Source organism: Lineus longissimus, chromosome 3 (genome assembly GCF_910592395.1).
Source record: "Lineus longissimus chromosome 3, tnLinLong1.2, whole genome shotgun sequence".
Lineage (NCBI taxonomy): Eukaryota > Metazoa > Nemertea > Pilidiophora > Heteronemertea > Lineidae > Lineus > Lineus longissimus.
The window spans coordinates 23,223,969-23,368,147 of NC_088310.1; the positions used below are offsets into that span (position 1 = coordinate 23,223,969).

A 144,179-nucleotide genomic window follows, 5' to 3' on the forward strand; every position below is an offset into this window, starting at 1 on the left:
CGTCTACTTAATTCAATGCAACTTTACAGTGATCGACTTCTTATCTGCAATAGAAAACAAATGGTATCTCAGATACTATCTTACCCTCAACCAACAATTTAATGATATTTCATTCATATGACAAGGATATCTAATGAAATTATTAGCACCGTGTGTGTCGATGGGACACAGCTGCTTCATATCAGACATATTCTAATACCACTGTATCAACATTGATAGAGCAGTGAATCCGCGTATCGAACAAGCCAGATTGGAGAGAATAAACAGCTGAGTGATTGCACGACAAAGTGGTTTAAATACGAATTTAGTATTTTACATTGGTATTCATCTATTTTGGATCAATCTGTTCAATTCATTTTTCATTGGCCGTACTACAGTTAGATTTATCAACCCCGTCGATTCACAGGATGCCAGTAAAAATGCCGAAATACTTGTTACCTCTGTTACAGTGATAACCCGCGGTGAAAGAAATTGTAGCCCCGGGAATTGATTTCCCAGATGAAAAGCTCCTTTAGTATGTGTTATGGTCTGAGTTAACAGTGTCAGCCGTACCAAAAACATATTGCGGGGACTCGCATTCCGGGGTCTTGAATATCTTCAACACCGGATCTTTCAACTCACGTAGTCCATTTTCACTAACCAAGTCACCACAAAATGTGCATTTTCGAAAGAACGCCTAGAAATGTAATAAAGGCATTGGAAATCCCAATGATCTATCTTTTCAAATCATATCAAGCCTTATCACTAAATTTGAGTGTAATTACTCTCATTTTCATTGGATTTGTTTAAATTTCAAGACAACTCCCAAATTCTAATACCTTTCGCCTGGACAGACCTGTTGAGTGTTTTTCTAGAAAGATTCGAAGTGGGAAGTCTTCCGTGTAGTTGGGTTTCAAGCCAGATACAAAACCTAATGTCTCTTCTACTTGAAATGTCATGAAATTTCTTCAATATCTCTGTTATGCTGAGTAATCTTGAAAAAAATATTCAACAGGTCTCCCATTCATTTACAATTGGATGCCATATCATATGAAGTCCAACATGTTACATTATCAAAGCAATGGGATTAATACACAGTCGAGTATGTACTAACGCGAAAAATATCATGCTACAGTTGGCATGCCCAGCGCCCCCCCCCCCCCCCCCCCCCCCACCCCTGGTTCATTATCCCGCTACGATTATCTCTCCGACTCGCTAGAGGAGCTTCCACACTGTACTGCCTATATTTCCTACTCTAATAAATAATTCATCCAAACCGCGGTATTGGCTCGTTCGAATAATGTTAATTTCAACTAATATCATTCAGATTTTTTTTTCTCCGTCGCACTATACTGAATCCAATGGTGATAATGTATCTTGTTACCAAGTGAAAGCTAAAGGTTCAAACAGAAAGCAAGGCGGCATCTATCTACACCTCACAGCAAGCTAAAGCGTTACAACTAGCGCGCATAGCTAATGAAGGAGCGACGTCATAGCTGTGACTTCATCGGGGACAATCATGGCACCATGATTCCCAACAAGCTGTAGCAAGAGATTCGCACGCTCTTATGAAAATTACAAGCGTATGTTGTTCGAGGTATGACTTAATATAATGGACCGAAATTAAGGTTTCTTACTATTGGATCTGGTATCACTCGAAATCAGGGTCGCGTGAAGGGCGGGACTGGGAGGAATAGCTAATGACACAACCGTCCGCTGTAGCAAACATTACATCGAGCCAAAGCAACGTGATCCAACATATGCTGATTTGGTGTTTATTCTGGTGCATTTTTAGTAGAAAATATCCAAACACCCGACTATATCAAACGATTTTGTAGATGGCTAAGCAAATTATGTCAAAATATACAATCGATCGCCTTCACGAAGTGAGAGGACTCGGTAGCCACCATGATCTCTGACGAATGCTAACCGGTTTCAAAAATCAGCTGTTCGAATGTTGAACATGGGTGAAGTGGAGAAAGAAAGACCAAAAATAGCCAATTCCTGATTTCTATTACAACTATCATTAATATTTGTTCACCAGGATGTGCTAGTTGATCTGTAATGTCGTGAGGACTGAAAATCATGAATAAACAGAGAATCATAATGGCTGAGGAGAAGACGATTAGTATCTATCATGGCTGATGTGAGAAATCGAGGAGAGAGTTCTAGAAAGGAAGCCCAGATTGTACTCACCCGACTTATATTCCCAACTGTTTCCGTGCTGATTAATTGTGATGCCCGTAGTAGCATCCCGTAGCCCTCCGAGCCGTCATGAAGTAAGCCTACACTCGCCCGCCATGTTGAGTCGACTTGTAAATACGCCGCCCTATTAATGCGTGAATTCCATGACGCTTGTTAGCATAAAAGCGATCCTTATAGCCCGTCGTTTACAATCGTTAGAAATAAAGGATATCTAGAGAATGATCATAGTCTAAACTGGATACTGTGGTGGACACACGCCCAGGAATGGGATGCCATGCTGTATTGCTGGCACGGTGATATCTAGTAGAAAGCGCTGAAGCCTCAATCGCTGGTTGTCTCGAATATGAAATGAGCGCAATATTGATTTTTGGAGAGCCTAATTTATGGAAACTGCATGCATGCTACAGCTATGCTCGAATATATAAATAGATACGAGCATTATACAACCGCTACTGGAAAGTTCTCTGGCAGCCAGTGGTAACTTGGCCAAGGACCCACAAATATTCAAATCTAGATAATGTCTAAAGGTTGTGCAGGAATTAGCTGCTTAGTCATAGGCGTAAGAAGGATAATCGGAATATATGTGGGACATCAGAGATTAAACTGTTGCTTTCATCACTATAGGGCCTAAGGAATTAACTGCTTCCTTTGTACCGGGATGCTGATGATTCCAAAAAAATGGGTTCGCCTGCGCTAAAACTGAACATCACGTCTCTTTTAGAACCGAAGCTCTGGGCTAAATGACAGCATGGAACGCCAATCTATCAGTTGCTATCATTTGACAAATCATTCTGCGCTCTGCTACTTCCTGATACTGTACACAATTTATGAAGTCGGTAATGATAGTATCATAATGTCAATTCGCCTATAACCTCGGCCATTACAATATCTACTGCATATGGTCGCCACTATGGCCGCATGGCGGCTGGACAGAGAGGTCGACTGCCTTGCACCGCGGCAAGAAGCATATCCTCACCAATACACTTATCTGCCTAAATGCGGGCATGGAGGCAGTCCTTCATTATCAACACCCCTATCTCCATCATTCGAAACAAGAAACAACAATCCCTTTCCAGTCTCCTCACATTACGCTTAGAAAATCAAAACTTTACATGACTTGAAATAACTATGGTATTCGATTACCGTAAAGCTGCTTTCCAGAGAGTAGAGGACCTCCTTAATAGAGAAAAATACATTAAGTAGTTTCTATGAATTAAAATGATGATACCGATAGTTTAATTTTTTTTTAACTGAGCGTTAATTTGTTTTCAATATTCCTGTTCGAGTCCTACCTGGTTGGTAATCTTGTTGCAGAACGTCTGTACTTAGAATGCACTGCATATTTTGTAACAATACTCACTCTTTATCAGTGTTTGCTCTGGTATGTCAGCATTCTTCTATAGCCTTTGTCTTTGCAATGTCGAATCGTCAGCCAGTTCTTATTAGATTATCACCTTGCCCCTAACAGCCACTCTGAAGCTATGCCACTTAGCGCCTACAGTCGAGATAGGCTTCATCTGCCTCAGCACAGGTGAAGGGTAGATCTACCCCAGGGCAATGGCTTGTTATCAGAGATAGAAACCATAGACCTAGAATGTCATTCTTTTTTTAATCGATGCATGAAAAACACACAATGTTGCAACCACAGCCACGAACAATGATATAATACTTATCATTAACTTAAAGATACAATGTACGCAATGCTACTGTTATTATTCAGACTTTTGGTAGAAGCGACTATTTTGTAAATTGCCCAGAATTTGTTGTCTCCTATTGTGCTCTACATACGTAGCCGATCCCAACTCAAGGCCACGTTTCGGTAAGTGCCTTCAATGCAACATCTGTGTTAGCGCCCCTCTAATTTTATTAACTGGAGAATTGCCTCGCTTAAATTGTGTTGGGAAATCAACACTCAATGGCAGATACTGACCTCTGGTGATCGATGACTTTCGCTGCATACATCAGTTGTCAGCCGAGCTATGTTTAAGGTCTCAGACTCGGAACGCGAACATCGTGACTCCGATACCCATGCCCAGTCATCTCCTGTTATCTTGGGCAGATCACTTCTCTCAGAAACCATTCCTTGGGTCCTTGATAAGATCGAACCACATCCAACGGAGAAAAATGAGGAGCTTGTGACAGACTGAAACTTCGAGATTTCACTAAACTGCAATCGGCTTTGAAATAATGTAGTGAGGTAAAGTCTCAAATATAATTTGCAACATGTTCAACATTTGTACATGTAGTTGCATGCACACATTCGCCTATAGTGTTCCTTCCATTATCCACATATTCAATTTAAAAACTACAGAAGTTTAAGTACTTTCGAGATACATTTAATATCTTAGCATCATGCTGTAGCCTTTTTGTAAAATATTATTTTCTTGATAGGCTGATTGTAAACAGCCGAACTCAATGCCTAAGGGATGCCTTTGGTTAGTTTCAGCAAAACTGGCAAATCCCACTGCACAAACAGTGAGGAAATTAAACGAAAACAAGATTTGTTGTGTTTTAATCATTTCACTCCTTAAAATGTCATTTCGCAATGATGAAACATCAGACAGAGGGACGCTTTATTTCTAAAAAGTGACTTTTTATTTGGTTTGATGCATTATTATAGAGCTTTGAAGAAATGAGGGAAGATTTTTTCAGTGATGTACATACGATGTACAGATGTATGTTTAAAATCAACACCAAATCGATGCTTTAGTGACAATCTACACCTGTCGCGCATGCAACTTTGATTATTTCAATCAATACAAGACTTAGTAATACACTTTGCAGGCTGTTTAAACCCAGGTTTCATTGTGCACAAACGCTTTAAAACTGTGATCCTGACCTCCAATACGGAACAAGTGGTCAAATATTTTCGGATTCTCCAAGCTTTTAATTATTGGGTTCGAGGCCTACTTCTCACGATTTCCGAGTATGAGAAGGCTTCTGGACTGCAACACCGGTTCTGAAGGTAACGCCTTTCCGTTCCCGGAAAAAGTGAGCTGCAAGGATAACTTGATAAAAAATGTCCCCTTGTATTTGCCTATGCTGCCGGCGCCCCCTCCCGTATCTGGGGTACCACACATTTACTTTACCGAATGGACTGCGCTACTGAAGATGAAGACACGACTGAAAATAATGGGTCAAATATTTAGGTGATAAGTGAGTCTCATTGCCCTGAAGCACAAAGTTATGACAAGGTTGAAATCATTTGCAATGAAATAATCGATTTTTCACTTCAACATGGATTCTCATTGTATACATGGCCTAAGAACAGGCCACTGTGGCCTGCGTGGGCATCTTAAACGTATAGGAGTAAGAGACACAGCAGAATGCCAATGCCAGACAGCAGTGCAAACACCAACGCACATCCTACAGGACTGTCCCCTGTACCAGGATTTACGAAATAGATTCTGGCCTAAGGACACGAAGGTCGAAGAAAAGCTGTGGGGAACACGGCCGGACCTTCGGGCGACAAACCGCTTCATCTCCGCCACAGGACTGAGGTTATAGTACTTAGGCAGGTTGAACGCTGAAAAAAAGGAGAAGAATTGTATACATGGCGAGTGTCATCCAAAACAACACACATGACTTTTAGATACAACGTTGCCAGAATCGGAGTTATCATTTAGCGTTATCCTCGTGAAAAGGCCCATCGCGTTCCGATCTGGTGCGACTTGAAGCAGAGGCCAATGATCAAGTTCCGATCAACAGCAGACGCCACCAGTGTTTAACACCTGATTGACTGACAAGACGCCAGCCTTCAATAGTGACAAGATAATCACAGCAGATGTCGCAAGCAATGTCATGAAATGTTGTGAAGCTGTCATAGGGCGGTAACAGGTGCACAGCCGATGCTCCGCTTATTGATATCGATCGATAGAGTCTGCGGCGAAGAGGAAGTGGCTGTTGCTGATGCTGGGAGACACCGAGCGCGAGTGTGATGGCCTCAGCGGAAGCGGCTGTAAAAGGCCAGGCAGAGGGCTCAGGGGTGATGTTGGTAGGTTCCTAGCTGCTTCTGTCAGTGGTGCCGTTCACCCAGCTCAGTTGGAGGTAGATGGCTGGGTATTGATGATGGTTAGGTTCGGTTGACGCCGAGAAAAGGTAAGTGCGGTGCAATCAGAGCTTTATTCGCCGAGTTTGCATGTGATTCCCCCAAGAAGATCGCTCGTTAAAAAACGAGGAACGCGGTTGTTGCTAGTTGACAAAGAGAATCCTCCAAGGGAAGCGACAGTTGAACAAGTGCAGCTACAGGGCAGACACCGAATCCATTGTTGGCTGTGGGGATGATGCAGTTATGCTGCTGGTTCCATTGCCAAATGCTTTAAAGCAAAAGGCTTCGGGCTGTTGCTGCCAATGCTGTCCCCGGCTGGTATGTTAAGCTGTTTTGAGAAACAAGGGAGTAGTTGCCAGCGCAGCATTCAAAGCACGAGAGACTGACAATAGCCGTAGGTTATTTTTGCAGCCATGCCTACTAGCAATCATGGTTAACTCTATCTATAAATCTAGCGAGGGAGTGATAAAAAGAAACAGCCTTCGAAGCCGACCAAGAACATTATAAAGTACACCAGTCAGTGAATTATATAATCGTCTCCTTGCCAAACGAAGGCTTCCTCTGAAGGCTACTTTCACAAAAAAAGCATGAACTACTTCGAATGATTTTTAAGTATCGTACGTCTTACATCTACACTGACTATATAGTGCATTATTAAAGCGATTCTACAGAGCATGCAAAGGTCAGTAATTTAAAAATGAATACTGTGGAACGTCATGTGCATATCATTTCGCATACACTGCTACACGTTCAGAATACACATTGTTCCTAATGTGATGTCCAGCAAGGGAACGGATCAGGAAGAGCATAATCTATGTGCAGGTCGTGATGATTAAACTCAACTATAGAAGTTGGGAATAGATTAATTATTAAACTTATTTTTCATATCGGTGAGCAGCATAACTGCAAAATTGAAAATTCCTACTCTTAGAACGTATTAGAACTAGTGTGTGTCAGAAAGGTGTGCAACCTCTCTATTGTTCATTTGGTACATCTAGTGTAGTCTAGCTCGCAGAATGATACTTGGCTATACCCGTAGTGCCATCTACATTGTACAGTGACTTTGTCTGGCTTAATAATGAGAGCCCTCGCTTCTTGCTTTGTCTAATTCCGAGAAACCATCGACTCTCAGCCGTCAGTAGCGGTAGATCCAGCTTAAAGTTTGACTGCCCTCTGTCGGTACTTGTTTTTATCGGAACGACTTCACCAATGACATCACCAGTAACCCTCTATAAGGTAATGATTAATGAATTTCTGCTTTCAGACTGAGCTGAGCATCAACTAGGATATTTTTAGCTCTAGTAACGATATTGGGAGATCTGTAATGCCGCGAATGGGAGTTGAACCAATGACTACAGAGGTGACGTGTCTAACCACAGCGCCACTCGGCAGCTCCAATGACATCTTGATCATGCAATAGGATGTGGGATGCATTAGAACAAGCATTACCGGGCAAAATATATTTATTTGGAAATCTCACCAGCAGTTAGCAACTCTTAGTCCTTTTTGGTAAGGAAGAGGCATTGTAGTTCGTCTCCAAAACCAATTAGACTTCGCACGATATGTTGTTAGAAGCACGAACCAGTTGTGCAGATTGTGTCCCTAGATTTTGATATACATGTATCATTACATGTATTTCCTAAGGAAACGTGTCTTTCTTTATAAGAGAGACTTGCATCTGCATCTTCTAAAGCCAGTGTGACTTTCTATGTGGATAAAAGAAGAGTCAGCCACATTTATGCAGAACGTGTCCCTAGTACTGGAAGAGTAATCAATGATGGTTGGCGTTAGCCGTATACTAACGGCATCTCATGGGAGTTAATCGCGTTGTTTGCATGCGACTCCGACACATATCTGAGATGAAAGGCCCGACAGCCACCAGAAATGAACGTGGGCAAGCTTTTTACCGCTTGAATCATGTAGTTGCAGCTCTATCTTCGTGTGGGGTGTAGGATTGATTGTCCTTTCTATGTGTAAAATCATCCGTAATGGTCGAGAAGACGGTCTCAGTAGTCGGACCGTGAGTATGGTAGAGTTAATGAAGACATAATGAGTCAGCAAGCTATTCGTCTTTCTCTAAGGAGGGTTAGCATACAGCCAAACACTGGTCAATACTTCACTATCATCTTAACTAACTTAGTACACAGCTGGAGAATCGATTGCGGGTAAGCTGCCTGACCAACTGTATGTTTCGTTATGGAGTACCCATGCTGGTTTGATTCGTTACATAATGGGTATTTCGCCACCAGTAACAATTCAGTTTCAGCAAATTTGCCCGCAAAATTGAACAGAAATTGTGAAAAACAGATTTTTCGGGTGATCTTTCTCTTTCATGCATATCATGTTGCATAGTTCGCCATTTTTGGGTACTATGTTTGGCTCTGAATTCGTAAAATTACACTCATCATACATCGATCTTTTCCTTCTCTGCTGATTAGACTGAAACCTTAAACTGTTCATGATGCTAATATCACGGTTATAACAGAATTATAAATTTAGAGCGTCTCCGACAAATCGTTCCTGGATACTTTGTAGTCAGTTTTCTGCGGCCAAGTCGCGGGCATCAGACAGGAGAACTATCGAGCCGCTGGTAGCACGTGAACACAGGATTTAGGTTACATATACGAGTAGCGCCTTAAGACAAGAAGCTTGTGGTCCTGAAGGAAATCTAGAAACGGTCAACAAACATCGTAAAATCGAGGCGTGACTAAGGGCATGCAATTAGATTGGCAGTGAGGTAGTTTTACAAACCGCGGCTGCAAACCCTGAGGGCCTGAAGAGGATCCGTGAAGAACTCAGTTGTATAAGTGTCATGATATTCTATCGTCAGTGGTTATATCAACCAGATCTTTGTCTGACGTGTATTTATCTTAATACTTAGATCAGAATGATCTGTCACTAGTTCTAGAAGTAAGCCATGAACAGCTATTGAGTGTATCACCTGCTCGCCTAGCTTCAGTTTCGCAACCATAGTCCTGTTTACTAACTTCCTGTGAACGAACGGAACTCTACCTTTTAGTGAACGGCAGTTGACCTTCACCGGTTTCTGAACATGTTCTCTTTTGTGATTATACCTCCAAGATGTAAAACACGAATTTAACGTTGCACCGTAGTTGATTTTGAACATCGCTACGGCATCGTGTGGAGCTGGGAACCAGTATCCCATAAAAGGACGCTTGTGGAGGGGGAAATATCAGTTTGTTTGTACTTTAAATGAGACGATGTGCTTGCCGTGTCCCAAATATGCGTCGAATTCCCAGTGTAGAATTGTATATCCAAAAATGGCCATTTCCAACGAAACCTATTAGTCTTCTTCTTCTTCTGCGTTCAGATTTTCATAACCATTATAACCTCAAGTCGTGCGCCGCGACAAAATCGGCTGTTTGTTGCAGGTCTTCGGCTGTTCCCCATAGCTTATGCCCGCCATACACGATCCCATTTTATAGTATAGCAAATGCTATACCATTTTTCGTCCAATTTAATTGGATGCAAATATTTGCTACCCCGCCGTACACCATCCTAATTATTTCATAGCAAATATTACCTAACATCAAAAATGGGATCGTGTATGGCGGGGTTATAATTTAATGTAGGATTGACCTTTTATTGGCTAGTAACATCAAATGATTTTAATGTCAAGTGTCATGTCTTGTTCAGTGTATTGTTCTTATGGCCTATATAGGCCCTCGCACTTCTAGCTTTGCCATTCGTGACAACAGAATGCCACCAGTACTATCAAAACTGGCTTCGGCGGCTTCTGCAGCCGTTGTACTGTTGGCCGTGGGAGTTTCTTGACGCAAGAAGAAACGGACGACGAGGAGGAGGCGAAGATAATGAACGCATCCAGATATAAAGGGTTTCGTTACATCAGGGAGGTATTATTAATAATACCTCCATGGTTAATAAGGCTGGTTTATACTTCATAGCGATGCGTCGCACGGTCGCACGGGTCGCATTGATCGTTTGCCTGGTCGCCCTGATCGCTGTGAAATCGGACATGAGTAGATGACATCATCCGCAACGCACGTAGTACAATTGCGTGCACATCGCGCTATCTAACCTTGATTTATTTCGAGCAATGAACCACGCGGACAGCCCGGCGCAGGCCAAACCCACAAATTCACGTATGAAGTAGACCCGATAGACACGCGATGCTCGTCGCGCCAAAAGCATGCAGGGTTAATTGTACAATAATAATGCTATCCCGACATACACCGTATGATTTTATTGTATAGCATTTAATTGTACAAGAAAAATAGGACAGAACCTATTCGTGTATTTCTTGCTATACTAAAAAAATTCGACAAAGTTTCCCGACATACACGGTCCAATAAAATGGTATAGCATTTGCTATACTATAAAATGGGATAGTGTATGGCGGGCATTAGTCTTCAGTGACAATGGCTCCGGCCAAAATTTCTGTCTTCTTTTCATCAAGGGACAGTCCTGCAGAATGTGCCTTGGCGTTTGGTCGCCGAGTCCACATTCGCAGGAAGCAGTTGGATGGAGCCCAAGTCTCTTCAGGTGCCGGTGGAGTTTGCAGTGCCCTGTACGGAGTCGATAGATGGAGTCTTGGCCATTACTGTCAAGTTGGTGGATGCTGTCTTTCCATGGCTGGTACCCATCAGTGTCGTCTCTCCATTGGTTTTTCAGCTTCGTCTTGAGTAATGTTTTTGATTCCCGGTAGGTCATTCTGGTTTCTGTTTGGTGCTGCTTGCTACCTTCCTTCGCCAATTGATCTTCCCGTTCATTTCCTGGTACTCCTACGTGAGCTGCTATCCATTGGAGGACTACTCTTCTGTCTTGAAGAAGACTACTTAGGTTCTTCAGTAGATTCTCCGTCAGTTGGTCTGATGTTGCAGCCATAAGGGCCTGTAATGCGGACAGAGAGTCGGTCAGCAAGACGAGATTGTCTCCTACATCTTCTTGGGTGGTGATCAGATAGTCAGTGGCTGAGGTTAGGGCTTGCATCTCAGCTCTGTAGTTTGAGCAGAGAATGCCGGATGGTACGGATATGGAGTGGGAGCTTCTATCTTGAAGTTTGATAAAAACACCACTTCCTCCATTGCTAACTGCATTCTGAGATGAGCCATCTGTATAGACATGTGTCCAGGTACTATGGGGATACTTTCTGTCTATCATCTCGAGGGTGAGTGCCTTCTGGACTTCTGGTGTCTGGGATCCTTTTTGCTCGAGGCTTGGAACATGGAGCTCTATCTCTGGACGATTACGTTCCCTTGACCAGTTGGAGATTGTGAGGTCTTTGCATAGATCAGGTTCGCTTTCCAGTATGTCCTGGTGTTCCTTTTGCAGGGCCTTCGTGATGGTGTTGATGCTCTTGCGTTTCAGCCTCGTCATCGGTTCTTTTCGGAGCACGTGGTGTAGACGATGGGTCTTCAACCGATTACTTTTTTCTCCCTGTGTCAGAGTCTTGTATTCTCTTCTTAACTCTAGGGGTTGAATGGCAGCTGTTTTCTCCATGTCCCTAATTGGTGTGCTTCGCATTCCTCCAAGGATGATTCTAAGGCCCATATTTTGCACTTTGTCCAGCTTTGCTTTGGTTGTGTCAGATGCAGTTACCCATGTGGCAGAGGCGTACTCCATGATTGGTCTTACTGCCCCTATATATACTTGTCTGAGGATTTTGGTCGTGGCTCCCCAAGTCGTTCCTGCCAGCTTTTTCATCAGTGATAATTTCTTGATAGCCTTTTCCTGGATTGCTTGGATGTGTGGGTTCCATGTTAGGCGCTTGTCTATGGTTCCTCCTAGGAAGACAGTTGATTCCACTTGGGGTATTGGTTGTGTTCCCATGTGAAGGTTGATTTCTTCCTTCTTCGTTGATAATGAGAAAAGGATGCTGGCCATCATAGCAATGTTGACATCAACGAACCACTTTTTTCGCCCAGAGTTCCACTTGGTTTACCATGGTCTGAGATCTCTTGATGGCTGTTGATACATATCGGCAGGCAGTCCAAGCTGCAAGGTCGTCTGCATGGAGTGTGTTGCCAATGTGTTCTTCAAAGGGTGCTGTGATGGTATCGATGTACACCAAAAAGAGGGTGGGTGAGATACCTCCTCCTTGTGGAACGCCAACTCTCAAATTCACGAGGTTGCTGGTGGTACCATCAATTTTCACTCTTGCGCTGCGGTTGTGAAGGAAGTTTCGTAGCCAGTTGTGCATTTTCCCTTTGATTCCTATCTCGAGTAACTTCAGGAGAAGCCCTTCTTTCCAGACCTTGTCAAAAGCCTTCGAAAGATCGAAGAAGACAGCAATGACGTGTTTCTTCTCCTGGAAGGCATTTTCGATGTCTTGTGCTAGGTAGGCGAGCTGGTCTTCAGTGCTTCTGTGTTGCCTGTATCCAGACTGGGTGTGGTTAAAGGAGTGATTTGCTCTCTAGATACCAAATAAGTCTTTTGTTGACGATTCGCTCCATCAGCTTGCCGACACAACTAAGTAGGCTTATAGGTCTGTAGCTCTTCGGGCTTTTCTTGTCTTTGCCTTTCTTGTGTATAGGAGTGAAGTTGGCCTCTTTCCACTTGGTTGGTACTCGACCAGTCTTCCAGCTGTGATTGAATATCTGGAGGAGTACGTTCTTGGCTCCGGATCCGAGGTTTTTTAGCATATCATTGGTAATCTCATCAGGGCCTCGGGCTTTCTTCATCTTTAGTTTTCCTAGGGCTGATTCCAGTTCTTGGAGGGAAATGGATTCAGTCATGCATGCGTCTGGCTTAGATGTTGTTTTCCCTTTGATTTCTTCCATTTTCTCTCACACCTCTTTTGTGCTCTCCCTGGTGACTTTGGTTTCACCCTCCTGTTGATAGCTGTGAGCGAGGGCGTTTGCAGCTGCTTTACCAGTCACTAGGCCTCGCTCAGTTTGTAGAGTGATTTTGGCTCTTTTCCAGTTGTCATCATTCAGAGTTTTGGTTAGTTGCCAAAGTTTTTGTGAGTCTTTCTCCATGTTTAGGGAAGCAGTTTTCTCACTCCAGCTAGTGCGCATTTGCTGCAACTTTTCCCGGTTGAAAAGTGCTTTAGCTTGGTTATGTTTGGCGACATTTTGGTCTGATGGGTGATTCTCCATTATCTCTCTTGCTTCACACAGTTGCTTGTCTAGGTTGTCCAGAGCAGTACTCCAATACGGCTTGTGGTCCTTACGTCTCCCTCGTGGTATTGAAAGCTTTGCTGCTTCAAGTACGGCGGAGTTAAAGACAGCTGCATTTCTGTCAACGTTTCGCTTTGAGAGTATGAGAGACTGTGTTGTCCTGTTGGTCAGTGTTTTGAAGAGAGGCCAGTTGGCCTTCTTGTAGTTCCAGCTTGGGGGCAGATACTGGTCTTCCTGCTTTGCTTGTTTGCCTATGGTTTGCCTATGATCACCCTTTGGGTGATTTTCTGTATATTGTCTGTCGCTATGGCTAGGTCAGGGCTGCTAGTCGATCTCCAGGCTTTTGAGTAGAAGGTCGGTTCATCGTCTGGCTGGTTTATGAGGACCAACTGGTTGTCTGTTATCCACTGTTCTACCTCCTCACCCTTTGATTCTAGGTCCTGGTATCCCCAACTTGGTGAGTGGTTGTTGGAGTCTCCGACAGTGATCCAGTCCTCTGAGTCTGGTGATATGTCGTTCAGCATTGCTTTGTCAGTTGGTGAGTAAAGATTACATACTGTAAAGTTATCCTTTGGTAGGATTAGACTTACAGTCAGCGAATCGGTTTCTGCTGTTCCTGATCTTCTGGTTTCTGCTGACGCGATGTTGTTTCTCACAAGTGTAAGCACCCCTCCCTTTGGGCGATTTTCTCTGTCATGTCTGTAGGATTCATATCCTCTGATAGAGAACCGGTGCGCACTGTTGAGATGCATTTCTTGGATGCAGCATACATCGACTTCGTGGGCCTTGAGGAAGTGTTGGAGTTCGGTTTTCTTACGTCCTACTCCTTCTGCATTCCATTGCATAATTTTCATCTTGTGACTAGTAGCTTTACTCCGCCCTCCCCCAGTCACATTGATAGGTACAGAGGTGCCAGTAGCTCGTGGTGGGCCCCCTCGAGGCTGGAGGCCCGGCATCGTCGTTACCTGGCGTTTACCCATAATGACGACACCACATCGATCTAAGGTTTGTAGCATGGTTATCATCTGCTACGCGTGGACACCCGATTTCTCCCACGCCGTGTCGGCTGGTGTTCTCCGTCTTCGGTGGTTAGGCTTTGTATGGGGTTCCTCTACCCTTAGGTGGACTGCCTGTCAGGGCACTCGGGCTCCACCTGTCCGCTTAGATTCTTGCCTGCCAAGGCTAACGAGTGACATCTCCCCGGGTTGGTTTTTTGGAGTGTTCCTTCTCATAGATGCCTTACCGGCCAAGGCTGATCGAGCGGCATCTGCCCGGGTTTTATATCAGAGTTTTCCATCTCCTAGACTAGTTGCCGGCCAAGGCTAAGGAGGCCAGTCTCCCCCGGAGAACTTTCTCCACTGCCCAAGGTGACTAGTCACTTGTGTGTCTAGTCGCTTGGGTGTCTAGTTTCCACTAGGCTATGCTGGTGGAGAACTAGATGGCCGTTGGCTCTAGATGAGCACATCCGCCCTGGGTGACTAGTCACCCACCTGAGACAGGTGGCACTGGCTTACATGTTACCAGTGGCAGGTAGCTAACCTGACCTGATCCTAGTCTTTTTTGAATACTTTGAGAAGAGTTTAACTCGACTAGCATACTCGACTGTAATGAAATAAGGAGCTAATTAATTGTTCAATGTCTTGCTCAGCTTCTCCATATGTGATTGGTTGACAAAAACGTCTACGTCATCATCCCATGGTATGATACCATGGTGACGCCAGCTGCCGAGCAATGTACCGCTGTAGAGGAACCAGGAGATATTCTGAACGGCCATTTCGCTATCAAAAAGGGTGAGAATGTGAAGGGCAAGCTCCTGCTCGCAGGGTGTCATTCCGCCAGGAAACTCCGCACGGTCGTCTTTGCGCCCACCGGGTCGGTATGCTGTCGACATTGGCACTGCCCTTTTGGACGAAAAATACAATACATGTCGTAACTGTTCTGCCTCGGCTCTCCTATATACTGCTTCTGAAATAAACAAACTACGTGACATTATGAAAAAGAATGCCACGGCCAGTAACAATAAGAATCCAAACAGTGTTTGGGATGCATTGGAGAGCATGCTTATCACTTTTACTCAGTCTCCGGATGCACAACGAATCCACAGGTCCACAGTGGTACCGACACTTGAAATGCTATTCCACTCCATGCAACACGGTCTTTATAAGATGTAGCTCCATATTCTCGATGATCAACATTTATGACTAAAATGACCATGGTTTTGACTAAGCTCTCCGAGATATTGATGAAGTATTTAAAGCAATTTTACCAGCGTAAGCGCAAACGATTCCACAAAAAGGGAGCATGCAAAGACGTGAGGACAGTTCCGTCACTGGAAAATATTCTGAACAGAACATGAATTGAAAGCCGTCAAAAATCTATATTTGTTTGCAAATAATTTGAAGAATGAGAATCATATAACTCACTGGACTGGACTGGACTAATTGAAGATTTCAGACACACACAATAATTGATGTTTTGGCCAATTTAAGTAAGAATTCCTAACGGCGTCAGAATATCAAAATTGTTGTGTGGCATCTGTCTTTAAATTTTAGAGATCGATAATATAAATGGCCTGGTAACCTGTAGACAAACAGCACCCAGCTTCTTTTTGCCTGGCTTACGGATCTGAGGGACGAGGACGTTTCTTGCAATCTCGTTTTATCTCGCGCCGTGGTAGCATACCGACGCAGCCATATCGACTGATTGTCAAGAAAAATAAGCAGCAAATCCATTCATTTTGTCATCACACAATTTTTCATTCTCTGAATATATCCCTCCTACATATCTTTTCTGAATTAATCATCCGAAATGTGCTTTCAAAGACCTATAGGCCTAAACGCGTTTTTTTCTGTTTATCTGTTCTTTTTTATTTCTCGCACTGCTAATGCCACAAGTACCACGGCGCGATAACACGAGATTGCAAGAAACGTCCTCGTCCCTATGATCCGTAAGCCAGGCAAAAAGAAGCTGGGTGCTGTTTGTCTAGTGTAATGGCACCCAGGGTGCTTATTGTCCAGTCGATCTCGAACCTGGGTACCATTTGTCGGCACCCAGGACGACATCCACCCTTTCAGCTCGAATATCTTTGATAGAAAGTTGCTTTTTGAAAAAGTTAAAGAAAGTGTGGTAAATCCCTGGCGACTTAATTTCAGGTCCTTGGTGAATAACTGTCGAATCCATTCATATCCGGCAGAAGAGCCTGACAGGAGGGTACACTCTTTGTAATGACAGCTGCATTAGCTTGTAGTTATTTAGATACGACTGTTGAAATTTAGACCATGGGAGATAGTTACACAAAATTGTTATTTTCAGGTTATGAGGTTTCAAGGTTATTTTTGCCTGGCGAAATTCTAAGAGTTCAGATGAAATATCGCATGTCTGCTGCGACAAGCTACATCTTACTCGAATACTAACTGAATCCCGAGGTCAAGATCGATTTTACCTCACCACGGTCTCCTGCACTCCAATCAATAGTCAACCGATCACAGATCAATCTCAAAATAGCCACCAACGTGCAATAAATAGATGACGTACGGTTAATCACGGTTGATTTTGACAGTACCTGGTCGGTGCTGATGGTCAATACATTGTCATCACCAGGTGTGGATCAGCGTATTACATGATATTGGCAGGGATACACTTCGTAGATTGTATAGATCGCTTTTGCCATGCGATTGACAGAAGTAGAATTGCCATGCTACGCTAGTCCAGACGATCAATAGGTTTGCTGATGGATGTACATACATGTATCACAAATCTTATCAAGAGAAGAAACTATTACTTCGCTATGTCGAATTCTATGACTTAGGTGCAAACATCCTCAATATCAGTGTGCTTGCTATAAGCACTATCACACTCGAATACTGTCTGATTAGAATCATTCAAGAGGCAAAGATCGTTATCCTCCACTATACGGTCGTCGTTTGCAATGCAATCTTGAATCGGTAGGCAAGCGATCAAGATTCATCTCCAAATAACAACCAACGTGCAACAAATAGAGATGATAATGACGAATTTCGGATGCTTTTGACAGTATTTGTAACTGGTGGCGAATGGTTAATTTATTGTCATGATTAGGTGTTGATCAGAGTATTTCGTTTTGATCATTTCTGCCGACGACCTGATATTGGCAGGGCTGGGATAGCTTTGTAGACTGTACAATTCAGTGTACCAGTACAATATTCGTGTTCCTGACTGGTATATCGTGGGGCTGATTGCGATTGATGACTCCGGACTGAGAGGGGTATTCCTTGCAATGCTACGAAGGTCAAGATGATCAGTTATGCATGGTTTACTTGGTGACGGATGCACATATCACAAATCTTCCGCTGCAAAACCCCTGCATTCGTGCCTGAGTAGAAAAGGTTGCCGTTGTTTGGCGGAATTAAAAGACTTTAAATGGACAACATCTGATATCAGTGTGCTTGCGATAAGGTATATTAGGTATATACCCGACTGCTGTTTGGATTTTTAGGCCAAAGATCGATTATCTGCCACTACGGTCTCTTGCGCATTGCACTACCATCTCGCAATCAAAAGTCAAGCGATTACAGAACAATCTCGAAATAGCCAAATGGCGTATGACGGACACTTGTAATTGGTCGGTGCTGATGGTCAATACATTGTCATCATCTTGTGTAGAGCAGAATATACCGTGTTGACCCACTGTTACTGATGACCTTGGTTTAACAGGGATATACTTCGTAGATCGTGCAGATCTGTGTTTATCGTGTTCTCGGAATCTTGATGTCCATCTTTATTGGTGTCCTGAGATTGTCGGGGGTAGTTTTGCGAAGCTATAATCTGATCCATACGATCAACTGTACGAGGTTTGGTGATGAACGCACATATCGCAATTTTATGATTCGTTGCAAAACTCCCGTATCCTCCTTGCCAGAGAAGGAAATGTTACTTTGGCTTGGCGGAAGGACATTATAATGTCAATGTCATTGTGCCCGCGATGAGCTATATCATTCTGGAATATTGACGCTTTTTTAGGCTAAGGTCGATTTAACCCCCAACAAGGTCTCCTGCACTCCAATATCCAAGTCAAATAGTCAAGCGATCACATATCAATCTCAACTATAAGTGACCTGAGATAAGTAGAATTTGCACTGTTCTGACCTGATGAGATTGACAGGGACGCCGCGTCATGTTACCCAAAACTGGGCATGGCTGCTTATTTTACATGATAACTGGCGTCGACAAACGGCCATCGGATAGACACCCTGTCTATATGAACGAATATATTGATTAACAGTATCAGACAGCAACCGCATTTCATCTCCATGGTTTATAATGGTTGCAAAGGGAAATCTGCCATCAGCGCTCTCTGTGCAAAATGGCTTGAACTGACGGCCTGAAATCGATGAATTCAGGCCGCTTATGCACTGTCCCTGCTCAATTATGTACGGCGTCTGATCAAGAAGTCGACAAATGCCTAGTTGTACATACACATAAGATGTCTGGCAGTTACTAGTGGTACGCCACAATGAGTAGCATATATCCTGCCAAACTGACGTCTACGCCGCTGTCATATTACAGGGACAAGAGTTTTCACAGTGGGTATGGTAACACATTTAAGAGAATGTTTCATCATCTAATTCAGCTTTCAAACTGGAATATAAAGCGGCGAGATCCATAGCCGTTACCACATGGCTTTCGTGACTCGTAGTGTGATGTAGTGTCCAAATTTTTGGTGACATATATATGTTAAGGAATTGAAAACAGATGTTTGCAAAATAACCAATATCATTTTATTTTTTACAAACATGCAACAATGTAACGTGTGGAAATAACATTAACAGTTGATGTTGCGGCTAGCTTCATTGGGAAACTCGTAGAACCGCTTGAAATGTATACGGGAGGAGGAGTACGAAATGTGGACTCAATGTGTTTTAGTTTGAATTTAAAAATGTATGCTTTTGCTATCCTTGATTATTCCCATTGAAATAAATCAATGTTTTTTCTCACAATGTGCGTTTTGTTCAGATACTGGAAAATGAGAATGGACCAAGCCGTAGTGGTTCGTATAAGACACATTTGTCACTTCCTTGCTTTCTACTCCTCCTATCGATATATTTCCCTTGTTTTATTTATATACATTATATACTATGTACAGTCTATTTATTGTTTGCCTCATCAAGGAATATTAACAACGAAATGAGGGAATTATCTACAGGTTGGCCGAGTTCGTAATTTCACAACTTATAAACCCATCAAAATTACAAACATCACAAGCTTGGCCACAATGACTTTTCCTCACTAATTTGCCACAAGTATACTTCAGCCTTATTTGATGAATAACCATCGCGCGAAATTTTGATATTCATCGGATGTAGTTTTATCTTATATTTCCTCGATTTCTACATATCTGTATCATGAGTCAAATATTTCTAACCAAGAGTGAGAAAATCATATCGAATCAAGAACTTAAAAAACGTTCTAGAATCTTGACATTCATTATTTGGGATCACAGTCGTGAAAGGACGACACGGAATAATTGAAGGGTCAAAGTGATTCAGTTGTCCTTAACTTTGCTTATGAAAAATCCGATGATTTACTTCTGATGTTCTACCCAGATCGGCAGATTCTGTCAGCCCACAAATCGTATACAGAAACTAGGCCTACTCAGACAGTGACAACGGCACGCGTACACAAGGGCACAAATTATAACAAATTTTAGAAAACCAACGCAAGACGACGTTTAGTCATATAAGTATACACAGTATAGTTATGGTATAGTTTCCTTAACTTGGTCCCAAATTCACGTGTCTCTGTGTTGTTCCAACAACGGGTCCCATATAACCCTGTCCCACAATATCACCTCGTTAATATTTTGGTATTTGAAATCAGGGCTACTGGCAGGTCTAGATCGAGGCGATTGGCAGAGTGACCTGGGGACCCCCTTTCACTGCAAACCAACAATATTAGCACATATAAACAGACTTTGAAACTTACAAATTTATAAATGCATGGTAAATGAAGATCTCGAACAACTGCAAATGCATCCTCAGACGACTGCGCAGAAAATGACATCGAGATTCAAACTTGAAAAATAATACATTTTTCTGTCGTTGCCCCAAAAACAAATTTTCGTGACATCAAAAGATGGTGGATAATATGAGCAACTGAAATTCTAAAAAGATAACCTCAGCAAAGGGTTGTAAATTTCCATTTTAAAGTAACTTAAAATGAACCAAGACTTTTCAAACATATCATTACACCGTAGTTATTGGAGTTATTTACCATTGAATATGAGCTTCGATGTCTAAGGTCACGTGAATATATTTTAGACACACATATTGATATATTTGATATTTAGGTCTAGAAAAATAATGCATGCCTGACCCAGTACATCCAGCAAGTTCAAAACAGGCTACTATTAGACCAATGATTAGTTATTGCACAAGTTTGGGTAACCGATTAACTGAAAGAAGGACAAGGCAACTCAATATCAAAGGTAATGTTACGATCCCTTCTTTGGCACTTACACGATTTTTCAACTTACTGAAATAACTTCCTCAATTATTATGCTAGCTTCAAATCCCCTTTCGAAATATAACACAATGGTTTAACTCCAGAATATTCTTTAAGATTTTAACATTTAGTATATTGTAACATGGCAGCATCAACATCATGACAAACACCATAAATATAGGCTATAACTCCATAAATGGACGACCGCACATTGCCCTCATATCGTCTACGTCGGGCATCTATAATAGCAGAGCTAGCTGTACATTTATGCGGTAATATCTATTTATCATGATATACTGCAGGTATTTCCTTTTCACAAGATGTTTTCCCGACAGTACAATCCGTTTAATGACGTAGACTGTATAGAAAAGTCTCGGGAAAGGACTCAACCCAGATATGACTCTCCGATGTGCGACTATTTGCATGTAAAAAATAACAAAATTTGTGCGGCAAATAAGATTGCATAATGTACTCGTAATCATCGTGCGATGCTGACATGTACCATAATGACTTTACAGTAACAAAACACCTTATTCATTCTAAAACGTCCCCAAACTATTTTTAAAGAAGTCCGAAATGAGTAGATATAAAGACAGCAAAAATAAAAAGCTTTGCAGTGACTTGAAAAAGGTCGAAAACTTGAAAATCAACAAACTGTATTTGCACATCATATTTCTTCAACAGACTTTAAAATATTGTAAATATGCTTTCAGAAAAAAACCTAGCCGAGTGATACATGTTTTAGGGGTTTAACGCGAAATGTAATTGATGAACACTGGGTCAGATGATGATGACATATTATATAGTACACATCACACAGACACGGTACGGTATAGCAACTCCTAAATTGGTACAAAAAACCGTTCTAATATATTATTGGTAAACATGGCAAATGAAAATGGTGGAACTGTTTCGTGGACACCGCCACCTTTTGCCTTTATATAAACGCATGATAATATTAAAGAAAATGCTGCCGATATTAGCCACAAGCTAAGCTTGTTTACATAGAAATTCAAGGCTTTACTTAATGCTATTTGTTATAGGCAACACTTGGCGGGTTCGACCCAAAACTAACTGACCAGACACGTACAATATTGCCACAAATAAAAATGCAACTACTAAGGCCTAAATTATAAATGTTAACATCTATCGGTAGCTCACCCTTGATATGACATGACCTTTCGCTTTCTACATTTCATGTTTGTCCAATGAGTTCCCCGCTTACTGACGACCAAAGAAAATAGTAAGCAGCTTTCGGAACTGCTAAAGACGACGAAGTACGAACCACGAAGGTCTGTGGCATCATCAAGCCATATACTGGATCATCTACCCACTCGTGAATCAACACCTAATGGTACGAGGAAATCGGGGAGATTTTCAAAATAGGTCGTCAATAAAGTACATTTACATACTCGTAGCTTTTCATAATGGTTGCGCAACCTACCTATTGATTCTTAGCAGGGGACTTATTTTTGCTATGAAAGATGGCAACACTGATCAAATCGCTGGAGTAGCACAATTCCGCATCAAACTATATCAAGCATTGTGCTAACATGCCGAGCAATGTCACATTAGCATCAATGCAATGGCTAAGCATGTATAAGAATATTTAAAACAGAAAATGACTAGAGCGTCTTGTAAAAAGGTGTTGAATCACTGACGCACTGATATACAAGTTCGTTCGCTAATTCTCATTTCGTTAATTTCTCCAAAAAATCCCTCAAATTCACTGATATCTTCACCTTCGAACTGCCAATGTTTGAACACTCCTCCAACATATTGCACACCAAAGTGATTGCAGGATTCGGGTGTACCAAAGTACAATATTCTGATTTTATACACAGGTATGTCTTTTCGAACATATTTTTCCAAACAAAACACCCTGTTTTAAAATGTCCAGAAGCGCTTGTTCGAAAACAATAGCAGAAGGCTGCCTTCTATTGGCACATTTTGAATAATCTAACGTCACGTACTTGGCTCTGGCCAAGTCCACTCTTTGGTCACTCGTCGCAGCTCCCCATTTCGGCCAGAGAGGCACATCCATTTCGATGCGGAAAAAATGGCGTGAACATCGTAGACACCAATTCATCCTGAGCTCCACCTGACCCGGAATCAATGTCATCCACCAACCTGAGGCTCACACTAACTTGAAACATATTGCTCATTTATCGCTAATCTCCATAATTCCTTTCGATACTGGCCACTAAGCCAAAGCCACACGGTAAAAGTAACATATCACAAAAATCTCACTACATGGCTTCACACAGAGTATAATATCCAGAAGTGTAACTTATCCAAGTAACTCACTGTATACGCGGCCTATCCCAGTTTGGACGTTAACTAAGTAGAATCTAGCTATCATCCTCAAGTCAATGGTTTGCAGAAACTGTCCACGATACTTTGATCACACTACATCCGTGAACATACCCTGATTCAAGCCATTCAATCCATTCAAACCAAGACCCGGCTTGGCCTCAAGATAACCCGATGGTTTCGCTTCTAAATATCCCGATGTGTGACTGCTTGACAACTGGTCAACATCACCATTCGGGAGAGTCAAAACCTCTGAGCTACTCGTGAGAGGCACGGTCTCCAATTCCCTGTCTGCAAAGGGTATCATTTCAAGGTCATCCACAGTTAAGCACCCTGGCGGTGTCATACCACTGGAATTCGATGAGGGTTGTATTGGCACGTCGATGTTGTCGAGCTGAAGGTAGTTCAGCTCTCGTCCCAAGAGGAGATCGAGACTTTCCCGCAGGTCCGTAAAGGTTGGCCGGTTGGCCGGGTTTTCTGCCCAACATCGATGCATGATGTCATACCTATAAAGGAAACGAGATATGTTAAAAATTAATGTTTTGGATATTTTAGTCTGATATAAACAACGTAGAGGTTATCATTGATCCAGCTTCGCACTCTACGACAAGTCTATCCTGAAAGCTCTGAAGAAAGCTGCAACTTACAACTACAACCTGAGCATTTCCTGCCAGCACCTATTTATACATTTACCTGCAGTTGGAGAAAGGCACGTAGGACAAATATACCTGTCACGAGTCTCACGCTGACAGTGGGGATCAAACGTGAGACCTCGTGAGTGCTATTATTAGATCCGAGCCACGACACTACCCTGTTTTACATAAAATTGTTCCAATTTACAAACCAGATTGACTTCGTGATTGACATCGGATGGATATGTTTACTTACACTTCAGGAGAGCAGTTGCTTGGACTATCCATCCTGTAGCCATTACACAAAACTACGTAGAGATCGGCCAAGGCAATACTTGGGTACGGTGAACCACCTGAAAGCGGAAAAAAATTGTTCAGTCTGAAGACTGAAGTTTGGCAGCATTTTGGGCATTAAAGAAATAAAGGAATCATTCCCCAATAAATGTTTTCCTCGCCTGTTTAATTAGTAACCTATTTTTCTGAAAGTCGTCGACGTTTTTGATTCCCAATTTCTTTCAACTCTTTGATAAAAGAAAAACTCATCAATCGCTGTTTTTAGAAGGCACACGGAAACGTCTTCCCGTAGAGTGCACCCGAAGTCGAACTTTACACCCCACCATCACGACGCAACGACATTTTCGTTGTCGTCGTAGAAGCAAGGTACTTTCGGTTATTTCAACTAATAAAAAGAACCAATAAATCAAAATCCTTACCCATCGTCACGATTTCCCAAAGTAAAATACCAAAGCTCCACACGTCTGACTGTATGGTGAATATTCTGTCCCGGAGAGACTCTAGAGCCATCCACTTCAGGGGCAGCTTGCCGCTCGTGATCTTATGATACTCGCACGTTCCGTAGACATCTCGTGATAAGCCAAAGTCACAGAGTTTGACAAGCTTGTCTGGGCCGACTAAGACGTTTCTCGCTGCCAAATCTCTGTGCACGAATTGCTTGTCGGCGATGTACTCCTATAAAAATGAATACGGTGGTTAACATTTTAAATGATTTGGAAAAATATATGAAATCTAGTGTCATACTCAAGGACTGTTATACTTTCGTCCCGTTCAGTAACAGAAAGGGGGGATGACAATGTATGAATATGAAAGAACAGTAGGAATCGATTTGAAAAGTTTGAATGAAGTGTTAAGCACATTGATATTAAAGGTAAGCCTACGGTAAAATAGGGAAGAAACTGAAGATGTTGAAGCGTCATTTTCCAGGCTCATTGATCGTATCAACGAAGGTTTTCCTCACCATTGCCAATGCCACTTGTCTAGCGAATGACAGCATATCGGAAGGCGTTATGTTCCAAGTGATATCTTCGCCACTTTCCGTCAGCTCTCGATATTGCAGTTCCTGTATCCCTTCAGAGTTCTGGTGGATGTAGCCCTCAAGGCGACATTTCCTGGAAAGGAAAGACATTTCGTCACTTTATAATATATAAGTGTCGTTCTTTCATTGGTCATGAGCAATGCTCAGATGTACTCTGTTCATTTGAACTTGGTACAAACGTACCAGCGAGTACAAGCGCCAAAATAGATTTACATCTACATTCTTAAAGCGTTATTTTTGTTAGTTACTGGATGGTAGTCCCTAATTGGTGAAAGTTGGTGTAAAAGTTCATGCTGTACTATGGCAAAGCATGCTTATGCAAACGGTTAAATGCTCGAACTGTTTTTTTAAACCCGTAGCTGAACCAAGTGCTTTCCCTCAATAACGCCATTTTCTATGGTACTTCTATGTCTTCATCTCTTCCTATTACATATACCTGTGTACAACGTAACATCGACGACCTTGGCATCATGTGTCACATCATCAACATGACGGAAACGTTTACTTACTTTAAGAAGTTCTGGAGGTTTCCATGAGGCATGTACTCCAGCACTAAGGCTAAGGGTTCAGCGATGGTGCAGGCCCCAATGAGGGCAACAATGTGGGGATGAACGCCTAGCTTCTTCATCAGGGTTATCTCCGCTATGAAGTCTTCTCTGTAGGACAACGGGGCATTATCTAAACGAAAAAAACAGCCACAAATCAGAAAATGTTCTGCAATACAACCTCAAAGAGATTCTTGAAGTGAATACGCTGCCACGTTGATAATGTCACAGGTAATCAGAGACTTTCAAATTCGAATTCAGGTGGGTCATTGTGCTAACCATACCTCGGGCAGTACTGGACATGAACACACGGGATGCGTGGGGAATCATGTCCAGTGTGGTTGCCTGAGTCGTTAGTCGGCTTACGTTAAAGAATACCAAGTCCATGACAAATTTCTCTACCAAAATTATAAAATGAAACACCATCACAACTTCTCAACATGGCTCTTCCCCCTGATTCCATATTCTGATGTTACAGGCAAAGCAGGTCGTTGCAGTTGATCTAGTTAGTTGAAGTTAACTTAAAATCCTCGACTGATCTTTGTTGTACTGATGATCAAACAGAAGTTCCTCAACCAGGAATAATATCACAATGTCTTTTATCTTTCACAAAATCTTATTGATAGGAAAACGGATCACCAATGAGAACAATGCAACAACACAAATAACGATATGGTCTCTTGTCACACATTTTTACTATTTTCCTCAACTACCGTATTCCTTTCTCCAGTATTCTACATTGATTCTTAAACCAGATAATGGACCAACCAAATTCCCCAACCATTTTTTTGTAGCGCAGTTGATTTAGCCTTTAATACCACGATCATAGAGCGTAAGGAACCCATATAACACGCGCGGACGTAACATCCTTATCCCTGCTACCCAGCGTTTAGCACTTCTTTCGCTTTTTGTGCATCTGCGCTAGAATCGCGATCGCACGAAAATCCGCTTAAATCCCGCATTATTTGGCTTCTTTTATGTGGTGATAATTGTCAATTATGAAATCAAGGAGATGACACTCATACGATTTCCCCGTGAATACTTTGGATACCGGAGCATGGTTGAGAGGATGCAACGCTGCCGCGTCGCTGATATTCTATGCCATTTTGGCTTGCATTTGTATCACATACCAAGGTTGCTAATTTTTCGGATTTGTCATCACGTATGTTATCATGCGATCAAGCCGAATTTCAATATTATAACTTGATATTTTCGTCACAACCTATGTTGACAACTGACCACACCCGAAACGCGGATAATGGAGATTGTGTTTATTAATAACTGGGATGGTGGTGGGTGATCGCGCTACTTTGTCACACATTTTAGCTGATAATTCGTCTGAAGAGTGCTGCCAGTGAGTTTCTGCATCACTCACGAATTACGATTTACGAAGACGATATTCGAAGTTTTCGTACACATGAATTTTGTCTTTCAATTTCAAAGAATTCGAAATTCGTAATCGTAGTTCGTGAGCGATGCGGAACCTCACTATCAATTGTTAATGGAAACGTCGAGATTCTTACCTTTCAATACCTTGATGGCAACTTTCTGGTCATCACAGACGCCCGTCATAACTTTGCCAAAGGCACCCTGGCCTAACATACTGCCGAACTTGATGTCACAGTGGTCCAGCTCCCATTCATCGCGAACCGTAAGGAGCGGGTCCATCCGTTCTCGGCTCTTGTCTTCTGTAAAAAAAGTGCACATGTGTTTAAAATGGAAAACTTCTATCCTTTGACTAAACGTGTCAAGGGTAATTCATGGTAAAATACTTAGTAAGTGTCTCATTGCAGCTGTATTCAATAATTTTGATCAGACAAAATACGTATCCCCGCATAGGTCTAAAATCTGTAATGTATATTGCTGACGCCGTTTTCTTCAACTCACCTCCAAATGCGGATTTATAACTGTTACTACTGGCCACGACCTTCTTCTCAATAGCTATCTCGGAACGGCATCTTTTCCACAAGATTATTCCGACCACTAACACAAATATTCCTATTGCTGAAACAACCGCAATTGCGATTACGTCCGTTCTCGAATTTTCAACTTTTTCTGAAATAAAAAAGACCACAATGTTTTAGGCCAAAAGAATTTGCAGATACAAAAATACTTTTTCTTGTAACCAATAAAGCTGTTTTACAAAGTAAAGTGCACCGTACAATATTATGAGATCGTTATCTACTACACATAGTACGTAAAAGCAAATATTTGAACCTTAAACGCCCATTCCTATCAAAGCTGCTGCTTTAAATTGAATTCAACGACCATTGACACCATCACTTGAGAGCAATTCTCCGAAATAAGCTTCGTCAGAAGTGGGCACACAATGATTTGTATCCCATTTTATTCAAGGCTTTCTCCCCGTAATCCCAGTGTGGTTACTGTTATTCGACACCTCGTATTTTCTTCAATATCACAAAAGGAGAACTTTAACCGGGTGTCTATAAACCGAAGACCAAAGACCGAAGACCGAAGATCGAAGATGGAAGACCCCCCCAAAACTATAAAACGAAGATCCCCCCAACTATAAAAGGAAGACCCTGATGTCAACTATAAAACGAAGATCCCCCCAACTATAAAAGGAAGACCCTAATGTCAACTATAAAACGAAGATCCCCCCAACTATAAAAGGAAGACCCTGATGTCAACTATAAAACGAAGATCCCCCCAACTATAAAAGGAAGACCCTAATGTCAACTATAAAACGAAGATCCCCAAATCTATAAAAGGAAGACCCTAATGTCAACTATAAAACGAAGATCCCCCCAACTAGAAAAGGAAGACCCTAATGTCAACTATAAAACGAAGATCCCCCAACTATAAAAGGAAGACCCTGATGTCAACTATAAAACGAAGATCCCCCCAACTATAAAAGGAAGACCCTAATGTCAACTATAAAACGAAGATCCCCCCATCTATAAAAGGAAGACCCTGATGGTTTTCATTCTCATGTTCAGTTACTGCACAGTTTGTTTTCATTTTCGGTCCATGCTACATTAATGATTTGAGAAAGTAAGTGTACCGGGTACTACACCAGTCGTGTCTAGCCTTAGCAGCTTAGTGGCACAGTTTACATAAGGCGGGGAGCCCCGTACCTGTTACCATGCAGCCGTGCTCCAATATGACCTAGTTTCTCACTGTACTCATCATAGCCAGCCCTCAGCTTCGTCCAGAAGCTGTTTCTATGTGCATGTGTGTGTATCGTCATAGGCTCCCAGCAGGTTAGTTGATCACACGGCCAATATGGAATTGGTCCTACATACAGAAAAACAATCCAAAAAACAATCCAAAAAACAATCCAAACGTGCACCAGGGTCTTCCTTTTATAGATGGGGGGATCTTCGTTTTATAGTTGACATCAGGGTCTTCCTTTTATAGTTGGGGGGATCTTCGTTTTATAGTTGACATTAGGGTCTTCCTTTTATAGTTGGGGGGATCTTCGTTTTATAGTTGACATCAGGGTCTTCCTTTTATAGTTGGGGGGATCTTCGTTTTATAGTTGACATCAGGGTCTTCCTTTTATAGTTGGGGGGATCTTCGTTTTATAGTTGACATCAGGGTCTTCCTTTTATAGTTGGGGGGATCTTCGTTTTATAGTTGACATTAGGGTCTTCCTTTTATAGATGGGGGGATCTTCGTTTTATAGTTGACATCAGGGTCTTCCTTTTATAGATGGGGGGATCTTCGTTTTATAGTTGACATCAGGGTCTTCCTTTTATAGTTGGGGGGATCTTCGTTTTATAGTTTTGGGGGGTCTTCCATCTTCGATCTTCGGTCTTCGGTCTTTGGTCTTCGGTTTATAGACACCCACTTTAACCTACACTTTCAGTGACAATTTGATATAAAAGTTATGTCGAGAAACATGAGAATTGATGTCGTAATCTTTTAAAGGGTGTGTTTATTTACATGTACTTTTTTCTGAATTTTATTTGCGAAAGTCACAAGGAACGCTTCTTCCCGAAGTTAGCTGTGTCGTAGTGTTCAAGTTCATCGTCAAGAACGCATACTTCATCAACGTAGTGAAAGCCTAAAAACACACACAGTGGCCACACATGGACACGTATAATTTGAAACTATCATTACATTGACAGTTTCAGGAGTTTCAGCTTTTCAGTTCTTCGACAGTTAGCGCTTGATTGACTGATGTCAATAAATGTACCTCTTGTTGAGCCAAGGTTATAAAGGGATTATACAAGACCTGAAACGTACGTTGTTTTACAGGCTGGACTGTACCATGAGAGGGAGCAGCGGCCAGTTTGAGTTGCTCTCCATCGGTAGTATTGATCCTCAACTTTTGACTAAAGAGATATCTTGGCCTGCCATCTCCTATGTCTATTTGCTCCGATGTTTTTGCCTGCAGGGTAAAGAAGGTATTTAAGGTTGACCACGCATTTCCATTTCATGGTCGATTTGTGCAACGTCAACACGCGGCGTGCATGATGGATGCATTCAAATATCACATGGACGCTGCTTGGCAACAAAGGAAGCTGTAGTAATGAAGAAGCTGGGATGCTGCATGGAGCAAGAAACCTTAATCATAATTGGCTTCGTTTAGATCTGTGGTTGCTTTGAGAGTGTGCTAATAGAGAATGTTAACTCATAAAATAAACCATGATATATTTTTAACCTGATATAGTTGCACAATAGCTCAAAGTGTCTTTACTATTATGTCAGTTTCTAACTTGCATCTGACTTTCCCATACGGCTCCTTTCGATATAACCTTTGGTTGATCGTGTATTTTTCGACAGCGGTTCATGACCTGTTCAGTCAAGTGATACCCCGATGTAAAGAAATAATGACTTTGTGCACATGAACTATGAAAAGCGTTAGCAAAAAGGCTTGTTATCGTGGTCAGCAAATTAGCATCATTTCATGCAAAGTAACATGAAAGAAGGTATAATCATGGATAAGATTGAAGTGCATTGTTTTAGTTATGATCATTTGATGTCTTCGGTAATGACATCTGATTGTTGATGACCGAGCAAACGGAAAGAGCTTGCTTCATTTTCTATATTAGCTGATTTGATGGGGACAACCAGGTATGATACCAGGCGAATGCAGTTTTGCAGGGGAGTCGGGATTTGCATTCTTCTATGACCGTCTTAGCTGAGATCGTTGTTCTAGAATCGTTGATGGAAAAAATACTGGTTAATCAAGTGGGTAGTAAAACTGGTAAAACAATGCCGGTATTATAAGTGGATCCCTCTCACTTTTCTCTCACCATCACTTAAAAACAGCTTAGATAACAGTTGGCGTTAGATTGAGAACCTCCCCCATAGGTGATTTTAACATGGTCGACGATTGTATCTCAAAGTTGTGCAGAATGGAAGTTATGAACATGATCACTGATACAGTAGCTAATCGCACAACTGCTTATGGTGCAATAGTTATACATAACTGAAACAAAAACCACCTACCTCGATGATGTAGGCACTGTTTGCTTCCAATTTAATCTCAGCAGTAGAATACTCCGTTTCATCAATATTGGCTGCGAAACCCTCTGCTTCTCCCTTCGTTTCGTTGTCGTCCGAGAACTTCCACTTCTGCCAGAATACCTGGTACTTTCCTGTGTAGTTGAAGGGGTCATCCCAGTTGATGACAGCGACGAACTTATTGGAATATGTATCGTAGTGGAGATTCCCGTGTAGAGGCCAGGTGTAGCTCGGAGCTGAATAGTGAAGTGGGAATAAGGTAACCAAGAGCCTTTTTATGTCGGAGTCATTCCAATGGAGTATAAGATTTACTGCCTCACCTACAATACCACAGACATCATGTTGATCACCGGCTATGATCATCTGATAAGCCCCTATAGCGTCCTGAAATGTACAGCCTAAGTCAAAGGTAATTACTCAAGCACGTTTGCAATAGTTGCATGGTTAATTTCACAAATTGTGACATAATTTATATACCCTGATGCTGGCCTGTGAAATTGATATTTTGTAGCAATGTGACTGAGTTGATCATTGAACGTCAACTGGGACATTTATATTGCGAATGTCCACTGCCACAGAAGCCCAACTCCTCCTTTGTATAAGCAAGCTCATCGACCACGAATCGAACCCTCCACCTCCGCGGTGACAATCTGCCGGTACATTTGTGCAGCCTTAAGCAGTGTCAAGTCGTTTAAGGCCTGTGGTAATGTGACCTCCATAGCGTGCTTCTCCATTCAAACTCTCTTTGATGGATATGGTCAGCGTTTAAGAATCACACTCAGTATCAAAAATTTAAATTATGTCACAGTTTGTATTATAGATCAAAAGTATTGCAAACACAGCTCGGTAGTTTTGTTTTGATAAAGACTGTACATTATTCAAGTTGAGTCAAAAACATTTTCATATCTATCAGTTCGTTTCAATAATTGCTTTTGTTGCTTTTTTGATTCACCGTGATTTGTTTGAGAGATTTATAAGCTATCCTTTAACCAGGCCCAAATTTCTCTCATAATGCATGATTGACAAATCATAAATCTTGAAACGAAAGAAACTGATAGAAATCAATATGTTTAGGCCCACACTGTATTTCCCTGCCATCCTGCGCTTCGTCGTCCTTCACCCTTCCGCCTACCACCCCTGCCTTTGACCTGTTCTACTTTGACCTGTGACCTTTTCAATTCTGACCTTGACCTTTCTACTTAGAACAGTTCATCTTGGTCAACGGAACATATTTCACCAAGCGAAGGAAAATATTTTACCAGCCAAGGCAAACATTTTACCATTCTAGGAAATATGTACCTACCAAGCTTTTTACGCTTACGTTTACGTTTTTTTCGTCTTCGTCTTCGACGCCCTGTTTTTAAGGGGTAAAGGGTCAATATGGGAAAAGAGGAACAGTCCATCAAATGATGAACTGCATATTCCGTATTTTGCAACTTGTGATAACTCTCATTATCACAGCTCGAATGACTGTTCTGAGAATTATCAAAATGTTATGGTTATATACCCATAGCTGAGGGTGTAGCTGAAACAAAGGTCTTAGCGATACACTACATGGATAATGAGGAATATGATATTGTAGCCCAAAGAAATATTAGGTATTCTATTGCTTACGAGAAGTTACACTACATGGAGTCATTCATAACAAAAGCTGATCTGTTTAGATATGAGCTGGTCTGAACGAATCAAAATTTGAGAGTGATAGTCCCATAATTCTTTCCCAAAGACATTTCTATAGCCAACAAGAATGAGTTACGTTATCTTTAGCAATGTTAAATTCATCAATTTAGTTATTAGCATTTCGTATTAATAAGAAAGTTTGAAAAGCTTACCCACGAAACAAAATAACTGCGTATACTCTTAGTGTTAGGTGGGGGTTGACATTGGTTAATAATATTGTTAAGTGTTAGAATGTTAGACTCACTATCAGCGCTATCCTGCAGGGTTAGGCATCTTGTGAATGTGTCATCTAGTACGTGACATACTGGAGTCCAGATGTCCATCCGATCTGCTATTTGGTATCCTGACTTTTCGTCGGGAAGGATGTCTAAGAAGTAATGGGAGTTGAATGTGAGGCCATCCAGAGAAAAGATTATCTGAAATATATACATGTTATACGTTTTACTTTAGGCTGAATTTGAAAATAAAATATGAAAGGCATAGCCTTTCACTTTCCTTCAGCTGGGTTATGGCAGAAAATAAGACTGATGATGTTTGGTTAAATAAGAAATATATCAGTATATTAGAATTTGATTGCACGTGGTATATCCTCGAAAGTCATCATTTGCGCCCTAAATCCATGTTTAAAATGAAGTTACACAGCAAAAACATGAAACTTGATATCTTGAGAAACATACATGAAGGTTAAATCAAACATTACCTGCTGCTGGTTTTTCTCCTTTTTCCAAACGAGTACGCTGTAGAAATCGGGGACCTTGTCGCAATCAGGCAGCTTCATATCCTTGTAGGCTTTGCAAGAGAGCAACCCCCAAGTGACCGTGAACATCTCTGCCACTGCTGGCCAGGTCAGGATCATCCTGATCGTCCCGTTGTCCGTGGTCAAAGTCTGCGTTACGTTTAGTTTTAGTGGCGGGGCCTTGGTCAGCGGAATTATTGAGCCAACTTCTATATTGCTGCTTTCATTTGGTGTGGTGCTCCCATTATCAAGTTTGTAACCAGCTGACAAGGGTAAAGGACATAATACAAATGTAACTTATGTCTGGTGAAGTGCGACCATGTTCAGAAATCAAAGCTACATAAATTGATCTAAACCGGGTATAACGATGAAGGTTTTTTTTATCTCAAGGAAGTGGACAATACAGTCCGTACGAATAAGGTAACATGCTAACAGATTCATGCCAAATCGTATCAATGTTGAAAATTAAAGTAAAAAAAGTAAAAGTTGGTCTTCACAAGGAATGACCGTGATTATCCAGTTAGCTAGCCAGTGTCAAGTTAATCACCAAATCCTGAAGGGGGCAAACACTCCTTTCTTTCGGATGTTTTGGAACAACAAAATATATTTCCCTCAATCACGTCAAGCAGCTTACATGTAGGCTCCACCATGTTCATCGGCGCATCCATCTTTGGTTTGAAGACTATCTCGGCTATTTTTCCTTTTTCGCTGATGGCTATCAGTTTGAATTCTTCAAATTCTTTCCCTCGCTGCCGAAGACTGAATTCTAATTCTGGGGTGATTGTTTGTGCAATTATCTGCAAAAATTAATTTATCCACATTTTGCGTTAGTCTGATATATTTATATTAGAAAATAAGGCATGTACAATGTAACCGATGAGCGGAGACTGAGCCAACGTTCAGAAAAAGAGCAGTCGTCTTTTGTTCGCCCAAACCTCAACGCCACTAATACATAGTAACCACCTTCGCCAGAGCGTTCTTATGATTTTTGATGAGAGCATGTAATCACCTCGAATCACTCTCAGGAGATCTTTACAGAGAATAAATTCCCACTTTAAACGGCGAATAAGATCTTTATCCTCCATTAAGACAACAGTTTCCTTAATTGAGTGAAAAGGTTTTAATTAATCAATGGAATCGTGCGGTAAGATTTTGTACCGTCGCACCTGAATCAGCAATGTTTTAAATCTAAACCTTCTTTCGATGCAAGTCATTAGCATGAAATGTTGAGGACCCCAACCAAGTCAATAGTAGATTTGATTCAGTGATTTTATTAGTCAGCACCGGAAAAATCCCGGCTGCAATTCCTCTTTACTGAAATCATGGTACCACGATATGACTTGATCTTAACTACTCCTGCAAAGCTATAATGGGTCCTTCCAGGAAAGTTTCTCAAAAAAACAAGTATTGTGTACATTGGGTATGGGATGGGTACGATATAATACAATACATTCCTACCTGCCACGGATATTGACCAGTAGTCCGTGCCTTCTTCCAATGCCGTTTGAGTAAAGAGTATATAGTATTATCAGAAGCGCTCCTCCCGTCAGTATATGTTGGTGCCGTCCACTTTATCGAGTATTTCATCTTCTTCCTAAGCTCTGTGGTTATGTTCGGTGGAGAAGTGAATTTTGCATCCATTGGATCTGTGGCCTCCGTAGCCGTCCCGTGGAATTTGCATGCGAAACGACATCCCTTTCCCTAAAATGTAGAGATGAAGAGTCAAATAGTACTAAATAATTATGTATTGGGGGATGGAAGGAATCATTTTTGAGAAATTCGGCTTGTTATAGGTTTAAGGTTTTCAGTATTGCTTCACGTATACGTGTGTTTGATGGCTACTCAAAAATTACAGTATCAATTTCTTTTCCTGTTGTGAGTTGTTCTCCTTTGAACATTCAGTTACGAGGAATCCCATTTTGTCAACACTATTCCTCTGTCGCTAAGTATCCTTCCAAGAAGTCATTAGTCACCGGTTTGCCATTGTTATCAAACATATGACACTGTTTCGGTGCTTATCATACTGTGTTGTGGAGGTGACATATAGTTTGCTTCATTGGTGTCTTCTTAAATAAGCAGTTCAACCAACGGCGTGTGAACATTTCTTAACGTTAGAACCCTTCTTTCACGACAGTGAATTTTCCCTATTCCGTTGAGAACAGCACTATCAATCTCTCGAGCTACGTTTGCAGATAGTATGTACTATAGTATTTACAAGATGTGCATGTACATGTACGTTAATACCAGAACGTGGAACTATCGGAAATAACGTTGTAAAAAAAGCAAATAGACTTTTTAGAAGTAAATAGTGACACCCTTTTCTGTGCAAAAACTACAGAGAGGAGGCTTTCATCTTTTCGGGGCATCCTGTGATCTTAAACTTACGCATAATATGGCTTCGGGACACATCTGTTTCCAAACTTCATTGTCTTTGTAGATGTAGTAACATGTTTTCCAGCACTGAAATGATTTTTTTTAAAGTTGATTAAAGAAAGAGTTTGTCAGCGTACTTGTATGTGTAACTATTTTTGTGACTGGCCACCACCACATTATCATATTAAAACTGTGGTTTGCCTTCATTCCCTTCATCGTATGAACTGACCTCGCGGTCAAGAATTCTCCAGTGCCCATGTTACAATAATCTTAACACAGCGATATAAAGAAGAAGAATCGAAATAATCCACGAATAATCGCTTAATTATTCATCGGTTTGGCACATCTGGGCGGCAAATTAATGCCTCGCGATAAATCACGGAGGAGAAGAGACACAACTGCGCGAAGTCTCTATCTCTCTCGCGTTGCCAATCTTAATATGAAAAGGCCCCGATTGTTCAAGGTAGAGTTGCACAAGATTGCAGGAAAAAAAATCATGTGAAGATCGCAAGAACACGTAGAAAGTGGCCAGTACATTTCTTCGCGGAGTTCTTACTTCATAATGCAAAGTTTCTCAACTGGGACCGGGATTGCATTCCGTGTTTCTTTGCTTTTGATTAATCAAATTATTGGACAACTTCATCGCGTTTATGACGCAATAAGTTTTTTTCGACTGCAGGAAACCAGATGCGAGTCAAACCAAAAACGCCAGCAGGAGTTTGAATGTTGGGGAAAATTCTTCTTTCAAATGGGTTTGAATGCCCTTCGTCAGTGTTACGGTTCGATATGAATATTTCTTCTATCATTTGAAAAACGACATTTGTTCTACCCGTCGATTTCTTAATGTTACTCATGATATTGTAAATCTATATGTATTTTTGAATTTCAAGATTATGTCTAAAATGTTTCAAATTGAGAAAGCAAGTACGTTCATAATGTATATCGTACTAACATGCTTTAGTTTTGGTCTCGGGTCTGCCTCGGCGCTTGGTGCCTCACATACACTAGTACATGTAGTTATATATGGAAAATATGGACGAAGCCACCTTAAGCGAAGGTCTTATTAAGAAGATTTCGACTCTAAAATAGTCGATGCAATTAAAGTACTTTCTTGCTAAATCCTGGACGAAAATGAAATACAATTAAATGCGCTGCAGTTAAGTGTTTAACTCGTTTCATAAATCGCATCACTCGTTGCAGAACTGCTGAAATATTAAATTACATCAAACATGGCTGCTAAGTTGGTACTTCGGGAATAATGCACATTGAGTCGCGCAACGGAGAAAAAACTCGTGACACCGACAGAACGCAGATGGTCCTAACCGCCGTAATGCATTTTTGGTATTATATCATATTCGCCATTTGGATGGTACCCTGATTGATCCAGCCTCTAGACTCTCGTCACGCTTTCAATCAAAGTTGCCTCAACTCCCATCGCGGGATCTGCGAGAGCAAATAATGCCGGGCATCGTTGTCATCGCACGTATGTCATTGCACTGAAATATCTTCAAGGTTTTGTGATCCCGCTCGTGATTTCTCGCGTTATTATGACGTTTTATTTCATTTTCAGGTAAGGATATTTCCAATGTTTGTAAAACAATCCATAAATGTAATGTTCAGAATCAATATCAATAAATCTTTATTTTTTATATCATAATGCCTATGTTGAATGTATAAGCCGGGCTCTTTTTATCCGACCAATTAGACTGGTTATACTATGCCTACAGTAGTAATATGTTAAGATAGTTTATTCTGTTTTGTCCACAATGAAAGAGTAGGTATTGGAAAACACACGAGATGAAATCGAAAGAGTCCTTCGAAGAAGTCATTGTGGGCACTAATAACCCGCCGGCAATGAGATATTGAAGCGATTTATGGTGCTCGAATAAAATGTTATCTCCACTTATGAAATGCGTAGAATATCGAATAACTCATATCTTACGGGATCGTGCAGCTAAATTACCACGTGCAGTAGTAAGCACGGGTCAAATTGCCTTAATGTGGTCAATGATTGTAAAATCGAAGCTGTACAAACAGCCACTAAGATTGGTTTATGAGGAAGTCGGTGCATTGTGTACCATCTCAAACTTTTGCCTTGCCCCCTCAATGCAAGTACTGTGGCTTAAGGTACATGTGTATGTAAGGGGACAAGCTAAAAATGTAGAAACATTAGAACGAACGCTATTGACCTGAATGTACGTGTAGACTAAATCTTGATATGTATATTTTTACGTTACAAAGTGATGTCTATTTGACATCTATTTAACAACATGGCAAATATCAAATTAATTAAGATGTCTGGATGAACATCACCAGATCATGTTTTCCCTGTGTACCGTTTTCCACAAAGTGGATATTTAAGGCAAGCAAGCCACAGTTTCCGAGATGTTTTTTATTACCACGTCTTCACCACAGCAGCTGCCACAGATGTCATATCAGAAATAAATCTCGGCTATCACAAGCTCAACCCCTTTCATTGGCGATTTCCGCGTTACTTTCATGCTTTCTTCTTTCTTCTTCTTTCTTCTTCGTTATCTCATTTATTTGAATTAAAATGGCGGTGATTCTTTCTTCGCACCTTCGATAAGCATTAACATTGGCCATAAATCATGATGGTATCACGCCAGTGCTAACATTACATCCATTGCTCAGGAAAATCCATATTTCAGAGCATTATGAGTGCGATTAATAACACTTTGGCTTGTTACAATCTTTTCATGTTCGATGGGGCAGACGAGAGGTGAAAGGGCACGGATTTTGCTTGTGAGGACAGGCCATTTGATGAGCTGAACCTCTACGAGGTGCATATCTGTATTGGCCCAAAACCCATTATATGTTTTTTAAAAGCTCAAAAGTCCTTTATTTCTATGAGTGTAGAACTCATTGCACTGGACGGACAGTACAAGTCCCAGTGTCACTGACAATTCAGCGACGATATCAAACAAAAATTTAGGACTTAAATACGTTAAAATTATAAAGCAAAGAAGTCATTCTGCTATACCCTCAGAAGGGACGACTTTCTTTTTCCTTTTAACTGGTAAAGTGCATTCTGGCTTAGCTCATATGAACTTATCGCCACTGTCCCCCGGGGACAGGATGCAGGCAATCATATCCTGGTCAATCGTATTTTACAACGATCCACTGAAAAATGTACCACCGAAAAGCAGCAAGAAATAATTAAACATAAGCGACAATTTCCTTGGTTAGGGAGATAAGGGGACCAAGGACGCTGCCCTCATCCTATCTCGCTGCATACCGGTGTTGGTGGCACTTATCGCCGCCAGCGGTAAGCGTTCCCGACACCCCGGAGACCGATCTAAGACGTAACCATCAAGACCGCTGGATCGGAACTGACGTCTTTTTCAATGGAGAGAATCTCTAAAGAATCCTCCCCGCATGCCATCATCATTTTCGCCGCTGTCGGCTCAACGCGGGTCATTTATTTCGCCGCTCATAAGCTGTGGTATTTTCTAATAATTTTACAGCAGGTTATTATGAAATTGTTCTGTTTGACTTGATTGTTGTGATCAGCAAAATATTCTCTGACAAGGTAAATCATTTTATCACAATAATAAACCTAATAAACCATGTAGAGGGAACGGGAAGGCATTTTTAATCGTCTTTTTAAGTAACCACCAACTTGATGATCTAAAGAAAAAAATTCAACAAAACGTTTGAATTGTTGTAGAAATTTACTACATCAACTGCAATACCCATGTTGCTATAAAACATATGTTCAGCCCTGAGTGAACGTTTGAACAATAAGAAAACTGTATCCTTCACGCTTGACCATTATCACGACTAACTACTGAAGATATAACACTGAGATCTGCTGTTCTTTTTCCGTGCGAAGTCAGTAATATTTACTACTGACAATAGCTTAATTCGGTGATGAAACCCTATATGATTCTATGGACGTACTGAGTAATAATCCATCTTTTCTCCCAGCAATAAAGCCCCACAGATCAGATTAGGCTAAGTACCGTATTTGGCATACGTTGGTTTCTTTCTTGCTATACCCACGATCGATGGGTTGAGGGAATGTAACACCCTTTCTGATTTTGTTCTGCGATCGATTCATGAATTCTGTATTGATCCTTTAATAATATTACGCATTTATCCAAAGTATGTTTCAATGCCAGACATGATAGCTGACTAGGAATATCCACATCAAATAAAATCTGCAGCATGCTCAAAAAGCGTTAAATTCAATTAAAAGTATCTATATGCATCAGCGAACCGTGCAGATCGTTTATGGCAACCATGACATTCAGATTAATGTGTTGAATTTAATTAATTTCTTAGAATAAGTGTTTTGGTTGTGAGCAATGCCATAATGGGGCATGCACACATGATATCATGTATTGTACTCGGGTCTGACTGGCTAGTTTAGATGAGTGCAGTTTGTGCATGCTTAGAAAAATTTTCCAACTGTATGCAATACTTCGAACGAAGCTAAGTCTTAAAATTGCAACCCTTCAATTTCATGTCTTTGCCTAAAGTTTGGTTCTTGTACAGTCAAATATTCGCTAACTGCCGAATCAAACACGCAAATTTCTCTCTTATAAGCAGAGTGTGATACAACCTGCGCGGAAAATAATGATTAAAATATTCTCACCAAGGCTATTTTTCTTCATTTCATTTAAGCTAGCTTGGGGTAAGATTTAATCAAATCTACTGGTTACCGCAACACCTATTTTCTAGCTGCGTTAATTGACATGATATTCGCGGTACCGAGCGCAGTTTTTGTGCGCAGAGGTCGATTTTGGACGCTCTAATTGGCTTTCAAGTTATGCACCGATTTCCGGCACGTCGCAATTATCGCTATGTTGGTCTTGTTCTAGCCCAGAGTGCATTGCCTTGAGCAGAGTGTTAACTGTGATGAAATTGTGTTCTTTCTTTTATGCAAACCTAGCCAAGAATGAACATTTCTCAATTTGAAATCTTTGCAAGGTGGATTGTGTGGATTTAAATGATGAAATGTATACTCACCGGTTTGCACTCGCTAAGTTCGCATTTACCATTCGTAGCAGGAGAAAACACATACTGAAAAGAATATAAAGTAAATTGCTCAAAAATAAAATATTAGATGTTTGAATAAGCGCTGTAAAAAGAATTAAATGTTCTTATACGAATTTTTTTAATTCGAAAAAGGTTGACACTGAGTTGCCACGATGACGAAGCATGTCAATTCTGTAAAAGAAAGAGATATTTCTGATTAAGAAAACCAAAGGATATGTCAGGAATCACCAATAGGTATGTCGGACGTATTTTTTCTGCAAGGTCAACAAGAACATATACCGTATTCTATTAAAAGAACGATGTGTACACGTGTCATCCCCAATGACCGAATAACTTCGAAAGTGCTTGGAATGTAAATCAAAAAATATTCGTTATTACCAAATCAAAATTTTTCAAACAAAAACAAATACAGAAACACTGCTAACGCTTCGATTGATAAAAGAGAATGTACAGTATACGTTCTCCAAAATCTCAAACTAAGATGCTTTAAGGCTAAAAGAACAGTATTTTATGCCAACGAAATATTCTCCTGTCGATCAAAACAAATATCAAATTAACCGATCGAAAGAGTTAACAGAGGCGTGTTTACATACTTACTTACATGTACCGGTCAACCACATGAACCCTGGTGGCACATGACATCAAACAAGTAACCTATTTGCTCAGTGTAGCCTTTGTTTACTGTGAAATTAGTAATTTCCTTTCTTGTAACGATCTGTAGTCAATGACAATCCGACGTGGAGGAAGTGAAACATCTAATTGTTCCCTTGGGCGATTATTGAATTTCCTTTTACAGCGAAACATAATGTAGTGGGATTCCACTATGTTATCACGGTCATCTCATCTTCGAAAATACTGCAGTCAAATCACAGTTTTCGGGTTTTTTGCCATAGAAATTTTATGTAAGCTTAATTTTGCTACGTGAAAGTAATTATTTTCAGGTTTTATGTATACAATAACATATTACGATTCGGAAGACACGATCCAGTTGACATCAAAGGACGACAATCTCAAAAATAAAAGTTAGTTTATTTTATTAACTACTTCCTCCGGTAGTTTAGAATCCATTAGAGAAATTGTTTCTGTAATAGTACCCAACTATATGCTTTTTGAATATCAGTGGTCTTGACAAGTATTAAGTATTGCTGAATAGTAGAGTTGGAACATGTTGACAAAGAACGATGTATTCCACTGTGCCCGTTTTCTTTAGTTGTTGTTGTTTTTGTTGTTGAGCAAGAGCAAACTCAGCTTTCTCGTCGACCAGTGACAAAATGTTTTGAATGTCCCGAAATGTACCATCTTTATGAATAGGGGTATTAAGTTCAGGTGAAGCTATATCGCCCTTTTTGGCAGTTTTGATCGAATTGTTCAAAACCGTTTAAGTTAAAGCAGAAGAAGCAGGAGTAGGAGACATGCTCTCTGTAGGCTACAAAAATAAGGATGATAAGAAAACTGCGAAAGAAACGCGGAATGTTCTTTTTGCCTAATCTTGAGTTTTATGGTGATACTTTGCTTGGAACGATGACATTTCCTGCCATAGGAACAAGAACTGATTACCGGGGATGACACCCCATTCTAATCAAATTGCATTCGAATCTCAACATTCGTGTTGCTTGAATAAAGCGATTAAAATGATAAAGTGGACTTAGGCTGAAACATTGCCGTACTGTTTGTGCTTTCCACATGATGAGTTATTCGTCCTGGAGTCGTATTAAGAGGAGTCACGATACTGCCAGTGCATTGATGAGATAGTAACAAAATTAACAATTCAATCGTATCTTTTTGGCGGTATCAGTGGCAGCAAATAGAGTAACTAGTTTTGCAAAGATTACGAGCACACGTTTTTTTCCAAGTGGTTGTGCTATCTTTCATGTGCTCAAGTAATAACATATGCACTGACTGTTTCTGGAGGTAACACTGTTTTTTACGTCCCCGACTTTTTGTTTCTAACTCCTGATTTGTTCGATTAACAAATTTCCAATTGCTGCGTGTCTTTTCTCTGATCGGTTGCTTTTTATTACCACGAGTAGTTTTTGTAGCGTTATTACGAAATAGAAGTTGGACAAAAGCATAGTAGTTCTATGATGTTTCTCCAGCAGAGCGATTGGGCGTTGACAGAACCACTGCGTCGAGATGACAGCCCGTAACAAACGAACAGGGCAACACTGGGCGAAACATCTGGTGATTTCCGCGCGAACAACGATGATGATCGATGCGCAGGCTTATCTCTGTCTCCCATGCAGGGACTGGGTGAGGATACACGCGGGAGATGGGAGCTGACGTCAGTCTCGAGCTCTGATAGGTTCAAAATATCAGGTATCGATGTCCCGCCGTTCCTGACTGACAGTCGACAAATGGATCGTTTAATGTCGGTGTAATTTTGATGGCATGAAGTATTAGAACATGCCTGCGTATATTGTCTTCGTCCATTTAAGTGCCAAAAAGAAAACCGGAGGGTGATCTGTCCAATAACAGTTACTCCCTGCCTTGAGTACATACGACTTGGTGCACAAATATCTGTGATCATGGTATCTTTGTTAGGTCATAAATTTCAGCATGGATCGTTGGTCGATTTATTTCATAATATTACGGGTGACCATATATCAACCATGATAAAATTGCGTGCACATCCTATGATAAGACATGTACAAACTATCAGGTTCGAAACCACCAAACGGCCAAAACATGGCTAGCTGTTCAAAACATGTGGTCCCTGTAACTTGGTGTTACATGTAAATTTTGCATTTTTGTCTCTCTTTGATAAGAGAAAGGATCACGTAGACTACAATGTTTTCACAATATGGTCATTAACAGAGACACAAATTGATTGTTCCGCCGTTGCTTTCGTCTGTCATCTCTTTTATGGTATCTCGCCAGTAGTTTACGATTTTGTAATAGAATCATATTGGGTGGTCTGGTGCGGCCTATCGCGCAATGACGTCAGTCAGTTACTGACTACTGACTATCGTTCATAAACGCCATGTTCGGTATCTTCGTTGCTTTTCTTTAAGAGAACTAATAGCATTGAAAGTAAAATCCGATTGGATTTAAAGTTCCTCCAGGCACGCAATGCATTGCACCTCAAAAAAGTGTCCCAAATCCTGGTGCCAAGTGCAATACCCGATGGGCATACGGAGGGCATTGGCAACATGGGCCGTTTGTTACAGTGGGAACTACATGTTATGCTTTCTTGCAAATATCAAAACTAGTTTATGGCGAAATTATTTACTTCTTTTCCATGTAACGTATCTTGCACTGAAATCTTACGCTGACAATACACAATATTCAGGTCCAAAATAAATCAAAACTATCTCACACATGATCGGTTGAGATTATACTTATTAGCGTGTTTTAAGGGCATCTAGTGTGTATGGAAAGTTTAGATCCAGAAAAACTAGAAGTGCTACATTGTACTGTTTGGTTTTTTTGTTGATTCAAATTCAAATATGAAATTAAAAAATGAGATTCATCTTCTTCGTTATCAGCATAATGCATAACCGGAACATGGTCGTTACCAGGACTTACTCAGACAAATTGCCCCGGAAAGATGTTTCAGTGGTAATACGTCATCGCATTATGCATCTTAGAGTCAAAATAAATGTCAAGATGGCAAATATTTATTTCATAAAACAGGATATTGAAATAAGGTGTCGTGGCCTTTGGAAGGACAAACAGCCGAGCTGTTGTTTCGTTTTGGAATGCAGGCGTGCAATTACAATCACAAAATTTTGTCCGTATTCTAAGATTTTCATTTCGGGTTGAAAGGATTTGTGTGAATCGATACGAGAGATATAAAACATTACATAAAATGTGGATGGACTACGTGTACACCTCTCAGGGAAATATGATAAATAAGCGGCTAAGCTCTCTTTATGTACATGTTGTTCAGTAGGGTATACGAAGCTCGAAGTCGACGACAGATCCCAATACGTCTCTGTCTTGAGTAACCGACGTATTGTCAAAGCGAGCAAGCAGAGGAAATCCGTCTATCACCTTGGAACCAACTCATAATTCCACTAACAAAAGTACCGGCGTAATAAGTCGGCCGTGCAAAATCTGAAAGAGTTGCATTGATATAAATGACAACAGCGCCTAAACGATTTGGCGCGAGAAGAAGAAAGTGATGAATTGGGTTTGTGACGATATGACATTTGATGCTGCCGGAGGCATGCGCGGAACTTCACGCATGCGCATTGTGGGTCACTGTCGCTTGCCTTATCTTGTGGACAGGTTTTGATCGAATTTGTAAGTTGGTGTTCAGTTGAATGAAATCGCCTGTACAAATGATATAACACATGTACATTGATGATTATGTCATTTCGCTCAGGTTAGCGTGAAATGACCTTGTAACCGAGCGGCTACTTGAGGTTAATCAACTGCATTTCCTTTAAGAAGATGGCGATTATGACGATCAATACATTCACAAACACGACTATAAATTCACAACTGGCAATCGCAATTTATGCATGGCAGCGCGAATTGCATAAGAAATCGTCGATTTCGCCAGTGGACCTTACCTAATAGATATGATATCACCACCAGATCGTTCTAATTTGTCAATAAACATTCTGATAACCATGACATATGTTTTGTCACTTTCTTAGTCGAGGACGCTCTAGAAGTGTTGGCAAAAATACCGATAATGATGGTTCTCGGATTGACGGTTATGAATGTTGGAAAAAGCTGAAGCGATACGATACCGTATAGAATTGATGAATCGTTGAGGGGTTTTTCCTCTTTTTGCTAAATTAATTCTGAATGGTGCCTAACTGAATAACAAATGCTGAACAAGTTTTCTCATGCGCGGCCGCGCGTGAAGTTTAATTTTATCTCTTCCGATTTAAATTTATAGCTAATAAATCCGAGAATCTCATTTTGACTTAACTGCTCAAAGCGTAAGATTTGTGTTCACTGATATCGACTTTCTGACTTGCCGACAAAGCCACAGAAAATGGTGACTTCCCCATTTTATTCCGGCTGTAAGGGCCTTGTCGGTCCTTCAAGAGCTTACCAGGGACGGAAAAAAGTCGAGGTACATCTGTAGCCTACATACGTAACGTGACCGACGGTCACCACCTGGTCCATATGTGTTACTACAGTTCATGAACTTTCAGAACGATGGATATATTTGATACCCCTCGATGCAATTTTGATATGATACCGGTCTCGGAATTTTGATAGAATTAATCCCCTAGATAATACGGTCATGTGTATTGCAAATGGAACTGATAACTCTAACTTAATTATGTCATGCATACATGCAGGAAAAGGTATTGACCTGTAAATTGATTATTAATTCCCCGAACAAACCGACAGATGTAATGTCGTACAATATTGAGTATGTGTGCCAAATTTTTTAAAACTTCAAAATAATGTATAAACTGCGAATGGAAGTATTCATACGTTAGTGATTGAAGGCAGAATACTGCGATTCTCTATAATAAACCTCCGTTGGTAGGTGTACAGTTTCCTATAACGATTGTGCAGTAATATTACTTTTGTCAGCTGTAGAAGTTTGAAATGTCCTATGTTCTAACAATGTAAAAAGATGGTAACAAATATGAGCGTCAATCAACCTTGAATTAGTCTATGTAAAAGCGACCACAGATATTTTTGCACTAGACCACACCGTAGCGTGACGGTGATGACCGTCAAAGAGACAAGAATAGCCTTCCAAGATACTGCGACAGTAATATAACTGTCTTGCAAACTTACATTTCACATAATTAATCATTGGGTTTAAGAAATCTCGAGAATTTAGCTGCTTTTGTACGCGGCGGCTAGGCAATAGTATAGAGATGAAAGGCGAGGAAAATTAATGATTTCATCCCACCCTAGTCAACACGAGGATTAATCAAGGCAGCTTGTGATGGCATCCTACTTTCCCTTTGTTGCAGAGAAGAAAGGCGGGACCTGTCTTCGCACAATGCATTTTAAAAACGGCACAGTGACTTATTCCACACGTTTCAATGTTGCCATAATAACTCACATTTTAGCACTTTTGAAAAGTGTGGATCGTAAAAGTCAGTTGGCTTCAAGGTGAATGATGTTTATTAATCAAAGTCAAGTTCATGAAGTATGGCATTAATTTATTTCTTCACCAGCACCACAAGAGCATACCAGATGATTGGAATTTCAACGTAAAAATCGTGTATGATATTGATTAGTCACCGACTCTCCATCGTGATTGTTAAATCTCTTAAAAGACAGTTTAAGCATATTTTAGTGCACCGGTATGTATGAGTGATGTTGGTCTTCAAATAAACCTCCTTGGAGCTACGTGTCACACTTCTTAGAAAATATCTGATGCTTTCAAACTATATCAAATTAAAGCTGACGACTCATGTATTCACATCGGAAAAAGGTAAAAGAAAGAACTTCAGGGAAAGCATTTATAAATTAATAGCATCACTGAGGAGATGTTTTAGTTACATGTTCAAGCACACACTCGGAATCCGGTTGTGATAGTAACGTACGCAAACGTTTTGGAAAGATATAGCGAAATGTAAACCAGTGTCATGGGTTTCAGCGTATAGATTAATTGTCCAGCTTCGCAATAATATATTTTTCAGCAGCAACATTTGCAGCTACTCAAGTGACGATCGTTTCAGCCACATACCGTGCGTCTATAAAGATGCAGGTAACTATGAAATTATATAAATCTCTAAAATAAAGTGTTAAATTTAAGAAAACAAGCTATTACGCCAGCTACTTTGGCATGACCGCGAGCTTTAATGCAATATCCGAAGTAGACCGCTTTGGGACCAATTACGGGTCACTTGTGATAGACGAGGTAAATGGCTGATCTATCACTGATTTCAGGTAGACTTGCAGTTTAAAATGATGCAGATAACTGTTGGTGGAAGGTTTACTTCACTGGGGACAGATGACCGGATTTGTAGGGTTTTTTGCAGCCTCAGTATCAACTGCCCGCACGGGAAGGAGATAGGAGTGGCTGAGCTGTCATCCTAAATAAGTACATATTTTCGATAAGAAAAGGAGATTGGCTGATGAAACGAGCCGAAACTTCAAGATATTTTAAACCAGTGCTTCATCGAAGAGAGAGTGCTTCATCTCATTCGCAGGTTGACCAAGCTCCACTTCTTGGGCTACAAGGGTTTAATACAGCTTGTATAGTCGTGACGGGCCCTGGTTTCTTGACCACAGACAAATAATACGGAATTGGGTCTGCTAATTCCAAAGTCCAATATTAGTGATTTTATTATAGGAACGATCTGCATTTACATGACTTTAAATATTTATTCATAATTACCGGACCAATTGCAGTAGAACCTCTCTATTAAGGACACCCTCGGGACCGACAAGTGCTGTCCTTAATAGAGAGGTGTCCTGATTAGAGAGGTCAAAATGAATGTAAATGACCTATTTGGGACCAAAACTAGTGTCCTTAATAGAGAGGGTGTCCTTAGTAGAGAGGTGTCCGCTAAGGGAGGTTCTACTGTAGTTAAATATTAAGGGTGTTCAATTAATCGTCTACTGAATAGATTAAAATTGAAATATTAATTTGGCGAAAATCAAGTATCACTATGACCTCTCACCGACCCGGCATGGAATTTGTATGGGAGGAGAGAACGAATTCAACAGAAGCGTAATTATCTTCACATTCCTAAATGATTTATGTCAAACAGAATTCGCTCACTCTATAACATTAATCCAAAGTAATATTTACTCAAGTTGACTGTTTAATCCTACTTGAGACGTGCATATTTGGAAAGCTGCTGATGTCGTAAAATATTGATTCAAATGCTCTTCTTAATTTGATTTTATTAAAAAGTGGTCTTTAATCAGGAGGTTTGGGATGATGCCAGAGGATTTAATGTCTATCCAATCCCAATCAATTAAAGGTATATGCAGAAATATATTTAAACATATCAGTAAATGTGGATGGCATATCTGTTAAAACCTGAGTGATATTTGGAACTAAAATGAAACCGTGATATTCGATTCAAGGGCCTCGCTCTATCTCTCGTTCATTGCACTACCAAGTGCTGTTCCACTCCAGTTTCTTTGAGCTACCTATCTGTGCATATTGGGCCGGTTCATTATCACAATTAGAGACGCTGGAATTACGTATGATCTGTAATTCAACTAAAAAATTATCAGGTGACCACAAACCAGAATGTAAAATCCGAACATAATATCAAGTGAAACGAACTGGATAGATTTCTACAATTGGCAGAAACTCAAGTCGGAGGCTAATTAGGCACCTATGGTTGACATTCTTAAAAAATATCTTCATATTCTACATATATTCTGTGTCACGTTTAAACAGGGGGTAAAACGGTAACAATATTATAAATTGAGCCTTAGAATTGACAGGCGATTGCAGGACGAGCACATGAAAATCATCAAATGGTGGATCAGCATACTAAGACCACGTTGCCACTACACGTATTGACAGATTGTCGATAGCAGGCTTATAGGTGGCTTTTCTCGAACTATCATGTTCGAGCTCGCTTGCATTTGTCGTCGGAAGCACCTGTCAACATTGCTCGTTCGTCCATTTAACGAAAAAGATTGCACTCAGATTTTTTGTGGTGTCATACAGAACATGCATAGTTTGAAGAAAATCTAATATTTCATCTTAAACGCTAATGTCCAACGTATCTGAAATACTCACTTTGTCAGATTTCGACAAAGCATGACTAGGAGTTTACTAGGAGCAAGCCCAGCGACAGAGCTTTCCAGTGCTGAAAATGGCGTTTTTCGGACAGACCTATGTTTCTCAGACTTCACGTCGCAATCAATAACACGCAGCTGAACTTGTTGTACCGTCGATGGAGAATTGTTGCACTAAAATGCCAATTATACATTCTAGTGCTCTGGCATTCATATAAAAGAGTCACAATACATGCATCTGATCAATTTTCTTTTATTATTTGTATTAATTAATTAACTGTTTCAAATGGAGAAAAAAATACACAGCTGGCGAACCCCCTTTGTTATTGGTGTAAATGAAGAAAATAGATGATAGACATAACTGATGCAGTGGACAAAAACGAATTCATTTTCTTATCATTGCAAGCGACCAATAATAATTAAACAATTACACATTCAGTCTAAACCCATCCGGGTCTTCAAGTGCGCACTGGCACTGGACATGTTTTAGCAGCAGTTGATCAATACGATAATATCTCTATCATTTCGCCTTCACATTTTATCACACAGATCACAAATAACTATCACAAAATTAATTCAGACAAGCTGTGGACGAGAGGCCCGGACTGTCGGCTTGGGTCAAGTGGTGTCTGGTTCGAACCCCACAGTCAGCGTGGGACTTTACATGTATCTCATATCTAATTCGCCTTACTCCACCCAGTTGTATAAATGCCTGGTAACTTGTAAACAATCATTCGAATTAACGCAACTTGCAGCTCCAAATGTGATAACGTGCCGAAGACAATTTGTCTAAAATCAGATTAAATTGAAATAAGCCATGATGCAGTTATAACACTCGCCTCGATATCGCTTTAAATGATAAAAAATCAACTTGAGGGTGCATTATCAGCTCGTAGGGAGAAAAGCTCATATCTAATAAGTAACTGTCGGAACGCGGAACTCTGTCTATTGCCGTCACCCGTCAGTTCAACTTCGAGCAAAGTGTCACAATCGTGATGGGATTGACACCTTCAGGCTACAATCAAAACACCGAGATGTATAAAAATGCCCCGAGGACGGGATGCCAAAATAAATTCTCGAGAATGCAATCCATTTTTGCAGTGACCCTTAACTGATTTGGGTTATGGCGACATGAACAATGATGAATAAGTATCGAGGCACGCTGTAACAGAGAGGTTCACATTTTCATCCGACAACAAGCACGAGGTGATTTTTTTCTCTGGTCAACGTGATCAAGTCGATGGATTGCATGGGCCTACCAAACATTAAAGAATTATAGACACACTGTTTTATTGCATTTCTGACGACTTCTACTCTGTTTTAAATATTTTTTTCTTTAAACATGATAAATTACGGTTTGTGATACTGAGACTATAATGATAATACGACGTAACTCGAAATATGTATATATGGAAATTAAGTTGCGTTCCCTTTGTGTAGTAAAATAATAAACATTTGATACATGCCAAGCCATACGATTTGTAACATTTGATTAGAATGTAGTAATATATACAGGGATCTCGAATCAACATAAATATATGGGGTCGATTATACCTTTTACTTTAACTCCGAAATTTAACCTAATTTTGGTTGCCACTCCAAAGTTAAAATTATAGAGTATGGCCTACCCTTTATCAAAGCACTATGAATCTTAATTAAAAAATGAAATAACTGCCGACTTACCTTTTCAACACATTTTGCTCGGCATCGTCCGATGTCATTGCCCATCTTTTTTTTCCCGAGCTCAGCCGATCCCTGCGTCCCCAGCAAAGTCAATGCAAGAAATAGTATCCACATGGGGAAGGCGCGGCTAGCATCTGAAAGTACGAAAAAGGGCTCCAGTCACTTTTATTTGCAAGTATTGAATATCCTAGGCTAAAGCAGGTGCTGTATGAAATCTGCACATGCAAAACTCGATTTACTCATTCTGTCATCACGGACTCCCCGATCGATGAGAGAATGCGCGTGCGTGGTGATGATGCGGTGATCGTGGTGCGATAACAATGCAAGATGTTCTCAGGTGCCAGCTTCTCGCTCATTCGCATGATGCACCAACTACAACTACTGGTCTTGCCATGAGATAGTACTGGGGTAATGAGTTGAAGAAAAAGTGTCCCTGATATCAATGTATAATTTTACAAACGTGTTCATTATGAAAGCAGTGGCCACTGAGTCCTACACTGATTTCCTCATACGTATTTACACTATCCTGGGTTGATATCTTTTCGAAATGGCAACGGATTAGGTTGCAAACTACATAAACTCTTTTTAACCTTGAAATGACTTTTTTTTCTCGAATTGTGTACCTCTCTTCGTTAACTTCATCTGTGTACTACAGTATTTGTAAAACCGCAATTTGGCAAGATATCATTTGGATCAAGTTAATAAAATCGTAATTGTCCTACCAAAATATAGGGATTTGTTTTGAAAACCGACCTACTTTACATGTAGTAAAATGTATGCGAAACCACGAATAGGGCCAGGTGCTTTAAACTTAGTGAAAACAGTGCGAAATGTCATTTTTCATGAATATACATGTACACGAGAAACACCTGTCCCTGTAGCGGTATCTTACTATTTAAATGCAGTGTTTGTGCATGTCCATCACGTGGATGCTCAATGCATCAACATCAGCGTGCATCCTCCTTCCTCAAGGCCTGAGGACTCAACTATTGTGAGGTCAGCGTTGCAGTAGGCCTATTGTTAGGCATTAAAAACATAGTTACTCATACTGGGCGATAATATTGATTAGTCAGAACCTTTATTAACAGGAACTGATCACAGCAGCATTAGTTCAAGAGTTCAGTGCGTTCTTCTTTACGTCATTGATTTAATCAGATGTTCAACACAAACAAATATTATTACGATGGTGATATATTCTTACTGAACACTTTATAATGAAAAGCGTTTGGTAACAGTGACATTGCTTTTCGTTTCATCTTTCTCATGAAGATTAATTTGTCGCCAATGGGTCATATTAAGTGGAATTATTCCTCACATACGCGGCATGTTACTGTGATTTTTTTAGATTTACTAATACAAGTTTTTAAGGGGGGTTTTCAGCTGATATACATATATGAACGTTTCGAAATAGTGAGATTACATATACCAAAACGAGTGTAATTCGAGCAGATCGTTATGATAAGTTCATGTAAGTATCGGCCAAACGTCGTCTGGTAGGATAACACAAAATGTGTCAAGCGTCGTCGCTAAAGCCGTCTCAATGTATAGATACCTGTGAAAAATGATACCACGACATCATCCTAGTTCCGTGAAACGCCTCTCAATAACACGCATCGATTTAAAGATAGTACCCCAGCTACATCATATGTCGCATTTTGACCAATCTTGTTTTATCTTGTTCTGAATAAGGCTTGGAACGGTTAATAATATCCCCTTTCATAGCTCGGATCAGCTCGTTCAATATGTTATTAATTTTATTGAACCTGCCATCTTGGCTAATAAAGTTCTGGTGATCCCCACGCCAGTTGTCTAATCGTATTTGTGTCCTAAATTAGCTTCGTGGACAAACAAATGGAGAAACAGGGTTTCTCCGTCGATACACGCAGCAGCCCTTGGTGCCCGTTCATCGTGGATAGATAGAGCGCGGACCAAAGGATGAAAGGACTATTGGATAGTGTATCGGGATCAATCAATTTCCGATAAAAGGGTCAAGAATGGTTTGTACGTCGTTTTTTTTAACACACGGACGTCGTCGCTATACAAATCGTGTGCAGCAGAAGAGCATGAAAACGTCTTTCTGATTGGTCATAAATTTGTTAGTTTTGCGTAGTCGCAGGAAGTTCCCTGGACAAGCCGTTGTTGGACAATTTGGTGCTCATTATTACGTCATTACACTCATTATCGAGACACATTCAAGTAGATGGTTCTCTAAACATAACATTTCGCTAGTTATCTTACTCATGTGACTGGTCGTTTATACGATATCAGAAAGCAGGCGTTTCAAGTGATGATGTGTACAGTAAACGTTAAAAAGCCACCTCAGTGTCCTTGCGTAATTCTGATAAAGATAAATCACAGATATGGATCGTCATTCCTAGTGCGTTATCTTACAAATCAATTGCTGAATGACAATCTTCCTGATGCAGAGGTCTCTGTAGGATCTCCACAGCCGGGTGATTATGGTTTTTCAATATGATTCTTTGCAGTGTATCCTTCACTTGCACTAAAAGCCGATGTTTTGTCGTCAATAGACTCCACGTCCGTGCAATTGTAGATGAAAACTATGGTCTCGCTTGCTGCTTACATTGCTCCTTAAGTGATAGTTTATTCCAGGGGGATCCCAAGAAGGTGGATGACGAGTACCTGTCATTATCAGATCCAATTTGACTTCGCTGTTTGTGTTAAGCAAAGATAATCATACCCCTCAATGCGGAACACAAAGAAATTTCAATATTGAAGTCCTTGATACATCTACTTAACAATCAATTTTATTTGTGTGTATACATTTGACTCAAATGTTTCCTGTTCCATAAAAAGCCGATATCATGATTTTGATATGAAAATCGATCGTTCCTATGATTTACGCTGGTATTTGAAACGGAGTTCTTAGAACGTATCGAAAGAGGCATCTTGACCTAAACCGTTGTCAGGGACCACGCGTGCGTTCTCCTCCTGCCTCGTTTGGGCACGACCATTACAAGATCACGGCAAGGTAGCTTGTAGAACACGCCACGGGGCCAAGGATTAACCTCCTGCAGTAGAGCTGATTTCCCGCAATCAATGATGTCTCTATCTCCTACTGTCACTAAGTGTGTCATTGGGGATGGATGGTCCCAGTAAGCTGGCTCACATCAGTCGTCTATTATTACATGGTTGGTGTCATCCACGCAACTTGCTCGGTGAGAGGTTTACTTGTTTACGGTTTAAACAGGTTTAGTGAAATGAGCATGATTGATAGCGTTACACTCTACAGTGCTGTTAGCAGAATAGGTAGGAACGTCTTTGTAGCCCACATTCGGTGCGGGACATTCACGAACTGAAGCTGTATCATTTGGAGAACCAACGCCCACATATATAAAACCTCGACTCAGGTCGTCACCTTAAACCTTCGATAACTGATGCCAGTGATTATTGCTGGACATGTCATCATTTGAATACATAACAAAACAAGTTCGGTAATTATTGTTCTCGAATCATTAGATTTTGGTTGCATGGCAGTAAAATCTGCATTAGACCAGTTCACTGAACCTTGATATTTTCACAATCTTCTGCAGCAAAAACAGCAAATCTAAACCGAAATTTTTAATTCACGCATTTTTCACCACTAACACTTACTCGTACCACTTATCCAGAGCTGACTAGCCGTTTAGTATAGGTGACAATGCTAGCAATGGACAACCAGTGCCTGGTGATTATTACGGCTGCTAGAATCTTCAATTGGCTAATAATTGGTTTTTGCGCAAGTCCAAACACTTGAGTCCCACATATCGATGTCTGAATGAGACTTCAACCACTCGAGAATATCTCGAGAGATACTTGGGCGAAAAAGCTCATATCCTCCGCATGCTGGCAATGAAATGGCAATGAAATTCTGGATGGAATTTCATAGCTAACAGATTTAAATCTAATATAAACCTGAGGTATTGTGTATTATGTTACGGGACCACATCATAATTTCTTAACGCATCTGGTAGAAGACGATTCTCTAAAGCAACATTTTTTGATTGATATATCACTACGTCATTGTGACCAAGTTCAACAGTATTGCCCAGGAGTTGTTTTGGGCAAATGCAGTCATGTACACTAACCAACCTCGACAATAAACCTGTCGCAGACTGCTATTGAAATGGCCCTGTCAGCTTTTATTTCCTTTGTTCCGCATGCCGCATACACACCGTCATTGTTATACTTGTTAAATCTTATGCAATGCTTTATATTCAAGTAATAGAGGTTGACAATTGCGAGAGCGGTTGGCTGCCAAAGGTCACACAAAGAAGTGTTGTTTTATAGCTCACTCATTTAATGACGTAACGTAATGCAGTACATGTATTGAATGTCAGTTCCTGGTTGGACGGCATGGTGAACACATGAGTGTGTGTCGTGCCTATGTAAAAGTGGTTGGCCTGCTGTACTGGTATGCATGTACAGGAATTTCCGAATTTTGTGTAGTGAATCTTAGTGATATATTGAACATATTGTATTATTCTGGTGAATAGTGATATAGTGATATATTAGAGATGTCGGAGTGCTCTTTAATAGGGACCTGTGAGATTTTATGGTTATCAGTATATGTGTGGTTACTATTGAGGTAATGAGAGAAGAGGGACAATGGCAGTGTACTTTGTCGTTTGTCATGTTTGTTGCTCTTCGCAAGGGTTGATATAAAACCTGCCTTGGAACTTCGATGACGAACGATATGGCTCTCTAACTCTTCAAATGAAAGTTGGAATGGCCGATGAAAATATCGTTATGTGTAATTTGATCCACTTCAAGCCCACAATCAAATATTTTCAGGCAAAATCTGGGAGTCCTTCAATCCATCATTAATTTATTGACAGCCTACATGGTTTTATTAAATATCTTTGAGGTAAAGTATAACACCTGTGAGACGCGTCCGTATATATTTGTTTTAAAAATTGAAAATGGTGTCATTCAGGACGAGCCAATGTATTACAAGGCAGATTAGAATCATACTCCCATTTCTGTGAAACAATGTGCAATTTTACTAACATGGCCCTTTGTGTGCATACTAGTCGATTTATATGATAATTATCCATATTAACTTTAGTTAATGCATAATTCTACTCTAACTTGTTCTGTACTCTTCTGCATATGGTGTATTTATACTAGACCGAGTGACTGAGGTCACTGACAGATGTTAATATTTTGTCGGCTGTATCTACCATGTTGTCTGCATCAAACACGAATGTACATGTACATAGATATAGATATGCGTGTATTTCGAAATAAGTTGCAAGTCTACATATCAGTACTATAGTTTAAACTATTGGTTCTGTATCTCTACAAGCAGTAGATAAATTTGTATTCAGCGTTTTTTTCCGATTTTTAATTAATCAACTGGTCTTACATATAGATCGGTGGAAATATTATGTCATATTATACCTTGTTGCGATAGGAACCTCAAAAAGTGCAAATGCATTGCATGAAATTTGTATCCTTACATTACCTATACGGAAGCTCAGGGTCGATGTTATACCGATATTTATCAAGATAGAAGTCCATCATTTGTCTTATTGATATTAACGCAAACTCGTACAATGTACATCTGCAACAAAGACTTGATGCATTACTCATGTAGGTGGCTCGAGTCATCTGATATTGTTTTCTCGGGGGTAGCAAAGTTTGTTTAAGACACTTGCCACCGAGTCAACAGATAGTTTACATTTTTTCGTATATTGAAAAACATGCCGAAGATTCAGGTGACATGTATAATGCGAGCCTCATAGGTGGGGAAGGTTAATAATGCTAGGCCCTGATTGCTTTGCAACCATGTATTGTATTGGTAACAAATACTGAGGTGGTGGATGGATGTAACCTTCCGCTTGACGATTTGGACCAGAGGTTATCTAGGGACCATAATATTGAAACGATGATGATAATGATGATCACGATCTATCTAGTAAGCTTCATAGAAAATAAACTCTCCCCAGTACTTTGGTTTTTGTTAATCACTGTTTGATATGGAAGAAGGAAACAACATAATTTCTTGATAATGTTATCAAATGTTATTCCAATCCGGTATTTAATGAAAACTAAGATAGAAAATCCTTTGCAAAGATACCCAAGTCGAAAAGCAAACGCAAGAATATGAATAGAATTCATTTCCAGCGTATAAAATATATAAAACCTTTTCTGTATTTCTATTGGTGTAATGTGATGCATCATCCTTATCTGTCTATAGATTCTCCAGTCACTGGCTTGACATCCAACATGACGACGAGCAATCTCTTTGAGGCCCTGGACCCAATCCCCAGCTTCTAATTCATCATTGTTATTCTATGTTATGAATTTAAATTCAATATAAACTGAGCCTCTAAATCTACCGTAATTGCCCCAGGGAGGTGGTAGATTGATAGCGTGGAGATCACGAAATACGGCCAAGGGATTCCGAGGCAGATTTTTCACTCCTATGACGAAATTAAATAGGGTACGGCCCAGTAGTTTCGATGATTAGTTAGATGTTAAAAATATTGTTTGACAGTGAAAAGGTGCAATAAGCGCAAATGACATTGACAGAGTTGCATCAAAAATGAATTGCTCTCAAAATATTGATTTTTTTCTCACGAAGTTCATTGTCATTCTTCATTATGCCATCAAACTCGTGAAATTAGGAATAGAGTTAGCTGGATTTTGAAGCTTTTCAACTTCTGACGTTGTTTTTAAGGCAATGATGACCGTTATCTGATTGTGACAATAGCCAAGTTGCTCAAAGCAAGATCACTAACTTGGCGTTTCCCGTATGTAACGCCGAGTTAAAGTTAACGCCAAGTAACTAACTGACCAAGTAAAACCTGAGGATTCAGTCTTTTGTCAGTTAAAACATAATTTTTTGCCCAATGCATTCGTTGATTGATAGTTTATTTGGATAGATCAGCAAATAGTATATTGCTTCTAACATTGCAACTTCATACAGGATGTTATTCGATTTTTTTATATCGAGATTGAACATCGCCATATGTACTTCTGGCAAAAGAAAATCACATATCGTAATAAAACTTAAAACAATAGTTAGGAAATGAATTAGTTTTTTTTCCATTTTTCTTAAAAGTAGAAAATATGACTTGGGCAATTATTTTATGTGGGTGACGATATGTACATCTAAAAAATATTAAAAATTGCATTGTACTATGTTTTTAATGTAAATTTACCAGCAGACACCCGGAGAATGCGTCGTCCGCGCGTGCCGAATAATTTCAAAAGACGCTGGAAGGCGTTTGACCCGTATACATAGTGGTAGCCTTTATTCCCTTTGTACAACACGTCCGAGTCACTTTCTTTTTGTGATATGCAGGTGACTTGATGATAACATCACATCATGCACCTGTTTGGGAAAGCGCGTGTTCACAGACCTTTTGAGGCGATGTTGTAGGAAATTGATGGCGTCCCGAATTTCTATCCAACTTGGTTTTGACTTAACAAACACGCTTACCCGCATTAAGATACAGATATAAGACTGAAAATGAGTGTGAAAGCATGTCTGTAACTGCAATTCAACCTAAATTGAGATAGCAAGGCAAGCGAATACGATACACAACAAACAAACATAGCATTATGTTCTAGAGACTCCATAATACGGCCCATTTGTATCATGATATCAATTATGATGCGCGTTATCAATTTTGAAATCTTTGGAATCACCCAAGCGAATCTGTCGCAGGCAGGTGATCATTCACAGTCGAATTATAAAGGAATTTTAAGTGGAGGTATTCAGGACAGTGAACATGATGGGAAAGTATTTTGCTGGAAAGAGTTTATTTCAAAACTTTTTTGTTCGAGATATCCCTCTTAGGGTGCATGTAACCTTAATTGGTTAGTTTTTAGTTGTTGCTAAAACTTCTCGTATTCAAGTACTATTGTATCAGCCACATGCACAGGGCAGGTTCCCGACGAACGGTTAATTGGAACCACAGTCGGGGTCCAGAGAGTTGCCAAACATTCGTAGAACACAATAACCCACCTCCAATTAACTAGCACGACCCAAACTTTTGAACGCAAACTTGTTTCATTAAATTTTAAATGTATTTACTGAGTGTCTCAGCACATGGATAGTAACTTGTTTACAGCATGTGTAGTTAGATTCTGGGAAACACAAATTTAGATGACTGATGAATAATCGATGTAGGTTTGTGGCAAACCCATCTCGGGTTCTGCCACACCTCAGCCCAATTTGAATTTTCAAGTTGAACCAGTTTGTTTGCGAATCTATTTTTCATGGGGTGTTCCCACTCGAATGTTATTGTATGGTACTCGGCAGCCTCTAATCAGATTTAATGAAGTGATTTTTCCTCTCCAGATTTTTACGGGCTGCCACGAGTGGACTATAGCGATGCCAGACCACATGGTCCAAGTGCCAATACCAATATGAAACATTAAAAGCTAGTGAAATGAACCGACACAGCCGATGGACACACGGGAAACTTCAAAGAGGACAGTTAACATCCGATGAATGAAAAACTTCATGACGTCGAGTGAAAATAGTACCTTTAAAGTTAGAGATAACACGCGATTTTAACAATATCAAGCGACCGAACCATCGCTTAAAGTTGACAGTAACGTTAGGTGAGAACCAAATTCAGACTTTCCACGTTTTCGGGTCCTGTCACATGAAATAGGATTTTGGTTTGATAGCACCTGCTTTAACGATGATGGTAAAAGTCGATAACTACTGATGTCCAGAAATCGCAATATATCATTCCGTTATTTAGACATCAATTAATTTTTATGGTAACATCCTGCAGACGAAACAGCTTAATTAAAATAATTCCACAATAATTTAAAGTGTGTTTGATCCCAGTAAATAGATGCTATGAGATATATCAGCGTGTCACACTTTATATAGATTTGGCCTAGCCATGGTATTTTGTGTAACAGCGCTCCGTTACCTTCTATTTCTTGTTAAAAGGTGGTCATTTTACCACTGACTGTCTAGTGAAGACCGATGATCGAGATAGATTGCAAGGTATAAGACCATGTTGCAGCCGGTAGACATCCAAGTGGAAAGATAAGCCAAGAAGACTGAGGAAATGACATCAACCTGGACCGAGTTAATATATAATAAAGGCAACGGCCACTCGGCAACTTTCATCATCTATCATAAAACTAATTCATCTCGATAGCCCGGCTTCAGGTAATGCGCCCGAAAGCAGTCAATATGGGGGCTTTTACACGATGACGTCCTTTCAGGTAGCCGGTTTGGGCAATTCTTTCAAATGATGGCTGCAGGAATGTATTCTGACAAGGAGCCATAGGAAACGAACACATTTTATATAAGCCAAAGGTAATAAGTATTGTTGTATTTGATATTCAAACACGTCTGTATACAGTCGGTTGAAGTCGAAATAACTCATCAGTTTATCTTGTCTGACTTAAAGGACCGATGCTGTTATTTCAAAGTTAACGGCTGCCAAGTCACCCTATACTCTACAGTAGGAGCTCTTGGTTTTAATTGAAAAGTTGAAACAAAATAGGAAAAACGTCAAACTTTATCAGAAAAAAAATTTCATTAATGAATCGAAAGAAAACAAATACACTGAAGGGAAAATCCAACCACTCCCTTCATGAAATGTTGACTTCGATTATTCAAATATTGAGTTAATATCAAACTTATTGTCTTGCCGAGGTTAGGAATATTCCAATGACATATAAATTTATTCTAGATAGGTTGTTACTTTATTTCACGCAGGTGTGCATTTGTTACTCATACGACATTAACCTGGATTTCCAGGAAGAGGTATTTAGTAATACGAGGTTTGATGATTACATGTATTTTTAAATTGTGGCAAGGGGTTACATTTGGTGACATGTTGTTGACTCTAAAAGCTAGAGTGCAGCTTAACCCGGATTGACACGTAATAGTATACACCCTTTACTTGGCATTCTTACAAATATGACGATGGTGATGAAAAAAGAGAAATTGGATGTAAGTACATTGTATGAAAATAAAGGATGACACAGTGAAAAGCCTAGTTGGCCATGACTCACGAAATATTTTTTTATTAAGTAAAGTTAGAAAGATTATTTGATGTACATGCATTCTCTTGTTTAGAAGATGTCATACTGCAATTTATCAACTCATGCCATTGCATGGTCGCGCGGACTTGTTCGTTGCACAGAAGGCTTTCGTCATGTATTGCAACATTGCCAAAAAGGACCTTGTCCGTAGTATTCAAATCTACATTAATGACAGAATTCATATCCATGAATTTCCGAGGCGTCATTTCAGTTTGCTCGACATTACGTAACTTCCCTGCAAGACACCGCAGAGTAACATCAGTGATACTGCTGCGTTTCTGCCAAATATTTGTGATACCAATTATGGATCTTACAGAGTTCTACAAACTTTATCACTCAACTCGATGGCCTCTTGGAAATGCTGCAAGTTTTGCACAAACTGCGTCATATTGAAATCACCAATAAGCTGATTTATTAGAACATTCTTGCAAGGGCTGCATCAAGCCATTCGCTCTGAACATTAAATCTTCGGGAGCTCTTATGATATAGTAAGAAATGATTGTCCAGCGGGCGCCGAGCGTGTTTGTCCTCTGTCATTTCTTCTTGTTTGTTTAAGACTTCATGTTGGGTGATTTACAAGGCTAACTAGGGAGATCAGAAGGCGGGGTATTGTTAAGACAAGAAACTGACGTTACCAATCATGATCTCGATGCGTTTTTGCGTTGAGTTTGATATTAGCAGAATCAGGCGATTATTTGTGTACAACAAATTATGCCATTTGTCATTTCGCTATGGTTACTTTGTTGTTCCTGATGATGCCGTACCATGCGATGCTGGTATGCAGACCGACTTGGCAACACTGCAATGTTTGTCTACCATTAATAATGGTTCGATCGTGAAGAATAAAAATTGGTTTCATTTAATGTTGTTTGCGAATACCAGTGCAGTTTATAGGGGGTATGTTTAATCTTGCGCCATGGTTTCAGATATGTAAGATGCAAAATAGTGCAGTTTGGTAGTGAAGGACAGTTTGGGTAGTCGTTCTGCTGTAGGGAAAGGTGGAAGCAAAAAGGTATAGTATAGTAGTATATGACGCTAACAGCTGCATCCACCACTAGTAGGTGTTGCTGTCATTAAAATTCTAAAATGTACATAATAAAACAATTCCTAAACTACAGTTTAAAAAATCAAGAGGAGTTACACCAATCTCGTTTCTCCATTCTTCATGAAGTTATTTACATCGGCACTCGACCATCAGTCTTTTCTATTTTTTCGCAGAACATAAACAGACTGAGAGTAATTACTAACAGGACAACAAAGGTCAATAAATAGGCTAATGATATCTTCGGACCCTCTTTGTAATCTTTTTGTGATTATGTTTGATAATATTTTATTGTGTCTGACCTATTTATCATCAACAGTAATTAGTATTACATTGTACAGGCATGATATTACAATTACAGTTCAGTGTGCCGATAAGTAAAATTCAGGCTTTCCGGCGCGTCAAGGCACATTAGAAGTGGAGATGAAATCTGAATTGATTTAAAATGTTTAAATATCTTTATAGTTTGACTTAGTCTGCATCATCAGGTTAAATGAAATAAAAAACATTATTGTTATAATTATTGGATATAAATGGATCAATAAATAATTAAATCTTGATTTCTTATCTTCTATAAAATCCGCATTGTTTGCTGATTTATTACCATATTAATCACATGATAAGAATTTGATGAAATAAGGTCGGGATCTACAATTAGAATATCCAACAGAAATCTGAGCTGTTTATTTGTTCAATATGATATTTCTTTATGTTTCTGTTGTAGGCTACTGCGCACAATGTGGCCAAGGTAGATCGTATTGTCTTTCGCTTCACTTTCTGACAACTGTTTCCGTGAGGCTATTTGTTCATGTGTCACCTGGCAATCTCAATGTGTAATGATTGTGATATGAATAGATTGGATTGGAAAATAATTGCTTACATGCAGCTTAGAAGGAGATTATTTTCAATTTTTAATATTACAGTTTATGCAGCTAGATGTGCAGCATAGGCCTCCTACCTTTAAGAATTCTAAAATAATAACCTATTCCTTAGAAAGTACTAAAAGTGTAGAACACAACTCACTCGCCATAAATATATAAAACATCAAAACGCCAATCTCGGCTTGAATTTTGCAGATCCTTGACAGCTGGTACAAAATATACGTTGACTTTCAACAAACTCTTTCCTTGGTATTGTTTTAGAGCAGTATTGGAAACGCAACGCAACTGCAAGTACGGCCCCACAGAAAATTGATGCAAGAATGTAATTGGCAGAGCACATGATCGAATATGTTTTGCTTGTATCAAGTCTTTGCAAATAAATAAAACAAAACTCCTTGCAATGCAGGAAGTGAAATAGGAATACAGGGCGAACCACGTCCAATGGACACGAAGCTGGATCAGGCAGGGTGTGTAATGTTAGGTTTAAATATTTGTAAAAGGTGATTTGGGATTGCGATTGGAAAGGATCAGTAATGATATTATTCATTATAAGAGTTCAATAATGATTAAAAACCTTGGTCACTGCTGACACAGCTTGCTAGATCACGGCTGGGTTAGCAATGGCCTAACATGAACTCTCTCTGTCTGTGACTCTGAGGTACCTCTCAATTTGTAATATAATGGTATCAATCAAACGCGCCAAGCGTTTCTGCATGTAATGTAGGCTACGTGCATTGATCACTTGGCGTTACTTGGGTCAAATGCCCAATGCACTACAGTGTTCATCGCAGCATGTCAGACACTAATATAAAAAACTGTACACGAAAAAGCTATTAAGACTACGTGAACTTTCATACCGATAATAGAATAATCTATCTCTTCCAATCATCTCGCAATTATATTTTAACAAGTGCCTTCAAATTATTATCATATTTGTTCAAATAACGATCTTTGGCAATATGAATTTGTAAATTGACACCATTTTCCATCACTTAGTGTTTGGATGATTAAACAAAACGGCCGTAAAGATACAATGTGAAAAAAATTCACATTAACTATGAGTATATTTCACTCCCGGCTAATTTAAAATTGATTACAGTTTGATTGTTTCGGTTAATTTGATGAAACCTGATCATCCTCATGCTACTTGAACATGCGTTTGGGTCGTTTTAACATCTTGAACTGACTTAAACTTAACTGCTTTGATCTTCAAAAACAAACATTCGGCTGGTAAAGTGATTTCTAACCATTTCTTCACAAAGAAGGGACAATCTCTCTGCCAGTTTGATTGGCACTTCAATTTTACAAAAGGTATTGACCTCTTTAACATGACAACACCTTCCTTTTATGTGTGTGCACTGTTATCTTTTAGCATATGTGAAAAAAGCAACGTATGTTTCCGTCTGGGACAGCACGAAGTGCTAGTGTTACGATTTACGTCTTGTTTATGTTATTGCTTTTCTGCATCTGAGATCACGCATCATATACATACATGTAAGTATACAATATTACATTGTATACACATTACAAGGGCATCGCAGTCTGGTAATAGGTTGCAAAAGCAGTCGAGGCCTGTTTACCTTCCGCATAGATGTCGTGTCCTCAATACTTAGGTTGCCTGAACTGGTCGATTTCGATATGTATCAAAACATCGAATGTGCTAATTATCTCTCTGCTGTAGATTGCCATGGTCACAACCGAAATTAAGATTCGCCGGCATTAATATCGTGCTATTAGTAGAGGTCATAATGTTAGAAGTTATCAAGCCTGAACCGAAATGCTGATGCACGGATAATCAGCCTTAATTACTAAATAGCCAAATTGTTAAATCGGAAATTGTCATCATGAAACTTCAATTATGATATATCAGGTTCATGGTATGTGTGTCGACGTGCAGAGTGCAAAATAGACAAAACTGATACACTTCACCAATAACAGTGAAGAGTAATTGAAACATTCAAAAAAAGTCCTTTCAAACTGAGATTTGATTTCCCATACGGCGCAGGTGAATGCACAGTTAGCTAGAATCGGTCTGCTGAACGTTCAGAAAATCTAGCAGTGGAATTCCATAGTAATGGCTAATGCATCAATTTGGGAGTTTCATTCATCCTCGATTTTGCACCGAAACGCGGAAGATGAAGGGGCATTGAATTGAGACATCTAGCGGGCGATATTCACTTTAAGGCGAACTTTCTTATCTCAAATCCACACATTTGCAGTATCAGGACAAAATACTGAAAACACCAATTAAATGTTTAAATGTGGTAATGACATTGAAATTGTCGCAAATTATGGGTGTCACATATGAATCTAGGCAGACAATTAGGTTAGACCAAATGATAAGCTGACATTGTTACTACCACGTGGTAACGTGGTAATTGCAACAGTCCAACAAGAATTACATTGTACATTGCTGATCTGAGAGTAAATGTAAATGATGCTAATGACTTAATTTGAAATTTGAAATCGAATTCGAAAGCATGCTCATTATAGGCATCGAGGAATGAAATACTGCATGAAGTATCATTGAATATGACGAACTTCATTATCAACAAATTAATGTCTAAATGACATGCTTGGATTTCAATTTTCAGATAGACACTTAACAAAATAACCTATTGGACAAAAGGCCAACCAGTGTGTACATGTACATAGACAATTTAACTTGGGAAACTGCCTTTAAAACCATATTTAACGCTGTATTTGATGTAGCTGAAAAATGAAACCTGATGACAGAGATTTTATCATATGACGGGTTTTAGTTGTCCGATTATGTCAATATTTGCGTAGCTCAATATGAAATGCTTGGAAAGTTTGTGCACATCTTAACACCTGTGGACCACTATCTTGTTTAGTCACGCTGTTTTCTGCGCACAATGGTCTGTAGACCTGATTCTACGGTGGCTGGGAAAGGACATGATTTTTTTCTTCAATGACGACGTTTATTATTTATCTCAGGCGCCTGACTAACTATCTCAGGCGTTTGACTTACTAACTCTGGCGACTGACTTACGATGACATCCATCTTGAACACACCAGCCTCAGTAGGTTTGGTAACTTGGGGCATACATGTACAGTGTCTTTTTTTTACACGCAATTGATCCTGATCTAAAATTTGGCCATGTGTTGCCTGTCTGTCAATGTTTCGATGTAATCCCGGTAACATATGCAACATGGAAGGATATGCGTCGGTCAATCCAGGGTATGCTGGCTAATATCGACCAGTATATCTATCCTCGCTTACCAGTGGTTGAAAATATACTCCGCCCTCGATATTTTTGGGAAAAACCTGGATCTCAGAATAAATAAATCTGACCTAGATTGTAAAAACATAAAGAATCAATGCATTCCTGTCTGTTTTAAACACAACACTGTTGTCAGCATAGGAAGAGATAATTAAAGTAAAAATTAACGTGAAAAAGGAAATTCTTGCAACTGGTTTATCATTTTGCATACACCAGTTCTACTGCCACTGAAAAAAAGTTATACAGTCACCTTTCAGATATTTTCCCAGTCCTTAGTACATTATGATGCAAACATGCTGAGTTAGAGCATCGAGTGTTGTTTACCACTTCACTTTATGCATAAATAAGTACTTAATGAATTCAGCAACTATCATATTGCGCATGTACATATTCACAGGAAGATGCATTAGGGATCTAGCTCCTAACTACGGTGTCCAATATCGTTTCTTCTTTCATTGAAATAACTGGCTAAAAAAACGGAAACAAAAAAACATGATGATGGGCGACTCATCAGACGCTAGAAGTGAACCCATATTTGGTTACATTTACACAAAAAAAGTTGCATTTAAAGAACAAAAGTAAATATCAAACGTCTTATCCCAACAAAAACAACTTTTGGATTACATGTACATGTATACATTACAAGTTGTATTTGATGAAAAAAAGTGAACTACAAAATGTCTGATTTCCAATAATATCAAGATGCTATGAAATTACACTTACCTCTCGAACTATGACCCGTCATTCTTTTCAGTGCCGACGATATCACAACAAGAAGATAATCCATTAGAGCATAAAATGCTGCAATAATTAGAGATAATCACAAAGAAAACAAAAGAATCCGGGGAAGTTGTCCAGATTTCATGACAGTTGCACTCCGTCGAAGGGTCGAATCTCTGAAGATAAACCGAAGCGTCATCCAAAAGTGATCACAGTTAAATTATGGTTTACCGCGATACCAGTGCGTGCAATTTAAGGCGAACACGATGTTAATCTGTCAGTGCTGCATAAAACGTGCGAACGACCGCGGGAACAGGTGGCACTTAGCGCAGCCAATCAGATCACTAGGAACTGGCACGTGCCACTGCGTATAGAGTAAAATGGACCCCGGAGCTTGCGTTGTTGATGAATACGTGTAACAGCTACGAACCTCTTCGGCAAAAGTGTCTGACAAAAGGATTCCCCAAGATGTACCCGATGATGAATGTCATGTTTGTTGAATTGAATCACCTGTGGTACTTTGAGTCACTGACGCGTGAAACTGGCGAAATAACTCCACGGGACCACGCTGGAGGATGCCCACTATGTAAAAGATGCTTTTTATTGTATCATTTTCTATTGTTGTCGTGCTCGTTTTGATACTATCAATATTAATGCCATCTACATATGTAACATAATGTAATGTGGGGGCATTTCCACGCCTTGTGTTTGGCCAAAACTGATGAAATGAGTCACGCTTGACAGTGTTTAATCATTGTGTTTCTGCTCTCTTTTTTGGCGCGTGTGCAGCATTCTTGTGTATTCTTTTCACTTGATGCACTGTGCCACTTGAAAGAAGAAAACTGGTGTGTTTGGCATCATTGCGTGGAGGACTTTCACTAACCAGCACCTGCGATTGGACTTTCTGCCTACTGGTAACCACAACGGCGAATTAGGCGTCATCTCATTCCAGACTATTACACGAGTCATCTTGATATGCAAACTTTGATACTCTACCTCATGTACAAACTGTGGTCTAGCCTTTATGACGTGGCTACTGCAAGTAGACATTTAGGATGAACCAGTTCAAGAAAAACTACATGTAGTGCAGGAAAACGCCAAACGATTTGAAGCGATACACAAGCCGTTCCCATCCATTCTATTGCCTGATATGGCGCTCCTACGGACTTCGTGTGTTTGCAAATGACTCATCAAGTTTCAGTCCAGACATGATATTAAATGTTAGGAATGTAGACATTGAGACTTCTCCCTGGTCGTGCAAAAACAAACTGCCCACATCTCGGGAAGCTTGAAGACACTATGGGAAGGATAATCAGTCCGTTGACTATTAAAGGACCATATGTTGAAGGGTACATCAATAGATACAAACTAATGTTCACGTGCAAAGACATATGATAATTCATTATAACAGACTTTCGGTCATCATTGCGGTCATCATTGATATTGTTCGTCAACACCAATGTGGCTTATAAAGATATACGGGCGCTTCATCGTGGTGTGTGCATTGTCTTGCGATGACAATGGGTCAATCGGGAGTTGATCAACAGCATACTAGCTCGTAATGCATTATCATTTCTGTCAAAAGGTGCCGATTCGGGTAATGCACGATAAAGCTAAGAGGTTTCCTGGGGAGGTAATGGTCTTTTCGCCTTAGGAATGTTCGGCCATCTCGTAATGACTTCTAACTGACTTTATACTGGTTCCCGAATTGAATTTATTCGACCTAAGTTGTCGAATCCCGTGCTCATGAGACCGATTTGAGACCGATTTGAGACGAATGGATTTATCATAATCATACATCTTCATCATCATCATCATCATCACCACCATCATCATCAATGTTATCATTAATACAGTGATGGTAAAAAAGGTATAATTCTCGTAAAAGAATGATATAATCAAAGAGGCCCATTGTCACATTAATATAGGTTCGTTTTATACTAGCATTGATACGCATATCAGTATCAAGGATACGGTCTAAATTCTATTTTTCATAATAAATTGTTTCAAAACTTCATAAAAAGGATAAAGATGACGAAAAATGGCTTGATGACAATTACTAGAAATTTCTACGGTATTCTCTATCATAATTATCAGTAGAAACTAGTATATATACATGTAGGTTTGAAAAAGGTTAAAATATGGCGTAACAAACGTGTCCTGTTTACTATGTAAAATACCAGGAGCTCATCTTCAGTAAACCATGGCATTATGCGACACTGTGCAACAGGTGCAGTGTATTTGAACCTTTTTTTTCGAAGGTATTAAATGCGGCGACATGTATAAATGTGCACTCTCCCTGTGCGTGGACAGCTGCCAGTTGGCTCACATCCCTCGCACATGCCTATACATTATAGGCTTCATGCCACAATATTTTTATGATTATGCGTAAATATGAAGATATTTCAATCTAGCTTTATATGCCTTCGTTGTGGAAATCTAGCTTTATCTGCCTTGGCTGTGGTACTTTCCAATGTATGGCCCAGTTCTACAGTAAAATGCGTTGTTTCTTCTATTTCTTCAAAGCAAGAGAAACACGAAAGTAGGTATGGCATCAAAATACATCGATGATTTACTGGTGCCGTATTACATGATTGTATTTCTTGACGCAAATTTGGTTGGACAAAACTTAACTTATTCTCGGTGATATAGATAAAGCCAATTAAGTTTTAAAACCTGGGATTATTACTCTTCTTTTTCAAATCGCTAAAAGGAAAATGTGAATATATTAACACCAGGCTGGGGTTCAGAAGCCATCATTAATTTGGCATTTTATGCTCCCACAATATTATGATTCGTGCTGCACATGGCTTTACTATGAGAAACCATGAGCTTAGGACATCAACATGATATTTACGTGTGTACATATGTAATGATTCATTTGAATTTCACTTCGACCCTGGATCTGACTAATGAATAATATACATTTATGCGCCGTACATGTACGTAGATTTTGTGCATGACTCAGGATGCGATCAGTATTCGATTTTGAGGGCACGAACATTTGACTTCTTTCCGATTCCCGAAGTGACTAATAGTGTGTGTCGCATCAACACATCGACACTAGCAATGTATCATGCATCACATCACCAGTGAGCGAGTCGAAACATTGAAACTGTTTTATGTAGTCCAACCTGCCTAGTGGTAATAAGTTGCGGTTTTCAGTAGTACATTTTATTCAGGTCGTCAAGTCAGTAATGCAGTGATGCACTATAGATTTTTTTTAAAATTTAAGCGAACACCGCCATGAGCCAAGCTCAAGTTGGGCCTTTACTACTGATCACGTTGTCACTCTTGTGTTACGAACTGTTTCCTTGGTGTCCTAAAATTTCGTAGTTCAAACGAGAGTAATTGGCGTTTTTACATTTATTTGGGCGCAACCAAACGATTGTGAAAAAGACCCGCTATAGCCAAAGAGCCATTCCTTTTTGATAAGTTTCGCAGTGATGTTTGGTGCTTCATCCGCCCACTGCGCGTCTTGGCTCTTAAATTTCACAAATGGCTTGAAAACTTTCTTCCACGAAAGAGAGCAATTATTATAGTACGTTGGTTGTTATATGGGTTTGTTAACAGTATGAATGACGATGCTGTCAATGATCACACTTGCCTTAGCACTATAACATAATTATTCGAGCCACCACGATGGACGATAACCTCCAGGTATCGCGAAGTGAAAAGGTTTTATTGAAATGTCAATTCGTAAGCATTTTCATGCATTTTCATGCATTTTAAGCTATGTTATTGTGTCAAAATGAACGTGTGATGCGTATTCAGACGATGGCGACGCGTGTCCAGCACTCTAGTTATTGTTGGGCACCAGCTGCAATCACCATAAGGGTCCGGGACCATCAGATTGTCCCTGTCTGACTAAATTGAATGCGAAAGAAAGAGTTTACCAAATGCAAATTCCTGTCCCGGGTGGCCAAAGATTTTAAAGCAAACGTGTGGGAATGCAGGTTGTCGGAGCTAAAACTCTATCCAATAAAGCTGAGCCTCCACCAAGCCGAGTGAGATGCCACACTATTTTTTAACGGATGAGGGTCCCGCCTAAAACGTAACAGAAGGAACTGACAAGCACAAAAAATACAAAACGCACAAAATAGCTATTATGTACATGTGTTAGAGATATAATCTATTGTGTCAGTAACATTAACTTTTTCTCTTTTTCGATCAAACCTTCAAATTTGCATTTTCACTCATGAAGAATTCATGCACATGATTTTTTCAAGAGTCAAGTGAGGGGGTGTGAATAAATAGAATAATCTGCCAGATCATTTTTACTGCTGCCAACAATGAACTCTTTGAGATGTAAACTTCCACTGAATTGGCTGAGTTTAATATTTAAACATAAAATTATATTTCAACGTATGTTTTTTACTCGAATGCCGTTTTCTTCATTTCGGGCGTACAGGGGCGTGGTTAACGTCCTTACAAAAAATACCACCTTGGTTCACTTGTGCTACTCTAGCTCAAACAAATTGACCACTTGACATAGGACTTCCGCCCTAATCAGTTCCTAATAATGCCCACTTTGTCCTCTGCTCGTGTGCGATACTCCGGCCGCCATCATCATGTCGAGTACGTGCGTGCTTTGTGTATGCTTCCGGTGCGCGGGGAGCACAATTCAATGACACTGTTACTATGTTTTTATTCAAGTTTTACTACCAAAATAAATATTTATCACATATAAAACTTTTTTATTACGTTTTGAATAAAGTGTGACTATAAGTTTGACCAACAATGATTTGTATAATAACTTTAGGTGGCATCATGTATATAGATGTATATAGATGTATATGTCCATCAGTGGAGGCTCTCGCGGCCACGGTTGTGATGTGATGTGATGTGATCTGATCTGGTTTGATGGTCTGGTTTGTTTGGTCCGGGTGAACGGCCCTATTGTCTTCCATCAGTGTTTCTTTCGTGTCGTCATTTCTACACGTAAGCACGTATTTTAACGGCAAACCTACATTTACGTACCCACCGTGAAAATATCTAAAATGCATTTTGATGCTTTACCGATCAATACTGTAACAGCTATCCAAGTCTGCCCATTTTAATCACTCTTCCTTGAATTTAAAAATAATTTCATACTAGTTGACGAAGTGTATGGAGGAAACTAATTATGACTTTCACTTGAATTGAATTACAGTAGAGAGACCCGAACGCATATTATAGCTCTCCTTTTATGTCACCCAGCACCAAGTCTCCTCAAAATCGATAAAAAAATCATTGTTAACCGTCTTAATTGGTTCCTGAATGATTAATGTGCGGCTTTAAAAAGAGTTCTGATTTCGGAGGAAAATTGCAGTAATGAATTTTAAAATGTTACTGCAGACGGTTTAAGTGTATCATAGTGAATTTTCATTATAATGAGATCGAGACCCAGGTTAGGAATAAGTAGCCTACGAGATTGTTTATTTCACTCGAATGCAAAATGAAATGTGGTTAAGAATACTGCGATGTGATTTATTCTTAATTTCTTGCAGACTCTATTTTTTTGAGGGAGTCACTCGCACTTCGCGACGAACATACATGAACCAACTTCATGCGAATTCTCATAAGAAATTGCGTTAATTCTTCCTCCTGACTAAGACTTCGCAATACAAATTATTATACCCGCCTGTTCAGTAATATTGAACAGTATCTTTAAAGGTTGGAAAGAGAAAAAACAAATGCATTTTTGGACTATCCGGGTGGTAACCCTACAAACTATGTGGACGCGAATGGAGCAGTCGTTGTAATAACATTGCCAAAACAGAACATCTCCACGCGTACTGTTGCGCCACCACGCATGCTTCAAATGAACATACGAGATGCTGCTGGTCGACCAAGCTGATCGGGGATCTGACGGTGCTCCGAGAGCTCGATCAAAGGCATCATGTTCACGTTGATAATAATATTACAGGGTCTGTTGCAGAACTGGAATCTTCTCTCTCCGGGACTTGCCAGCGCTACAGGCTATCTACGGGAGAGTGCACTGAGGAGCTTTTTTCATTTAATCGCCTCCTAGCGGCATGAATATCAACTCAAGCTGAAAGGCAGCCATGTTCTCCATGTCACTGTTTGCGGGATTCCGAACCAGCGGTCCTACACGTTTCATCTCCCGACCGCGAGCGTCTTTAGGTTGCGGTCTTTTCACTAGAGGACTGGTTACCAGACGTTCTCCAAGTAAGTTGGCATAGATTTATAACTATTGTTAACGATACATGTATGTATCATCATAAAAATACCCTGTTTCTACCCTTTGGGGTAGCTAACCGACAATTTGAGTCGCGCGTAGCAGTCGTGTTGGCCGGGCGGGCCGTGATGAAAATGCATCCAAACCACAGTGCGTGTTCTGGTAACCTACCAGTGCATAGTTCTATAGACCTACTATATGTATCGTGTAGTACCTGCTTGAAGGCGAAATGCTCTCAACATCAACCGGTACTAGTACACTTTTGGCATTCATCATACTAATGCAGTTTCTGTCAAACTTATAGGAATTAATGATCTACCTTGGGTGAGAAAAGCAAGTAGACCAGTGCTAAAAAAGCACGATCTGCCCCACATGTACATGTTTATATCCTTCAGCATTGTCTAATACACTGCTCTACTCTAGTACAATGCAAGTTGACCTCATATTGATTAGATGTTCCAGATATTTCTGGCGATAAATTGCACACTGTTACAATGGTCGTGTTAAATTTGAATAACAACCTTGGATCTTTTATCAAGGATGTAGCCAAGAGAATATTGCCTAGGTCATGCAGTAGAATGATGAAAGTAGTGAAATGAATATTTCTCTTTTGAAATTTGGAAATCTTATAGACATTTTCATGATAGTTTAAATCTCCTTACCAGTCTGCCCTTTCATGTACATGTGTTGCGTAAAAAATACCTAAATGCCGATCGCAGCCATCATTGGCCACGTCGAAACAGAGGATTTGGAGGAAACGAGTATTCAGACGATTGGACAGAAATGATGTCATATCATAACGTTTTTATCGCAAAAATCCAAAGTAATATATTGCTATGCCTGCAGGTGTAGTATCCGCATTTTATCCTCAGACAAACGATATTTTTATCGCTCATCTCAACGATATAGTTATCGCACGTTGCTTCGATGATAAGCGCTGGTCTGGCTGGAGCGCACTTAATTTGCAGAAAGGGTGTCGAGGTCTCAAAGCGCTGTGTGGCAAATAAATGAAAAAAATATCGCGTAAGACTTAGGATTAAAGGAACACGAATTATCATTGTTGACCCCTGCAACGAAATTTTTTATTCAGTCGGTGTCCCTGCCCAATCAGGACGGATAGCTCTTAACCAACCATGGGTGAGATGCATGAGTATCGTAAAGAGTCCATACCCTTCTATGGACGTACCGAAGATGCCTCTGGCTCAGTTCATAATGAAGGACTTTGACAAGTGGCCGCAGAACACAGCATTGGTAAGTGAAATGTTGCAACGCGTTTGTCATTCTCGGCCCATATTCCAAAGTTCCAACCCGAGTTCCAGATCGTTTGCAGATGCGAATTTATCCCCATAAACCAGAGAAACGAAGTCGATGTCACAAACATATTGTCCTCATGAAATCAACTAATAAACTACTACAAGAACCGAATTGGTTTACTCCTGAGAAAAGTGGGGATGCGTTGCCTCTAGCTGCACAAAATTCTTTTGAAGCATTGCATACAATTTCTATAATTCGAAACGGTTTTTTTTACTTTTTTTAACTATCGGATGAAAATTGTTGCATACTGACAGCGTAAAAGTAAGCTCACCAACTTGCTTGCTCTTCATGTTCATTGCAGGTTGATAGTGTCACAAAAAAGGCATACACGTTTGAAGAGGTGAAAAAATACGCCAGAAGTGTCGGTAGCTCTCTTTTAAAGTCTGGAGTGAAAGCGGGAGATGTTGTTTGTATCCACAGCCAAAATTGTCCGGAGTATGCGTTCGCCTTTCTTGGTGTTGTTGGTATTGGTGCCGTTGCAACTCTGGCAAGTCCTGGACATACCTCTCGAGAACTACTCTACCAGCTAGAGGATTCGAAGGCAAAGCATATTATCACGACAGCTAATCTGTTGGAGACTGTGCAAGAAGCGACAAAGAACTTTACCCACCTTAAGGTACATTAGGTTCCTCAGTGTTTCGTTCACTCATAGATCGGTAGGAAAGAATGGTGACCCTTTTCATAAGTCATAGGTGTTTCTCTGGTCGCGGTTTACATCGTCGAAGATGATTGTTGATATATTCTTCTTCTTAACGTTCACTCGAGTTGAGGCTATGTTATCTAGTGTAACGAATACAGCTCTCTTGGTCGAATTGTCCTTCTTTTGTGAACCTCATCGTGGTGAAATGCTAATGAACTCCTTTATTTTATTGATGACGATTAACAAAACTGGCAGTGCTGTTTGATATGTATTCATTCCATTTCCAAATATTTCCAATCATTTCCATCATTCTCTCACCCGCCCTTTCCAACTTCAGAATACGTTTGTCATTGGTGGCGACCATGTCCCGGGTTGCATATTGTTCACCGACTTGCTGAAGGACGACGGTGGTGAATTCCCAGATGACCTCGCTTATGACCCTGAAGACACCATTGCCTTACCTTACTCTAGCGGTACCACTGGGCTTCCCAAGGGTGTGATGTTGAGTCACTCCAACATTGTGTCGAATATGACTGGAGTTACGTGAGTTATTCCTTTGGTAACGATTCTGAAACAACTTACCATATTCATTAGAATGTTTTCCTTTTTAATAATTCAACTTTGCCTGCTTCTTCAATTGAAGTAGTATTTTATAAAATGTATGCTTATGCTTGTTGCTTATCAAGTAAATGGGCAGTATTCCAATCGGATTTTCAACAATTACTCCTGGTGATACTATGGAGACGTGATCGACTGAATCTATTGTTAGGTACTAAAATCGACTATAGCTATATACTTCGTTCGACAGTTCCGATAAGAAGCTACTTGGCATGACCCCAAGTGATTGCCTACTGGGTTTTCTCCCCTTTTACCATGCGTACGGCCTTGTGTTGATAATGGGTGCTGGCATTCTATCTGGTGCAAAGATCGTCACCATCCCCAAGTTTGAAGCCGAACCCTTCCTGCGCTTCATAGAGCAGTACAAGGTAATTCGAAAGTCGCAACTGACTAAGGACGACGATATGTCTTTCTGCGTGTTAAATGAGAAGATATGTGTTATCCGTTCACAATTCTCACGTGAGATTCCTATAAAAAACTTCTGATAGTGTGCTCGTTGTTTGCTGCCAAAACACGTACCGCAGTGGGATTTTAAAACTTTAATGTACCAATGCTCGACATGTTATGTCCTAAGAATGTCTTGCAAGTATGTTTCAACTCTATCCCCAGATTGGTTGCAAAAACCTACCCTTCGAGATAACTATTCACTTAATATTTATTGTATCTCGTCAGGTAACAAAACTGATGATAGTTCCTCCAGTGGGAATTCTACTAGCCAACCATCCTTTAGTAGACAAGATCGATTTCAGCAGTGTGAACGACATTCTCTCTGGCGCTGCGCCGATGGCATGGGAAACGGAGAAGACTATAAGGAAAAGGACTGGCTTAAAGATAAGACAAGGCTTCGGCATGACTGAGTTAAGCCCGGTTGGAACGCTTTCTCCTCTATCAACTGATGATGGTTTGAAACAGGGATCAGTTGGACCACTAGTTCCTATGACAGAAGCAAAGGTGGAAACACTTTTTTAGATCATGAAGATATACTCGTTGCCTCCCTCATTTTGTTCTTGAAAGCTCTGGTAACTGAACGTAAAGAAGAGCCAATTGTATCATATATCGTCGTCGGGGTTGACGATATAGACAAGGATATTGCCAATAGTTTTCATGTCGACCGCAAACCTTTCTCTTTTTGATTGGCAGTAACAATTTGTTGTTCTCCGTATTTTTTGTATCTAATCGCGTTGGCTTACTCATTTTGCACTGCAGATTCGTGATATTGAGACAGATGCATCGCTTGGACCAGGACAGGACGGTGAACTATGCATCCGAGGTTCGCTGGTAATGAAGGGCTACTTAAACAAACCAGAGGCGACACAAAACTGCATGGAAAAGGATGGTTGGCTTAGAACAGGTGTGTTCGATATGACAACTGATGAACCCCATCCGTCACTGGCATCCACATGTACAAATGTATGAAAGATTGGAAAGAAAAGATTATATATGGAAATATATCACAGAAATGGTAGTTGATAAAGTATGGAATTAGTGAAACCTTGGAAACACTGATAAACCTTGGAATATTCAATGTAAACCATGGAATCACTGTGAAAATAGCGCGGGAAATCGGGTGCGTTCCTTCCACGATTTATACCCTCCCAACTGACAGTCTCGTCCCAGCTGACTTTATTGATAGCAATTTGCCAGTTAGTTCAGAAGCCGACATTTTTAATGTGGAGGATGACGTCATCAATTGGCAATGCGTTGTGGTCGTTAAAATATTTTATTTCTCTTCAATGGAAGCAAAAATTAGTTTTTATGATTGTTTTGTATTCCATAGACGATAAAGTATTATGCTCGGTACTAGATGCACGAGATCATAGGACAAACACACACGTGAATAAAAAAACCGCTTAGAACTGGTGACGTCACAAAGATCTCTGCATCCCTCGATGCATACTGGAAGATGTAAGAAATCGCTCACGGCGAAGGAAATTTTCATCCGCAAACTTCGGTAATAAACATACATGACTAGGCTTCTTTTATTCATCGTTTGTTATAAAATATCAGTCAATCATAGACAATTAGGCCTAGACATAGTCGTCAACCTTATCCATGCATAATGCATGACAGGCCCCCAATTTTCTCTGTATCACCCTGTATGAACAGACCGATCCGTAGTTCAAATAGGCCCCGCGTGGTGGTGGCGTATTTATAAGCGGAGCGCTATTGGTCCAGGTTATGGGTGTGTGGTGGGCGTGTCTTCCCATATTTGGGAGATCAGTACTGTACACTGGAGGCGAGGTACAACTGGGTTGTTCTAAAATATAGACTATTGAATCGGATATGCGACAGATTTCTAAATTACCATAAAATTCCGATCTGATCATGTAAGAATAAGCTCCAAATGTTGATTCGTAACCACGTTAGGTTCGAATGGCATTATTTCATGTTTTTATGCATTTTTAGGACTGATTCCAAGGTTTATCACTGGTTCCAAGGTTTCACTGATTCCAAGCTTTATCAACTACCCACAGAAATGAATGTCAAAATTACAGATGACCGTATAACTAAGTAGAGTCTGCATCAGTCGCTGTGCTAGCTGTTACCTGTTTCTTAACGTTTCATAAATGTACATGGCGCTACACTGTATCTATTTATTGCAGGTGATATTGCCCACTACGACGAAGAAGGAAACTTCTACATTGTCGACAGGTTGAAGGAACTCATCAAGTACAAATCTTCCCAGGTGACTACCCATTTTAATATTTTTAATTAGTGCATGGCGAAGTCCCATGCAGTGCCCCTCAGGACTAAATTTCAATGGATATTCAGTCGGCAGGGAAAACGGTATCAACATTGTTTATTTTGGTTCCCAAGATTTTTCGGTCACTTTGTCGCAAGACCTCTAGATACAATCAAATTTTGGGGTACAAGGAACCTAAAATGCCCCCCCCCCCCCAGGTCACGAAAAAATGTTTTTTTTGGGTTGCTACGGCAAACCGTAACGTTAGCGGTGGCAGTTGGTGCACATGCGAAAAAAACAATTTTCGCTCTCCTTTTAGGTTGCCCCGGCAGAACTTGAGGAGCTGATCCTATCCGTGACTGGGGTACTGGACACTGCAGTTGTGGGTAAACCATGTGAAGACGTTGGAGAGCTTCCACTAGCCTTCGTGGTGAAGAAACCTGATGCTGAAATTACGGAAGAAGATATCATTAAATTCATAGAAGGTGTGTATTCTGAGCGTATGTCAGTAACTGCAGCCGATATACCACCGTTCATGTGTCGTATAGATACACGTGCTTTTGTAGCCGTGTACAAAATTACAAAGTTTGAAAAACTTTTAAATTTGTAGAGAAGAGGAGGTGACCATTTTCAGATGCTCAAGTCTCTGATGCTTTTTTACAGATATGCTTTACAGATATATCATCTCTAAAACCTCTGTATTTCAGAAAGAGTCGCTCCAACAAAACGATTACGAGGTGGCGTTATCTTTGTTGACGAAATCCCCAAGTCACCCAGTGGAAAGATCCTGCGAAGAGTTCTGCGAGATAGGTTGAAGAATGTGGAATAATGTGTTGCTATCTTCATTGTTGCCGGAGAAACGATTCTATTGGCCTCGGCCTATTTGTCCCGTGACTGTCATAGACTGGAATAAGACAGAGGAGTCGAAATGCATTTAAGACGAAACATGATGCAAATATGACACGACTCGGGTCTTGCTTTGTACTCGCATCTGTCAGCAGGAACGATGTTCCGTAGGTTCAGAATGAATCGTGCAGATAAAATTCCTGTGTCATACTCGTAATTGAAACGGTAGTACACGTATACTGTTGAAAAATTCAAATTATTGAGTGGAAATCGTGTTCTATTATGATTAAATAATGGTTAAAGCTTTAGACAGAACATTTCTTCTTGAATTATTTCAATTTTTGCCAACTGTCACCTCAGCTCCACTGTCTATAATCGGCGCGTAGTCTCTTTAAAAGTCTCATCATAATTTCTTTGATCCAATTTTATACGAACTCATTTGAAAAATAAACTTATCTATTCATAGCAATGACCATATCGACTTCCAACAATAACTTTGCTGTTCACGAGTTTCATAAACGTACGAGTTTGGAGTTGGCTGTTGGTCTGTGTTATTCCTACCACATCCATCTTCAGTGGATGAAGGGTTCAGTAAACTACTCGCTGGCCGAGGTTTTCGTGGTCGGTATTCCGAATATACATGTAGCAAGGGGTACAAACTACGTACATTTCCTGCGTCGGTTGGTTTTCTTCGTCGCACAATTTTTCAAAGGAACATAGTCAGAAAATTTAGATATACATGTGAAAAATGATGGAGTCGAAAGTGACAACGACGGGAATCCATTCTTTTCCTATGGCGGACGAGCCGAGTGATTTCAAGATCCTGAAAGCATTCCTCGTCATCTTTGAGGGTTATATCATGATCAGCGTCTTCATTATCGGAGTCTTTGGTAACCTGTTATCGCTTGTTGTGTTCTGGAAATCTAAGCGAAACGATGCCTCGAGTCTCTATCTTACCACCCTAGCGGTTTCAGATACCTGCTGTATTGTATTCATTGCGTTAGTGGTTTGGTTACGGCAGGGTTTGCCCAACATCACCAATGGAACAGCCTATGTTAATTTTTACCAAATGTCAACTCTCAGCTGCAAGCTCTTGCTGTACATGTACGTCGTATTTGAGACAGTATCAGCATGGATTTTCGTGACTTATTCTTTAGAACGGGCAGTAGTAGTATGGTTTCCTCTGAAACGTTCTCGCATTACGAGTCGAAAAAGACAAATGGCCTTAACTCTTGTCATCTTGTGCTGTTTCTGTGCAGGAATCTACAGCGCTGTTCTGAGTGATATCTTCCCCGTCAATAGTGATGCCACAATTTGTTATTACCCTCAGGCAGGAGTGGTTCGATTTATGCTCCTTCTGTTCGACAACTTCCTTTTCTACTTCCTCCCCTCCAGCATCATAATGATTGCAAATATCGCCATCGTTACTGGCATAGTCAGATCGAAGAACTTTCTAAAAGTCTCAAGCTCGAACACGAAGGAAATATCAGACAAAAAGACACTTATTAACCTTCTGGTTGTTTCAACTACTTATATAGTCTTCATGACCCCTCACACAGTCTTAACTGTGTACTATTTTTCTGGAACCCATGACGACAACATGCAACTCATTCGATTTGGTGCATTATTTTCTCAGGAATTTGCGAATTTCAATTATTGTATCAATTTCATTATCTACGGAATTTCTTTACCATTTTATCGGAGCGAGGTCTTGAAGATATTTTCTTGGAGGTGAATTTTCTTCTGCCATTTTTCTACAGCAAATTCCGAAAATGAGCCTCTGATAGTGAAGGATGCAGAGGTTTTGAAGGTTTGTTTTGATCGTGATGGATTGCATATAATAAAACGTCTCCTTCTCCACACACGTTCTCCTATTTACAATCACTTTTCGGCACTGCTGCTTTACTTTCCCTTTGTTTCATCATCCTTGTCGATGGGTTAACAATAGTCCGTATTGTTTCATTATCCTTGTCGATGGGTTAACAATAGTCCGTATTGTTTCATTATCCATGTCGACGGAGTAACAATAGTCCGTATTGTTTCATTATCCTTGTCGACGGAGTAACAATTCTCATAGTGGATGTATGGGACTCGATAGCAATGTCCAGGGCCGAGTTCGGGCGCGAGGAGGCGGACCCGATCCCGGACTCGGCCCGATATTGCAAGACCTGTGATAACATGGGATCACATGATTTCAATCGAGTTATGCCATTGGCCTGGTAAAACAAATCGCTTTCGTACAGTATAAACACAAGGCACAAATAAATGACACAACACAATCTTTGTGAGCTATCTGTCGAAAGTAACTGCGAAGACACTCAAGCCCGACTGGCATTTTTCTGTGCAGACATAATAATTTTTTTTAAAGTCTTTGAACTTTTGTCACCATTCGCTCGTCAGACTATGATCATTATTCCAATACTGATAAAAATTTGGGAAATTACTCCCTGGGTCGATTCTGGGCGACGGATTCACCTCACTTGATGGAAGGGCCAAATATAGGGTGTTTGGTTCAGCATTGTTACTCACAATGGATGATCGATTGCGGCCAGGGTGTGATCGACGAGAACACCTCACTTCTACTGAAAGTGGATCTTTGCAATCACAATTTTTCGGTATTTCAAATTTGGTCCGTAAGAGACCATCAGGAACCACAGCTTTCTCTCATATCCGCTCCACAGCTCACAAAACAAGGCGACCAGAAGGAGGAATATTCATAGGACGAGGAATGAGTTGATGATAATAACTGCGACCCGGACGGACATTCTGAAAATTACGAAAAGAGCTTTATTCAACACAGAGATATAACCAGAAAAGTATGGTGTGATAGTATGTGCGGATACTCCAATGCGTCCCTTGGTTTGGTGCAGTTATACCACAATGATGTAACAATAGTAATCGGAGTAGTTGCCTGGGACGAACATACCAATAACGTAAACAAAGCAAGCGTTATCAATAAATAGTTTATTAAAAATCAACACAAATTTTAAAATTCGTTTCATAAGATCGATATTGATAAAACATCAAATTCAATTGAACGATCGCTTCACAAATTACTTAAAACACGGATAGCATGCACAAGCACATGCACATGCAATGGATTCTTAACAGAACAAAATAACATGATTCATATTGTAAACTGTATCATCAACATTGGTATTGGTATTGAATAGTGGCATTCACATTTTCTGGCGACACTGCAAGCGCTATGGGTTTCAATTTATGATTCGCAATTAATTGTTCCATGCTGAAGACAAAACCAACAGGGGTTTCTAGAATCTGTGAAACTGATATGTTTTCAGAACTGCCATCTCTCTGGTTTATTAACTCGGTTGTAGATGTACCTAAGCCCGAATCTGTGGGTGCAGATGTATTGCTGTGGTCATAGACAGTCACGTCCTGGGCTGCTAAGTCTCTAGAGGAAATATATCCAAGGTCAACGGATTTACAGCGTTTTATTTCGAGGTACGGGTGGCGTTGGAGTTCTGGGGAAGAATCTGTCGACTGTGTGGTCATGCTGGCACTGTACGTGAATGTGTAATGGCTCCGATCACCCGAACTCGTGGTTTGATCGGAGTCCGATGCACTGTACTCTGTCGCTGCGAGGCCTGCTCCTGGACCTGGACATGTCGGAAAGTCGCCAGGGGAACAAGCCCGACTTTCTATGGGGTTATCCCTGTTATTGTTCCTATCCTCTTGGCTTGACCTCCTTGCGTTTACCCGACGTCTGTGCGTCATCCAGGCTAAGCACAAGCCCACCATGAGCAGGATAAGGATGGCGAATATGACGATCACGGCGATGAAAACATCTGTGGGTAGGGACCAGCAGGGCTGAGAGCTGCAAGCTGGAAGAGACAGACATTTATAAAGCACTGTTCTTCACATCCCGTCGTCTCCCGGGGAACGAGTAGCAACAATACGTCAGTTGAAGCACGGACGTGGACTGTGGATAAAGCGTGATCACAGCAGTGTAAGCCAGGACGATGCTTTGACGGTTTGATCGAGGCATGTCTGGTCTTGCGGGAACGAAGAGGTCGAATGACACGCATAAGGCACTTATTTTTCCAGGTTTTTATTGTTTTCTACTTTAAGGTTAGTGAGAGTCAGTAATTACATTGAGTTATGTTTATAATGCAGTTGCAGCACAAATTACGAATGTCGGAGTTGCGGAATGTTTCTCTCGGAAAACACGGCAACCATGACGGCCATACTATACATGTAGAAGGCACTTTCCCGGGATGCGCGATTACGGTATTAGTCGATGGTATATAGATGGCAATAAATGCTCACCTGCATCCTCTACCCCTTTTTTAAGCTTCTCTGGGTCACTCAAAAACTCCTGCTGAGGAGAATCCCTAGAATGGAGAGCGGATGAAATGGCTAGATTTCGAAAGAACCAACGGATTTTGTATCCTGTATATGTACATTAACTCTACCGTTTATATAAGACGATCCCTTTCATACAGAAGATATCGACTGACCACTACTTTTGAATAAAGCATGATAAGGTACGGGTTTGGTATTCAAAAACACATATTGTTGCAGTATGGAAACTTACTTCATTCAAAATCAGGCAATCATATTCCCTACTATGTAAAGTTCCCAAAACATCCCCAAACTGAAATGAAAATGGACCAAACTTGAGTGGTGTCACCCATGTCGATATTCATTACAGCTGCCAAATTTTGCGCGATATGTGTTTGAGATCTAGCTTTAGCTGTGAATCTCATGCATGTTCATGTTTCAGTATTTTACCACTATCCTGCGTGCATCACTTGTTTGGGTGTTTCCAAGATTGGGTTCGTGCCACATCAATATTATCATGACTGCTATCATCATAAATGTGCCAAAGTTTGATGCATAATTTACCTGATAAGAGACACGACTCTTGCAGTGGCTATATCAATGCCATCATTGTACGGACAGTGGACTCCAAAGACAAAATCCTTCCCAGTCCGCATGTTATGTTCCCATTGTACGACAAATGCATTGGTGTATGAACTCATCATCTGCAACACAGACAATAACCTTTCATTCTAATAACTTGGGGAGGCAACCTCACCAAGTCATGTTTTCAACCAACTGGGGCCTACCCCAAGACTACGTACAGAGTCCGACGGTCTAATGGAGTTCGTAGGAAATGGCTTTCGAGGTGTGTTTATAATCTCGATTGTCGTCCCCTCCCCACTTGCTGGCAAAGTCATACACTATGACTTTGATGTTGATGATATTTTTGTTTTTCTACTGGTTAACAAGTGGCGTGCTTTTGTACGCAGATGGCGCTATATCCTTCATACGTCTTACCTCAGTTTTAGAAAGCTTCGTTCCACATTTATCAAGGTCTTCAAACGTAAGGTCAACACAGTATGTTCCACTGTTGACAGGCTTGAAAATGCATTCGGCATCGTAATGGTGGTCCCTGACGTACACTGCGGCTATTCCCGACTTCAGGCGCTGTGGAAGATTCGCGTGCTCACTCAAGGAATGGTTGTGGGGATGATAACAGACATGCATACTGCCACGCTTGCACTTAACTTCGACTAAAAAAAGGAGAGTACATTGTATAAAAATAAACGATATAAGTCTAGCATCCTCAAATTATGATTCTGATCCAAACAACAAAACATGTTGCAAAACATATCAAAACTTGCATTCGGCAAGTTGTTAAGATCTGTTCGAATTGAGACGGCGACTGTTAGACTTTCGACGAGTATACTAGTATACGAGGTAAATGGTTCCTCAAAACAAGCCAAAACCACTCCCCACAATTACCGACAGTTTGTTTCCTCAAATACCTCCGCAGCCAAATATCGTATAGCTCACTCGCATTCCTACAGCGATTGGACCTACCATCCACCTACCATGTTTAAAGTCGCAATTTTCTACAGGGTTGTTTGGATCGCTACTGGTTCTTGAAGAGGGACAAAGGCATCCGTCCATCTGGCCATCACCGTCATTGTCAAAACATTCGCCATCGGTCTCGAGGCAGTGAGTGCAGTTGTGATCGTCTTCAGGGGTGAGCAGTGGAACTGAAAAAAATAAAGGGAAAGGTGCATGCAGAGATGTGGAGTCGTATGAATTGCATTGACCTTCAGTTCCTCGTATCATAGTGCAGCCATTGGGCTTCAGGCATGCCAAGGCCGACTGTGTGATGTCAATATGCCCGCGACGTAGATTTAGTAGGACTTAATTTTGGAGAATTTATAACAACTCGATTCAAGCTGGATATCGAGGTCCAGCCCCTAGGCCTTTCGTCTTTAGGGAACCCAGCAAACTAAAAGCAGATTTCTCACCACATTCGCTTATTCCTGGCCGCCACCTTGCCGGTATGGCAACGAAACCTTTGTTACAGGAACACGTGAAGCGGAATGTAGACGGGTTCATTTCGCATGCAGAATTGGGCAAGGAGCAGAAGACTGGACCGTTGGGGTTGCAGAAGTCGCCAAGGCTTGCTAAAGTAGACGAAGAGAAATCAACATTTGGCAGATCAATGTAATGAATGTTTTTGTTTTTACACATATTTGGAACATCAGTAGCGACGTGTAAAAAAATAGAAGCCCGTTGTCCTGCTCTCATTAGATATTTCTAGCCACTTCATACCTTCGCTGTTGACTATCCTTTTCGAACAGTTCATATGCTAGAATAACACTATATGGGAAACGAGTTCCCTTCTCTTACCTTCTCCAATGTCGCATCCTTTTTTTAATCGCTCGATGCCAGTTTTCTCCGATGATGCTGTTTTTCCCGGGCAATGGCAGTCATCTGCCACGCCATCGTCGTTGATGTCCACGCAGTAACCTTTCGTACGGCTGCAATTACCACACTGTGAACTATAGTTGGCTAGTTTCACTGCAATGAAAGGAGAAATAATGAAGGTTATGTAAGGATCCCAGGATCCCATTTTTCTCGATCTTTCATAACAGTTGAAGCATAATAGGGTCCCATCACTCTTTTGTACTGAACGTGATATTTCAAAATGAAAGGAGACAATAACAAATAATAATAATGTGTCGCAGAATCACCGATATTTCTGAACGGGGCGGAAAATTTTTGTTTGGGTCATCATTTCTCTCTCTGTCGTGACCGATAAATGAAAAGCCGTAATCAACGTCAGATCGCTAATGACTGATGAGACTGCCAACCTCCCCCAGTCCAATTCAAGAGGTACATACCACAGCCTTTATCCTCAACGTAACGAATCTGGAGCGTTTCGTTAGAATGACATTCGCAAAATCCAGTCCAGTCGCAGCGCGCCATCGGGCCCATTCCAGACTGACACGCCAGATCGGCTGAGATATTGGGGCTGCCGGTGCATTTCGAGTCAGGAGAAACTGAAATATAGATGTTATCGAAACTATCTGTAGCCATACATATATAATGGTTAACAGTAATGAAGCCAGGCCAGTGTGAATGTTTCTTAAAACAAAGTGCGCTATAAGTCTTCTCGGTATTTTATGATTACGTGAATACGTTCTGAACAGTGCAGCTCTCATGAATGCTTTGGTATCTAAAGTGCACTGAATACAGGGCCTATACTCACTTTGTTACAAAGGATATATACATGTACTCACATTTTTGACAAAAGAGATTCCCGAGATTATCAGTTGCCTTATGATGTCCAAACGTGCAGGCGCAATCTCCAGCACCCATGACGTTACAGTAGGACATCGGAACATTGGATTGACACCAGCTGTCAGCATCAACGTAGTTGGAGCAATTCCGGCCAAGCCAATCTAAAACAACAAATGAAAATGGGTTCAATATCAGCAATATTTCCATTTACCCATAACCTGTCTGGGTTTTTCTCCACTTATGGACCAAATAGATTCTCAACGCCACCACTATACACCGGGTAGCGGTGGCGTTGAGAACCACTTTGCCATTGGACAACCCATTAGTTATTATCGCCTCACCATATCAAACAGTCTCGAACAGACCTTGATTTTGTTTTTAAATCACTCGTGAAGGCACCTTTTAAATACTCTTAAAACTTTTGTATCACTTGACTTGTTTCTTATGAAGATAGCACCTCTTATCAGTTGCTTACCGTTTTTAGCATGTGCTGTTGAGGTCGCGATGATTGTGCACAAAATCCACAGGTATCTTATAGCCATTTCGTTCTGTATAATCGATGTGCCGGTAAAATCTTGGTGTGGTTGTAAAAGCGTTAAGAAGGGATCTATCAAAAAAGATGAATAAATAACGAGACACTCTGAATCTTTGCCAGATACGCCTGCACCACCTAGGGTCGGGAAAACGAACCAATTTTACAACAGATCTTCAGTAAAAAACGCAATCGTGCGCGTCTATAGACGATAGAGACATAATAGGTAGGTTAGCTCACAAAATATATTTCAAGAGATTTGAAATCGTTGTAAAAAGTCCTTTAGACATGTTTTATCTGCCATGACATCAAGTGTATTCACAGTTCGTGGAGTTGTGTACATGCACGGGCAGGGCAAACATGCAACAACTTTGGAAATACGGCATGCATGGAATACGAACCTTGTGCGAGTCTTGCTGAAGGACATGTGAGTGTCCCCGGCGAACTACCAAATAGTTTTTGCATAATAGTTCGTCTTTCTCGATTACGTAGGAACGCCATCGGTTATCTGTGTTGCATCGACCGATGTCGTTTTACTTTTGAGAAATGGATTTGTATTTAGTAATAGCTGTGGGTCATCAGTCACAAAAGATGTCACAGATTCGGAGATAAAAGTCGTTCTGTCCCACGCTTCGTCCATAGACACTGTGCACTGAATTTGGACATCTTCTGCTCATGTTAATTTCTCAATATGAATGAAATGTTCGGCTTTTCATTTTCTTGTGTCGATCATGTGCCTAGTTTATATGTAAAATATCCAGAAAACACCCCTCTCCCTTTCTCGACGCTCAAAATCGTGCTTGAATGAAGAAAGCTAAAGTCTTGAAAGAAATCCGATGAGTACTTTATTTGATAAATCACCAAAAACTAAACAAATTATGCTTTGCCAGGTTTTATTCTGCATCAATACAAATTACAAAAACAGGTGTTATTGTGAATGTCATGCTGATCCATCCAACTTGCCTCTCCCTACAGTAAAAAAGTTTCGAAAAGCGTTTGTCCAGTCCTTCCGCTCTGAGTCCTTACTTCACATTTTCTCCGCAGCTTTCTGGGCGGCTTCTTCCTTATTACGTTTTGCCCATTCTTGTTTCACTCTGATGTAAAGTTCTGGCCAGGTTATAAAACCATCTTTGTTGCTGTCAAATTCTCTTAGTCGTTGGTCAACTTCAGCTGTAAAACAAGTAGAGGAGGCATTATAAACACAGAGGCAAATACCCTGAATTTATGCAGCGTTCGGAAAATTGAGAAACGCATTGTTGGTATAACGAGAAAAAACGTGCGAACATGCATCCAGCATGCAGCCTGGCTTCAGAAATAGGGAACACATGTACATTGAAGACACACTAGTTGAACCAAAGTAAATGTTTACAACCGGCGTATCCCTTTAGAACGTATTAGTGGCCTGTCGTACTGAAGGCGTCCACTGGACGGCTGAAGGTAAACCTAATGGGTAGTGAATAACATCACACTGGTTCAACTCTGACCAAGTTTGAACATGGTTTGTTAAAAAAGTTGACGTTACTTATGCATCAATCATCAAAATTGTCCCCATCAGCCGCACATATATGTTTTCAAGAACATTGCCTCATTCCAAATTTTCACGTAACAAATCAAAGCTTTAATGATTGGCAGTTAATGTACCCGTACCTATGTTGTCTTCATCTATTTTCCGCAATTCCTCGTCTGATATTTTCGCTTCTTTATTTTCCGACATCTCATACATGTGATGATTCGATCCTTTGTACAACTCGAGGCCATCGATGGAGCTACTGTTATCATGATCATGGAGACTGAAACAAATACAAAATCCATGGTAGACAGTACAGTCAGATTCCACTTGGGTATTTTTAAGTTGTGGTCGTTTCCACGTCAAAACTACTATGGACGAAGGATGCCCAAACCTGCATGAACGGAGACATTCCTCACATTGCATGACCGATATTTGGGTACATACTGCAACTGCTGCATAGCGCCATACTGCGGTATGGTTTAAAGGATTCGAGACACTATCATTAGAATATGATATAAAGAATTAAATGGAATGGATATCAATGCCTTTTTAGCTGTTTTGAATGTCTTCATAATGGCTTAAGTGGGCACCATCAACCAGGTAAACGAGTTTCCATACATACATATGGCGAAAATTCGGATGGGCACGACACGTTAGCTTACGTGAAGAAATAGAAGAGGTGTTCATCCTCGGACATATTTTCAGCATCTGCTTTTATTCCTTTCTCCCGGAGATGATACTGTAAATGTCTGGAAGTCAAAGGAAAAGCTTGAAACATCTTATACACAAGAACACAAGCACCTTAAGTCGTCTACGTCGTGCAGGCCAAACCTGTTGCATGGGCACAATATAGGCAGTTTAGGGTTTGTCAAGTCAAGTACATAGTAAGTACATACATTTTAAAAAAACATAAGACTTGAAGTTTCATAAGAAAATATAACATATTCAACCTGACTGCTGCATTTTCTGCAGAAAAAAAATCGAATTAAAATTGAGGTGCCATTTTCTGCTAAATGCTTGTATAAACCATTTTGACCTGACCTCTTTCTGTTTCTTAATGAAACGTGTAATCAAAAGGAGTTGCGACTTCTGAAGTTCAGCATCCCAATACTCTAATTCGGCGCGGCGTAATTGTTAGATTTAAAAAAATTGCTTACTCCGCATCTTCGACCATTCTTTGGTCAAGAACGCCCCCTCGTGAATGTGCTGATCCATGAGGCAGCGAGAACGGCAGAAAGGTCAGTACTGATATAAGTACAAGTAACATCTTGGCGTCGCTGAAATGTACAGAATCGGGCTATAAAAAGTTAGGCATGCACAATGTGTTTTGGTGTGACAATTACTGGTAGCCTTATCTATATTGCACAATTTAAAAAAGATTTGCATCAGTTTTGAAATATTTGCATATTTTTGGGCAATTCCAATAAGGCTCAGAACTCTGAGCAAATTAATAGGTGTACCGCCTCTGCCGATATCACAAGCTGTAATAGTACCAAATGGTTATAACTCTCATTCGTTTGGCTGGAACATGTGCCTTCAGATAACTGCTTTGTTGTCAGCTCTCGAGCATGACTTCCAACACAAATTATAATGTATACCTCAAAATTATCTATCGACGGCTGTCAAATCTTCAATAAAGGCCACGTTTACAAAAAATAATAGCCAGAAGGTTTTTGAAATGTCGGCAGTTCTCGATTTCACATGTGACTGAGGAGAATGTTTATCTTACCAATGTAAATGTTCCCTTTCCATCCTTCTCTTTTGATCCTCCAGAAATGACTAGAATCGATTGTGATGATGTGTCAGCAACAATGATTCACTTCCTAGGCCCTGCCACACACAGCCGGTGTTCTAGTAATAGGACATGTATTCCGAAACACACTAGCTACAAGTTGAATAGTTGACAGAAACACCATACCATTGCATGAATATACTTATAACCCGCATTGTCATGTAGAACACATGCTACTTTGATGAATATGTTGCTGTATAATTAAATACAATGCACTGTTATATCAAATTCAGCTCAATCTGAGAAATTCAAAGTTCGCGGTTGGAAACTTCCAAAAAGAAATTGCATTTATTTATTTATATTTATTTTGCCTCACTCTCGTTGACCACCGATGCTTGGGAACCAGGCAACCAATAGTCCATGAACTACCAGAACCTAGTCTACCAGGTGGTAACGTAGGAAACTCATGAGGCAGTCCATTCGTTATCCTATTCATACGACCTTCATTGGATAACAACAAGACCGCGCCACCGAGTCGGAAATTTACTTGCCCTGTACCTGTGCTAGTGGTCTTTTGTACTACTCTTGTACGACTTTACAGCTTTTACATCAGTGCTGCCATCTGCTATGAGACATGTAAACTATGGTATTGTATCATCATTATGCACCCATGCTATTCGGGTTCCGTTCGAGTATGCGCTCTGGTCTTCTTCTGATGAATAAAAACGTGTTGTCTTTGTAACTTTATGGTTACGTGAAACCCTTGATCATCTCTGGACAAGGTCCGCTCTGGTTGGCAATCCGGCTGTGTAATGAAAGACCGGAACAGTACCCAAGAGATCCAGTTGAACGGATCAGTTGAATGATTCTACGTATCTTCCTGTTCTTTGTCTTATAACCTCACAACTCAAAAATATTATATCTATAGTAGAAAGCAATTTGGTACCCCGGGCTTTCTCCATCAACCCACTTGCCTAGCTTTAAAACATCCCAAGGAGCGAAACGACTACGATTTGGAGCGAAACGACTGGGAGCGAAAAGGTGATGGAGCGAAACGACCGGCTACCCACAAGAAGCTCTCTTCTTCGGTCATGTCGGTCAATGCCATATCAATAAGGCCACGGGAATTTCGAGAGTTGATGAAATAAGTCGTGAACGTCACTTCGTGTTACTTGCGTCACGATTAAGTTTTTTTAATTTAATCGTTTTTGCCGCAAAACACCGGATACGGAAACGCCGATGAAGGTCAATTTTGCTTGTCATACGCATGCGTATGAAAAAACGCGGGAAAGGCAAATAAATTTATGAACACTATGCACTAAATCTCCATGAACACAATAACATTTTAGAAAATTAGAGGCAAATAAAGCCTTGATATCGCAATAAGTGTGATGATTGGATTTCCAGTAGATGATAAAGATATGTTGATCACTTCTGTCGAAGAGGTAAACGATTTTTATTGGTTGTTTTGTTTTGCTGAAACTTTATTTTTAGGGGTAGCCTACGTCGTATACGTAATAGCATGCCATGGCCTGGGCGGAGGCCTAGAGTAGAGGCCAACTTTCGCTGTGTTGTTATTCATGTATTGTCATGATTGTAGGCCTATGGCAAATGCACTGAATAGTGAATGTATGGGTCTGTCATGTTGCATTCGGCCAATAAACTGGTCATCATGGACATGGTCATCGTTGTGTATGTGGTTTCTCGAGCTCTATCACAGACACAGTCATTATTTCACTCGCTCTGACCATGACTGTCACTGTGCGCGTGTGGAAGTAGTGACTGGTACATGAGTAGGCCATAGTCGAATGAACCATCGACGTATATTGGCTAAGTAGGCCTTAGTCTATTGCCTCGGCCCCTGCCACTGCACCCTCCCTAATTAATTTCGGCTGCCACACCGAAAGAATCCTGCAAAAATGTTTTTGTATAGGCCTATCATAGACTGCAAGTGAAACACACTTACACAGATCCAATAAATGCCAAGTTACAGCAAATTTGCATGCATAACACCTACTGCACTACGGCAACGATTATTTCTCTTTCCCCAATCCAAAGACAACACAATGAGCAAGAACAGCATGGGTCTTTAAGACTAGATAATAAAACTTTCAGATAAGTGATTCTCATCTCATTGTTTCAGCCAAAGAGAGTTGTGACGGGCGATGAAAATAAAGCCCTGACCTGCAGTAGTCGAGCTGTTGATGAAGAAGACCTAGAGGAACCTGTTGGCGCTTCTGATTCTAGTGATGATAACAGCAGCGATGATGAACAGTCTGAAGTAAACTTGTCCACAACACGAGCCGAGAGTGAGGCAGAAAATGAAACTTCCAAGAGTTATCCTCATAGTGAAGAGGAAAATCGGGGGGAAAGCTCGGACTCTAGAATGTCTGATAAAGATGCAGATGGGGCTATAAGTTCTGACAAAGAGAAGGCTAATGAGAACTCTGACACCAACCAACAAACTGCAGTTGGTGCCGAAAGTGATGACGATATGGACAGTGATGAGGAAGTTTTTAGAAATCGTAAAAAGCGGTTGAAAATGAACAGGTCGCTTTTGGATGATAGTGATGATGACATTGGCAATGATGGAAGGATGAGAAATTCTCCATCAGTTGTTGACCAGGAAAGTGGAGATGAGAAAAGTGGTGATGAATCCGACCTGGCACTGAGTCAAAAGAAGGGGTCAAGGCTGAAGAAAATACTTGATGACAGTGATGATGATGATGATGATAATGAGACATCTTGTAGTAAGGAGGCATCCCAGAGTGGACATGATACAAAGGTAAGTACTTTGTGTTGGCCTTTCACTAGGAGGAGCAGCCGTCAGATCTTGAGGGCTGAATGTTGCCAAAGCTCAGAGACGAGTCTTTGGTGATGGGAAGTACCTATGTAGAATGTGTTTGAGATGCAACAAGTAAGGTCTGATCTACCAGGACGTGTTGTCCATGATGTTAAGACCAAGAGGAGCTGTGGTGCGCTATCTATGGATCCAGTTAGACTCTTTTCGGAGTCGGAGGTCTCTTGTTGTATCGAGACCTGGAGGTCCGTGTATGAATTCGATCACACCGTGTAAGTAGTTCTCTATTACGGTACATTTAAATTATATGAATTTCTTTCAGACGGCTACAACAATGAGAAGTGATATATTTGATGCCGAGATGGATGATGATGATGATAGTTCCAAGTCTGGTGACAGCGACAATGATGAAAAAGCTGGTCAGGAAGATGAAGATGATGGATTTGTTGCTCCGAAGAGTGGACGCTGGGCAAAAGGAAAAGTAAGCTTACAACGACTTGCTGGATACTGACTGATGAGTTGTTTCTCTGGGATGATGCATGTGAGACTAAAAATTTGCAACATGGATTGCTCTCCTACCAGGAAAGATAATTAAACTGACGGTTAAGTAGCAATTTGTAAATACGTACCTGATGAGGGGATATCAGAAATTTTTAGAAACATCTCTCATTGTCTAGGTTCAACTAGTATGGTCGTTTTCTTTCAGGGTGCATCCAAATCAACACCAAAAGAAAGGGAACACAGAGAGAAGGCTGTACAAGCTCAACAAATCCATAGTGAAAGTCAGAGAATGACGCGGGGTAAGAAATAGTATATCATGTCCGATTCTGCTGGCAAAAATGAGGGGATTGTAATAAAGATAATAAATTTTGGAGACACTCTTTGTGCTGTTGCCTCACGATTCATGTGCTTTGCTTGACAAGTCGTCATTTGGCAAACAACCCATGCTAGACACCTCCTAAATTTCTTTGTCATGCTCTTTCTTGATAGTTAAGACCTACCATCTATAGCCGAAACTGGCAATTAGAGTTTATGATAGAAGCCTAATTCATAAGACAAATTTTGTTGATGTTCAAAGTCCCTTAAACCATGTCTGAGGTCATGTGTTCATGTTTATGACACTTTTGTCTTTCAGAAGCCCAAGTGAAATTGCCATATCACCAACCTAAGCCACTGAACCTCCAGGATATTCTGAACAGAAGGAATCAGAAGCAGACCACTCCTCTTCAACTCCGACCAACACCTTCCCTCATCAGGTGGGTAGGGCATGAAAATGTTGGTGGATAAGATATTTAAATTTTGGACCCCCAATGTTCATATGCGGTTTACAGTATGGTCTTGTCCTGCTGTGCTGGTACAATGACTTTCCTTCATCTTATAAGTGGAGTTCTGTGATGCATGAGAAATTGTACTCATAATCGCTCTAATGACTATTAACCCCTTCTTTTTGTGTAAATCTTAAAATTTTTCATTTCAGACAAATGTCTCTGGATTCTCCAAGCGCAAAGAAGAAACCCTCAGTCATCTTGCCTACCTTTGATGACAAAGAGGATAGGTCAATGGACGACAATGAAAACATTTCAGATGAGACAGGAGTCGATGTTGTGGATGGCAAAAATGTGGAGGATGTGAAAGAGTCTATAGACAATGATGTTGATGATGATGATGACCTTGATCATTTGCCTGATTTATATGTAGAATCTATGCCAATGGAACCAAAAAGTAAACACAGCAGTCCTAAGGGATCAGAAAAGACTGAGGATGCTGGTAACCGTAATGTAAACACTTTGACGGATGATTCGGGATTTGTTACAACGCCTTTTAGCTCGTCGGATGATGAGTCAAATGGTGTGAAGAAAGCAGACGATATTTCATTGAAAGAAACCATGTGTGTAGATGAGCCTATGGATTTGCTCCCCAACATTGTTCATCAAGGTTGTGGTGATGCAGAATCATCGCAGGTCATACAAAAATCTTCGAAAACTATGAGCAGTTTCATTCAGAAGAAAAGTGACATGGACAATAACGAAGATGAGGTCCTGAGTAAGGATTTGGAATTTGATGTACTTGATGGCGGACCAAGTAGTGCTAAAAAGATTCGTCCCACGCTTGACTTACTTGCCAACTTAGACTTGCCTTCGCTCAACCCCAAGTTGGACAATGGAGGTGGTGACTTTATTGATTTGGATATGGAAGAGGATAGCGTACCAGTGACTGGGGTTCAAGGTCTGATGTCCCGGTTCATCCAGCACACTAAGAAAATCAGTCCAAAAGGTCCTAAGAAGATTGAGGTCAGGTATGTTCATGTAACCTTGGTGATTTCTTTCAGAGAAGACATTTCATTCTCGCTGAATTGTCCTTGTCTTGCCTTGCCATGTTGACTTCAGGTTTATACATGTATGTAAACTGTCCCGGAAAGGCTCTAATATAAAATGATGGCTCAAGTGTTTCACAGACGTATGTAGCTTTCTTGACAAGGAATTCTTCTGTCGCAACATTCTGCTCACATATTTGATTGTTTGATTTTAGAAATTCCCCTCTTGTTGGCAGAATCTTGTAATTAAAACCTTCTTTTTGTGTCTTATAGTTTTGTTCACAAAGATCTTGACGAATCTGAGAAAGAAGTGCTGAAGCTCGGGAAGATTTCATACGAATTGGAAGCAGAGCAATCCATCGACCCCAAACTGTTGGTGCCAGGTAAGAACTTTAGGTCTAGATCAAATATGCTCAAACTCTGGTGTGTTATGATGATACATGCAGGCCTTGTTATGTATTTTTCTTGGCCCATGAAAAAGCGCTGAATACTGAACAGCCATCTATCCTGAAAAGTGAAGTCAGTTTGAAAATTAACTTACTGAAAAAGAGTAGGACAAACATTTACGACCCCCCTTTTTCTGTTTCTCTCATTCTCAGGAAAAGGGTTAATCAAGAATTCTCAGTTCGGCAAAAAAGTGTGCCAATGTATGGGTTTCTTTCATAAAATGTTGAATTTTTTTCATTCAATTTGCTTTGTTTGATTTCTTAAGGTGCCAAGCTTCAGTTTCTGAAAGAGAAGCTACGGGGAGGCATGAAGGCTAAAAGAGAAGAGGCAAGATTGAAAAAGCTTGAGGCGTATGCATTCGATAATGAAGAGGGATTTGTTGGTGAGGAGGAGGATGAGGCAGAACTGACGGACCAGACAGACACAGATGTTGAAGAAGAACCTGATGAAGAAGAGGAGATGGAAGAAGAAGTTGAAGAGGAGGATGAAAAAGAAAAGGAGGTTAGACTTAGTTAATTTCCTGAAGAGCATTGTAAGATCGTCTGCTCGGTCATTGGTTGGACACCTTGCTGAATCATCGTGTGGTTTCCTTACTGGTTGAATTCAAACTCAAACAAGCCCTTTGTACATACATGTACGTTCATGAACATTACCCTCACATTTTTAAGATGTACATGTACATGTATGCGCACTTTCTTACTCTGTCACTCACTTCAGGCCTTGCCCTATGCTGATGACGAAGCTGAAGATGATGATGACTTTGCTGATGAGGACACCATGCATCTGCAACTGAACAGCTCGGATTCAGAACATACAGATGATGAGAATGAGAACCTGGAGAATGGGCGGAAAGGTTTTCTGAAAAGTGCGAAGGAGAAAACGCAGAGACAAGATAGCAGAACAGGTGAAGAAGGTGAGTCGATTATTTCATTTTTTGGACAGAAGTTGTGAGTATGTACATTGTAGTAAGTATGGTCTTGCCTTTAGTAGCAACCCTGGCAAATGGCTGGGGGTCAATTGCAGCTGAGCACAATGCGATTTGAAAAACACATAAATATTGGGTTATTTTGAGTTCTTCATTCTTCTCTAATCTATGCTGGATTGTAGTATGAATGAAATTCTCCCTGAGAAAAAGTTTCAATTCTTTTCAGATAACTTGCTGAAGACACCTACTCTTGGGGGATCAGATTCTGTGTCGTCAGATACTCTGAAGGACAACTTTCTCATACCATCAGCCAAGAGAAACCGGATTCCTTCAGACCGCTCAACCCAAGACATGTTTACACCATTCTCCAAGGTGTCCAATACCAGCAATAGCACTGATAGCACTGGCAAATCAAAGGTAAGTACATATAGGTGACAGCATTTGCTTCTTAAGCTGCGTATCCACAGACTGCGTATAGTATCCATAGCTTGCAGTTTTCCCTTGTCTATCATCACACATACAATGAATCTTTGTTAGCTTATTGGGCGTTGCGATCAGGCAGTACCAGTACCGCCATGTGGACTTTTCCTCTTGTGCATGGCAAATGTGCCCGTCTTACAAGAACGGTTTATTTAGATGTAAAAAATGTGACGAATGTGGGATTTGGTGCTCTAACAATTGTTTAACATGTAATGTAAGAAGACTGAAAGAAGTCAGGTGTGTCTACATGTGCCTTGCCATCTTGACGTCATCCTCTGCTTTTATGTCGGGTCAATCTTGAAATAAAAGACATGAAAGAGGTCAAGTCTTCAACTTGCTCAGGAAGCATGGCTTGGTTAAAGTACTGCATAGTAGCTCTAATGGATGGGGTGGCAGATATTTTACTATTTCCTGATGAAGTTGCTCATACAATGTCAAATGTTTCCAGGGTTTCTGCAGTAATAAGTCATCTGGCCTGACACTTCCAATCGAAGATACTCAAGATTTGTACCAAAGTGATATGTCCAACTCGATGTGTGGCAACGCAAAGCAAGAAACTCCAAAGAACTCATCTTTCCATTACGATGAGTCTCAGATGTTTGATGAGAATGGGTACGAAGATTATTTATGAACTCTTCTATTTCTGCATTGGATGTTAGCCGTCTCAATTCGATGTCAAAGTAAAAAACTTGGCAGGCCGAGAAAGTTCATCCAGCGATCTTCACTGTTTGGTTTCTAGCTCTGCCAATACTGGGCACATCTGTAGTATATTTCATATTAATCCTTAACATAATTTTGGCCAAGCCAAACCAGCGCTGAGTCACTTGGTCGTGCACAAGTAGCATCAATTTACATTGGAAAAGTCACTTTTGAATGAAAAGCCATTTTTATCGTTGATTCAGGTTCCTGAAAGTGAACAAATCTACGGGCAAGAAGTACATCAAGCGGCAGCTCCATCTTGGGGACGATGATGACAAGGACAAGGAAGACGACATGGGGGAATTGCTGGGACTGTGTTCTGGGAAATTTCCTGGCGCAGCTGTTGATCAGTACCAAGACGATATGAATGAGTTACTGGGACTTTGCTCCGGTAGATTTCCAAGTGGTAAGAAGAGGGACTGTCTGTGGCCAGCCTGAGGGTATCCGCCATTTCATCATCTCAACAGAAATAAGAATTTTATGTTAAACCGTTCACATCAATTCTAAGATCAGGTTTACTATTGGCATGTTTCTCAATTATCACATGTATTCACTATCATATTTCTCTCTTAAAACTGACTCAACCTTTATATTCCAGCAACCCAGGCTACAGAAACTACTCAGAAGAAAAAGTTGACCATGAAAGGATTGTTCCCGCAGGAACCTACCTCAACACAAGCAAATATGGATGAGCTCATGGGCCTGTGCTCTGGAAAATTCCAAAGTGACTCCATGCCTTTGGCAAAAAATCTTCCAATGTCAAGTCAGTTTGGCAACACGCAAAGCAATGTTGATGAACTTCTTGGCCTGTGCTCCGGAAAGTTCTCACTCGGCAATTCGCAGTTTGCCAAAAAGTTACCAATGTCAAGTGATATTGGCAACACCCAAAGTAATGAAGATGAACTTATGGGACTGTGTTCTGGCAAATTCCCAAACAGCAATACACAGTCGGAGAGCAATAAGCGACGGGGATCGTTTAGTCAGTTTGGGAACACTCAGAGCAACATGGATGAACTTGTGGGTCTTTGTTCAGGAAAGTTTCCAAGTAGTAATGCACAGTCGACGAAGACAAAGCTGTCTTTGCTGAGTGATGACGACAGCGATGACGGTGATGACCTGCAACTTCAGGTGCTGTCTGGTGATGAGGATGACGACGAAGAGGAGGTTAATGGGAGAAAAAAGGTGAGAAGTGTGTCTTCGTCACGATTTTCTATTTCATAGCATTATGAACAATTAATCACAAGCTCAAGGGAATGGATAAGACTGTTTTAGGACTCTGTTTATTCTACATGTAAATTCCTTTAATCACTCACACAAGATTCACCACTGTATTCAGCTTGTTGGGTTGCTGGATGAACGTGATAAAGTAAGGTAGTGTGGCATGGCCCTGATGTTTGCTTCTACATTATATTTTAGCATGCTGCTACTTTGGATAGCGATGAGGAGGTTGACAATGATCGGGATGAAGAAGATAATGAAGCGGACGGTGATGATAATGATGAAGAAGAGGTTGAGGAAGAGCAACACTTCAGTTTTAAGGGTTTTACAAAGCAAGGGTGAGTTACGCGGGATTCAGAATATATAAGGGTTAACACGATTTAGTGCCTTACTCAAGACTGTTCAAGGTTAATCGATGACTGTATATGTATCTACGTAGGCAGGCAGAGACCACACTCGGGTGATACATATAGATACACGTGGTGGACGCGATTCCTTCACGACTGTTTAACTCACCAAGACAAACACCAATTGGCATCCAACCATAGTGGCACTCATCAAATGGTCACAAGATCAAATGCAGAAAAAGTAGGCTCGTTTTTACCTAGTATATGCACTGGGGAGTTGGGCTCAGAGATATCTGGTTCCTTGAAACCTGCATTAGTGCTGTACATTGTACATCTAGTGCTCTATCACAGTGCTTTCTATGCTTTCTATAACAAACCTTTGTTTTGATTTCTGTAGGAAAATTCGGAAAGAGTTCATGGAAGGTGAGGCCGAGTTATCAGGGTCCGAGTATGACAGTGATGAGAATCTCGATCTGGATGAGAAAGATGACATCATGGAGGTCGAGGAAGGAGACAAGGATGACGTTGGTACAGAGGAGGATCTCCGAGACCAAGTGGGGCGTGTTCATCTGTAAGTGGATCTTCAATGAAATACTTCTCGTTCTACATAGTGCAGGCCTTGTTTTGGCAACAATTTGAGAACTTTATGCCCCAGTGAATAGTGGGACTTTCTGCCTCGACAGAACAGCGTCAGTCTTCATACAAGTATATTTTCCTAATAGGATATTACTGCTTGCCTTGTATTTTGCTCCACCACAGGAAGGCAATTAACCAGCTTTTTCACTTCATCTGTTGGTTAGGAAATTACATGTATGCATGATCCCTTTGATTTCTGTTATGAATGAAATTGAACCTTGTCTTTTGAGGAAATCTGTCATCGATGAAGATAAGAAAGAACTGCGGATGTTCCAGGAAATGTACCTACCCGATGGAGACTTGCACACAGAAGGCGAGGGAAGACAACGGAAATTTAGATGGAAAAATGTTGGTAAGTTTTCATGGTAGTTGTAGTACAGGGTGAGACAGACATTTATTCGGACAAGGCTCAATCATTGAGGACGCGGATTGATTGAGGCAGTGTGAATCTCACAAGTGTTTCTTTCCCTTCAGATGACGACACCCAACAAGATATGTTTGATGATAACTCGGATAATGAACAGAATGCAGATGATGATGCTGAGCATGAGTCCAAGTGGAGGATGGAACGATTTGCTCGTGAGAGATGGTTGGAGGAACAGAAGGTAAACACAAACTTGTCCATTTGGAGATTAGCTGCGTTGAGGGTGCACATCGTTATCATTCCATATTCACACATGGTCCAAGAGCCAAGTCTTTTGGTGATTTCGTGCTTAATGGATGAAAAATGCTGCTTCAGTCTAGTCGATATTCGAGGTTTACACTATGAGACAGTTACATTTTCATGTCTTGTTTGATATGGCCAGGTCGACAAATAAGTCTGGGTGGTTAACATCATTGTCGAAAGAAGAATTGTCATGTCCTAATTTCCTGCATCTTGATTCCAGGCAAATACTGAGGTAGAAAACCAGGAAGGAGACAGTCAACTTATGAAATTTGGTAACGTTGTGTTGAAGAAAATGAATGGGGGTCTTGCCATGGAGAAGTTAAAACCAGCCTCGCAGCCAACTGAAAACAAAGCTCCTTCAACTCCCAAGTCGCTCTTTAGAATGAAGGTATGTCCTGCTACCAATATAAATTCTATAAATCTACATGTATGATCACTCTGAAAAAATCTGTTAGTGCGATATAGTTTTGTAATAAATGAATAAGACAATATCCAAGCCTTCTTTTCTCAGCAACGCCGGGGTTCCTTCCTAACAAGAAGTAAAGAAACACTAGCTGTCATAGCAGAGAGGACCAAGCCTGTATCGAATCCAGTGGCACCAGTCAATTCCAGGGGCTTCGTATTCTCTGCAATTTCTCCAGAGAAGAAGAAAAACATGGTAAGTGCTTCATGTGGTTGATCATTCCTTGAAAATCTTCCGGCAAGTTGTCACTGCACTGGTTTACCTCCTTCATGGTAAAACAATGACGATCCTCAGGACAAAACTATGTTCAAGAAGTTATGTCGTGAGCGGAGGGAGGAGCTCTGGTCATCCGAAACCTGTGCATTCTCTGCAATTTCTCCAGAGAAGAAGAAAAACATGGTAAGTGCTTCATGTGGTTGATCATTCCTTGAAAATCTTCCGGCAAGTTGTCACTGCACTGGTTTACCTCCTTCATGGTAAAACAATGACGATCCTCAGGACAAAACTATGTTCAAGAAGTTATGTCGTGAGCGGAGGGAGGAGCTCTGGTCATCCGAAACCTGTGCAAGGATCAGCTTAATGGCCAAATAAAACCGATGACAACATTGGTCACGAGAACAGGACTGTCCACATTAGATTCAGAATGAAGCAGAAGACGAGCAAGAATCTGTTATTTTAATGCATCTTTCTTTACCTTTCAGCCTGTGAAAAGGGCCAACAGTGTCAACGAGAACCAGCCATCCTCAAAGCGACCAAAACTGGAACGCAGCAATACATTCTCGGGGAACAGCATCTTCAAACTCATGGATCATTAGAGCTACATACTGGTATCTTGGAATAAAAAAAGCTAGAAAATCATTATACATTAACATGAACTGGAGTCATTGGACATTACATAAATGTAGAACGTTTCACTTACATGTAATCATTATATGCTTTCCACTGATACTTGTAAATTGTGACTCGCTCTACCAAAACTAGGTGCTTGTCGCATCTGAACTTGACAGGTTGATATGGACTTGTTGTTCATTTCCCTATTGTAGACCTTTTGTGAAATGGTCAATAGGGAATAGGGAAATGAACAACAAGTCCGTATCAACCTGTCAAGTTCAGATGCGACAAGCGCCTAGTTTTGGTAGAGCGGGTCACAATTGGCCTACATGGCACATACATGCCATGCATTTTGATACTACATGTATGCACTAGATGCTACCAGGAGGAGTATGGCACATATGCCATGCATTTTGATACTACATGTATGCAATAGATGCTGCCAGGAGGAGTATGGCACATATGCCATGCATTTTGATACTACATGTATGCACTAGATGCTACCAGGAGTCAACCCCCAACTTGAGATGGGGGTTACCCCAACTTGAGTTGGGGGTTGCGACATAAGCTTTATAGACTTTATTTTAATGCGTAGTACACATGTATTTCTAGCAACTACTCCAGAACTTACAACTGGGAAAAACACAAAAAATATTGAGCTTTTGATATTAGCAATACTGAGGGAAGTACCGGTATTTGTTTTATTTCAATCTGTAAGTACATAGTGGCTTGTAAATATAATTATAATATAATTGAAATAAAATTGATTGAATTGAATATAATCTTATCTCCAATTGGTATATTGAAACATGATTAGAGAGGGTACATGTATATAGTGGCATGGTTACAGTGTATCACAGTCATGACAGTTTTACATGCTTTTACATGTATTCTAACAAGGCACGTATGTACCGGTAATTGTAGAAATATGGAGTTCAGTTAAGCAAAGACAGAATATTAGTACATGTACATGTACGTGTACAACAAATGGTATATGGTTTAGGATTTTCACATTGAATTTTGTAACACGTGTTCTTGATACTTGTAGGTGTAGTTATCAGTGGTCCACAGTTGGATAAACACGTATCAAACTTAAGAATTCGGACAGTTTGATGTCGAGGCCATAAATCTCCAAATGGTTTGATCTAACCTATACCTATTAACATAGGTGCTGGTCAAAATAGGCTCGAGTTGAAAAGAATTTCTTGCACCTGGAACATTTTCCAACATTCACATTCTTCGTGTAGCCTTCATCAGCATCATTGATGAAATTTTTCATCCGTGTTGGAATCACTTCCAAATTGACGTAATCTACTCGATGTTGGATAATTGTCTCCATACATAGGTGTATAAGGGAGTCGACATCACTCTCCGTCCAAAGATTATTCCTGCAACTCCTCGCTGCGAGTTGTTCAAAAATATGTTTAACACTTTTCCCTACCAAGTTTTGGATGTCAGGATGAAGTTTTGGAAGGCCAGCCATCTCCAGAGTTTCTAGATTTTCCAATTGTAATATTGAATCTGGTATGCCTCGAATGTTTTCATTACCGGAAATATTCAGGCTGCGGAGTTTCTTTTGGTATGTTATCACCATAGGAAATCTCCTAAACATATTGTTAGAAATATCCAGTAATAATAAGTCCTTCAAGTACACAAGAGACCAAGGTAGTTCTGTCAATGCATTATCACTAAGAATCAAAGTAACAACATTTTTGAAGTAGCCGATGTCAACTGGAAGACACAAGAGTGTGAATCGATGCTGTATCTGAATCATCTCGACTTCTTGCGGATTGGGGTGAGATTTCAAGATAATAGAGATCGTTGTGCATGGTTCATCTGGAGGGAGGTCGTCGAGATTCAGGACGTTTGTGGGATCTTTGAGATGGATTTGGGTGGCTTTGCAAAATACTTGATGTTCTCTTCTCCCCTGTACTTTGGACCTCACCCAGTCTCTGAATGCCCTGAATTTCAGTACAATGTTGTCCATTTCTCTGCATGAAATAGAGACAGGATTAGAAATTACTGGAAAGAAGTATAAAAGTGTTGAAAGTAAACTCAGTTAGATGGTTAGCTGTAGTCAGTAGTGTAGAGACTATAATGGTTGCAGTACATTGTCTTTGTGATATGCCCATTGCCTAAGCACCACCATCCCCGTTATATCCTCCAGCGAGTCGGTCTGGCACTGTAGGCCTATGTCATGATGTGCTTAACATTTACAGTCACTTGTCAATGATGTCATCATAATTATTCTATTTCCGGACATCAAATTCATATGCTGTTCACAGCTTTGTCCATAGATGTCTCTAGTGACATTTTTGGTAAGCTAGTTCCTCATCCAACTCGATAACATTTTAATTTTTTCACGGATCTAAAATATCCGATTATTGAAAATTTCGGTCAGAAATACTGTTATATAATAGTATGTTGGTTAAGAACACAGATGATGCCCCAAATATGAGGATAAATATTTTTTTGTAAAGAAAGTGCCAATCGTCGGCTACACGTGCTTCAGGAAAATGGCGTCCAATTCTGAAGCAGAAGACGTTTTTGCGGAGGATTTTCCTTTTAGTTTATCAAATCCAGTGAACTCGGACCCCTGGTCCCCGTTACCATCGGAGGAAAATGGGGAAAAGAAGACAGACTTCCTTGAACTGACCTCGGAACGATACATAGCTTCTTTGGGTGAGAAAAAAACCGATTTCTGTCGTTCGAAACATTGTAGACCCTTACCCAATTACTGGTCACTCTCATGCATGTGTAAAATGTACATGCGCGTGTGTACTACAGTGGCCATCGTTTTTATTATGTCATCATGCATTCTCCTTCAGAGGTTATTTTTGTAAATATTTGACTTGGAATTTGTTGTTAATGAAGATAGCTATCCACTAGGCCTATCCCCGGTTTATATTAATGCTGCATCATTTTATTTTTATACCAGTATTTCCCAGTGAAATAGTGATGATAAATGTTTCTCAGAGACTGAGGGTTCTAAAGGCAAAGAGATTCTAGCTAGCACTGTAGCAGCTATATGCATGATAAAGTTAAACAAAGGCGCCAATGGAAGTCCTCTATCAGTGTGTCAAAACTATTCACGCTTTACTAGTGCATGGAATATATTTAGTGCCGAATCACCTGACCTATGACCCTAAATTCCTAAACTTGCGTCCATGAGGGTTCAGCAGCGGTCACTCACGGCCACTGCTCTTCTTTTTTTTTTAATCATTTTTCTTGACATGATCAATTAGATGTGTAGTCATAAAAAAACATATTCATGTTGGTTCAATAGATAAATGATATTCGACACCAAAATTCTAGTGTCCATGAGTGTCGACTTAAGTCCAACACGATGTCCAGACATGTGTGTAATGATTATCTGTTAAAACTTGATTCAATCTAAATGCTTCAGTTAAAATAGGGCTAACTTAGTTGCTTATGGCGGTCTTATTCATCCCACAATCTTATGCCAACAGTCGATCAGTCACTTATATAAATTGACTTCTAACGCTAGTAACAGACGTGTCAAAATGATATATGTGCAGATGCTCTATCATGCGAGCAGGGCATTTTCTGCCACACTGAAAGAATTATTGACCTCTCAAAATCGGGATTGATTTCCTATAAATACCCATTATACATCTTACATGTACAAATGTACCATGAATCATCACCAAAGCTTGTAACATACAAAAGATACATACCTTGTTTGTCAGAGTAACATGTATGCGAGAATTAAATGAGCACATAATTGACTTGACATAGGGATCGGAATTTTCAAATTGCTATCCCAGTTGCATTTGATGGTAATTGGCATTTCACTTTTGACTTGCTTTGATGTGTTTTACTGACTTGGCGTTGTGTATTTTTTTACAAGATTCAATGGGAAATAATGGCTGTAAAGTGCATGAATTTTCTGGGGAAAAGGTGCAAGGTAGGATTAAGGAATTCTCTGACACTCTTCACATTCAAGAAGTTATTCCATTTTAAAGGTTCCATGAAAGCACTATGTGTGCAAATTAAATGCTTTCGATCCTTTCCTTTTACTTGTAGATCAAAGTGCATGTTTGGTTGTGTTCTGAGCAAGTTAACTTATTTGTACTGTACTGGTATACCAGTACTCTAAAGTAGTCAGATTAGGTTTGCCATGGCACAGATCATCTAAGTCCATTGCCAAGGGCCCTAATATGTTTATGCATGGAGTTTCCTTAAAATATATGTTGGATGAAGTTTATATTTGGTGCAGTAAGCTATCTCCTTATCCTGAAATGGGACATGACAATAAAAAAGGTTCTCAATGCAAAAGTTGAGTCGATCACAAGCTGTACATTTGTCTTTGCAGAGGCAAGGCTCAATCGTATTCAGGGCAAAGCCCGGGATCCGACCTCAAAAGATCTCATCAGGGGCCTAGAAAAGGCAAAGGATGCGCACATGACGACTTTAGTCCAATCATCAGATCAACCTTATATTAGCAACTACATTCCCGAAAAAGACAATGTCCAGAATCCCAACAAGTTACAGCGAAAACTGCATCCGGAAAAAGTAGCGATAAGTGCTGACGAAAGAAGACTTTTAGTTGAGGAAGATGATCTGTCGAAGCGCCGGAAAGCAGATGAAGCTGCTGTGGAAACGTCTAAGAAAAAGACAAGTTCTGTTTCTAGTCTTGGGGAAAGTGACAATCATACTGAGGAGAGGCCCCGGCGGGCATCCGCTCAGGAAAGTGTTGATAGAGGTTCCTGTGATGCATGAGATGGAGATGTTAGTATTAAATTGTAATGTATTCTAAAAGGGAGTGTGATTCAGTGGATTTTGTATGTGCACTAAACCTGCAAGAAGTCTGTACAATTGGTTTTAATTTGGAACAAGCTGACAGGCTTTATCTTTTGGCAGAGACTCGTACTCTCAACAATTCCGGTACTGTAATATTTAGTATGATTAGTGGTGTTAACATCGCTGCCGCAGAGACACTGTGATTATTGCATCAAGAAAGTTTTGCCTGTAATTCTTCATGCATGATCTGCAGTGCATCATTGATTGTTGTGTCATATAATATAAAACTCATAATGCAAATTTAGTAATTGTCACTGCCTTCTCACATAATGAAAAACGATAGAATGTGCTTGGTCTCGAATCACAAATTAGGTGTAGACAAACCATTCAAGATTTATCAAACCTTTTTCAATATTAACGCACAATTTAATTCCACTACCTCTATTTACAACATTTCGCAACCAGATCTTAACATTTAACTAAAATAACATATTTGCGCTAAACAAACAAAAAATCAATTGTCAATCCATTCCAGTAATCTAAATCTATGTAAGAAATTCACTTAACTGATTGCTTTATAAATGACAATTGAGATTATGCCATGCCAATGTAAAATTTTCAGCTATCATCAGATAATTCCTTCGCTCAGTCGAAGATATGGTTCTCTTTATCTTATGTGGATGCTGAGCACATATTAATGTGCATCATAAGCTTTCAAAAGAGCACTCATGAATGTCAAATGGAAAGCCTATTGACTACATCTCCCTTGCCAATAGCAATCCCAGGGAAGTTCGCCATAATTTTGAAGTGCTGCTCTCTCGCTAGCATGTTGACATGTCAGAAAGTGCCACAAAATAATGGAGATTTTTGATGGTAGAGATTTTGCCGCTGTTGACGTCATGTTGGGGATATCGATATCACTATCAGGTGACGGAGCAATGCTGATTGAGAGCTGGTCACCTGCCTTTATCAGGTAAGGCATCGTGGAGCTGATGCTGTGGGTTTTAACCCTTTGACATTGTTTGATGATCGGGGGGGGGGGGGGGGGGGGCTCTTTTTGCTTCAGTATGTTAGGAAAAGCGAACAAGTACAGTTTTCTGCAGAAACTGTTACAGTGAGACCACTCCCTGTGCAGATAAACAATTTTGGCGGTAAAAATGCTTGCAAATCTTTGGCAGTCCAGGGCTCTGGATGTGGTGGCCATTGATTCTTTTTAGCACCACTCAAACAAGTGATTTTAGTCCCTGTAACCTGGTACAGAGCCATGACTGCGGTATTCCAACCACAATCATCATGTCGTCATGGCTCCATCGCAGGTCGCTACACAACTAAAATCGCCTGATTGCGTGATGCTTTAGCCCAGCGTTGAAATCTGTTGGCATTCTACGAAATGGAGAACCATCTGATCATAAGACCTACACCTGACGATTTCCTGAACTACTCTGTATTAGTCCGCCATCGATTTCCTTTATGGTGTCATTCATCATCCAGAACAAGATAGGGAAATGGTTTTTCATGGCTTCATGATTATTGCCTTTGATTATAACAAGGTTGCTGGTATTGCAGGGCTGTATTTATCTGAGATTCAATTTGATGTCAGTGATTCATTTTATGTCATTGCACCTTCCCCATTACGATAATGATGGCAGACAAATTGGCTCATTGGGTGCATGAGATGATATAGTATGAAAATGTCTCTCATTAGTTATGTCAGTGTTCAAGTACGCGTTTCCCAATCATTAAATCACCATCTTCCAATAACCACTGACATGTTGGGCAATTTTGGAGTACTGTAAGAAGATGGTGCCAATTTCCAATAGATGATTTACCCAACAACTGTATTATAAAGGAGCCGAGTCGTCATCTTTATATACAAAACATGCACAGTTCATTTTGTCGAACCTTCCTCTGTTCGACAGTGAATCCATCAACGTTTCAGAGAGGTTCAACGGTTTGAAAAAAATCGGGAAAAACATCTACATCACTCTTAGAAAAATAGTTTCCCCATGCAACGGGAGAAGAAGAAATATTTTGAAAAAAATCTGCCGACTCCCTTAATATGCCTTCACGAAGATGAAGAACGTGTCTCTTGTAAAAAACTTTGTCAAATTCTCTATTTTGTTTAAGATGTAATCAGAAAATCTAAAATCGATTTAATGATAGAAGATAGTGGCTTAGATTAGAGATGTTGTCACAGCTGCCAGTTCTTCTTAATGGATGGGAGATGCCCTGAATTCATAATTCAATACAATATTTCATCAGGCGATGGTAACACTGACAGGTTGAATGCCTTTGGTAACAGCTCGGGATTGTATAAACCAGGTCAGCAACCCCTCTCTTCGGCACCTATTCCATAGAGCTATACCCTATACTACACTATACGCGAACAATGGCTTCACAAAGGGTGCATGACCATGAAACTATTGTTCGCGTATAGTATAGTATAGGGTATAGCTCTATGGAATAGGTGCCTAATGCCTCTATCGATCATGTCCTGGGCGTTTGGTTGTGACCTAACTGCCCCTGAAGAGGGTGCTCAAACTGCATCATCATCTTCCAACAGGTAGGAAAGAGTTGCATTTAGTTGTGCAAACCTTCTCCTTCTGGAGTGTAGAGGCACTCATAAATCTCGTCTGTTGCCACAAAACATATATATTTTTGCCTGAAAATGTAAACACTCGGCTGTGGTAAGCCCAATCTTCACGTCCATGCTACCTTCTAAACAAATTGATTTCCTTGGCCTATATGGGGGAAAAATCCACCTCAAAATAATTGGATTACCGTCTCCATTTTACATGTACTTTCCTGACAAGCAGACAGATAAACACACAAGAAACAGTTGCCCATCCTTCGTAGTCTTTCTCTGAAATACCCTTCTGAGCCAAAGCACATTATCATTTTATAAGTACCAGCTTTCATCTCTTGAAAATCTCTTCAGTCTCGAATTTACAGACAGATAAAAACAGTCGCCCATCCTTCAGATCCTTGTCATCTTATCAGAACACTTCCGACAATCTCTTCTTCTTGAAATAACCCCCAAGCTTTCATCAACCATTCTTGATAATTATACCTCTCAATGCTCGATCTTCTTCTAAAAAAAGACAGGCACTACGGACAAGATTTTCTTTCTGGTTATTCTGTTACTTCCACCAATTATCTGCTTGACAAGATAAGATTGGTCGGAGGCAATACAATGTACATCATGTATCTTGTCTTTTCTTTCCATTTAATGTAGCTTTAAAAAATAGAATCGCTCCTAAAACCGTGCTGTTTTCCTCTAGCTGGGAAAAATAATGAGGTATTATTTAGTTCCCTTGCTAACCACATCATGGTGTTCGCATGCATGTCTTTCTCGTGCATTGCATGTTTCTTTGACATCAAACAAAATAAAAAAGGCATAACATTTGACTCAAATTTTTTTTTAAAGTCTCTGATTGTCGTGATAAAATATTTTCATCCTCAATACTTGGAAATTCACAAGAAACCTACATATTTTTTGCCTGCACCAGGCCAAGTACATGTAATGACTGCATTAAATATTAGAACTTGGGATGGACCGGGAGTAATCGGATGATCACGATCAGAACCGCCATCCTCCAGGCTGATTTGTCATGATACTTGACTGGACTATTGGATCACATCTTTGCTTTGATGTTTGAGAAGATTGGATCGAAAGCTAGGAGTGCGTGGCAGTATTGACTTGATTAAGATGAGCAATGTCTCTCCGACTGTTGGGGTGAAATGTAGCAGAGGCAGACGAAATGAGCCCAAATTTACTTGTGTAGAGGGATGGGCTTTAAAATAATCGATCTACATGCATGTATTTGTAGGGTCAAATGTCATGGCAGTTCTGTATAAAGCCGTCAAGGGTAGTTTCGTTGACCACTCATGGAAATGGCCATGTTCAAGAAGACTGACAATCGAATTAATCCTAAAAGAGAAGCTTGAGGTAAGTTTACTGGCATTTAGAATATTAGAATCCGAGGAACGCGCCCTTTAATGAAAACATCTGAGTTGGTTGTACTTTTAGTATTTTGTGATCAAAGTCAACTATAAGAGTCCCTTGGGGGTTAATATCGTCACTTCTCCAATTAGCAATTTTCTACCAGGGTGTCACGTCACTATTCAGTTTCTAAGCAACCAAATGAAATGCTTCCTGGATTAGCACTTCGAAATGAGAGGCGTGATGGCAGCAAAATGTCTCGGCGCGGACTTGTGTGTTGAAGAATTATGCCTGAAAACCATGGGGATTGCTTGGTTGCAATAGAATTGTTGTAGTTTTGTAATGCTCGCGTGAGATGAGCCACAAAGAATGAATATTTTTCACACTTTCTTAAAATGTCAAGGTGCAAGATGAAATGCATATATACATTTTGTATGCATTGTAGATCTGTGAACCACCAAATTTTCATGTCCGAGAATGTCAGAAGTCGCATCTTCTCAAGTATTAAAAGTAGCGACAATACGGTAACTATCAAAAAAGCTATCATTGCCATTGAAAGCTTTCAAGAATTATGAACAAATGAAATTATCGGATTGCTTTGTCGGCACATTATTGTTTGTGAATGTCATTAAAATCTGTTCCCAGTAAAATGTAACAGCTTTCCCTTTCTTTTCACATTTTATTACCTGCAACTAATGTCCGTTTACTGTTTGTGTTCATCAAGTTTTATATCCAGGTTCCACAGTCACCACAATTCAAATGATACTGACAATTCAATTCGGTTCATATTCCAATCTCATTTACTCAGGGTCATCTAAGTTTAGAAGAAGAACCAATAATTTGCCAGAGACTTTCAGAACAGGTGGCTGTATAATGTCATCTGTAGTATCGTTTGAGAAGAAGTGAATGATACCATACCCAGTACATTTAAGTGACTTTTGGGCATTACCAAATTTCATTGTGTTTGTGTCCGCATCAGCTATGTTTAGTGACAAATGGGTTGTAAGGCATCATAGACATGTACATGTACACACTACTTTATTGGTAAATACATTATTCATCTCATCAATGTATAAGGCGCTAGTGTGTATTTTGGATTTCATTCACCTCATCCAATTTCTGTTAAATGTGCCATGATATTGTCAGTTCATACCGGAGTAATGTATTTTTTTCTGTCAAAATTCATTTATCATGTATTATACCTGTACATGTACCATGACCAAGTGCAATAATAAAAAGTTACCATTTTGACCAAAAACAGTATATTTGGTTGTTTTCATGGGCAGTATTCTGTCTGTCTTTCAGAAGAGAAAAATGAATGCACAATCCCCTAAAATCTCATGCCGTGGAAGAGTCGATGCCAATCAGGATTGATCACCTATCATCCCTGACAGTTGCAGTGCTCTCCGTCTTGCCCTTATAATACGTTGAGAGAGTTGGGCACCGACAACGAGGCCGAATCGTTCCCCGCTGCCTTTCCGTCCTGCCTATTAGGTGGAGATACTCACAACCATACCGAATACAACCTGGTTTCTCCTTTGCGTTGCAGACTGTGATAACCTGGATACAGAAGAAATGGGACATGGCTGCTCCACCGTGTTGTCAGGAGAGTGAGAGTGTTCACCAGAAGGAATTCCCACCGACCAAATCGGAACATACTGCAGTACAGTCATTCAAAAGAGTTGAGATACACACAGTCAAACCGAAGCGGACCTGGCTCCTCCCTCGCACCGCCAACTCGGCGGGAGAGTTGAGACAATCACAACCAGACGGAACAGGACCTGCCTGCTCTACCGGCTTGAGGCATTCAGAACCAGAGGGAGTGGGCCTGGGCAGTGCTTCTCCGTCTTGCCCAAAGTATGAGAGAGTTGGACAGTTATCGGACCTGGATCCTCAACCGCCATGCGTCATGTTCATACGGTGGACAGTGTCAACTCTCTCACCGTTTCGGAAACACCATAGTCCTCAGTAATCAATGACTTCACGAGTCGCCAACATAGTGATAAGGTCGAGGCAGTCACATTCAGCTCGATTCGGATCTGGATAATTCACTGGACTGTCCATGCATTTAGCACATAGAGACAGTCACAACGAAACCAAATCGCATCCGGCGGCTCCACCAGCGCGTCTTGGGCCGACCCAGCTGTGCCAATGTCTTGCTCAAGAGATGAGATACTCACAACCAGACCGAATAGGAACTGGCTACCCCCTCGCACTGCATACATGGCGAGAGCTTTGAGACAGTCACCACCAGATGGAACTGGTCCTGACTGCTCCACCGAGTCTCACCTCATTCACTGCGTTGGCAATGCGATGGAACTGCAAGGTTCCATTCAGTCCAGACTCTCTCATCTCTCTGCCAGCGTAGGCAAGATGGCGTAGCAGCCGGGCGATCAGAACCGATAGGTTGTCTATTTGTCGATTCTCGCACAAAATGGGTAACCGTTGGGCATCCAGGCCCGAATTGGATATGTTGAGACAGTAAAAACGAGACCGAATAGGACCTGTCTGATCCACAGGTTTCTCATGAACGAGTTAAGACAGTGACATCCAAACCCGACTAATACGACCTGCCTGCTCTACGTCTTGCTAGCAGGGTAAGAGTGGGGAGACATCCACAACCAGAGGTAGTTGACCTGGGCTGCTTTTCCATCTTGCCCAAAGAATGAGGGTGTTGGATAGTCATCGGTCCTCGATGCTCCACCGCCATGCGTCTTGTCCATACAGTGGACAGTGCAAAATCTCACCGTTTCGGCAATTCCATAGTCCGTAGTACTCAATGAATTTACGAGTTGCAAATGAATGTAGTGGTAGGGTCGAGGCAGACCCATTCAGCTCAAATTGGATCTGGCTTATTCACTGGATTTTCCATCCAGAAGCGCGCAGTCACAACCAAACCGATTCGCACCCGGCTGCTCCACCAGCGCGTCCTGGGCCGACCTGACTGCGCTAACGTCTTGCTCAAAAGCTGATATATTCACAACCAGACTGAATAGGACCTGGCTCCTCCCTATCACTGCAAACGAGACGGGACAGATGAGACAGGCACAACCATATCGAATTGGTCCTACCTGTTCCACCGTCTCTCGTCTCATCTACCTCGTTGGCAATGCGATGAAACTGCAAGGTCCCATCAGTTCGTTTATGACTCTCTCATCTGTCTATTAATAGCGTCAGCAAGACGGTGTAGGAGCCCGATGACATGAACCGATAGGTTGTCTATGTGTCGATTCTCACATAAAATGGATAACCGTTGGTCAGCCAGGCCCGAATTGGATCTGTTGAGACAGTAAAACCGAATAGGACCTGTCTGATCCACTGTTTTCTAATAAACGAGTTAAGACAGTGGCATTCAAACTGAATCGTGCCCGGCTGCTCCACCATCTTTGCCGTAAGGTGATAGAGTTGAAACCGTCACAACCAGACAGCATCGGAAATGGCTGCTGCACCGCCTTGTATAAACGCTGGCAAGGACCATTCCTCCCTCGCACTGCAAACAAGGGGACAGAGTGAAGACAATCACATCCAGACGGAACTGGACGGGCCTGCTCCACCGTTCTGCTTGCAGAGTGGGAATGTTGATACATTCAGGACCAGAACCGTCTTGCCCAAAGAAGGAAATCGTTGAGACAGTAACAACTAGGCCGAATCAGACCTGGATGATCCACCGCCATGCATCTTGTGATCACATACCACAGTCCTCGATGAAATCAGGTGTTTCCAATATAGTGAGGGGGTCGAGGCCACGACGTTCAGACCGAATCGGATCTGGCTGATTCATCGGCTTGTTAATACGTTAATAAGCAAGTTGAGACAGTCACAACTGAACCAAATCGTAACCGGCTGCTTTCACCGTCTTGGCCATTGACGTTGAGTCAGTCACAACCCTACTGATACGACCTGCCTGCTCTACCTACCGACTTGCTAGCAGGGTGAGAGTGGGGAGACATTCACAACCAGAGGTAGTTTACCTGGACTGCTTTTCCATCTTGCCCAAAGAATGAGAGAGTTGGATAATCATCGGACCTCGGTGCTCCACCGCCATGCGTTTTGTCCATACAATGGACAGTGTCAGATCTCTCACCGTTTCGGCAATTCCATAGTCCGTATTACTCAATGAATTTACGAGTTGCAATGTAGTGGTAGGGTCGAGGCAGACTCATTCAGCTCAAATGGGATCTGGCCAAACTGGATGGTCCATCCAGAAGGACGTAGTCAGAACCTAACCGAATCGCACCCGGCTGCTCCACCAGCGCGTCCTGGGCCGACCCGACTGCGCTAACGTCTTGCTCAAGAGCTGAGATATTCACAACCAGACTGAATAGGACCTGGTTCCTCCCTAGCACTGCAAACAAGACGGGAGAGTTGAGACAGGCACAACCATATGGAACTGGTCCTGCCAGATGAATAACCGTTGGGCAGCCAGGCCCGAATTGGATCTGTTGAGACTGTAAAAACGAGACCGAATATAGGACCTGTCTGATCCATTTCCATTGATTTCTCATGTACGAGCTAAGACATTGGCATCCAAACTGAATCGTACCATGCTGCTCCAACATCTTGGCCGTAAGGTGATAGAGTTGAGACCGTCACAACCAGACAGCATAGGACATGGCTGCTACACCGCCTTGTATAATCGCTGGTAAGGACCGCTCCTCCCTCGCACTGCAACCAAGGCGACAGAGTGGAGACAATCACATCCAGACGGAATTTGACGGGCCTGCTCTATCGTTTAGTTTGCAGAGTCGGGGTGTTGATACATTTAGGACCAGAACCGTCTTGCCCGAAGAAGGGAATGGTTGAGACAGTAACAACTAGGCCCAATAAGACCTGGATGCTCCACCGCCATGAATATTGAGTTCACATACCACAGTCCTCTATGAAATCAGGTGTTTCCAAATATAGTGAGAGGGTCGAGGCCACGACGTGAAGACCAAATCAGATCTGGCTGATTCATCGGCTTGTTAATACGTTAATAAGCAAGTTGAGACAGTCACAACTGAACCAAATCGTACCCGACTGCCTTCACCGTCTTGGCCATTGACGTTGAATCAGTCACAACCCGACTGATACGACCTGCCTGCTCAACCTACCGTCTTGAAAGCAGGGTAAGTGTGGGGAGACATTCACAACCAGAGGTAGTTCACCTGGACTGCTTTTCCATCTTGCCCAAAGAATGAGGGTGTTGGATAGTCATCGGTCCTCGATGCTCCACCGCCATGCGTCTTGTCCATACAGCGTACAGTGTCAAATCTCTGACCGTTTCGGCAATACCATAGTCTGTAGTACTCAATGAATTTACGAGTTGCAATGTAACGGTAGGGTCGAGGCTGACTCATTCAGCTCAAATTGGATCTGGCTTATTCACTGGATTGTCCATCCAGAAGCACGCAGTCAGAACCTAACCGAGTCGCACCCGGCTGCTCCACCAGCGCGTCCTGGGCCGACCCGACTGCGCTAACGTCTTGCTTAAGAGCTGATATATTCACAACCAGACTGAATAGGACCTGGCTCCTCCCTAGCACTGTAAACAAGACGGGACAGATGGGAAGGCACAACCATATGGAATTGGTTCTGCCTGTTCCACCGTCTATCGTTTCATCTACCTCGCTGGCAATGTGATGGAACCGCAAGGTCCCATCAGTCCGTTTATGACTCTCTCATCTGTCTATTAACAGCGTCAGCAAGACGGTGTAGGAGCCGGATGCCATGAACCGATAGTCTGTCTATGTGTCGATTCTCACATAAAATGGATAACAGTTGGGCAGCCAGGCCCGAATTGGATCTGTTGAGACAGTAAACACGAAACCGAATAGGACCTGTCTGATCCACTGTTTTCAAATGAACGAGTTAAGACAGTGACATCCAAACTGAATAATACCCGGCTGCTCCACCGTCTTGGTCGTAAGGTGATAGAGTTGGAACCGTCACAACCAGAGAGCATTGGACATGGCTGCTGCACCGCCTTGTATAAACACTGGAAAGGACCACTCCTCCCTCACACTGCAAACAAGGGGACAGAGTGGAGACAATCACATCCAGACGGAACTGGACGGGCCTGCTCTACCGTGGGAGTGTTGATACATTCAGGACAAGAACCGTCTTGCCCGAAGAAGGGAATGGTTGAGACAGTAACAACTAGGCCCAATTAGACCTGGATGCTCCACCGCCATTCATATTGAGTTCACATACCACAGTCCTCAATGAAATCAGGTGTTTCCAATATAGTGAGAGGATCGAGGCCACGACGTGAAGACCGAATCGGATCTGGTTGATTCATCGGCTTGTTAATACGTTAATAAGCAAGTTGAGACAGTCACAACTGAACCAAATCGTATCCGGCTGCCTTCACCGTCTTGGCCATTGACGTTGAATCATAATATAAACGCTGGTAAGGACCGCTGCTCCCTCGCACAGCAACCAAGGTGACAGAGTGGAGATAATCGCATCCAGACGGAACTGGACGGGCCTGCTCTATCGTTTTGCTTGCAGAGTGGGGGTGTTGATACATTTAGATCCAGAACCGTCTTGCCCAAAGAAGGAAATCGTTGAGACAGTAACAATTAGGCCGAATCAGACCTGGATGATCCACCGCCATGCATCTTGTGATCACATACCACAGTCCTCGATGAAATCAGGTGTTTCCAATATAGTGAGAGGGTCGAGGCCACGACGTTCAGACCGAATCGGATCTGGCTGATTCATCGGCTTATCAATACGTTGAACCTGAACCAAATCGTATCCGGCTGCTTCACCGTCTTGGCCATGCGCGTTGAGACAGTCACAACCCGACTGATACGTTGTGCCCTAAAGTTGAGAGTTGAGGAGGTCTTGCTAGACTCAATCGGACCAGGATGATCCAACGCAATGCGTGTTGCAAACCAAGTGAGTGTGTCGAGGCAGTCACATTCCGACAGAATCGGATTTGGCTGATCAACCGGCGTGCATATGAGTTAAGCAAGCCGAGACAATCACAATCCAACCGAATCGTACCCGGCTGCTCTACCGTCTTGACCATTTAAGGCGGTACGAGTTGAGACAGTCACAACCAAAAAGCATTTGACCTTGCTGCTGCAATGTCTATATACGTAGTTAATTTCGGCACGGTGATTTAAGTTTGTGGCAAGACTGTTGAGCAGCCAGGTGTCCCTTGGTCTTGTTGTGCCCGTCTCATCACATTCAACATATCGGCTAGACAATGGAACTGCGAAGTGCACTGCAGTCCGATTGTGACTCTCTTGTCTGTCTGACCATGTAGCAGGCTGGTCCTACATGTATGCACAATTAAATTGTGAATAAGTGCATCTTACAAAATTGGCAGGGCGAGGGGCAGCCAAAGACCAGGATATGATTGGTTGAGACAGTCGCAACGAAACCGAATCGGATCTGGCTGATCCACCGGCTTGCCCATACGATAAGCACGTTGAGACACCTACACAACGAAAGCGAATCGGACCAGGTTGCGCTTCCGTCTTGCCCAAGGGTCGAGATACTACTAGTACTCCTAACGAGATCGAATCGGACCTGGCTGATCCATTGGGTGATATGAATAAAGACTAGCGAATGCTTTTACTTCAATTTTGTACAGAAAGGCCTCGTGTAAATGTACGCGGAGTTTTAGAAAAAAGCATGCTAGTCTTTATTCATATCACCCATTGTCTTGCATCTTATCAATGTGGCGGGCCCCGACTATCCAGACATTCTCGTCCAATTGGCAAGACTATGGACCCTGTATACATCATGTACCTGGTTAATTCATCGTTTAGCTCATGCTTTCAGCGTGTTTAGACATTCATACCGAGACGGAATCGGATCTGTTTCATTATCTTGTCCAAAGACTGTGACACCCACAACGGGAGCGAATCGTACCAAGCTGCTCTTCCGTCCTGTCCAAGGGTTGAGAGACTACTCACGACCAATGAACCTTCTTACCCATGCTTTGAACGTGAAAATCGGACCTGGCTGATCCACTGTCTTGCATCTTATCAAGGTGGCGGGCCGTCAGCACTGTCTCAGCACTCTCGTCGAATTGGCAAGACCACGGACCGTTATACTCGGTTGATTTAAATGTTGTCAATATACAGCGAGAAAATTGCAATGTGACGGTCACAACCAAATCGAATCGGACCTGGGAGCTCCTTCGCCGTGGCGACAGTCTCAACCGGACGGAACTGGACCTGCATGCTCTACAGTGTTTCCAACAGAGCGAGCGTGTTGAGACAATCAAAACCAGAGGGAGTTCGATTGAGCAGCATCCCCGTCTTGTCTAGAAAATAAGAGCGTCGAGACAGCCTCAAATGGACCGGATCGATAGAGGCTGCTGCACGGGCTTGCCAGTACGTTAAGCGTGTTGAGAGTCACAACGAGATCGAATTGGACCCGACTGCTCGTCCTTCTTGCCCATGAATGAGAGAGTAGAGACAGTCACAACCGGAGGAATTGGACCTGGCTGCTATACCGCAGAATAGGAGAGTTGAGACAGTCACAGCCACGACAAATCGTGTCTTGATGTTCCACGGTCCTGCGACTCATCCATACCGTGGGACTCTGGCTGTGAGTGCATCATCTGCAGCTGAAATTGTTTAGCAGCTAGGTCCAATTCGTTCTGGTTGAGGCTGTCTCGAAAAACATTTTGATGTATTTTGCTCTGCTTATTTCGACGCTGTAACGTATTTATCAGAATTTGATATTTCTGTAAGATTGATATTGAAATCTCAAATTTGAATTGATAAGTCATAGCATCAAAATCGACCAAAACCAAATACACCAGCCAGAATGTTTTTTGAGAACAATTTGGTAACAACCTGAAGAAATTACAGTCACGTGATATGTTGAGGCTAATTATTTTTAAAGCTACACAATGTTTGATGCACTTGTCTTTACCCACCCATGTTTTAAATGGGACGCTTGGTGATTTGTTGTGATGGCAGGGCCGTTGAGTTTCCTGGTACAATTATGATGCAGTCTGGTTGTGACTGTCTCACCTGGAGGTTGATCTTATTGCGAGAGTATGTTGAATGCGTGGTTGTCTTTAGTTTAAAACTTGTATATCCTGCTGCAGGAAGACTCCACCGACAGTTCTCCAATATGCTTCCTGTAATTGTTCGTATCACAGCCGAATTGTCAAATACACTTTGTAGTGAGGCTGAAGCAGGGCACTCGGTAATACATATATATATATATGTATTATGATATACAGTGGGGCCTCTTTTAGCGGACAATTCTCTATTAAGGACAACCTCCCTATCAAGGACACTAGCTTCGGTCCCAAAGTAGTTGTTTCCATTGAATTTGACCTGCCTAATCAGGGCACCTCTCTATTAAGGACAACACATCTAGGTCCGGAGGGTGTCCTTAATAGAGAGGTTGAACTGTATGTGCATTTGGATCTGCTACTGGAAATTACCATTACCCTCATTTAATAGACGAAACACTTGGTAATGCAGTCAAGAGGACAGTGATTGACGTGTTCCGACGTTACCACCCGGGCATTTTATAACTGATTTCCGATTGTCTGTCTGGTACATGTATCATACGGTGCCTGCATAGCAATGCTTCACTTGCGGTTGTGTACACTATTGCACCAAACTATTAGCTTTGAATGTAATCAACACGAACTCTTATTTCTCTGGCTTGTTGTGAGGTTGGCCTCGAAAAGGAATTACTGAATACCTATGAAAATGTACATCAAAATAAGCAAAGCAAATAATTAGAAATGTTTTTCAAGACCAACTAGACAATAACCTGAAGAACACAATTATAGTGACATGTTGACGCGGATTCTTTTTTAGCTACATTTATTTTAATAGGTGTACATGTACTTGTCTTTACACACCCATGTTTGACATGAGACTTTTGGTGATACCGTCAAGAGGCCAGAAGATAGGCCTATTTTATATGATAGCAGATGGTCAGATGGACACAGCCCCTCCCTCTACAGGAGGAATGAAACGGAGCGTGGCGTAGCACATCGAGCCTACTTCAGTCATCAGTGAGCTATAGAATATCCAAATGTACGTCACGAACATTCCAGGAGTCAGTGCTAGGCGACGGCCTCACCCGGGATGATAAAATCCTGCCGTTGCTCAGCAGAGAAACTCGTCTCTATAGCCTAGATCATGATAGCTTTACAAATAAGTACTCCCGCCAGATCTTGGTCAAAATTCGATCGGTGAGTGGTCAACGTTGACCTCTGCGTTCAGATTCTCCTCATCTTCAGTGACGAACCAACCCCCCTTTATGGAAAGTAGCAATGTTTGATGCGTTAATGTTTTGTACGCGACTGTTAGAAAATCATCTCACGTTTCACCCTCAGCCAAGTCGCAACTTTTACGGAAACGAATCAACGTATCTCAGGTCACTTTTGCGTTTAACTATTCTCTAATCGGAATAACCGATATTAGTAACAACAATTAGTTCGCTATCATCTTCCAAATTCTTCCTACTCACCAGTTTCTTAAACAGTTTCCGAATATTCGCCAGTCGTCGCTCCACCGTCGCAGCAATATCCAAGCGATACAACCGGAAAATGAGGTCGCCATATTCTACCATCTCCGTGTGTTTATTTGACATCAGCGCGATCAGGAAATTCACCAGAAGAATGGTGACGATGACGATGAATAGAATATGAAGTAGCTGAGCGATATATGGTGTCATGATGTTGTAGTCCTTTACATTTATCATGTTCAGCATCATCTCAAATGTACTATAAAACCCTGATCCGATACTAGCAAAACCTGCCTTTGTACAGTCCAAGCCCAATATGGATTTAAAGGTGATCGAAAAGGAGCTAAAGATGATAACGAACACAACAAGGAACTGTAGAACGGCCATCATCATCCTCTGGAATCCAATCACGAACCCACCGAGGCCAGGAATGAGTTGTAGAAAGTAGAGAACGGACCATACGATCACGACCTTTGCAATTCCGTTTGCTGTTACTGCCAAGGTGGCCAAAACGTAAAAGGCGGCTTCAGTTTTTACTACCCTGTTTTCGAGGACTAGTGCCGTACAGAATATCACTATAAATCCACTCGCCATTAATGCAGTTGAAGACCTATACAAAGCGTTATTGACGACGTAACTCCCCTTTTTAGTGAACTTCGAATTAAAACGCCAATTTCGTACTACCCCCACCAATGTTATGATGAGGCTAGCGATGTCAAACAGAAGCACGGGGAAGAGGACCAAGAGAATTACGCAAACGAGTGGGATATTAAGGAATTTCCCTTCATTCGATTCAGTTATGAAGTGTTTCAAATTTAATGTTTCATATTGACAGGCTATCAGATTTACACTGTTCTTCTTCATTGTCAGCACTCGGGAACCGAATATATCAGAGACCAATTCTGCAAGAGCTCCACTACTAGTGTTCGCCGAAAGGCCAATTGTGATCATATGAATATACTTCATGTCATAGTCATGGGTGCGAAGAACGTAATCTAGGTAAACAAACAGGCTCTCTGATATCGTCGATGCTACACTTGCAAAGATGATAACGAAAAATCTCAAAACCATCCACGCAAGGATATAATAACGGTTTCGTCGGAATGTTTGTTGCTCCCAAGCATGAAACAGCGATGTATCCATAAGGCCTGTTTCAGAAATAGCCGCAAGTTCCTGACTGGTTGTTGTCAAAAGATCTCGCAAAGGAGACACGTGATACCTTGACCCAAGAGGCTTGTATTCTGGCATGCAGTAGCTGATCTTCTGGAACGGGCCGGACTGAGACTCGTCTATTTTGTAAATCCCGATAGTTGCAACAATAGCTGTCACAAGATGATACTGACCTAGCTTTGATGCCAATTCTAACGGTCTCAGACCATCTGCAGTCTCACCGTACAAGAGACACCGCCTTTCATAATGATCTTGATAACATTCCATAATCTCCTGGTACAATCTGACGTACTCTTCTCTTTTCTGTAGACGAAGGTAACTCCCATATATCAGAGCGTGGATGATGTTTGCTTTTCCAACATCAGAAATCTGTAAAATCTCACGAGGGAACGTTTTGCAGTAGAAGGCAACAATCGCGATGGCGTCAAACATGGCCGCGAGAATGGGTACTGACCGAAAGTAACAGCCCTGCAGTAACGGAGACGCAAAACGCAGACCTTCCAAATCTAGCGGCAAGGATTCCTCAATGATGGCAATACCATGGAAGCCGTTTCTTGCATTTTCTGACACACTGTTGTAAATAGATTCCAAAGCATCTCTATCGTCTTTCCAGATAATTTCCATTAGCTTGTTTTTCGCTGGTCCTTTTAACTCCGATAACGCGGCTGCACTATCTAGTATTTTGTTAATCTCGTCGATCAGATGTTGTAAACCGACATTCCCTCTTTCCTGGAGTTTTGATCCTGATTCCATACCTGGATTGACTTTAACACACCGAAAATTCATTATTTTTTGCAATCGCAGATTTCCGATAAATTTTAAAACCTGACGTTTTGAACAGTTAAAGCACAACAGTGTTGCTGTTCACACAGCCTCATTGGCTGTTATGTTTATGACCACTTTGTGGTTAAATTCGTATTACGTCCATACACCGCTACTCGCATCCTTCTACTCACAGACAAAGTTTCAGGGGAAAAAGGCTTCTTCACTCCTCAGATGTCCCCTCAGTTACAGGCGATTATCCATAGTCGAACCTTCCCAGTAACATGTTTTCCAACGGTAATCGCCGTGGTTTCGCCCCGGTTCGCCTGCCCTCGGGTATCATTCTCATAAAGCAAAAGGTTTTTTTATGAAACCTATAATGGTTTGATAATATCCGCTTATTCTGTGTAAACATGCTAATGGAGTTCAAAACATGAAATAGTCACTGGACTCAACCCTTTTGTAAACACACTCCGTTTGATATGTATTCAACATCGGGTCAATGAAGCAGATCACTAAAAAGTAGAGTATAAATTATCGCTCCTGCAATTTATTGTAAACTTTTGTACCATAACGGTAACCATGGATAGAATGAACAAATAGTCTCTGAAATACAATTAGTGTAATGAGACTGGCAGCCGTTTTAGTAGATGTTTACGTACTGTTTTTCCAAAACTGGAGAGATATCTGACATGGTAAACCACAGTCTGGTAGGAAAACACCACCAACGAAGTACCTGTCAGCACGGCCATCTATAAGTCCGTGCTACCAGTTTTTCATTCGCCGAGAACAAAGGAGTGTTACCCCAGTCTATACCACAGAACTCTGTCAGCTTTTCATCTCCGAAATGAGACTCATCGATTCAATAACTTAAACGTTCATTGCATTAAGTTTCCGAGACACTATAGATGTTCCAGAAGCTCATTCCTTCATTGGCCGGGCCGGCGACTAAATCCAATGGTCAGGAAGCCGTACACTAACTTGAAATGTATATATATCTTGAGAAGTAATCATTCCACTGTCTTTGCAAACACCATTAAGGAAATATCTTTAAAATAGTTGAACGATCAACGAGAGGCTCTGACTTTGCTGATATCAAGCTATTCTCTATGACCAATAATGGTAACAACAATTGATTCATCCGCTCCCAAACTCCTCCCAAACTTCCTCTTAATTAGTTTCAGAATCTTCGCCAGCCGTCGCTCTACCGTCACCGCTATATCCAAGCGATACAACCGAAAGATGAGGTTGCCATATTCCACCATCTCCGTGTGTTTACTAGACATCAGCGCGATCAGGAAATTCACCAGAAGAATGGTGACGATGATGATGAATAGAATATGAAGCAGCTGGGCGATATATATTGTCATGATATTATAGTCGTTTATATTCAACATGTTCAGCATCATCTGAAACGTACTATAAAACCCGACCATAAGTGTGGTGAATGTTTTCTTGGTACAGTCTAAGCTTAATATGTCCCTGAGGGCGAATGCAAAGGAGGCAAATATTATAACGAAGACAACAAGGAATTGTAAAAGGGCAACCATCATCCTTTGGAACCCAATTACAAATCCTCCCAGGCCAGGAATAAGTTGTAGAAAATAGAGAACGGACCATACGGTCAAGACCTTTGCAATTCCGTAGGCTATTACTGCCAGGGCTGCCGTTGCTTGAAAGGCAGGCACAGTTCTTATAACTCCAGTTTGTACGACTAGTGCCTGACTGAATATCACTACATATCCACCCGCCATAACCGTGGTTGACAACCTGTAGAAGGCGTTACTGACGACGTAATTTCCCTTTTTAGCAAATTTCCGGTTGAAACGTTTACTTCGTATCAACCCCACTAACGTCATTATTAGGTCAATTATGTCGAATCCAAGCACAGGGAGAAGGCCTATGAAAACTACTATAACGAATGAGAGAGGGACAATGTTAACCACTTTCGACTCCGTTATAAAATCCTTCAACTCCAATGTGTCATATTGACAGGCAATAAGGCTGACAGTGTTTTCGTTTATCGTAAGTTCTCCGGACCCGAATATATCCGAAACAAGTTTGGTGATAGATGTACTACGATTCGCAGATAGGCTCTTTGTTATCATCTGGACCAACTCCATGTCGAAGTCATTGGTGCGAAGAGCGTAATCAATGTAAACGAACAGTCTGTCCGATTCTTCTGACGCTATCATTGCAAAGAGAATGATGAAAAACCTGACAAAGATCCATGTCACAATGTAATAACGATTACGTCTAAACGTTTCCCTCTCCCAAGACCGAAATAGAGGATTCTCCATGAGCCCAGCTTCAGAAATAGCTGCCAGTTCGTCACTAGTTGTTGACAACAGATCCGTCAGAGGGGAAACGTTATATCTGGCACCAGAAGACTTGTATTCTGACAATGCATAGTGGACTTTCTTGAAAGGGCCGGACTGCGTCTCATCTATCTTGTAAACCTCTTTAGTTTCGACTATTGCAGCCACAAGACGATACTGACCGAGCTTTGATGCCAATTCTAACGGTCTCAGACCATCTACAGTCTCCCTGTGCAAGAGACAATGCCTTTGCTCCTGGGCTTGATAACATTCCATTATGTCCTGGTACAATCTGACATAATCTTCTTCTTTCTTGATCTGAAAGAAACTCCCGAATATCAGAGCGTGGATGATGTTTGCTTTGCCAACATCTGACGTATCCAATATTTCAGTTGGGAACGTTCGTAAGTAAAACGCAACAACTGCAATGGCATCAAACATGGCCGCCAGAATGGGTACTGACCGGAAGTAACAGTCCCGAAGCAACTCGGGCCGAAAACGCAGACCTTCCAAATCGAGCGGCAAGGATTCCTGCATGATGGCAAGATCGTAGAAGCGTTCTCTTGCCTTTTCTGACGCACTGTTGTAAACAGTTTCCAAGATGACTTTATCGTCCGTCCAGATGATTTCCATCAGCTTGTTTTTCGCTGGTCCATTCAATTCAGACGAGGCCGCACTATCGAGCGTTTTGTTAATCTCTTTCACAAGGTCTGTCAGACTTAGTTTCCTTCTTACCGGGACTTCCAGATTTGTCCCCACTGCTGGATTGACTTTGATACATGTACACCCGACATTCATATTTGAGATTGGGGCATTCAGTACGGCAGCACGGCAATATTCTAAATTAGGGAATGATTGAACATGAAACACGAGTCGGCGGGCAAGTGCGTATTCCTTTACGTTCAAATACTACCAGCATCCCTTATAGTAGGAGTATATTGAAATAGTTTTTTTGAAAAGTGTCATCTCTTCACCAGTTGTGATGATGCGACGTAGGTTTCAAGCGAAGTAGTTCGAAAACTGATTACCAATGAATACACAGCGATGATGACGATGACGTGCTGCTGCCGCAAAACGGCGATTCAGCTCCCCGATATATGTTCTTCAACGGTCGTTATACACACCTGCAACTTTGATCGGCCTTGTTCTCCAAAACTGACCACACGTCTAACTCACGATGGGGCAGATTGTCATATGCTTGTACATTTATAACTCAATTCTAAACATGGTTTTACGGCAGAATATCAACTTCTTTTGTTTGGGCGAGTGATGTAGAGGGGCGGTGATCAATAAATGAGGTACCGTAGTAGTTGGAGTCCGCTCCATCTGGAACCACTCTCCCTATAATATGCAAACAATGTGATATCGGGTCCATTAGGTGAATCACTGCATAGAGGAAGTTATCGATCGGCAATTTGTAAAACGTGAGTATAAAAAACACTGGGTGATATCATCAATTGGATGAATGACAATTGATAAACCGTAAGTTAGACATAACTGTCATTAAGGGCGTTCAAACACGAGATATAATTGTTCTGGGAAATTCCAATTGTTGAAAAATTGGGCATAGAGTGATTAAAGCTGAACTCGCATACAGCGCTTCGCCATCCCGGAGCACCTACTTAACTCGGAACTCGGGATTCGAACTCACGACCTCTAGGACAGAAGTCCGGACCTATAATCATGTCACCGCGCTTCCCATGTCAGTGTTCTCCTCAACCACAGCCTCTTTTGTAGAGGTAGATCAATAAAGACCAGTTGATCAAGGATATAGCCTATTAAAAACTGATGAAAAATCTGAAGTTTCATTTCAATATGACAATCGAAAACAAATGTAAATGGAGCATCACTATTAGGGCCATCCAGCATTCAATAAAATTTAACTGAGTTCGCTGTATCAAAGTATCATTTGGTATCGTGTTCTAAAATATTCTACCACCTTCAGAGTAACAGTTGCACTAAACAGAAAAGAGAAACCTGGATTATGGAAGACGTGTCTCTTCAAGGATACATTATTCCCCCTCTATTTCTGAATAATCTAGCAGTAATAGTAAAAAAGAGTTAAACTTTATTAATCGTGCTTTCGGAACTAAACGTTCACAATACATCCTATCCCACAAAAATGAAAGTCATTGTTCTCTCAACCGTTTGAAACTTCAGCCGCTTAGATAGCATCATCATGGAATCGCTCTGCAGATGATGTCTGACGTGCAAGCGGCTGGGCGGTTCGTCGATATGTTCGAAGATGGTAGCACTGCTTCTCTATTGGGGCTATCGGAATGGCTACAAAAGAAGAGAAAAAGCAACTTATTGATGATAATCCTCGGGAGAGTTGAAAGCACCATTGATTTGAACCGCTATTGTTCGTTAAACAACTGCCCAGGGTTATTGCACGTACCATAATAATTACGTGCAATTGCTTACCTACACTAAAAAATGCGACATTTTAGTTATATCAAAATTTCACTTGCGATAAATGTGATTTGAATTCACTATCACTGACATCATCATTTTTGACCACCAAGGTTTTTGCATCTTATCAACATTTAAAAAATATAACCCGACTATTTTGGGTTCAGAATGTAACATTATTTGTCTTATTACAGGCCTTTGATATGAATTAAGTCATTACCACGAGAGAAATGATAAAAATAAGTTTTAGTTATTTCTTGATATCACCGACATTATGTACTGTCTATAATTATTAAGTCACTATTGCTGACAATATTTACCACCAAATGAAAGTTCGTATGATTTACTGTCACTGAACGTCATCTATCAGGAAGGAACATTACTGATGTAGTTAGAAAGCATTTCGAATGAATTGAAACCACTGGCAAGGTACCGTTACCTTGAATTTACCCTGAACAGGAGCATGAGACCTTGAGCTGCTTGCCTCGTAGCCATGCTGGAATTAAATCATCACATCTGTTAATCAAGTTTTGATATGGTCTAACCTTTAGCCATTAGCCTCGTCAACACATCCAAGCTGATAGCCATTTGCCACAAGATAGCCGTGAGAAATCCTTCACCTACATCCAGTCGAGTCAGTGACTCAGAATCCTTGGCAAACCAGATGTTTTGAGAGGAAATACCGCAAAAAAAACTATGCCTTTCACCGAGATGTGAACTCCAATTTATACTGAATCACAAAGCAGTCTCATGCAACTCCCGTCGTTCTAGGAATCAAGTTCGGCATGGTTTGCACCCAGGGATTGCAAGAGTCTTCGGTAGGTAATTTGAATAGTAGGCAAATATGCCGATTAATGGCAACGCTATACACTTTGTTGACACAGAAAACTTGTGACACTAACAGTACAAGATATTTTCCAGGGTTAGGAAAATGGACATTGAGGAAATAACGTCTTTCTTCGCAATTTCCAAAAAGTATTTGTCCGGAACTTACCATCAAGTCGAGGCTCGATGCAAATAAAGACGCCGGGGTCACAAAATTCGTCATTTTTGGGTTGAACTATATATTTACGAACTCGAAAAGAAAATCCACTTTCAAAACCCAGAATGTCGGAGACCCAGCTCACTGAGGTCATGCAATGATCAAGATGCGTGACACAAAATTTCATCACCAATCTGAATGAGCCCAATGAGCCAACTCCTGTTTCTTTTCCCGTTTTTCCCCATTGATTAGCAACATAAGTACGGTTACTCGTTTTAGACGAAGAAAACCAATCGATATAAAGAAACATTCATCAACCTCTCACTGGTTAAGAGATGTTGGCTAAGGAAACACCACATTCACCTGGCATTTGTTATTACTGGCAATAACATATTTACATTAGCGTAGCAAAAGCATGCAAAAAGGTGGTGGGAATTGTGTGACCTCTTGCAAACTTAGTCTGAAGTCTGTCTTCCACATGTCAGACATTATTGGGGCGAACTACTCATCACTTCTGATGACACACTTCTTAACGTTCCTTATCAATTCATCGACTTCCACCGGCTAATTTACAAAAGCAGTGATAACTAGGGGCATGGGGGACAACCTACACGATCCGTTGATGTTCTAAGATCACAACAAAACATTGAAACGCCCATGAACCAACTAAGTAAAGTAACCCCAGTCTTTACCTCGGAACACATTTCCCCAAACCCGGTGGAGTTTAGTTCACAACGTACGTAACATATCCGGTAAGCTTAAATTTGATTACCAGACAGTACAGTTTTTCTCACATAGTTTAATCTGTTCAAGAGAAAAAAAATGTACGTATTGTTGTTTACATTAAAGCCATTCTTCAGCAAAGTCGTGATCTTTAGTTACGACCAGTGCCTTAATTTACATCATTGTGAAGGAAATCTATCCAATAAAGGTACAAATTTAATTTGTTCTCTTTCTTAACTGACATTCTTGCTAAAAGTGCTTCATAAACACGTTCTTTAACCTATCTTGAGGATTTGTTACCTGCAGCTTCTATTCCCAGACCCAGTTTGAGACTTCGGATGTACTAGGAGATGGTGCCATCTGTACCTATTACGAGTGGAATGAACTTATTCTCCGAAACCATTCTGCTAATGGTTGTAGGCAAACCCTGGTAGATGATCAGTTAGGGTATCATTTCAGACAAGCCAATCGAAGTAGCCAGTATCTGCATGGGTCGCATGGTGGTGAATGTGGTGGGTAAAAGGCTTCGTCAAACTATACGCTTAATCACCAACTGGGGTCCACCTACCAAAGATGTGCACCCCGGGTCAGCCCAGCTTCCGCCCCTGGGATTACTTTTCAATTTCTCTCCTGAAGTCACAAAGGGAAATATCCTGCCTCAGACGGTTAAACAACGAAACGTGACATCACCACCCTTGGGTGATCTAACAAACGATTATTTATGTGAGTGGCAGTCATAAATACAATCTCGGTTCACCAGAATTGCCCCACACTCCATAAATCTTGAAATATTGATGAGATATTTTGCCAACATAATCAAATAGATCCTTCAAAACCTATCAATGATCGATGCTTTCCACAGGTCGGAACAGCTCCGGCTGACTTATCGCCAAACTTCCTCCCATAACTATCAACTTCCTCCGAGCAAGATCATTACCGTGTATTTTATGTGTTTTGCAATCACCTCGTATAAAGCCATATTCAATATTTTTCCTGATATCGATAAACTGAGTCCTACAAATCATCTAAATTGCCTCGACAGAATCGGGGACCGGGTGGTGCCAATTATCAGAATCAACAAGTTGGCAAGACAGCGAATTTAGTTGTAATAGAGATCTTCATGAGTATTTGTTGCTGTGTAGGCTGGTGAGAACAGGCTGTTGGTTCCCAAGGGCGGCCCGCATTGGACGGAGCCTTTCCAATCTAACCCCTTCAATGGCCAACTCAGTTGAATCGACGATGATCTTATTGCAATTCCAACTATACAACCTCTACAGCAATCACCCATAGAAGAAGACGATAACTGTAATTTGGCTCATTGGACTAGATTGGATGGAAATCTTTGGTCATCGGATCACAAGAATACTACACAATTATGCTTCCGTCATTTGGATATGGTCAACTGGTCATTTACTTAGAAATATATACGATAATGTGGAGGCTCCAAGAATGTAGGTAATCACTTCTAGGTGATTACTTGTCTTCATAACCGAGTAGAAGGTTTAGAAGAGCTTATCAGGACGAGGATGATAATCTCGCAGAACTCAGACAGAGAGTGTCGGCTTCTTTGCACCTCATTACGAGATCAAAGGCATATCAATATGATTAGTGATTGAACCGAGGCAGTATACTAATGTGGATTAGTACTTTGTCAATGTCGATGTATAATGGACTGGACAGTAATGCATGATACTGTCTGCTTCTCCGACAGCTTCTACGGAGATTATCCAAAGATGTGACAAAGCTGAGAGGGAGGTTCTAACTTTCACATCCAACAAGACGAATTATTGCAAAAATCCCAAATGGACTGTACATGTAGATGTTTCTATTCTATCGCCCCAGTCCCACATTTTTACAATTCCACTGACTATTATTCGGTCTTATTCCATTATAGCTAATTTTCCGTGTTCCAAAGGCTTTGTGGTCAGTTTCAATTATCAAGCCGATAATGAGCATCAAATTCAATCCGACGCATGTGAAAGCTGTGCGGTTTACGGACCTCTGATATCCTCCAAGACGCTATCTTACCACAAGAAGAGGATATCATACAATGTCCATTCACAATTGGATCCAAAACGGGTAGTTAATTGCAATACGTTCATCACATATCCAATCAATACCAAACCTTCGGATTCTTCATGAAATGAATTCAACAAAATTAAATAACTTAATCTTTCGTTGCTAACTTTGCCAGAACATCTTTTGATGTACTAAGTATCTGATATCAATCTGATTTCAGATTTACATCATTCAAAGTTTTCATTTTCTTTATGAAATATAACATTCTCACTAAACGAGGACAGTGTCCAAGGTCAGTGACAATCGGGTCATCAAACGAATGAAGTTATTTACAGTAGGTTAATCATATATCCGACCAAAGCCAATCATACTGATTCACTCTCAACTGTATTGAGCGAAACCGGACACATGTATTCTGCTTGCTAATAACGTAATCATTATCTATCGAAGGGACAGAGAACCGCCAATTCGAGTGATGGATTTTATTGTTGTAACATGCCAGAATGTCAATTCTGGGTCCGTTATATTATCTGAAACCGAATCAAGAAGAAATTGAATCAGCTTGATAATGAAGAAAAGCGACAATTTGATTATTGAACAATACAACTGGTGACAATTTCATGGGTGGGATTCCGCCAGGATGACTGCAGCAGGAAATGCAGTGATAATGAGAAAACGATGGGAAGGAAGACTGGTACTAGTCTGCTCACAAGACGGAGGGACGAAATGAGCAGATTGGTTTTGGCCGCCATTTGATAAAGTGCATGAATGAATACTTCGTTCGTATCACAGACAAAAATGAAGCACGTTGATTGGTCGAGAAATGTCCAAGTTGACAGTCATGACCGATCTACTGATTTCGTCCTGCCTTCTAGTAAGTGCACCAATATAATGTGAAAAAACATTCGCAGTATGGATGAATTGAATTCGGTCACGGAGGACAATAACCTTACACAGTGAAGAGAGAGATATCTTACAGTGATCAGATTTTCCTAAGGCTCTCACTTTTTCAAAAGGGCGGATCTGAGTGGCCGCAAAGCATCGGAAATGATGCCCCAAGATTAAATCCACTCAAGCTATTACGCCAGAACAGTGACCAATTTCATTGCCACGGCCAGGGAGAGTTCGAGAAGGTCACTTCGAATAAGTCAAAGGATGCGCAATATGATCGAAGAGAAACTGGCGACCACTATATGTTACTTTCTTCTTAGAAATTGGAAGTAATCATGCAGAGTAGCACGATTACTGACGAGGGAATAAGAATTAGACAGAAGGGGAAAGCACATTGACACAGAGGACCTCTCCATCAAGCCATCCCCTCACATATCGCTGTGCACTGCTATCAATGCCACTGTTCGACTTGGTCATAATCTTATTTAATCTCAAATAAATTTAACAGCAGTTTCTGATTTTAAGGGCCGTTATTTGAAAAGGTTGATTCGATTTCTTTTATTGTAGATGATATCTCAAACCAACATAACACAGCCAAATACTTCTACTATCGTTGGTATTGTAGCGACTTTGCTATTTTGGCAATATCAGTTTATTAAATATGCTTCCTAAGCTAGTCATCCCTTCAGGGTTGAGAGACTGGGTATAATCTTGAGATGATCCCTAAGAAATTGGATAACTTAAAAGTTCCGAGGTATCATAAACCCCACAGCTAATCACCGCTGATAAATCCAAAATCATTGCAATCACACTGATGTCCCCCAATGGGCATTTGGAAAACCAATTCCGATATGGTCTTTATTTGGCTAAGAAGCCCATAATGGAGTCAGAACTTAGATGCCCTTGGCAGATATCCAAAGCGCTATAATAGCCAAGGGCAAGGCCATGGACATTGATACTCCGATAATACATTTGGTTTCCTTCACAACTGATTTGGTCACCTACATAATGCTGCCTTCAATGTTTAATTAGAATAAAAGGGGCTATTATATCAGGGAAAAGGTGGCTTCAAATGGTTCACCCTAACCACCACCAGGGGCGCCAGATTCTTACCCACCACTCATAATAATGCAAAATATTGTGAAAAAATGCAATATGTACAATGTACATGGTGATGACAAAATTATGTGCCGTTAGTTGGTGTTGGCCAAATCACCCCGATTTCCGTTTGCTGAAAAAGAGAAACCTGGAAATTGCACCGCTTTTGGTTGTCTAATTATAGGATGTACAAGTTCCAGAGAAAAAGAAAACTGAAAGAGGAGAGCCATCCAATTAGATAATAACATTGGAGGTTGTTGTCAGAGCTCAATGTTTTCCTCAATGTTTATTTGGCAGATGTTGGCAAGGAAGAGTTTATTTTGTCGTGGATTTGCAATGATGATAAGACCTATTTTTACACCATGCCTCCAAACTTAGCCGAATGAAGAAGAATAAAAAAATAGAACCAATTGAACTCTTTGATAAGATAAATAGTGTGAGTTTAAAGCATATTTTCGTGATAAAACACCTGTGGCCTTCGTGGAAAAGCCATTAAAATATCACGTTTCATCGGTTTTAACAAAAGGTTAGTAACTTCTTTGCACTAGAATCGAACAATCTGAAGGGGACGTTGCTTTGGTTTATAATGCTAACTTTTCGAAGGTCGACAGATGTTGATCAGGGGGAGGGGAGGAGGAACAACGCGCTGTGATGGCGCATGGTGGCAAGTAGGAGTTTTCTCCCTTGGACAGGTGACTCCCACGGCCAAGCTGTTCCAATGGTGGAATTATATACGTTTCAGTCTGAATTGTTATAGCATCTATTTCAGAAAATTCTCTACTGTGCTCCTCTCCTCTCCAATACCATTACCAATACTAAAATGAAACGGACGTAATGACGGTGAAAAAAGGTCACTCCAATTACTGAGCGATGTACCATCATCTAATTAATCTCTTTGATCAGGCAGGAGTCGTTGATGAATGAAATCACGATAATATTTTCTCTCCACTTTTTATTGATTGTGGTATTGATCACTGATGATGGATATTAAGATAGCGTCTGTATGTTCTTCACCGCGGCAACTAATTGGTCGATGCTGTCGCTGGCATATTGCCAATTGTAACTAAGTCATTCTGAGCGTGATGAAAATTGCTCGAGGCAATAGCATTCAGGGTGCTGCCGGAAAGCGAATTCAACGAAGAGAGCTGTTAAATTACCAATACCTTCTTTGGGACCCGTATTAAATCTCGGCCTATCAAGGGTTAGCCTTGACGCATTGATCTGCTCATTAGCAGGGAGTGAAATCAATGGGCGAATGTAACGGAGAGACCTTGATATTTCAAGGTGCTCTGTTATCACATTCATTTAGTGTCCAAAGCAATAATTTCGCATGCTTTGTGATGTCTCCGTCGAGTAAAGGAATGGTCGCTGCCTGCTAAAACAGTGACAACATGTCAAACTAATTGTAGTCCAGAAGTATTGATAACCATCCACCCAGACTGGAGACAAGAGACCTACAAGGCCTTCATTTCTGTCACAGACAACAGGCTCTGAACCCGCGTCCTGTGAAGACCTTTCGCTATAAAGAAATGACTTCGATAACATCAAAACCTTTTTTATAACTACCTACTTAAGAGGTTAACACTATATCATGCCAGCCTTACGAACGAGTCAGAGGAACCAATATGCCAATTCCCACTGCTACAGATTTTTTAAATGGTAAGGATTCTGATACAAATCTCTTCTTACAACAACAGAAGTATATTATCTCTGTCTGATACCCTACACTGAAACACCTATGACATTTTAAGAACAATAACAAGCGTAGAGTAGACCTGAAGGGGATCCGCCGTATAAATCGTAGGGAAAGAAAAAAACAGAGAATACTGTTGAAACTTTGTAAAGTACAATCAGGAAAGTCTCTGATAACGACAATGTCGCGTTTTTTCCAAGTTGCCAGACAGTGGCCGCACTTTTAGCATAACACATCCCAAGTCTATTTGGGTTTTGTCTGGTTCTGTAACTGCAAGTCCATTCCATGCAATTTTATACTGATTTATTATGATATCATGTGTTCTTGGAAATACTAGTACATGTAACTTGAAATACACTGTATTCACCATTGACGGGAACGGCTAACGCAGAACGGTTCTTTCCCTAAAACCTGCCATCGAAACTCTGTGTCTTGTTTATCGTCGTATAGGAAGAGAAGTAGGGAGAGGATAGGAAGCACATTTGGTAGCCTTAAACCAACAAGATAATCATCATCTTTAAACTTATTTGAAACATTGATGTGGACTTCAAGATGAGATATCCCGTCTTACTTCCCAAGGGTATTGACAGTGATAAAACGGAAGAATCCACACTCATATTGACATACACGAAGATGAGCAATTCTTGGAACCTATCTCGTACAGACCAGTCTTAATCCTAAATGAAATAGATCGGTTTATCTCTTCGCATAATTAAGGGTTCAGAAGATTTTCTCTAAGCTGGTCAGGTCATTGATTTGTGTCTTTCTGCCAGATGTCCAGCCTCCAGATCTATGTAAATGTTAGCCTGCCTGAATCCACCCATGTGAACAGTCGACACTATGTTGTGTGTCTAAAATAAATCTCTTCTCATTTGCAAATCGTCCGGAGGATCCACGCCAACTGGAGCACGGTGCATTCCCTCACCCAAAACATTACCAATGGCTGCTTGGTTCCGATAAGATAGATGGTACTTCTTTTGTCCGTCAGGTGCAAAGCGGCACCATCATTGTCAACAAAAACTAGAATTGTACTGATATTTGGAAAAGTACTATTTCAATTCGATGACTTTATTCCTTACTTACACGACTTTTTGCCCTTTTATTCATGACAATTTGTTACTCACATGAAGAATGCTTTATGCTTTATAATTAAGCCCATAATATTTATTACAATTTGTTACTCACATGAAGAATGCTTTATGCTTTATAATTAAGCCCATAATACAACTCGTCAATGCCACAACTTCGAACTACACAATTTACAGATACATATTTGCAAGCAGACGTTAATAAACTTACGCCTTTGTTTATATCACGTGTACTTATTGATTACATTGATGGTACGGATCAACCAGATTCTTTCATCTTTTTATTAGGGTGTATCATTAGATGGGCTGGCGACTTGAAACACTGCATACGTTTCTAAGACTATCGACCACAGACTTTCCCCAGTTAGCGTTACGCTTTCTAGTTAGCTTTGAACTTCTATTCACGGTCAGATGTGTCAGACACCGCCAATAAGGTGTGGTACCAAAACAATGCAACAAAGAAACCTGCTGTAGGAAATAACGAGGGTGATGCATAAACGACTCCTACCCGTCTCTGTGGAGAAAAGGTTCATGCCAATATGATAAGTATTACTTTCGATACCTCCGATCTAACAGCACACATGGACTCAGTGCAATGCGACAGTACGGCACTGGAATGACGAGGTTCTTTATATTTTGTGACTACTGCACACGAAAACAGCTATTATCTAAAGCTAAACTCTCTCCATAATCTTGCTTTCTGAATGTTTCTATGGCAGGGCAGTCCTCTGATCTTCTAAGATGCCCCAATGGACATACATTCTCTGGTCCATTGCCCAGATTGCGGTTTTATCTGAGAACCTTGCAACTGACGTTCCCTAATTAATAGGTTGGCCAAGTTCCAATGACACCAACGGCGAGGCCGTGATTGCTAGGTCAATCAAATTATCCAGGGAATAATTTTGTCTAGCCAATTATTTATATTAGGAACCTTGGATGAATCCTGTCTATCTACCCTTCTATTTGTATCACATAGGCGATATCGCCATTTTGTTAAGGTAAGGTGACCAGAACAGTGGTAATAAGCCTAGTTCATCTGCTGCAAGAGAGATTTGAGTCGCCTTCTTTTGTAATCATCGACAGATTTATTTTTTAAAATAACCAAAATACACACTTCATTTAACAGTCCAAATCTGGATAGATAGCTCCTCTCATTATCTATGTACGGTATTTGATATCCTACTTCATACCCTGCTTGATCAACAAAGCGGAGACAACCAGCCTTTACTGCACCCATAAAAGGACTATTCATTATGAAGCAGGAGTTAGGAAGCCCTTTGTAATAAATCGTTGTTTCCCTGTCATTAGCAGCCTTATGTCAGATCATGAGATTACTGTTGTAAGTGTGATGGCGGTGTTTAATAGTAGACATCACACAGTGAAGATGACGCACGTTCACCTAATGATACAAATGAAAGAGTCGGGACATTATCTGTTCAAATAAGTAAGGTTTTTAGATGCTCGTGATAAAAGCGTATCCTTGCAGAAGAGGCATTAGGGAAACTGTTGGTGTCCATCGAGTCCCTTTTGATGTTTTATTTCAATTAACGTACATCAATACACCCCTTGTATTTCTTCTTGATCATAAGACCAGTGCGGGTGATTTGTTGCAGAAAGTCTTTAAACCGGTCCTCCATCATGGTAATCGAACGTATGAAGTTCCAGTATTGAAGAGGCAAAGACCCAAGTCTGGGTCAAGATGCGTTATGGTGGTGATGGAGAATACACTTGGGCTTAAGGAATTGATACCGAACTGTGGTGAAAACGAGGCTATATACATTATCCATTATGAAAATGAAATATTCTCACTCGGGTATTTTAGAATATAAGACAAGATATAGCATCATATCAACTCCCCCAATGTCAAATGAAGCATCGCACGAACGTGATACTGGGCTATGCTGAAGAAGCCTTAACCACTCCTCTCACCGACCATAAAAGAGATGGCCGAATTCTGAAGACGAATAGAGTGGCGATCTAAGAACAAAATTGACATCCTGCCCACGAGGTCAAATGAAGCATATACGACGTGATACAAGGATATGCTGAAGTAGCCACGGCCTCTCGTCTCACTGACCATGAAAGGGATGCCCGAATCATGAAGACGACCTAACTAGCCATGTTATCGTGATTGGGTGAACGCTGGCCATGCGAGTAGTAACTGAAAGAAATATCAGTTCAGTCCAAGGAGCAGATTTTAGGTGTCTGTAAAATAACGGCATTCACACATTTCTGAGGAAGGGGCGGTTGAATCTCTTTCTGTTGTGACCTGACGCAAACGTTAAGTGTCCGTGCACGAATGAATAGATCATGCAAAATCTGCAAAAAGATAAGGTGGGGGTCAGCGGATTTGACTGAAACCTTTACCACTGCCACAAGTTGAAGTTCCATACCAAGTATTACCATATTGCAACCGAAAAGTGAATCAGAAAGGAAATCATTGTGATCATGCTATCATTTAACTATTTTGTGGTTAAAAGCAAGAATATTAAGTCGAAAAGAGAAATGTCGGTGAAATGCTTCAAATCCTTAGAGAAAATTTCAAACCTGCCTCGGGAAGTATGAAGTGAACTCTTCAACTAAATTTCTAAGGTTTTTTTCCAGCGACATTGGATTTTGTGTGGAAGGGTTGCACATCAAGGCGACTTTGCAAGTAGAGCTGATTCATACAAAAATGCCTTTTGAGCTGAATAATGTGCCTGAAAAAACGTACACCATCACTTACGGCAAGTATTTAATCATTTCTGCGCCCCCAAAAGAACTATTTGAATATCAATATCGAACCGATATTGAAAATAAAAATCACTACCTGCGGTCTGGTTCATTCTGATTCCTCCTGGCAAAACTAGACGACCAATTATAGCAATAATTGAGGTAATTTATAATAGGAACCAGGGACGCCAACAGGCGATAAAACCAACCCTGGCCATAATAATTTGAGGATGATAGGATGATAAATTGTACAACATTCTAGATTTCCTCATCACGTACCGAGGATATGTGGTCCCTTGGAGACTATAAAACAATCAACGAGACCTCCATCGATAAATCGCTTAAAATATGCATTAGCTTTTCAAGGCATTGAACCAAGCTCTGTTATGTGGAGAGTATGTACCTACTATGACTTTTATAAACAAAATGAAAGGCCTTAAGGTAAAAATAATGGCACCATGCATTGCCATCAGCAGTAGCCACCAGTGCTATCTGGGCAATTGTGCATTCTGGTGCAGTTCCTAGTTATGACCCGCTATGACTGATGGTTTCCACACAGATCATATACTATTTCGAAAGCGATGATAAATCGATCTTCGTTTTGCATATATCCTACATGAAGATATTCGAATTAATCGAAGTAAAGTGACTAGCCGTCGCCAAAATCAAGTGCGGAGACAAACCTCTTCAAAACGACAAATCATTATCTGCTGAGAAACTACATTGGACGGGCCAAGCGAAGTGGTTGAATAAGCCACATATTTGCACGAGAGGTGTGACAATGTGCTCTTCCCAACATCAAGGCAGGGTCCCTTTAATAACGACCCCGATGTTCGGGCGACAGATTGTGTACATATATCTGATGATTCTGCATGGAACTTGCCTCATTACTTGTGATTTATCAGGGCTCAATTATGACGGATGTCCGCAGAACATGCAATTTGGTGATTAGACCCTGGCTACAAGGTGTATTATTTGAACACGATCCTGACTTGGGTATTATCGGTATGATTACAGGCAATTAGCGACGATATGTGCCTGATTATAAAGTTCTGGCAATGTTGTTGTGTATCCCTGAAAAGAACCGTTCAATGAGCTGTTTTGGCTCCATATATCGCATTGATATAAGTCGGAGGAATGATAGAGAAAGTGTGTACTATCTGATTTTAACGTTTGAATCGTCTTTTGGATTAGTTCTTTAAAATCTAAGGTCACAAAAAGTAGTTTTTGGTGCCCTGGAGTCATCAATGGCCGATTTGCACAAAAATTCTGGTCGACCCTCCTTGAATCGATCCGAGTTGCAGTGGACAAGATGCCTCTTTTGATTCTTTCTCAATCAATGTCAATTTTAAACATTTAATCAAATTCAAATCTCGCATTCTTTCCAACAGTGGTTATTACTAGAACATTCAGCATAAATCAAGATTGTTATAATTCATAAAACATTCAAAAGGAAATAGTTTTTGATACGTCAGGTATCATGTAGGAGCCAGTTTTCGCGGGTCTTATCACTAAGTGCAGATTTACTAGCTTCCAGCGATTCCATACACGCAAAAGCTTATTTATTACGAAATTTGAGATCAATAACGAAATATCTGGGGTGCTGCGTGGATGTTTTAAGCGTGAATTAATCTTGAAATCGCTCACTGAAAGATCGATGCAGACCAAAACAAATCCGAAGCGGCTCCCCCATTTTCGCGGGGTATTGCGCATGCGCGACTGATTGTTGTGTTTCTGTGTCGTGTGCATGATCCTAGGTATTGACCCAGTGTTTTGAACGTAATTAGAGAATTGCTTGCCTGTTTAGGACGCATTTTGGGCGCTTTCTTTGCGGAACGAAATGAAAATCAAAAATCAGAAAATTTCTTCTCTGGAAACGAAGTGACGCGCGAGAAAACGGGAAAAAACGGGTTTTCGCGAAATTGGGGATGACTCGAAATTGGGGAGCAGCACCATACTCATTGACCGTTTCACACTCTCCAGGTTGATAAACAAAGATGAATCGTTACCATGACAACCTTCATCAAATAATAATCGGAAACTTCATAAGAGTAAAGAGTAAACAAATTAGCCAAGGCGGAATCAGAAAAATTACTGTTTAAGCATTTATTCAAAATACATGTATCTAATTTCATGCAAAGAATGCTTAGCTTTTTATAGTTCGATGAAAAAAATATAATCGTTATAGAATAAAACAACATACACCAAATAACTTATTTTTCATTGAGACTATTTTTGAAAATGTACGGTGCATCTTTTTGCTGGCTCTATACTAGTGTATGTTAAAAACCTGGGGGTAAATTTGTTTCAGTTCTTTAAGAAATACAAACGATAGTCGAGTATAAAAATGCAATCAATGTTCAGGGTTATATATCATTCAATATACTATTTGTCAATATACTGTCACCCAGGGTCGATTTTGTAATCAAGTTGCCATGTATCAATACCAAATGGCAATTTTCAGAAGCATGTTGGTCGTAAGAACTCTGCACATGAGCATCTTGATGTCAGGCAACTCGTGAGGCAACACTTTCTCCTTGGCAAATGGTTAATAATCAACCATTTATCAAAACGAGTGATTTTTGTTCAACGTGGTAGTTTACAAGCCTGAAGTGGTCAGTGAGTTGTTAGTTCGTATGTATTAGACAGAAGAAGTGCACTCATTCATCTAAATGAACAGGTCGCTGACACTTATAGTTTCAATGACACCAAGGAGTGTAAAAATAACGAAGAAGCAACCATTTGACAATTTTTTTCTATTTCAGTCGCATGGTCAACATTGGGTGTGTTTCAAGTTGACAAAGTTGCTCAGCAAGGAAACTTAAGAAATTTGTAGCGCCCTTGCACCGATAATCGCCAGAGTTTTAAAGAAAAACCTGCATCGAAGAGATTTCTATATAGCCTGCAGATTATAAATTCATCACCAGCCAGTGGGACATCATCTTATAAATAAACCGATATTTCTTTTGATATGAAGCAGAAAATCTATACCCTGTCCAAGTACCAGGCCGAATTCAAGGTAGGAAAATTGTTCAGAGACTTTACACTCATAAAATGGTTGTTGACGTAGCATATAGAAAGATTAATATTCTGCTCAAGAAGTTGGCGAGAGTGCAGGCAAGAAATCCTGGTCAGTATCAGGTCCCGAATGCCATAAAGGATAAAGCTGCCCTCTGCTTATGAATTATTCCAATGTCAATTCAAAAGCATCTTTAAGTAAATGTCAGATATTCTAAACAGTACTCACTGACAGGGAAACTAGCGGCGTGAGCTTTTATGTACAGCTTCATTATTTGGTAAAAGAATGATTCGATTGAGTGCTGTTTTTGGTCAAGGTCACGATGAAACTTGTTTACGTGAATCTGAAAGATTTCCGATATTCTTTTCAAAGGTACTACTTTCCGGACACGTCATCCTATCAAGAGCCACGTGCAAAGCCGCTGGAAGTACTTAGGTGGATATTGATTTGACTGCTACAGCCTTAAGTCATCTAAAACATGTAAAGCTCGAGGGAAATGGCTGACACTCAAATGAACTATCCATTCATGTAGTAACCTGTTTAAAAATATCGTAACATTTATTTGACAGGTCTATTTACATGGTTTAATGGTGATAATTTGGGTCTAAATTTCTCGAAGTAGAGTAACAAAATAAGATTCCTGATAGCAAAGCTTAGATTGCATTAAATGCTTGTCTGATTATCATAAATGGAGTAGGTTTGAGCCGAAAAAACTAGCTAAAACGGTATATCCACAAAATTGCTACAGTATTTTATGGATTTGGTTTTCTGAGAAAACGAATCGGGCACAAGAGGAAAAGCATAATTTAGAAAGAAAGTAATATTCAAATTACATTGGCACAATGGTTTTATCAATCAAAGCTAAAACATAGAAGTTTTCTTGTATTATTAAAACTATTCATCTCACAAAGAAACAGTACTTGTCATGTGTTCCGCGTAGAAGGTTATTAACCTAGTCAATTTAGATATAGGCCAAGGTTATTCCAAGAAAAATGAAGTTCTTTTGGCACAAATAATCAAATGATTTTATATCAAACAGCAGTAGAAAAGAAACTATATAAAATGGTACTAAAAGCATGTAATGTCAAAGATGAGGCTCCTCTTTCGATAATGAAATGGCCAGGGCCATTGTGCTCACCTCATGTGGAGGAAAGATGGATAAAGAGCATGGTCTTGTGTCATGTAGTGTTAGGTTTGATGTAGGTCCAAGCAATTACAATTTCCCCAAAATGGCCAATTTACAGTACATTCGACCTCTGTGACCTTGAAAAGTAGGTCAAATCAAAGAAGACCCGGGTGACACATTGAATGGTTGTTAGAATTAGATGTACCTATGATATAAAATTGGTGCCAATCGGGCAAGTCATTACTAGGAATAATGGCATTTTGAAGAATTTAGGATTTGGCCCCCTCCCTGGAGGCCAAACGGCAAATCAGATCGCACCAAACTTCGGTACCTGAGATCACCTGACCAAGGGGTACATGTGTACTTAATTTGTGATCAATAGTCATTGCAGTTAAGAAACGTGCCATAGTTACGGCCTGACGGCGAATTTACGC

General features: G+C 40.8%; 7 protein-coding genes across 8 annotated transcripts; 3 read left to right on the forward strand and 4 right to left on the reverse strand.

Moving 5' to 3' along the window:
- Positions 1 to 5,264: 5,264 nt before the first annotated feature.
- Positions 5,265 to 12,097, reverse strand: LOC135484859 (uncharacterized). Its single transcript, XM_064766553.1, has 3 exons — positions 10,786 to 12,097; positions 5,659 to 5,710; positions 5,265 to 5,307 (listed from the first exon to the last, which is right to left on the reverse strand). The coding sequence occupies exons 1-3, from the start codon at positions 12,095 to 12,097 to the stop codon at positions 5,265 to 5,267; spliced, it is 1,407 nt and encodes a 468-aa protein (XP_064622623.1).
- A 6,968-nt stretch (positions 12,098 to 19,065) lies between these two features.
- On the reverse strand, positions 19,066 to 67,386 carry LOC135484269 (uncharacterized). Of its 2 annotated transcripts, XM_064765584.1 has the most exons (18): positions 67,128 to 67,386; positions 51,205 to 51,338; positions 40,852 to 40,905; positions 35,872 to 35,946; positions 34,945 to 35,187; positions 34,121 to 34,283; positions 33,451 to 33,749; positions 32,995 to 33,166; positions 32,374 to 32,424; positions 31,056 to 31,306; positions 29,847 to 29,991; positions 27,522 to 27,689; positions 27,158 to 27,322; positions 25,599 to 25,767; positions 25,012 to 25,162; positions 24,470 to 24,725; positions 24,013 to 24,109; positions 19,066 to 23,630 (listed from the first exon to the last, which is right to left on the reverse strand). In XM_064765584.1, the coding sequence occupies exons 1-18, from the start codon at positions 67,189 to 67,191 to the stop codon at positions 23,216 to 23,218; spliced, it is 3,072 nt and encodes a 1,023-aa protein (XP_064621654.1). In that variant the 5' UTR covers positions 67,192 to 67,386; the 3' UTR covers positions 19,066 to 23,215. The 2 variants fall into 2 exon arrangements, with proteins under 2 accessions (XP_064621654.1, XP_064621655.1); XM_064765585.1 differs by lacking the exon at positions 32,374 to 32,424.
- A 5,729-nt stretch (positions 67,387 to 73,115) lies between these two features.
- On the forward strand, positions 73,116 to 79,879 carry LOC135484270 (uncharacterized). The gene is made up of 10 exons (XM_064765586.1): positions 73,116 to 73,295; positions 74,396 to 74,556; positions 74,921 to 75,235; positions 75,597 to 75,802; positions 76,068 to 76,245; positions 76,550 to 76,828; positions 77,084 to 77,228; positions 78,481 to 78,563; positions 78,880 to 79,045; positions 79,268 to 79,879. The coding sequence occupies exons 1-10, from the start codon at positions 73,172 to 73,174 to the stop codon at positions 79,387 to 79,389; spliced, it is 1,779 nt and encodes a 592-aa protein (XP_064621656.1). The 5' UTR covers positions 73,116 to 73,171; the 3' UTR covers positions 79,390 to 79,879.
- Positions 79,880 to 81,272: 1,393 nt separating this feature from the next.
- On the reverse strand, positions 81,273 to 87,520 carry LOC135484860 (uncharacterized). Its single transcript, XM_064766554.1, has 10 exons — positions 87,454 to 87,520; positions 86,978 to 87,139; positions 86,579 to 86,737; positions 86,085 to 86,255; positions 85,700 to 85,858; positions 85,268 to 85,435; positions 84,711 to 84,946; positions 84,276 to 84,415; positions 83,697 to 83,761; positions 81,273 to 83,251 (listed from the first exon to the last, which is right to left on the reverse strand). The coding sequence occupies exons 1-10, from the start codon at positions 87,518 to 87,520 to the stop codon at positions 82,554 to 82,556; spliced, it is 2,025 nt and encodes a 674-aa protein (XP_064622624.1). The 3' UTR covers positions 81,273 to 82,553.
- Positions 87,521 to 88,338: 818 nt separating this feature from the next.
- On the reverse strand, positions 88,339 to 90,907 carry LOC135485106 (multiple coagulation factor deficiency protein 2 homolog). The gene is made up of 5 exons (XM_064766847.1): positions 90,750 to 90,907; positions 90,178 to 90,297; positions 89,683 to 89,769; positions 89,158 to 89,300; positions 88,339 to 88,680 (listed from the first exon to the last, which is right to left on the reverse strand). The coding sequence occupies exons 1-5, from the start codon at positions 90,770 to 90,772 to the stop codon at positions 88,538 to 88,540; spliced, it is 516 nt and encodes a 171-aa protein (XP_064622917.1). The 5' UTR covers positions 90,773 to 90,907; the 3' UTR covers positions 88,339 to 88,537.
- Positions 90,908 to 92,091: 1,184 nt separating this feature from the next.
- Positions 92,092 to 103,256, forward strand: LOC135484272 (claspin-like). The gene is made up of 20 exons (XM_064765587.1): positions 92,092 to 92,197; positions 92,896 to 93,537; positions 93,875 to 94,033; positions 94,259 to 94,352; positions 94,688 to 94,808; positions 95,030 to 95,848; positions 96,140 to 96,249; positions 96,579 to 96,814; positions 97,031 to 97,226; positions 97,465 to 97,655; positions 98,167 to 98,330; positions 98,621 to 98,823; positions 99,016 to 99,599; positions 99,834 to 99,973; positions 100,380 to 100,553; positions 100,849 to 100,970; positions 101,093 to 101,223; positions 101,506 to 101,673; positions 101,797 to 101,943; positions 102,450 to 103,256. The coding sequence occupies exons 1-20, from the start codon at positions 92,144 to 92,146 to the stop codon at positions 102,561 to 102,563; spliced, it is 4,569 nt and encodes a 1,522-aa protein (XP_064621657.1). The 5' UTR covers positions 92,092 to 92,143; the 3' UTR covers positions 102,564 to 103,256.
- Positions 103,257 to 105,095: 1,839 nt separating this feature from the next.
- On the forward strand, positions 105,096 to 109,671 carry LOC135484861 (coiled-coil domain-containing protein 32-like). The gene is made up of 2 exons (XM_064766556.1): positions 105,096 to 105,261; positions 106,916 to 109,671. The coding sequence occupies exons 1-2, from the start codon at positions 105,096 to 105,098 to the stop codon at positions 107,320 to 107,322; spliced, it is 573 nt and encodes a 190-aa protein (XP_064622626.1). The 3' UTR covers positions 107,323 to 109,671.
- Positions 109,672 to 144,179: the final 34,508 nt, after the last annotated feature.

What these genes read in the sequence shown, in the direction of transcription:
- LOC135484859 (XM_064766553.1), bottom strand. Translation starts at nt 12,097, where the DNA reads ATGGCCAGCATCCTTTTCTCATTATCAACGAAGAAGGAAGAAATCAAC. An exon ending in AGACTCCATCTATCGACTCC is followed by an intron (nt 5,711 to 10,785) that starts GTACAGGGCACT and finishes CCTTTTTTTCAG; the next exon opens with CGTTCAACCTGCCTAAGTAC. An exon ending in CCTGTGGCGGAGATGAAGCG is followed by an intron (nt 5,308 to 5,658) that starts GTTTGTCGCCCG and finishes CATTATTTTCAG; the next exon opens with TCGTGTCTTCATCTTCAGTA.
- LOC135484269 (XM_064765584.1), bottom strand. Translation starts at nt 67,191, where the DNA reads ATGGATTATCTTCTTGTTGTGATATCGTCGGCACTGAAAAGAATGACG. An exon ending in AGGAGAAAAACCAGCAGCAG is followed by an intron (nt 33,167 to 33,450) that starts GTAATGTTTGAT and finishes TATATATTTCAG; the next exon opens with ATAATCTTTTCTCTGGATGG. An exon ending in AACCTCCAGAACTTCTTAAA is followed by an intron (nt 25,163 to 25,598) that starts GTAAGTAAACGT and finishes TTTCCTTTCCAG; the next exon opens with GAAATGTCGCCTTGAGGGCT.
- LOC135484270 (XM_064765586.1), top strand. Translation starts at nt 73,172, where the DNA reads ATGTTCTCCATGTCACTGTTTGCGGGATTCCGAACCAGCGGTCCTACA. An exon ending in GCTTCATAGAGCAGTACAAG is followed by an intron (nt 76,246 to 76,549) that starts GTAATTCGAAAG and finishes GTATCTCGTCAG; the next exon opens with GTAACAAAACTGATGATAGT. An exon ending in TTCCTATGACAGAAGCAAAG is followed by an intron (nt 76,829 to 77,083) that starts GTGGAAACACTT and finishes TTTGCACTGCAG; the next exon opens with ATTCGTGATATTGAGACAGA.
- LOC135484860 (XM_064766554.1), bottom strand. Translation starts at nt 87,520, where the DNA reads ATGGCTATAAGATACCTGTGGATTTTGTGCACAATCATCGCGACCTCA. An exon ending in CGAAGCTTTCTAAAACTGAG is followed by an intron (nt 84,416 to 84,710) that starts GTAAGACGTATG and finishes TCTGTGTTGCAG; the next exon opens with ATGATGAGTTCATACACCAA. An exon ending in AAAAGGGGTAGAGGATGCAG is followed by an intron (nt 83,252 to 83,696) that starts GTGAGCATTTAT and finishes TGTCTCTTCCAG; the next exon opens with CTTGCAGCTCTCAGCCCTGC.
- LOC135485106 (XM_064766847.1), bottom strand. Translation starts at nt 90,772, where the DNA reads ATGGAAAGGGAACATTTACATTG. An exon ending in GAAAGGGAACATTTACATTG is followed by an intron (nt 90,298 to 90,749) that starts GTAAGATAAACA and finishes TGTACATTTCAG; the next exon opens with CGACGCCAAGATGTTACTTG. An exon ending in AGAATGGTCGAAGATGCGGA is followed by an intron (nt 89,770 to 90,177) that starts GTAAGCAATTTT and finishes TTTGACTTCCAG; the next exon opens with ACATTTACAGTATCATCTCC.
- LOC135484272 (XM_064765587.1), top strand. Translation starts at nt 92,144, where the DNA reads ATGATTGGATTTCCAGTAGATGATAAAGATATGTTGATCACTTCTGTC. An exon ending in CCAACACCTTCCCTCATCAG is followed by an intron (nt 94,809 to 95,029) that starts GTGGGTAGGGCA and finishes TTTTCATTTCAG; the next exon opens with ACAAATGTCTCTGGATTCTC. An exon ending in CAAGTGGGGCGTGTTCATCT is followed by an intron (nt 100,554 to 100,848) that starts GTAAGTGGATCT and finishes TTGTCTTTTGAG; the next exon opens with GAAATCTGTCATCGATGAAG.
- LOC135484861 (XM_064766556.1), top strand. Translation starts at nt 105,096, where the DNA reads ATGGCGTCCAATTCTGAAGCAGAAGACGTTTTTGCGGAGGATTTTCCT. An exon ending in ACGATACATAGCTTCTTTGG is followed by an intron (nt 105,262 to 106,915) that starts GTGAGAAAAAAA and finishes TTGTCTTTGCAG; the next exon opens with AGGCAAGGCTCAATCGTATT.